This window comes from Schistocerca nitens, chromosome 6, assembly GCF_023898315.1.
Source record: "Schistocerca nitens isolate TAMUIC-IGC-003100 chromosome 6, iqSchNite1.1, whole genome shotgun sequence".
Classification (NCBI taxonomy): Eukaryota; Metazoa; Arthropoda; class Insecta; order Orthoptera; family Acrididae; genus Schistocerca; species Schistocerca nitens.
The window spans coordinates 258,023,207-258,167,385 of record NC_064619.1 but is presented as its reverse complement, the minus strand read 5'-3'; the positions used below and the strand labels follow the sequence as shown (position 1 = coordinate 258,167,385).

At 41.5% G+C, this 144,179-nt stretch overlaps 1 protein-coding gene across 1 annotated transcript; it reads left to right on the top strand.

Moving 5' to 3' along the window:
- Window positions 1-27,858: 27,858 nt before the first annotated feature.
- On the top strand, window positions 27,859-134,133 carry LOC126263317 (glutamate receptor ionotropic, delta-1-like). Its single transcript, XM_049960407.1, has 3 exons — window positions 27,859-27,897; window positions 128,241-129,575; window positions 133,885-134,133. The coding sequence occupies exons 1-3, from the start codon at window positions 27,859-27,861 to the stop codon at window positions 134,131-134,133; spliced, it is 1,623 nt and encodes a 540-aa protein (XP_049816364.1).
- Window positions 134,134-144,179: the final 10,046 nt, after the last annotated feature.

Sequence of the window (144,179 nt, the reverse complement as noted above, 5' to 3'; positions counted from 1 at the left end):
CCCTCACATCTTGATTTTTTGTGATGAAAGCTGAGAAAGTAGCTGAGTTTATATGGGGCTTTATTAATGTGGTACACAAATGTGAGTCAGATCATAACATGAAGATTGAAATGGGCGGTGTATCCTATAACACCCCTATTGTCACTTTATGTCAGCTTTCAGTAATTATATACGTGATCTCTGCTGTTGTAAACGGAACACGAAAGATTCAGACCTAAGTAAAGGACGTCGCCAGTGTTTGAGATTCCGTTTCAAATAATTAAGTGGAATGACATAAACAATATTAATCATTATTGTCGATCGCTTTTAATGCAAAAAGTTAAAAATTGTAATACCTGAGACTGTTCTATAACACTTAACCACAAGGTAATCATTACTGCAGATCTCTACAGAAACCTCAGTGCAGGCTACTCTCCTGCAGATGTCTACAGATATATCAGTGGATATCTGCATCTACTATGTTTTAAGAAGTGCCTCATGATGTCAGGCTCTAACAAGACACATATTTAGCTGCTGTGATCAATCATAGGAAAGATGTAAGGTCAGCTTGTAGTGCCAAGGAACTCGGTTTGTTAAATACTGTGAAGCCGGAGGTGTCGCTGTCAGCGTAGCAACAAATATTGAGAACAGGAAATGTGTTTTCGAGTGGGTGGGAATTTCTGGTGAACAAACAGATTCAGGTAGATTGTCAACCAAAACAATAACAGTCGTTAATAAGGAAATGAGATTTGACACATATATCAGTAGAATTAGAGATTAGCAAAGATGGTGTATACGCCACAATTCAGGAACACTACTGTGGTAGTAGAAAATCTGTTACCTGTTCGTGATGTGCATAAAACCTGATGGGAATAAGGAAACATTTGTGGGAACACATGGAGATCTCATAACCACGTGCGACGGAATTCCGTATTTTCTGCAAAGCGTCACCGCGTGGGATTAGCCGAGTGGTCTAAGGCGCTGCAGTCATAGACTGTGTGGCTGATCGCGGCGGAGGTTCGAGTCCTCCCTCGGGTATGGGTGTTTGTGTTTGTCATTAGGATAATTTAGTTTAAGTAGTGTGTAAGTTTAGGGACTCATGACCTTAGCAGTTAAGTCCCATAAGATTTCACACACATTTCAACATTTTTGTTTTTTGGTTTTTTGTTTTTGCAAAGCGTCGGTACAGCGAACGAGAATCGCACTACCACTTCGAGCTGTAGTACTGTAGGCAACCCTCATCGCGTCCATGCATCGCTATTGGCGTCGTAATTGCACTCACACGCTGATAAACGTGGGCCACTCACGTTTCGTTCGATTTCAAAATGAGGAGGTTACTGGAGGCGGAATACATTCTCATACTGAGAAAGGATAAAGCGCGAAATTCTCTATGTCCTTTAAGGAAACATCGCAGCTCTTGCCTGAACCTGTTTCGGGAAATTATCGATTCAACAATGGGCCATCGTTGACGGTTTCCAGCAATTTTATAATCACACTTAAAATATCGCGTCAGATACGTGACAAGATATCTGGTTTCCTTTCAAAGGTCTTACACAGAAATTGACAGGCTTTCAGTTAGGAAAGCAATGGGTTCTTCAGAGATGTGGGTCAGCGCCATTGCTCTTCTCCGTTCAAGTATGATTTAGCAGACAATTTAAACAGTCCCTTTAGGTTTTCTCCTGTTTACAGACCTGTAAAGTAAAGATTACAAAATGATTTAGACAGGATATGATAATGACATAGGAATTTGCAATTGACTCCGAGCAATAAAAAGTGTGAAGGCCTCCACTCGGAAACTAAGACAATTTCAATGAATTTCTGTTATATGAGAGACGAAAATTTTAGAAGTCTTCCTCTTTCGTATAAGTATTTTAATTGACCAATGTCACCCGGCTTTTATAAATTGTCGATCAATTAAGTACGAGGGTTGTCCAGAAAGTAAGTTCCGATTGGTCGCGAAATGGAAACCACAGTGAAAACCAGAAAAGTTTTATTTGCAACAGTTAGGTACGCCTTCCACCTACTTCTCTACACAGTCACCGCTCCAACTTCGAGTTTTGTCGTAGTGTTGTATCAACTTTCCAATATCCTCGTCATAGGAGGCAGCCGCCTGTGCTTTCAGCCAGTTATCCGCAGCTCATTGTCTGTGGAAAAATTTTGTCTTCATATGTAACGGTTCTTGTGAGCAGAGATGAGCCAGTTACGGTCTGTATTGTGGGTGATCAAACAACTTCTCATCAGAAACAATGCAGGTGCCTATTCATTGCCCCTACAGTGTGCGGCCGAGAATTGGCATGAAGAAGGAACTGCTCGACAGTTGTGTTATGTGGGCTGCATGACACAGGCGACATCTCTAACCAGGCCCTCATACTTGTCGGGAGACCCTATTCCCTACGCATCTTTACGTGCTCATTGTTCACTCAAAACTGAAAAGAGCGACGCGAAACGACCGACGGGCATACTAGAGACACTGCCCAATACATCTGTGCAAAGATTTATAGGATTTTCCCAGTGGTTTCCATTTCGCGACCGATCGGAACTTACTTTCTGGACAACCCTCGATCTAGGGATTACCGTTAAAGACCTCGCGTACGATGGTGTATGGTTTTTTTGGAAATTATTGGTGGAAAAATTAATGAAAATGAAATTTGCGTCATGCGTCGAAGTGTGGCCAGAAAGTCTAACATGAAAAACGTCTGCTTACAATAAGCAGAAAATCCTGTTTCCGATCCCGAACTGGCAAAAGTTTTCAACTGCAGCTGCATATTCATTACCCTCATAGGCTTGAGTAACTCTGAGCCATTAGGTCAGAGATGGCTGCAAAAACACTGACGCAAATTATTAACAGAAAAATGCTAAACTTGTGGCAACCAAATTTGGGAAACATTAGTTAGGGTTCTTGAGAAATTTACGACCACCTGGGCAATATTGACTCGACGATTTAATTTTTTTTTGGAGGGGTCCACAGTCTCAGTGTGATTTGAGAACGAAAATATGGTCCAAGTAGGCTCTAACAGGTTTGTTATTGTATTGTTTTTGTACAACCCACTTGTACGAGAGATGTATTAGAACGCGAAATGAAACGTGAAGCTTAACATATATACAAGAAAGTTATGTAAAGTTGAAATTGGCCCAATCGACGGATACTAAACAGATTACAGCCTGCTTTCAAAATGTTTTCATTCTCAACGACGTAGCTCATAAGATACATTGAACAAAAGCAAACCTAACTTCACTTTTTTTTTCTTTTTGGCCATCAGTCTTCTAACTGGTATGACGCGGTCCGCCACGAATTCCTTCCTATGCCAACCTCTTCATCTCCTTCCACTTCCACTTGCAACCTACGTCCTCAATTGTTTGCTGGATGTATTCCAATCTCTGTCTTCCTCCACAGTTTTTGCCCTCTACACATCCTTCTAGTACAATGGAAGTCAGTCCCTGATGTCTTAATAGATGTCCCAACATCCTCTCCCTTCTCCTTGTCAGTGTCTCCCACATATTCCTTTCCTCTCTGATTCTGCTCAGAACCTTCTCATTCCTTACCTATCAGTCCACCTAATTTTCAACATGCGCCTTTAGCACCACATATCAAATGCTTCAATTATTTTGTAGTCCGGTTTACACAAAGTCCATGTTTTACTACCATACAATAGATTTCTCTTGGCCAGGAATGTCCATTTTGACAGCAGTAGTCTGCTTTTGATGTCCTCCTTGTTCCGTCCGGCATTGGTTATTTTACTGCCTAGGTAGCAGAATTCCTTAACTTCATATACTTCGTGACCATGAATCCTGATGTTAAGTTTCTCGCTGTTCTCGTTTCTACTGCTTCTCGTTACTTTCGTCTATCTTCGATTTACTCGCAGTCCGTATTCTGTAATGATTAGATTGTTCATTCCACTGAGCAGATCATGTAATTCTTCTTCATTTTCACTCAGGATAGCAATGTCATGAGCGAATCGTATCATTTATATTCTTTCACCTTGAATTTTGCTTCCACCCCTAAACCTTTCTTTTATTTCCATCATTGCTTCCTCGATGTACGGGGTGAACAGTATGGGCGAAAGACTACATCCCTATTTTACACCCTTTTTAATCGATCTCTTCGTTCTTGCTCGTCCGCTCTTATTATTCCCTCTTGGCTCTTGTACATATTGTATATTACCCGTCTCTCCCTGAAGCATACACCAATTTTTCTCAGAATTTCGAACATCTTGCACCACTATACATTGTCGAACGCTTTTTACAGGTCGACAAATCCTATGAACGTGTTTTGATTTTTCTTTAGTCTTGTCTCCATTATCAACCGTAACGTCAGAATTGCTTCTCTCGTGCCTTTTTCTTTCATAAAGCAAAACTGATCGTGATCTAGCACATCCTCAATTTTATTTTCCATTCTTCTGTATATTTTTCTTGTCAGCAACTTGGATGCATGAGCTGTTAATCTCATTGTGTGATAGCTCTCACACTTGTTAGCTCTCGCAGTCTTCAGAATTTTGTGGATGATATTTTTCCGAAAGTCAGATATTATGTTGCCAGACACATCCATTCTACACACCAACGTGAATAGTCGTTTTGTTGCCACATCCCCCAATGATTTTAGAATTCTGACGGAATGTTATCCATCCCCTCTGCCTTATTTGATCTTAAGTCGTCCAAATCTCTTTTAAATTCTGGTTCTAATACCGGGTCCCCTATCTCTTTTAAATCGACTCCTGTTTCCTCTTCTATCACATCAAACAAATCTTTCAAAGAGGCTTTCAATGTATTCTTTCCATCTATCCACTCTTTTCTTTGGATTTAACAGTGGAATTCCCGTTGCACCCTTAACGTTACCACCCTTGCTTTTAATGTCCAGAAAGGTTGTTTTGACTTTCCTGTATGCTGCATCTGTCCTTCCGACAGTCATTTCTTTTTCGATTTCTTCACATTTTTCATGCAGCCATTTCGTCTTAGCTTCCCTGCACTTTCTATTTATTTCATTTCGCAGCTGCTTGTACTTCTGTATTCTTGAGTTTCCCGGAATATTTTTGTACATCCTCCTTTCACCGATCACCTGAAGTGTTTTCTTCGCAGTTACCTTCTTTGTTCCTACGTTTTTCTTTCCAAATTCTGTAATGGCACTTTTTACAGGTGGCCATTTCTCTTCAACTGTACTGCCTACTGAGCTATTCCTCCGTTCATTTTTCCGAAAATGTAATGATTTGTTTTTCTGTGCGTGTACATCACATCTCCCAATTTCCATCCCATTCGGATAATTCCTTCGTTGTGGGTCTTTTTTTGTCGTAGAATGTGCTTTATTATGGGTTATACCGTCCTGTTTAAGTCCTTGCAACGCATCTCTGCATTCGTTCGGTGTGTGTTGTCATGCCTACTTCATAAGGACTCCAAAAGTTGGAAAAATTCTCTATAAAATGTCGTACTGACGTCTTGAACGCGATTTCCTTAACAGATGCATTGCGTTTTCCCAAAACTGTTCCAAAAAATCCAAATATTCCATTCACCTTCCCTAACACTGTTTTTACGTCATCATCACATTTTATATCGCTTCTTAGTATTAACTCTCAACACATATACTGTTTAACTTGCTGAAGACATTCATAACTAATCTTATAATCAAATACTATCGGGTGAACTACACTTTGCCGACAATGAAACGGAAATGAGACTATACTACAACGCTCGCAAGTCGCACCATCTTGCCGCTGTTTCCTCCTGCATATGCAGACGCATCACAGTACTCAATAGCTTCTCTCAAATTCCTCGTTTTTTTTTTTTTTTAATGAAATTCAGTTGCAGTTTCACTTCTTGACATAGGAACATGGAAAATTAATTTTGTGTTTATGGCTCAATCTGTAACACCATGCGCAGAATTTTTTTTTTCATTTTCTATTTGTTTTTTTATGGGGATGAATAATTTAATTGGTCTCCAATTTTTTGGGATCTAGTAATGCAGTCAAATATATATAATTATGGAACATTTAAGATATGAAAATCCTTGAAACAATTTCTGCAATCTTCTTTATGCTTCACTTTTTTCAATATAATCTTGATGGAACTATATACGCCTTTAAAGAACTGGCTGGTTCAAATGGCTCTGAGCACTACGCGACTTAACTTCTGAGGTCATCAGTCGCCTAGAACTTAGAACTAATTAAACCTAACTAACCTAAGGACATCACACACATCCGTGCCCGAGGCAGGATTCGAACCTGCGACCGTAGCGGTCGCTCGGTTCCAGACTGTAGCGCCTAGAACCGCACGGCCACCCGGGCCGGCTTTGAAAGAACTATACACGAATTTTATCGACATCTAAAACATACTGGAAAGAAAAGTTCAGTGATACATATAGTTGCTAAATAGATAAACTTTTCACTCCTTAGATCAACGGCGAGGAGCTCTTCAAGGATGTAGAACAAGCCGTAGAAACAAACAAAAAATATACAAAACATGGTTTCGAAAGAAAAGATGTATCACTGTCCCTTCCAAATAATCCTGACTGAATTGAAACTCAGTGGACTGGAGTAAGTAAACAACTGAAACACATTTTAATATGAAAGCTACTACCAAACAATAACAAACATAAATTCATGTGTATCGATGTCTACAAAATAATTTTACTACACTTCATTGCACAGATTGCAATAATGCCCTAAAGGTGATTTATGTAACAGTATAACAGACTCCAGCCGAACAGTTCTCTGAAGGCCCAACGGGTCCGACCGACCACCATGCCATCCTCGGCCGACAGGCGTCAAGTATTAATAACAGTATACTCATTAATTGATTCTACCAGAACATTTGTCAATGAAGTTGGAACTGCCCCTCAATAAATCCTTTAGAATTTCTTCAACTGTACTTATTTAGTAGCTAAACTTTTCATGGCTGTTAGCAACCTATTGAAACTGTGCGTTCCTGAATAATGTACACGTTTCAGAACCAAAGTAGGTCACTTTAAATTCTTATGTAGATTATTTTAATTGATAGTATCGTTACTATGAATTGAAGAAGAGATATATTAATTGTAATAAATTTCATTAAGGACTAAATTCACTGGAAAGCAGTTATCAGTAGCCCCAGTTCCTTGAACAGGCCTCTGCAGGTAATTCTTGAGTGCAGCTCATAAATTATTCATATTACATGATTTAAGAGTGAGGAAACTTTACCTACGCTTCATGAGTTACCCGAAGTATGATTCCGTCTGACATTATAGAAAGAACGAAAGCTAAGTATGGTAGCTGTCGTACTTTTATATCGCCTGTGTCTGACAAAATCCACATTGTAAATAAAGATCTGATTAGGCGTTTTAGAAGTTTCTGTGATATGCTCCTTACAACTGAAATTTTTATCAAGCTGAAATCCCAAAGATACATATCGATCAACCTCTTCTACCTGCTTGTTACCATATTTTAGATACATGCTGAGTACAAATCTCTTGTAAGTTGTAAATTACATTTAATGTGCCTTTTTGACACTTGGTGACCAAGAAGTTATTAGAACCCACTTATTCACATGCATGAAAAATTCATTGACATTTTTAGAACCTTTGCTAAGGTTTGCAATGAAAAGTTTGCAAAATTATTTGCTAATTTAGAAAACACAAGTGGCAAGGCAGAAGGAAAGACACTAACTCTCCGAAGCAGCAGTCACTATTGGCAAGATTCGTATGCCGTTCAAAAGTGTGTCGTTTCATTTAGGAAGAAACGTAGTTTCCTCAATATCTCGGTAAAAATAAAATAAAATGCATGTGTTACCAACAGGTGTGCATTTGCTGGGGACTTCGTTGCGATATCCAGAGCCGTTTAAGAAATACTCGTGATGAAGTTTAAAAATGGAACTATATTTCAGTCATGCATTCCAGATTACAATAGTGCGAACTGTTAAGAATTTTAGTAATCTGTCTGCAACATAAAACTTGTTTCACTTTTGGATCAAGTACGGAGTCCTATTATATGCCGTGTGCTCCAGGGTAAATAAAATTTAAGGCACAGTAAATAAGCACAATTAATAAAATATTCCGGGCTATAATGCAGTGGTCGAATGGATTTCGCATTAAAGCCCAACGTTTCGTCCCCAAATGCCGAGGACATTTTCAAGGTGGATCGTGTCCAATTCACACACTAGCTCGCTACTGACTGCAGCAAAATTCCGTTTACGCGTGCTTCCGCACAGTGGCGGACGTCACATGCCTATGAGAAAGACGGGCCGCAGCGCGTACTTCACGAAGAAGACCTGAAATCTCTCGCTCGCTCAGCTCAGCAGACAAAATGGGTTTCTGAACCTGTCAACTCACAGCGGGGCGTGGGAGCACTAACGAGAACTGCATCTTCTACTGGAATCTGCTGTGATGAAGTCTTACTGATTAACAGAATTACAACAAAATTTAATTTAAGATCAATACCCGATATAAATGGTATAGTGGCCTGTTTATAACATTTAGTCTCATCTGCCTAATAGTCCTCTTTTCATACGGGAGGTGGTGCCTTATGCAACTGATAATCATTCTGGCGTGATTTTTATTGTACGCCAGTACTGCCGTAACAAATTATAAGTAGACCTATGGACTGAAGACCATTGTAGGACTAATAACAGTAAGACTCCATAATAGCGGATTCCAGTAAAATATACAATTCTCGTTTGTACGCACACACCTAGTTATGAGTTAACAGGTGTTGAAACGTAGTTCGTCTTCTGAGTTGAGCGAGCGAGCGACCTCAAGCCTACCTCCGTGAAGTACGCTCCGCGACCAGTCTTCTCGTAGGCCTTGCTTTGAATACTCGAGCGCTCTTGATCGTTGACAGTTGCCGTCGTCTGCTGTTGCTATCACCCCATGGTGGAAGACAAGCACACATCATCTTCAGCACCGGGATCCAGATGTCATTCAATTCCATGCCCTTCTCCATGTTAAACACCCCATGAATTTCAATAGGAAGGGTAGGGCGTGAAATTAAATGACATCTGGATTCTGGATTCTGGTGCTGAAGAAGAGGCGTACTAGTCTTCCACCAAGGGGTAATAGCAACAGCGGATGGGGACAACCGACAACGACCAATAGCGCTCGGGATTCAAACCAAGGCCCACGAGGAAGACCGGCCGAGGCGCGTACGCCACAGCACGTAACTCTGTAGGTCTTACGAGTACCAGCAACCGTCTCCTGCGGGGAGCGAGTAACATTTTCAGACGAGTTTAATAATTCTTGACTGAGCGTTTAAATGCATGCGAGTTCTCGACAGCAGACTAAAAAGTTAAGGCCTTTAGTGGATACCTTTTCCATTACGTTTTGATTTCCCATGGGCCCTGCACAGAGCCGAGCGTGCGTGTAGTGTGATGGACAAGCCGACCAGTGTGACGTCACAAGTCCGTTGCGGGCCCGTATTCGTCGTGGGCTTCGATTCAAAGCATGCGACGTAGAGCCACTGCGCGGCAGCACGAGTCAACGGAATTTTGCTGCAGTCAGTACCAAGCCAGGGTATGAATCAGACACTCACAGACGATCCCCCTTGAAAATGTCCTCCGCGGATGGGGACGAAACGCTGGGTTTTAATGTGAAATCCAAAATATTTTATTAACTGCGACGTTTCCGGCTTTGAACGTTTAGATTTTACAAATAAATATCCAGTAATTATGTTAACACAATTTAACAGTTTCACTCTACTACTACAGGACGGATGGGAGCTCACACATTTCCTTAAGATGACCACGATTTACAGAATATCGTGAGCTGGTATCGTGGTCCATTTGCTTAGTTACGCAAATTACATTCTCTCTCTGCAGAACATGTTTTGCAACGCTGGTAACTTTCTGACCTGCTTCTGTAACAACTATGCTTATATCATTCGAGAAGGAAGGAAATAAGGTTAGTGTTTAGAGTCCCATCGACAGCGAGGTCATTAGAGATTGAGTGTAAGCTCGCATTAAGGAAGGATGAGGAAGAAAATCGGCAGCGCCCTTATCAAATGAACCATCCTTGTATTTGCCTGGAGCGATTTAGAGAATTCTCGGAAAACCTAAATCTGCAAGGCAGGATGCGGATTCGGATTGTAGTCCTCCAGAATGTGAGTCCACTTCGCCAAACACTGTGCCACCTCGCTCAGTCACATCATTCGAGAACAAAACAATTTTAAAATTTTTTAATTTCAATAATAATCGTATGAAAGTATGAAACTGAACATTTTGTTACCACTGGAAGCCTTTACATAGGCAACCTGCAACCGAAACCGGATAACTGTTTTAGCCATTTAATAATATAGATTTCTCTCCTGATACACATTTAATGACTTTGCTTAAACTGTAGCGGATAAGTTTTTAAGGTTACCCGCTAGAGTCGAAGGCAAATCATTAAATGTACCAGGGTGAGTCAAATGAATACCTTAAATTTGGAATAACAAATCGAAATTTCGCGCCGTTATGCTGTAAGTTCGTAAGCGTGCTACAAACAGCGTGAAGAATGGCCTATACGTGGCAGCATAGTGCAGATGCACACATACCGTCGAAGTATCAGTATAAAAATGACCGTCCCACTTGCGACTTGCACCAGGGAAGAACAGCGTTCTGTTGTTCGGTTTTTGCGTAGTGAAAGTGTAAAACCTATTGAAATTCATCGACGAATGAAGGTTCAGTACGGTGTTGCATGTTTGTCACAGCAGCAAGTCTACGAATGGAGTAGGAAATTCGCACATGGTGTGACTTCAGTGGAAGATGCTCCTCGTCCAGGTCAGGCACAACGAGTTGTGACTGCACAGAACATTGCAGCAGTTGAAACCACAGTGAAGGAAAACCGCCGAGTGACACTGAATGACATTGCAGCACGTTTACAGATTAGTCATGGGTCAGCACACCACATTGTGCATGATGTGCTCCAGTTTCACAAAGTGCCTGTGAGATGGGTGCCACGGCAGCTGACTCCTGAAATGAGAGAACGACGTGTTGATGCTTGTGAAGAACTTCTTCGGCGCTTTGAACGAGAAGGTAATGGCTTCCTTGCAAGGATCGTTACTGGGGACGAAACCTGGTTTCACTTCCACCATCTGGAAACGAAGAGAGCGAGCAAGGAATGGCGCCATTCCTAATCACAAAAGTGATTTCCATATGTTTGGACCACTCAAAGACGCAATGGGAGGAAAGAAGTTCCGTTCTGATGAAGAGATACGCCACGCAGTGCATGAGTGGTTGCGCGGACTACCAAAAGAATTTTTTTCTAAAGGAATTTATGCACTTTGTAAGAGCCGGAGGACTTGCATTGAGCGTGGGGGAGGTTATGTTGGAAAGTGATACAGCTTTGTACCACTTCTGCACAATAAATAATATTTTTAAAAAATATGTAAGGTTTTCATTTGACTCACCCTCGTATATCAGGAGAGAAATCTATACTACTAGTATTAAATGGCTACAGGTTTCAGTTGCAAGTTGCCTATCTAAAGGCTTCAGTGGTAACAAAACGTTGATTTTCGGACTTTCATATGATTATGACCCAAACTTAAAAATTTAAATAGCTGTCATAATCTACTTATTAAGAGCACATAATCTTACGATAATGGTTTAACACAATAAGCCAAATATCAACGTTAGAAACTATGTAAATGTCTTCAGGCAGCGTAACTCTCAATGTGCAAATTATCCAGTATTTATGAATGAGGGCACGTAGCGGCTGCTCCAAGAAGATACACTACTGAAGGTACCTGCAGACTTTTGTCATTGTACGACACATAGTTCACGAGATACGACGTCCTAAACATTGAAATGCATGATGAAGTAACTTTTCTTAAAAAGGAGCGCAAATTTTGGTTTCCGCATTTTCATTAGTCTGTAAGTGAATAATCCGTAACTAATAAGCCCAACACGATTATGATATTTGTGTCTTCGACCATGAAGGTGAAGTACAGTGACGGAAAGAATCCTAAACACTGAAAAATACTGAATGTAGAATAATGAAATTTCAGGAATAAATTTGTCTAGGCATCATATTTAAGTGATTAACATTGCAAGATCATAGATTATTGTAAGCGCGGGATAAGCCATTGCAAATGTGAAACGATAGTACATTAATAATCAATGTAACCGCCAGAATGTTGAATGCAAACGTGCATGAATGCATGCATTGTGTTGTACAGCTACCGGATCTTAGTTCGTGGGATGGAGTTCCATGCCTGTTCCCTGCCTGCATAAAGGGGAGGTTAATGCTGGTTGTGGATTAGGCTGGAATTATCGTCCGACGATGTCCCAAACGTACTTGATTGGAGACAGATCTGACGATTGTGCAGCCCAAGGCAATATGCCGACATTCTGTATACCATCCTGGGTTACAACAGCTGTATGGGGGCAAGCGTTATCCTGTTGGAAATCACCCCCTGGAATGCTTTTCATGAATGGCAGCACAACGTGTCGAATCACCAGACTAATGTACAAATTTGCAGTCAGGGTGCAGGGGATAGCCAAGAGAGTGCTCCTGCTGCCATACGAAACCACACCCCTGATCACAACTCTTGGCGCAGGTCCAGTGGGTCCAGGTCGCAGACAGGTTGTTGCAGATCCTCTACTGACCTTCTCCTAACCAACAGACGGCCATCACTGGCACCGAGTCAGAACCATTTTGCATCAGAAAACACAGCAGACCTGCACCCTGCCCTTCAATGAGCTCTCGCTTGACACCACTGAAGTCTCAAATAGTAGTGGTTTGGGCAGTGGAATTCACGCTACAGGACGTCTGGCTCTGAGCTGTTCTTAAAGTAACGGACTTGTAAGAGTTCGTTGTGTCACTGTGCTGCCAACTGCTGCTCAAATTGCTGCTGCAGGTGCAGTACAATGTGACAGAGCTACACGCCGAACACGACTGTATGTCCTCTCGGTAGTGCTACGTGGCCGTCTGGAGCCTGGTCTTCTTGCGACCATACATTCCTTTGATCACCGTTGCCAGCATTCAAATACCGTTGGCTACATTCTTACCAAGTCTTTCTGCAATATCGCAGAATGAACATCCAGCTCTTGAGGTGGCCGTATTATACCACCTCGTTCAAATTCGGTGAGCGGTTGATAATGCCACCTTTATTGCCTTAAAGGCTTTCTTGACTAACGTCAACTCACCACGTCCACGGAGCTGACGCTCACAACCGTTGCAGAGTGTATATAGAGCAAATCTGATTTGCACTCTCATGCGACTGGCGCGAAATTTGAATAAACGTGGCGTTTCAGATGTTGAAACACGCCTACCAACTTTCCTTTATGTCGCACAACTCCTTCGTGGTTTTGCGATTTTTGTCCGTCTGTGTATTTAACATATTACATCATTCGTAAAGTAATCAGAGTCTGAAGCTGCTTTATACATAGTAGATCCATTCCTTAAAGAATCGCGGGTATAGATTTTGTTGGTTGACACTAGTATCGATCCTGACGGAAAACTTCCCGTCGCAGTATCTATCCCTATCAGATGTTAACTCACTTCCTGGAAAACAACTTTCTACTCCCTCCTGCTTAAACAAGACTGAAAGCAGCCCTCCAATTTCACGATTCTTCCAATTTATTTAGCAAACTGCTGATTTTTAAAAACATAAAGCGTATTTTTTTATGTCTCAATAGAAAATAATGGTCTCTTTCCTGTGTGAATCGAGGTTCTGCACTATCCTGGATGACTATAGTCAGCGTGTAAGGCGACGACCTGGGGAGAAGTTCCATTCTTCCAATGTTTTGGAGAGACACAACGGTGTTACTCCTGGCATAATGGTGCGGTGAGCCATCGGGTGTGATTTCAGATCACGGCTTGTAGTGATTATGAGAACTCTGACGGCACAGCAGTACGTCATGGTTATCCTTCGATCCCACGCGCTACTTCTCATGCTATGGTATGTTTGTGGCATTTTTCAACAGGACAACGCTCGTCTGTAAACTGTCTGCGTCGTGAAGAGGTACTCTCGTGGTCAGCAAGATCCACAGATCTGTCACTGATGGAATACGTGTCGACCAGCTCAGACGTCAGCTTTGCTCCAGTGTTAGTGTACGGGATGTCAAGAACCATTTACAACAGTTGTATGAATATATGGTGCCTGTCTGAAAGAACAGACACAGCGTGGAATCCGTAGCGGTAATACATATTCAGTAAATTGAAGGTGGACGGGGGAGAAAGGAAAGGAAAGAAAAGGAACCAATAGTATCAGATGCATCAGGACTTTATGCAAAATCAGCGACGACGAGTGAAATTTTGCGCCGACAGGGAGTCGAACCCGGAATGACAAACAGCTCCGTCAGTAGCACGTGGTCTTTAGGTTAGTGCTGTTGACTCTCCATGATGGGGTCCCAAGCTCGATTCCGGGACAGGTGTGTGTTTTCCTCATCATCATCGATGTGCAAGTCGCCGAAGTGGCATCAAATACGAAGACTTCCACCAGACGGCCGAACTCCCCAGAAAGGTACTCCCGGCCGAAAATAGCACGGCAGATTTCATTTTTACAACAGCTGTAGGCCAGTTTGCCTCAGGAGACAATACAATGGCCATGTGCTACCCTTCCCAACCGAATAAGTGCTTTCACCCTGGTCAGACGGGGTGCTACGTGACACTGATCAGAGGCCTCATAGTGCCAAGCTTTTCCGTAAATTTGTCTCGATTGTATAATCACTGAAATAAGATCACATACCTTCTCAACACGTAAGGTTTCAGTTCATTTCATCCCCGTATTCAGTGTACTCCACTTTTTTTTCTTTTTTTTTTTTTTGTCAGTCAGGTATTTTGAGTTCACTTGTAACAACGCACTGCCTAATACACTGAGGTGACAAAAATCGTGGGGCAACTGCTAATATCGTGTCGGACTTCCTTTTGTCCGGCGTAGTGCACCCACTCAACCTCACATAGACTCAACAAGTCGTTGAAAGTTCGCTGCAGAATTACTGAGCCATGCTGCCTCTAAAACCGTCCATAAGTGCGAAAGTGTTGCTGGTACAGGAACTGACCTCTCGATTATGCTCCACAAACGTTCGATGGAATTCATGTCGAACGATCTGGGTGGCCAAATCATTCGCTCGAATTGTCAGAATGTTCTGACATGGCGCATTGTCACCCATAAAAATTCCATGGTTTTTTGGGAACCTGAAATCCATGAATGGGTGTAAATGGTCTCCAAGTAGCCGAAGATAACCAATTCCAGTTAATGATCGCTTCAGTTGGACCAGAGGACCCAGTCCATTTCATGCAAACACAGCCTACAGCATTATGGAGCCATCACCAGCTTGTACAGTGCCTTGTTGACAGCTTGTGTCCGTCGCTTCGTGGGGTCTGCGCCAGACTCGAAGCCTAACATCATTTCTTACCAACTGAAATCGGAGCTTATCTTACCAGACCACGGTTTCCCAGGCGTTTAGGGTCCAATCAGTATGGTCTCGATACCAGGAGAGGCGTTGCAGCCAATGTCGTGCTGTTAGCAAAGGCACTTACTTCGATCGTTTGCTGCCATAGCCCATTAACGCCGAATTTCACCGCACTATTCCAACAGATATGTTCAACGTACGTCCCACATTGATTTCTGCGGCTATTTCTATCACTATTTCTTATCCGTTAACACTGACAACACGCAAACGCCGATGCTGTCGATCGTTAAGTGTCGGCCGTCGGCCACTGCGTTGTCCGTGGTGAAAGGTAATGCCCAAAATTTGGTATTTTCGCCACCTTTAACGCTGTGGATTTTGGAATATTGAATTCCCTAACGATTTCCGGAATGGAATGTCCCATGCGTCTGGTTCCAGCTACCACTCCGCGTTCAAACTATGTTAATCCCATCGTGTGCGACCATAGACACGTCGGAAACCTTTTCACATAATTTACTTCAGTACAACTGACAGAATCGCCAATGCACTGCGTTATATAACCTGTGTACGCGATATTACCGCCATCTGTGTGTATGCTTATAGCTACCCCATGACGTTTGTTATGTCAGTGTAATCGTTAATTTCACTTTTCTCTCCGCACTTTTGAATGTGTGAGAACGTTTGGAGGATGCCTTCCTCTAGTTTAAAACCAAACCAAAGCAATGACACCGCGACGAAGCCGTGGGGAAAGCGCGATGCCGATCTAGCGCACAGTGTTTCCTCCTCCTCCGGTTAACTCTCCGTTTGTCCCGATGAGACTGAAAGGGAAAGTAGGGAATTCCCTAAGTTCAGTTTTGTTATTTCACGCTTGTTGAGAGGTACGGCACTGAAGGATTCTGGGAAGAGAGAGTAGGTGGAGCCATACGTCAAAGGCCAACCGTCGCGGCGGCGAAGAACACTCGACGCGGCGCAGCAGGTGAATCACTCGCGCTGGCCCTGGGCTGCAAACAGAATTATGCAAATGCGGCGGCAGCGCCCCGCCCACTCGGACGTGTCTTATGGAGCACCGGCTGCTACAGGTTTAGCGGGTAGGTGACCCGGCGTCCATCTGCGTGCTAGCCGCCAGCTGCCGCTGTGTTTACTCTCCAACAAAGCAGTCCCCAGGTGTGCCGCTCTCCGCAAATGTTACTTGATCAGCTTCTCCTGCCCTACACCAGGTTACGCGTAAGATTTAGTCAGCCTGTTACGAAAATCTATTAAAAAAGAGTTCTTTTAGTCGTCCATATTAAACGCCCCAAATGCACATGAGCACACAAACACAAAAGCAGACACACACACACACAGTGCTCTTTCAACACTATTTAGAGTTACGTGTTAACATTTTAGTCGATTATTTGTTGTTACCATTTTGGAAACCTAATTTATGTGATGAATCTTTTAATGCTACCCAGCTTTAGTAGCTAATTTCCATTAACCTGGTGGTCTCTCAAACAGCGCGAAAATTTTCGAGCTCGTTGTCCAAAGTCAGTTCTGGCAGGATGCTGCGATACCCCTCGTATCCTTTTCAAATCACCAACTGTCGGTTGCATTATCGCCCTCTTGATTTGTTGTTGACACGTGTTGGTGTCTCCAAGACGGTGCTTCGCGAACTACGTACCTTTTTTCTTCAGTATAGGCCTAGTGCAGAATGTGTTCGCAGAAATCTATTAATGTTTACGGTCGCAAGTTTGATTCAGTTGTTAGTTCGGCGGATGCAGGAAGGTGTCAGTGACATGTATCAAGAAATACACGAAAAAGGCGACAACTGCGCAATAGCAAGTTATCACAATTCTGCTAGCAAAAGAGGGGACCATTTAAGGAAGTACTTCAAGGCAGTGTTGATGGGACCTTGTGTTTGCGCAATAAAATGCTTAAATTGTTAGTTAAAATCATATGTGTTGTGAGTGATGGTAACCGAAAAATGTAGATCCCATCACGGAATGTCAGTTATATAGACTTTTTTTTGTACGAACGTAGTGCAATTTTGTGCCAGTATAAACCCTGGCCTCAGTTTTATGTGAAAATTTACTTGCTACACACATTGTACTGTACTTTTTCCACAATGTAAAATTCAGTTCGGTGGTAGGTCGTTTATATGTACTATTTAAAAAACGAACTATAGTATGCGATTCTGTGGGAGAAGAAGTCAAAAACAGCAAGTTCTATTTAGTGGAACAAGTTCAACAAAAGTTATTTAAACAACACGTAAGTAATTGTAAATATAAGAGTTACATAGATTACATTAAAAATTTCCAAATGATTTACGAGATAATCCCTGCTCAAACATAGTGGTTCCAGAGACCACACATCGCAGTATACGTTACGGAAAAGTCACCTCGTGAGTTAAGCGTTAACTATATTAACTATATAGAATTCATTTAAGTACATCATTTGCAATGAATAAAATTAATAGATTAGATGTGCCAGTTGCAAAACTGTAAATAAAGTTCATCATAACTGCTTTAAAATTTATCTGTTTTTTTCAACGTATTTAAGTTGGTTAATAACGTATTATAAAACACTTAACATCTTTCTAGCATATACTAAGATTACAAGAAAAACGATATGGCCGTTTTCCTTTTTTTTTCTTTTTTTTTTTTCAAAACTATCTCAAGGTCGTTTTCCAGAGGATTAGTTGTTGATTACTTTGACACAAACAGAATATTCTCAAGTGGTCTTTTACTTGAGTGATTTAGTGCTTGTCTTTACTTGTTTACTGTTGCCAATATTGCATATCAGATGACTTGCACCATGCGTCCCCGAAAAGATAGCATGTGTGATTGGCATCTCTTGCAAACATACACGGCATGTACCAAGAGGGACTCTGACAGTCATTATTTATACACAGAACCATTCTTTTGGGCAGTTTTCCAGCAAAAGTTAAAGTCTGTTTTGATTACGCAACCCTTGACAAAAAAAGTGAAGGTACTCAGAGGATATGGATGTCAGAGTAACTTCGTACATGTAACATCAGTGGCGATTAGTAAATGATTAGAGTTGCAGGATTCTGTGACGGGTAAAACGGCCACCACAGTGCATTAATTGTCAATGTCAATTAAATTCACCAACAGCCGTGTAACTTAAGATGTTATTTTATTTTGTTTTGAAGGCTACCAGTTTCATATACATCTCTCCAAATAAAAGAAAGTGTCATGTAGAGCCCTAAATCTCTGGATGTCGTCAGTTCAATCGTTACACTAGTGCATCATTCGAAGACTTGATAGCAACGTCACGACATCCAGAGATTTATGGCTCTGTATGCCACTTTCGTTTATTTGGAGAGATACGTATGGGGCCTGAAGATGGCATAGTGAAATGCTGAAAATGGTAGCCTTCAAAACAAAATAAAATAACATCTTAAGTTACACGGCTGTTGGTGAGTTTCATTGACCTTGACAATTACTTAACTAGCTGATGTCCCCTGTCCATGATGGACCAACAGAGACAGTGCACTAACGTTGTTCGTGTTTAGTGTTGTTCGTGTTTAGAGTTGTTACCAGGCCTCGTAGAGACGTGTAAGGGCCATGAACGGCGTCTGGTGTTGAGTGACCACTGTGAAGAACATGGAGAAAACATGTATCCGTTTGAGATAGCGTTATCAGCACTTGACGCAGTTTGAAAGTGGCCTCATTATGGGTGTCTATTGTTCGGCTGGCCGAATAGTGTACTATCCAGATTTATGGGACATTCATATGTGACAGTGGCCGGATGTTGGAATGCACAGGAATGTGAGGACAGGCGTAGTATGTCCTTAAGGTTCCGAGTTGACTCCGTCTGACTACCACAAGACAGGATCGCCGAAGTTTGCGCCAAGCACATCGTCTCCCCTTCACATCTCCGCCTGCCATCCAGAACGAGCAATGGACTCACCGCAAGACTGTGTAATCCCGCAGCGTTGTCGGAGACTAGCAGGTGTCTGACAAGGGAATTAACTATCCCACGCATAGGTTGCCGTTAACTCCATAACACAACAGGCTGCGTCTGGAGCATTATGTGACTGATAAAGAGTGGACTACCGATGAATGGCGCAGCATTTTGTTCAGCAATCAGTCGAGATTCTGCACTATCCCAGATAACGATCGTCGGCGAGTATAGCGACGAACTGGAAAGAGGTCTCATTTTCCCAATGTTTTGGAGAGGCACAGAGGTGTTACCCCTGACTTCATGAGATGGAGAGCCATCGGGCATGACTTTCAGATCATGGGTGGTAGTGACTGAGAGAACTCCGACGGCCCAAAAGTACGTCACGGGCATCATGGATCCTCTTGTATTACTTCTCATGCGACAGTATCGTGATGCCATATTTCAACAAGACAATTCTCGTCCTTGCCTGGCACACGCCTTTATGAACCGCCTGCATTATGTTGTGGCATTGAGGCACACCTGTGACCATAAAGAGCCTCAGATCTAACCCCGATAGAACATGTGTGGGACCAGTCTGGACGTCAACGCCGTCTCAGTGCCAGTATCCAGAATACCATGGACTAGCTAACAGTTGTGAGCCAGCTTGCCTCAGCAGACGATACAACGGCCTTGCGACGCCATTCCCAACCGAATCTGTGCATGCGTCCAGACCAGAGAGGGGATGCAACGTCACACAGAGAAGTATACTCTTACTGCCAAGTTCTTTGTAAATTTGACTCGTTTTTGTAATCACTGAAATAACAATAAGTACGGGTATCCTTCTGTGTCCTCTCTCCTCTAGCATTTCCCAAAATTCGTCTTCTGCATATACTTACAGCTGACTTGTCGGCTCAGATTTTCCGTCTGGCCAATAGAATTATTTGTCAGAAACTTTAGTAATTTCATATTTTCCTATGCTACAAGAAGCACACAGTTCTAAGAAAAACACATCTCCTCTGATAGTATTTCATAATAACACTACATTTTTAGATATCTCCCAGAATCTGAAACCTTCACGTCCTGTTGGGTCGTCATACTTCTGAGGTTCCCTCAGTCACAACTCGGGCCTGTCTGTAGGGCATTTGATTGCCAAACAATCTAAGACCCTCCTGCAACTACTATGGCATTTTCAGGAAGGCATCCTATGACTTAATACTCGGGCGAGATGCTTTCGCTCTTATTTGGCGGTCCCCTTAATTAGTCACATCACAACATTTACATCTGCGCTGCCCAAGCCATTCAAGGTGGATATCAGATGGTACTTTCTTAGTGTACACTAAGTGATCAAAAGTATCCGGACACTCCCAAAAACATACGTTTTTCATATTAGGTGCACTGTGCTCCACCTACTGCCAGGTACTATATATCAGCGACCTCAGTAGACATTGGACATCGTGAGACATCAGAATGGGGCGCTCCTCGGAACTCACGGACTTTGAACGAGGTCAGGTGATTGGGTGTCACTTGTGTCATGCGTCTGTACGCGAGATTTACACACTCCTAAACATCCCTAGGCCCACTGTTTCCGATGAGATAGTGAAGTGGAAACATGAAGGCACACGTACAGCACAAAAGCTTACAGGCCGACCTCGTCTGTTGACTGACAGAGACCGCTGACAGTTGAAGAGGGTCGTAATGTGTAATAGGCAGACATCTATCCGGACCATCACACAGGAATTCCAGACTGCATCAGGATCCACTACAAGAACTATGACAGTTAGGCGGGAGGTGAGGAAAGTTGGATTTCATGGTCGAGCAGCTGCTCATAAGCCACACATCACGCTGGTAAATGCCAAACGGCGCCTCGCTTGGTGTAAGGAGTGTAAACATTGGACGACTGAACAGTGGAACAACGTTGTGTGGAGTGACGAATCACGGTACACAATGTGGCGATCCGATAGCAAGGTGTCGGTATGGCGAATGTCCGGTGAACGTCAGCTGCCAGCGTGTGTAGTGCCTACAGTAAAATTCGGAGGCGGTGGTGTTATGGTGTGCTGTGTTTTTCATGGAGGGGCTTGCACCCCTTGTTGTTTTGCGTGGCACTATCACAGCACAGGCCTAGATTGATGTTTTAAGCACTTTCGTGCTTCCCACTCTTGAAGAACAATTCGGGGGTGGCGATTGCGGTTTTCAACAGGATCGAGGACCTGTTCATAATGCACGGCCTGTGGTGGAGTAGTTACACGACAGTAACATCCCTGTAATTGACTGGCCTGCATAGAGTGCTGATCTGAATCCTATAGAAGACCTTTGAGATGTTATGGAATGCCGACTTCGTGCCAGGCCTCACCGACCGACATCGATACCCCTCCTCAATGCAGCACTCCGTGAAGAATGAGCTGTCATTCCCCAAGCTGTCATCAAGACTAAGGGTGGACCAACACCATGCTGAATTCCAGCATTACCGATGGAGGGCGCCACGAACTTGTAAGTCATTTTCAGCTAGGTGTCCGGATACTTCAGATCAATCTGCCATGTAAGCAGGCTCGCGTCCCAGTCGGGGCACACATTTTCAACTGTCCCCGTTGACGTATATCAACGCCTGTATGCAGCCAGAGGTATTCATTTCGTTGTAATTGTGTGTGTGTGTGTTTTAGAGAGAGAGAAAGAGAGAGAAAGAGAGAGAGAGAGAGAGAGAGAGAGAGAGTAAGTGAGTGAGAGAGATACTGGAATTGTGTTGTATGTAGGTAGAGACGTGAGAGGAGTGGGGTGGTTTGACAAGTTTTTTTTTTCTTTCTTTTTTTCAGGGGGTGGGGGAGGGGAGAGTAGATGAGCCTGGACATTGATTATAGGACAGAATCTGGGAGGAGAGGGTAGTGGTAAACGAAGGCTTCCTCAAATTCTATTCATCTCGAAAGAATGACGGTTCACTTAGACAGTGCGTCTATGCAGAGATTCAAGAGTTCACTATCTTGTTTTGTTATGTTGTAAGACTCTTGCTTCAACTTAGACTCAATATTAGATTGCAGCTTTTCCTCATTTGTGGATTTAGAATAACATGGGTCTCTTCGAGTGGCTAACACTCGTACTGGTACAGCAATCACAAGTTATTCATTAATCCTTTCAGACTTAAGTTTTATAGACAGCCACAAACTTATCATTGTGCGCCCCAGTGAAGTTAATACAGTCCTTAATATACTCGTAGAAAATTTATTCTAATCCAGCATTAAAATACGATGGTCTAGACACAACAGAGATCGAATACCAACAGCCACAATCAGAAAAAGCCAACATTGCTGTTACAGAATACTATTGCAAGTATCACTTAATGTTTCAATGAGCGGTGCTGCTTAGCCACAGTTCCTGTTCTTTGCAAACAGGCTTATATATCTAAATAAATAGTATTTACAAAATAAATACTCGTGTGAGAATAAGATTCTCACAGCACCTAACAGCCATTCCAGATGAACATAAAAACTAAAAAAACTATCGTAATTGTTTAATGTGCAAATCACCCTTCCAATATCATTTTGATGCTTCTGCCTCCACTCTGGTCTTTTCAGCTTCCTTGCTTCGACTACAACAATTTGAAAGTTGGCTTTACATTGTAGCTTTCAATATTTAGTTTAATATTTTTACAATTCAATTATTTTCGCCTACTAGTTACTGCAAGCTTACTGAAAAGATGCTGTTCTGAATCGAATACCGATTACGAACGATTTAGTTACCTTGGGGGTAGTCTGTGAAGTATCCAGGAAACCTCTGAGTTCCAGGTAAACTGACCAAACAGGTCACCAATGCCCGCTTCGCTGAGAATCCTGAGACATGAATTTAAAGTGAGCACGCTTGTGTTATTAAGGTAGTGTTTGCCACCGAATGGCACAAGTTGCTGGTTGTTGGACGGAGAGGTGGTGAAATGCAGCTTGGCTAAATGCATATTTGCAGTACGATTTGTCAGTCATTTACGACATATGAGTGGTTCATACTTAATTACATTCTTGATACGCACTGCAAAGTTGCTCTAACTTTCACGTGTTGGACATGAGTCTCACGTGTGGGTATCGGGTATTTGTGTCTTTGTGCGGCTAGTATACTTCGAGGCTCGGTACAGAATCTGTTTGCTATCAATTCATCCGAATAGTAATACAGTCAATTTAGTCACACTCCCTATAAATCCTTTTGTAAATGCCTTGCGACTTGTAAGGAGCATTTTCTCACATTTGGAACACTGTGTGTCCCATGTTTTCTGGACACCAGCAATACATATGTCATTGTGATCGACTCACTTTTCTTAAGTCAGTTTGTTGAACTTACCCTCAAATATTCTTTCCAAACTTTTTTCCTTGCTATCTATTTTCCTATTTAGACGCATCAGACCGACTTGCACTCAGCAGCTGTAACACGATAATTTGACGTGGACCGTACTATTCGCTTTCCGCTACTGGTAGACTCTCATGATCTTGTTGCAGTTTACATCAACAACAGTAGCAATCACCACGAATATTAGACTTCACATTTCCTTGAATGTTTTTCAGCACAAAAGGTAAGTTTTGACGCTGATGCAGGTAGTAGTGGTGCAGTGCATGATCTACAGAAAATGTATTTCTTCGATACCTTCCATTTGTGTTTATTTTTAAAAGAAAGTAGGGCACATATGCCCATTTGCATTCCACAGGGCTACAAGCCACCGTTGCTTCAACAGTTTTATGCTTGCTGAGATATTTGGTACAATAGCTCATGTCCATTTTCCTTTTGCAACACCAACCGTAAACCTAGCAGGAACTTTACAAGTTCATCTCTCCAATGATATGGAGATACACATGCGCACTGAAAGAACTGCGGCAACATTTAATGAACTCTTACTTTCAATAAACGAGAAACTTGTAATATTCGCCGAGATACTTGCGTCCCTGTGTCGCGTCCTCAATGGATACAAGAAATACCTATGTTCTAGGGGACTGATGACCACAGCAGTTAAGTCCCATAGTGCTCAGAGCCATTTGAACCATTTTTTATACAGTATGCCTGAATGAGATTCAAACCCAAATACGTGCCTTTTACGTACAGTGGGTGTTCATTGTGTAGGTAATCTTCTACAAATTCTTTGCTATCAGGTCGCGTTACTAAATTTGATTCATCGGTCAAAACCTTACATATCAGAGGGGATTTTTCTTAAATCGTGACATATCCTGATTTATTTTCAAAGGTAATACAGTTTCCAAACCTAGCAGGAACTTTACAAGTTCATCTCTCCAATGATATGGAGATACACATGCGCACTGAAAGAACTGCGGCAACATTTAATGAACTCTTACTTTCAATAAACGAGAAACTTGTAATATTCGCCGAGATACTTGCGTCCCTGTGTCGCGTCCTCAATGGATACAAGAAATACCTATGCCAAAAAATACCGACGAGTAGATGTTTTCTAAATGTAATGCTTCTGGCCAACGCAAGGAGTTCTGCCGAGGAGGCGAGTGAGGAATTACTCAAAGGGCCAGTGTTGCTGTATCACTGCATTTCCGGAACAAGGGACGATTTCACTGGCTGGAACGCGTTCACCGAATGGACCCAGAGAATTTACAACTTGAGGTCATTTTCGGACACTTGCGAATTTAAGGAGAGTCGTAGAATGCCCAATACCAAGATTCAAAGGCATTCGCAAGTATGACTTGATGATCTTCGACATGAACACCAGAAACTAGATGACACGGATAAGCGCCATCACTTTTAGTTGCTGGAATGTCATCGCACGACCAAACTTGCCTACGCAAGCCAAAGCAAGGTCTATTCCCTATCATTATAGAAGCGCCCTGAGAATCCAATTTCACTTGAAAAAAGAAGTGGACAGTGATATTGGATTGGTTAGCCTTACACGGAGACGTAATTGCGCAAACAATATTGTCAACATTTCTAACAAGTTATACAGTATGTGCCGGCTGGAGTGGCCGAGCGGTTCTAGGCGCTACAGTCTGGAACCGCGCGACCGCTACGGTTGCAGGTTCGAATGCTGCCTCGGGCATGGATGTGTGTGATGTCCTTAGATTAGTTAGATTTAAGTAGTTCTAAGTTCTAGGGGACTGATGACCACAGCAGTTAAGTCCCATAGTGCTCAGAGCCATTTGAACCATTTTTTTTATACAGTATGCCTGAATGAGATTCAAACCCAAATACGTGCCTTTTACGTACAGTGGGTTATCATTTTCGATAAACCTTCGCAGGAGTTTTCCTTCATTTGATAGTCAGCTGCATGTTTTTTATCGATTTCCACGTAGCCTTCATAACAGCCCACTTTCAACTATCGTTTTTAAGGTTTTAGTAAACACATTAAAAGTGGTTAAAATTAAAATTTAAAATTTAAATGGACACTGTTAGATGAGTTCCGTCGACGAAACTCATCTAGCAGTGTCCATCCACCGCTCCGGAGTTTGAAGATGACTCTTTCTGCCGAGTGTCTATGAAAGAGTCATCTTCAGACTCCGGAGCGGTGGATGGACACTGTTAGATGAGTTCCGTCGACGGAACCGATCCGGAGTCTGAAGATGACTCTTTCATAGAGTCGAAACCGGTCACTCACTCCAATAAAAACAATATTTTAACAAGATTGCGATCAAGACTGTTTTAAATTTTAATTTTGTCGTTTTTAACTCTCTAAGCACAACGCCATGTTCTTCGTTAGCAAATTCTAAATAAATACAAAATGTAGTGTAGTCTCCTCGGTAGTCAGCACATCGGTTGCGAAGAGTGAAATCTGATTCAATTTTTATATCTTTAGTCTTGCAGTTCTTTGTCTTGCACTCCTAAGGGCTGAATAAGTTTGTGTCATACAATGTAAAATGTAAACTCAAGGTCCAATGAATGTGTGATGTTCAAATTACTCTTGAGTCATTCAGTGTAGAGTCACAGATTACCAAGTAAGAAAAATTCTTATAGATGTGAACGCGTGAAGTGAGCACGACATTGACTCGGAACGTTCAGCGGCGTCGCATCGATGACTCCGACAACCCCTAACGCAAGAAACGGCTGCGGGCAGGGACAGCCACCGCCGAGCACGCCAAAACCGAGGGAAATTCGACAACCGAACATTCGGAGCACCTCTGGCAACTTCACGCAGGAACGCCACATAGGAGGGTTGCCCAGAAAGTATGCACCGCATTTTTTTCCTTCAACAATTCTTTATTGAACATAATGAGAATTACACACACGAAAGAATAGTGTTTTATATTCACACCCTATTTTTCCACGTAATCCCCATCCCGTTCTATGGCCTTCCTCCAGCACGAAACAAGGGCGTGTATACCCTGTCGATACTAATCCTTGTCCTGGTGGTGGAGCCAGTGCTTCACTGTATGAATCATTTTATCATCGTCCTCGAAATGTCTTCTAGGAATGGCGTCTTTTAATTGCCCAAACAAGTGGAAGAGCGAGGGGGCTAGGTTAGTTGTATCAGGTGTGATAGCCGTGGATGGTCTCATCGACCGCTGCAAAACGTGGAGCTCCACCGAACCACCTTCTGATGACCTCGCCCCCCCCCCCCCCACTTTCCCAGCGACTAACAGTACTTCTGTTGAAAGAAGATTCTCCATAGACTTTGCGCAAGCGTTTTTTAATATTCCCCATAGTTTCTTTCTCTTCAGTGAGAAATTCAATGGCGGCACGTTGATTGTAACGTACATCACCCACAGACGCCACTTTGAAACTGTCCCGCAGCTACGTTACCTGTCTGAAGTGAGGGAAACTTGGCATGTTCACCCATGAGACTTCAAATAATACATACATAACGTTTCGCACTCGTAGCATTGTTTTCGGATGAGAAAAAAATGCGTTGCATTACTTTCTGCGCAACCCTCATAAAATTTCCGCCTTTCTGGCTGTCGAGGCCAGAATAATGGTTTATGCATGTACAAAGCATTCGCTGACAGTGCAGCGTCAGAAAAAGCGTTGAGAAATTTCATTACGTAGTAGCTCACTTTAGCAAAACTGAAACTGTGAAGGAGGAAGATGTGTTCCAAAATTGGTGCTATGTCGCCTTAAAAGATTGTCTAATCCGACAACTCACACTTCCGCCTAACCTACATCTGAAAAGTTACTAGGTGACGAACGACTACGGAATAAGTTCCACAACCAGTTTTTGAAAGACCTTAAAATACAAGCAGGAACAGATTTGCTGCCTGAGAATTCCGTTCACAACTTGTGTTTTAAGCGGCTACCGCCTGCCATTTGGACAGTTTTGACGACAAACGCAGAGGTGCCTTTAAGCGTTCTTGCAGATAAAGCTGAAGCCATTATAAACTGCTTGCAAAATAGTGTTTCTTGCGCAGAGGCACGCGGTAACATGGCGAATGGACCCTGAACGCCCTTGACGCAGGCGTGGCAGCCAGAAAGGTTAGAATAAGGGGGGATGGCCATTAATTGAAGCCAGGGGCAACATCCTGCTGAGCCCAGGAAACGAGTTTCTCGGTTAAATACTGCATGAGACTTGCCAGCTTAGCTTTCATTGTCTAATAGCCAATAATTTCTGAGTATCTACTTTGATAAAGTATAAAGCATCACTGCCGTGCAGTACGAATACTCACTCGACACCAAATATTATGGACAGACCAATGTAGCGGCGTTAGCTTCACTTTTCTGGCAAAACGGCATCCCCCCTTATTCTAGACTCCTTGGTGGCAGCTCATTGGACCTGGACCGCACATGACCACTACAACGCACATGGCAACTCAAGATCAGCCGGCAGTGAGGGAACACAAGGTGAGTACACAGTAGCGCTAAAACACTCACAAGAAACATGAGCAAGAGCGCGTCGCAAGTGGCGCAACAAACCTTTCACTCAAGCACAGGACAGCAAGAAACAGAAAGGGGGCAGTAATCTGTACTTTTATCATCACGTTCGGCTGGCAATCATGCAAATATGCAGCACCTTGTGGTACCCAAAGGCCACACACACCCACTAAGGAGCGCCAGTGGCTATCACAAACACCTAGATAGACGCCTCCCTTCCTTCCCACAACTCGCGACATCCCCTTTTCTCAAGTCATTACAACAGTAGACATGGATGCTACAATATCCTTCATTTGGCCTGAATAAACCATCAGCATTTGCTGGCTTTTGAACATCAATAGGCACTACAGTGGATGAACTGTTTGAAAATTCGCAGCCCTGTCTCATTTCATAGCCTGCATCGACAGGGAACACCCTACACATTCAGGATTTGGCAGTTTGACTAAAAATGCTGGAACTGCCATGATTAAGTTTACTCCATCTGATACCCAGGCTATAAATACAAGGCACTATTCTATCACTTTTATAAAGGGGTGTGAGAACAATAGCTCGGAAGAACTGCTTTATAAAGACATGGCTGCTACAACAGCAACACCCAACTTGCAGAGAATCGGTTTCACACACACGGCAGGGGGCGGCTCACATCGACAGTTTGTGACAGACAACATACCTTCGTAGATATGGGACGAGACCTCACAGTGACACCTTGCTTCAGTTTCGACGTACAGGATACAACTACTACTACACAGGTATTGACAGCAGCTAAAAATTTATCCATTTGTACATATGGAAGGAAATTCATGGAGCTGGATCTCCATACGCACAAGATTTTCCGATAGTGCTTCACAGTAGCAGACATCACAGGGCCAATTAAAGGGGTCGATTTCTACGACTTCCACCTCGGTACTGATTTCAGTGATAGAAGGCTTTTCTTATCGGCAGAAGTGGCGCGAATGCAAGTAAACCTTCCTATTCGCATGATTTTCGAAAAATTCTGGGCGCTCACTTTCTCCACTAAGGCAATGATGACACCGTGCATCATATTAGGACGTCACTCAGCTCACCAGCAGCAGCAAAGCACCACTGGCACACGGCCGATCTGTTTTTAGCAGACCAAGAAGACATAAATCTTCAGATACAGGTGGGAATAACTGGACCTTCGGACGGTCAGTTTTAAAGAAAAACAATACGTGGCACTTGCGCAGTAACTATGGAACATTCAGTGCAAGGACAGAGCTGGATAGATACCCTTTTCTGCACGTAACAGACTTCAATAATGCAATTGCAAATGCCTGGATATTTTACGTCACTGACTGTGAGAAAGCTTACCCACAAACACAAGTCGCCCCAGAAGATGTCAAAAAACAGCCATCATTACCCTGTCCAGCCAGTTCGAATACTGGTACACGCCTTAAGGTTTGAAGAATGTGTTGCAAACCTGGTGACAGTTCATTCGCCAGGTTATTAGAGGCCTGGACTTTGTGTTGTTTCATATGGATGACATCTTTGTGTTCTCCATCTCACTGAAACAACACGAATTATACCTCAGGCAGGCAAATGCAGGCAGAGAAGAAGTGAACTATGTCCTCAGAGTGTAGCAGCAGATATCTCGCCTCTGCCAGAGTGTCAAGCATTCAAAATATGCCAGTTCCGCAAAACGTACAAGGATCTAAGACGTCTTTAGGATTGCTAAACTACTACCGTTGGCACATGCACAATGCCGCAGAACTACACTACTGACATATACCTTAAAAGGTAAATATAGCTCTGGAAGACGAAAAGCGAAACGGGCACCACAGCAGTTAGATGCGTTCCATAAACTGAAGGACTATGCAGCTCACGCTGCGCTTCTTCTGCACCCTCACCATGACGTACCATAGCATTTATGGCAGACGCCAGCCAGAATGCCACCAGGAAAGCGCTGCAGCATCGTGTCAGACGACCATGGCAAAGACTGGCATTTTTTTTCATAAATTCCCACTCAGTCACAGCGAAAGTGGAAGACGACAGGTAGGAAACTGTACATGTGATACTACACTTCAGAGACTCAGTGGAAGGAAAACATATCGCAGTCATCACCGATAGCGCACCATTAACAATTTTTTTTTTCAAAAGTCATTTACCACGGCTCATCAAGACAGTATCGACAAGTGGAATACATCTCGCAGTTCACCCCTGACGTCAGACACACCAGTGGCAAACAAAACGTAGTGGCAGACTCCTTCCTGCACTGGCGTGCAAGCTCTTCCATGGAAACAAATTGCAGGGTTACAACAGGCAAACAACAGCCTGCAACAACTCCTTGAGCAGCAAAATTCCACACTCAGTTTAACGCAAGTTTACATGCCCGAACTACGAGGAATGCTGTGGTGTGAAATGGCCCACAAAACGCAGCGCCCATATGTATCACAGCAGTTTCGAAGTCAGGTTTTCGAGGCCTCCCATAACACAGCTCATCTTGGTACCAAGCCGACAGTCAATTTGATCACGAACAAGGTGATTTGGCCAGGTTTCAAGAAGGACTGTCATCAATAGGGGTAATCCCGTGAGAGCTGTCAGCGGAGCAAGGTTGGTAGGTACATTTCGGCGCCGTTAGGTACTTTCGACACGCCAATAACGCGTTTTATGCATCTGCATGTGGGCGCGTTAGGACCGCTTCTAAGTTCCTTCCAGCACATTACTTATTGATCGTCACAGGCAGTTTGTAGCTGGCCAGAGGCCATTCCCATCACTGACATGCCAGCGCCTCCCGAAGGTGAGTCCAAAGTCTTAATATCACGCCACCTCGCTCGGTAGTATCGTTATTTCACACGAATGGTCTCAAATACCCGTACTGCTATTAACAACTCTTTATGCGACAAGTGGTACCTAAAACGGCTTCAAATGGCTCTAACCACTATTGGACTTAACAAAATGGAGAGAACTGCCATTTATTATTTTCAGTGTGACGCACTACCACGGCTAAGTAAAAAGCTGAGGACAGTAGGTACTTTCTTTACTTTAACAAAATCATTTGATAATGAGGATCACGCTACACTTTTGCGGAATTTGGAACACTGCAGACTAAGGGGAAAATCTGAACAACGGTCGATTTCAAATCTAGAATACAGGAAACAGACGGCTGTCGTCCAGTGTCAAGAAACTCGCAATAGATTTGAATACGCGGACCTATAAGCGGACGGATGCTACAGCGTTCTGTTCTGTGTCTGTTACTTCCCCTGACACACGCAAAATAAGATCTACCACCCAAAATGGCATTTATGTAAAGAAACATTATACAGGGTGATCAAAAAGTCAGTATAAATTTGAAAACTTAATAAACCACGGAATAATGTAGATGTAGAGGTACAAATTGACACACCTGCTTGGAATGACATGAGGTTTTATTAGAACAAAAAAAAAAAAAAAAAGTTCACAAAATGTCCGACAGATGGCGCTGGACAGCAAAACTGCTACCGTGACGGGTGAGAGGTACGCCGATATGTTACAGAATTGCATCATGCCCAGCTTGGCTGACAAACACCTGCTGGAACGTACGATGTTTATGCAGGATGGCGCTCCACCCCATATTGCTAGACGCGTCAAAGATCTCTTGCGCGCGTCGTTTGGTGATGATCGTGTGCTCAGCCGCCACTTTCGTCATGCTTGGCCTCTCAGGTCCCCAGACCTCAGTCCGTGCGATTATTGGCTTTGGGGTTACCTGAAGTCGCAAGTGTATCGTGATCGACCGACATCTCTAGGGATGCTGAAAGACAATATCCGACGCCAATTCCGGACATGCTTTACAGTGCTGTTCACAACATTATTCCTCGACTACAGGTATTGTTGAGGAATGATGGTAGACATATTGAGCATTTCCTGTAAAGAACATCATCTTTGCTTTGTCTTACTTTGTTATGCTAATTATTGCTATTCTGATCAGATGAAGCGCCATCTGTCGGATATTTTTTGAACGTTTGTATTTTTTGGTTCTAATAAAACCCCATGTCATTCCAGGCATGTGTGTCAATTTGTACCCCTCTATCTACATTATTTCCTGATTTATTCAGCTTTCAAATTCATACTGACTTTTTGATCACCCGGTATATTCGAAGATAAAGATAACTAAGCACCATAAAGGAACTGAACGGAAATCGATAGGGGTAAAAAAATGAAATGAAATGATCGTATGGCATTGTTGGCTGGGATGTCCCATTCGGGTTCGGCCGCCAAGTGCAAGTCTTATTTCGGTCGGCGCCACATTGGGTGACTTGCGGCCGATGATGAGGACAACACAATACCCAGTCCCCGATAGGAGAAAATCTCCAACCCCGCCGGGAATCGAACCCGGGCCCAGTGCATGGGAAGCAAGCACATTACCACCCAGCTAAGCAGGCGGACTTCGATAGATGTGATGTACCTGAACAGACAAATAAATGATTAGAATTTCAGAAAATTTTGGTGATTTATTCAAGATAATGAGCTTCACAAATTGAGGAAATCAGTTACAAGATGGTCCAGTTCTGGCCCTCATGCCAGCAGTTATTCGGCTTGGCATTGCTTGATAGACTTGCTGGATGTCACCCTGATGGATATCGTGCCAAATTCTGTCCATCTGGTGCATTAGATCATCAAAATCCCGACTTGGTTGGAGGATCCTGCCCAAAATACTCCAAACATTTTCAACTGGTGTGAGATCCGGCGACCTAGCTCGTCTGGGTAGGTTTTGGCAGTACGAAGACAACCAGTAGAAATTCTTGCCGTGTGCTGCCATGACTTATCTTGCTAAAACGTAACTCCAGGGTAGCTTGCCACGAAGGCAACAAAACGGGGCGTTGAACATCGTCGACCTACAGCTGTGCTGCAAGGGTGCCGCGGATCACAGCCAAAGGGGTCCAACGAGACGTACCCAAGATCATCACTCCTGGTTGTCGTGACATATGGCGGGCGACAGTCAGTTTGGCATCTCACCGCTGTTAGCGGCGTCTCCAGCCACGTCTTCGGCCTGGAGTGTCATTGACTGGAGTAGAATTATCTTCAGTGATAAGTCCCACTTCCAGCTGAGCCCCCATGACTGGCGGAGACGTGTGTGGAGACGCACTGGGTAGCCGTGGGATATTAACCTAACTCAGCCACCATACGGCCTGACAGCCAGGAGCGATGATCTGGGGTGTCATTTCTTTTCATAGCAGGACTCCCCTGGTTGTCATCCGTGGCATCCTTGCAGCACAGCGGTACGTCGACGATGTTCTACGTTCCGTTTTCTTGTCCTTCATCTCAAGTTATCCTAGGCTTATAGTTCAGTAAGACGGCCGCACACGGCGAGATTTTCTACCGCTTGTCTTCGTGCTTTCCAACCCCTACCTTAGCCAGCAAGGTGGCCGGATCGGTCGCCAATTGAGAACGTTTGGATCACTGTTGGGAGGGCCCTCCAACCAGCACGGGATTTTGAAGATCTAACCCACCAACTGGACAGAATTTGGCGTGATATCCCTCAGGAGGACATACAACAAGTCTATCAATCAATGGCAAGCTGAATGACTGCTTGCATAAGGGATAGAGGTGAACCAACGCGTTCTTTCTCAATTTGTGAAGCTCTTTCTCTTGAATAAATCATAATTTTTTCCGAAATTGTAATCATTTATTTCTACATGTAAATTTCATCCCATTTAGGTAATTAATTCGTGATGTGCTGTTCTTATTTTTCCTTAGAGTGTATTTGCCGACGACACAAAACGTGGAAAGTAATGTTAATGATAAAACAAACAGTGCAGTGGTTTACAGGAAAGACACTGAAGCAAAACTGTCACGAAACAGCGTGCGCACAGTTTCTGACGTGGAACTCTTGTAGAAACGAAAACACAAGATGATCAAGTTATCAATAAAGTAGCATATTTTGAATATTTAGAACTAAAGATACATGAAAAGCTCACTTGGAGGTATCACATTCAAAAACTTGTGAAGAAACTAAATGCTACTATTTTTACTATAAGAATAATCTCCACTCCATGCGTTATCGAAATGCGAAAGCTTGTTTACTTTTTACGTGTTCACTCTCTTATGTCCTATCGTATATTTGGAGCAACTCTTTGCTTTCACAAAGAGTATTTTTAACCCAAAAATGGCAGTCAGAACTACCAGACGCTTCAGTTTGTTAACTTCCAAAATTTGACCCTAACATTATCATAAACAATCCTAGTAGATGTACTAGTATTACTGTTAGTATTAGCAAAAGTTTTCAACACTAGTGATCGCTTCATCTCACCCTATCCTTCTGTTTTCTTCTTTCTCCATCCTCCGCCCTCAATAACTTAGTTGCTTCTTGCGGTTCCACAGAGCCCCCTTTTCGTACTCACTATCCCACTTCCACAATGAATGTGATCGACGTCATGTACCACCAACATCACCATTATGTCATAGTAGCATCAGCATCCTTCTCCTTGATTACATTTTGACTTTTGTGTAAAACTGTCTATTTTTTTAGTCACAAACAAAGAATTATCACCATTGCGCTCTTTAAGGGGAGCCGGAGGTGCCTATGCTGCCCATGTTAAAATCACTAAGTTTGAGGAACATTTATGAATAAACTACCAAATAGAAAAATTTTAATTTTTTTTTTTTTTACATATAGAGTGGTTTAGTATTGGAGTTATGACAGAGGGATTTTGGAGTATCTTTTCTAGTTTCCTTCCAATTATTTTTTTTATTAATGACCCAAATTTTTTTGCAAATAATTGCTTTATAATTAAACTGAAATGAAACTACTGAACATATTGCCAAATGGCTGTGTTACAATGTAAGTTTGACCACTAGGAGTGCTGTATAAAAATTTCAACTCTCTAGCTTGAGTGGAGTTTGAGAAAATGTTCCTTATATTCGAAAAATTCTAATTTACGGGAAATGGCTATCAAAGTTTCTCAATACATTCCTGCACCATAGGATGGATTATCAGGGTCTTCTTCTGCATCCTGCAAAAGCTTCCTCTTCTGTCTTCTTTTCTGGCCTGTTGTTCCATCATACTTCATATGCCTTTCTCTTCTTTCTGCTCCTCTTATCCTTCCTCTGTCAATATTTCTTAGTGCTCGTACAGTGTTCACCCCAGCTGTAAATCCTAATGCCTTCAGAGCTTCACACTTCACACTGTTCCCTTGGTTGTAGGTTGCTATTGCATCATAAATGCCAAAGTGCAGTGTTTTTATGCTTACAAACACCCTTTTAGGAATCACTTTCCAAATCAAATTGTTTACGCTCTCATTAGGATTCTGCGTCTTTCCGTGTAGACATTTGTGTAACAATTCTGGCTGTGCTAAGTCACGAAAAATTGGTTTTATTGTTCCCTCCTGATTCTTGTACATATTGCATATTACCCGCTTTACACAAGAAGTATAATACTACCAACAACAGGCGCAACACTGAACTAATTCGAAACGGTAAACAGCAAAGAGACGATGTTCCGCGCTCTTATTCATTGTAGTATCGCAACTTGGTATTAGTGTTAATTTTATGTTCCCTACGTTCTTCCTCTTCTTATATACACGGTTACTAAAACGTGGCATCGTAACCAGAACAAAAGTGTGCGACAATATTAAATGGAGCAAGATGTTCTAAATTCTGAGGAAAGTAGGAGTAAGTTGTAAGGAAATACGGGTAATATTTGTCACAGAAAACAATGTAGCGAAACCTTGCACACTCGCTGTATGCATAACATAAGGCGCTGTATGCGCAACAGGCCGAGAAAATCCCAAGCAGTTCGCCAGGAAGTCACGAGAGGGTGTTAGATGCATTCAGCGGCCGCCCATTTCCTCTGCAGGCGTGGGGGAAAATGGTAATAACTCAACTTCTAGGGCGAGTAGAACAATAATTCAAAGTTTACATTAGAGAGGAATGTTCCAATTAATTTTCGGTAGCAAAAAAAAATCGTAATTTTTTGGATTTGACCACCTCCGGCTCCCCTTAAAACAGAATTTATTTAAGCTACTTACGTGACAAAAGACACGAAATCTTCGACTGTATAGCGCTGCCAGACCACTCCTCCTAGCGTAGGATTCAAATACACTGAAAAAGGAATTGCTGAGCGTATGACCTACTGAAAGGGTGAATACATCTCGCTCGTTGCTGCAGATTGACCTGGCTGGGAGGTAGAGAGCTCTCCCAGGTTCGCTTCCAAAGCTCCACTTCAATAACAGCCTCTCTCACTTCCCGTTAATTTGAAAGATCGACTGCACACAGCCGACTATTTGTCTGTCCGGCACAAAGTACGTAGGTTGGCACCTCTACCCACAATCGCCCAACTCCCGCTGCAGTGACGCCACTGAACAGAAATTAGAACAGTGGGGTCTCAGCAGGTTGCCATATGCGCCGTGTGCCCAGCTGCCTACATTGGCGGCCTCTATGGACGCGCTAATGGGATAACAGGTTGAACCACTGTCTGTCGTAAATGCTCTTCATCCGTCACGTGAGGCCGTGCAAAGAACGCTCCGATCGCCCATAAGAGTACGACAGCTAACGACCGTTCTATCGCGACGTCGTGAACAATATGTCATAATATTACGATTTCAGTGTAGCTAAGCAGCGTGAAAGAGTTGCTGTCGTTATTTTACCTGCATAATGCAATTAATTTCAGCTGTTCGCTGAGAGACAAACGCAGAAGTTGCTGTAGGCGTATCAAGAGGTTTTCGCTTCTCCCCATTTCTCCTTGTTAGTGATGCCCACATCGAATTGCTCACTCGATTTTCCTCAAAGTAACGACCGGTAGTAAGTTAATAAAGAAGGAGGAAAAGAAGAACGTAAGATTTTTACATCCAGTCGACGGCATAGTGATTGATGACAGATGACTAAGACAGAAGATAGCAAGAAAATCGGGCATATTTTATCTGAGGGAACCGTTATCATGCACGGCTGTAATGATTTAGGTAAACTACGGGAAACCTTAATCTAAACAGTTGGACGAGAGTTCAGTGGCCACGTAAGTGAGCTAGCTGTACTGGCAATCACCGTGACAGGGCATAGGCTGAGAAAGAAGGGCGACATCTAAACATTTCATGTTGAACAAACCGTGTGTGTCTGTAGAGGGGACACTCCCATCTCTGAGGTCGTGCAGGCGCTGAGCATTTCATTTGCCACCTTAGTAACGATGTATCTTGAATACCTCCACCGCAACTATTAGAATCGACTGCCGTCGACAGAAGCGTGTTTATGAGAGGGATCACTGCTGAAGCAACTTCAGATATGTCCAGGGAAGTGTTTTTGCGAACCGTAGATTCATGTTATATATTGATGATCCAGCAGACAATGCGGCGGTATTTCAGTGAAACTAGTTTGGGGAGTACATAAAAAAAAGTTTTGCATCAAGGGCGGACCCCAACCCTATAATGAATTACTAAGTATCCGAGAATCATCCAGGAGAAATCAAGAATGAAAATGATAAGCCACACCTAGGCATTATATTCATAATTAACAAATCAGTACCGAGCGAGGTGGCGCAGTGGTTAGACACTGGACTCGCATTCGGGAGGACGACGGTTCAATCCCGCGTCCGGCCATCCTGATTTAGGTTTTCCGTGATTTCCCTAAATCGCTCCAGGCAAATGCCGGGATGGTTCCTTTCAAAGGGCACGGTCGAATTCCTTCCCTAATCCGATGAGACCGATGACCTCGCTGTCTGGTCTCCTTCCCCAAACCAACCAACCAACCAACAAATCAGTGCTAGATTTTTCATAACCTTTCTCCTTACAATCCAACGTGAAAATAAAAAGTACACCTTAATTAATTCATATGCACCAATAAATCACGCCAACAAAATTAATCTGGAGAAAGTAGAGCAACTTTGGGAAGAAATGGGAGACGAGTTGGCAAAGTGCCTGAGAAAAAGTAAAAAATTTATAAGGAGATGTTAATACTGAGATAGGTAACGAAAAAATATTCAGAAAAATTGGTGACAGCTATCCTGCATACACATGAACTAATACAAACGGGAAAAGCTCATGATCTATGGGGAAATTGTCTTATGTACATAATGTCAATTAAATTCAATAACTTACCTAAAAAAAGTATAAAATGGGGATCGTACAATAATGATTGGAGAATATAAGATAGATTATGTGGCAATAACAGTATAATTGTAAACTGCTATTAAAAGTAAAACGTTAAAACGGATGGATGTAGAAACAGGTCATTTAACCCCTCACCAATGAAAGCAAGACTTCCCGCTCAAAATACGAGAAAATCATATTCCCAAAAGAAAAAAAACTAATACAATAAAACTTAAAGAAGATATAACAGAATTTGTCAGGCCCTGTGAAAATTACGTTGATGAAACTTGGAAGAAACAGGACAGGAATTTCGAATTAAATTTTCCAGCAGAATAAACACTCCTAGTGAAATGAGTAAGAACACACCAGTGGAGGACAATGGAGTGAAAAGTCAGTAAAAGTAAAATCAAACGCCAGAGAAAAACGGCATACTAATAATCAACAAGAATTTTAAGAATAATGCAATATCAAAAACGAAACAAATCATATTATGAGAAACGGATACAGAAAGTTCGAGAAAGAGCAGTTAGCTGTGATTGATCAGAACTTCAGAGATAACTGTAATGTAAACTTTTGTCAGTTATATAAGAGGAAATTAAGGAATTTCAACCAAAGAATCTGTGTTTTAGGAATGAAGAAAGTAATCTTAATATTAACAACAGAGACAACTGCAATATTTTAGGTATGATTGTAATTTAGCAAACCTATAGTGATCCAAGAAACAATCCAAGCACCAAATGAAAAAGAGAGAAGAAATCCATGAACAGATATTCTAAAATACAGTGGAGGACAAACACTGCTGTCACTCGTTAAACTAATGGAAAAATCATGGAAAAAAGGAAAGGCACCAAACGACTGGAATGTAGCACTATCTCACCCACCACACAAAAAAGGTGACAAAGCAGGTATCAAAAATTTATTCTCTGTAGCATACAAAATCTTTTCTGCTGCATTTACAAGAAGAACTGAAGAATGGCACGAAGTACAATTAGGAGAATATCAGGCACGATTTAGGAAAGGTAGATAGTGTGCAAAACGAATCAATGATCCGAAACTCATATTTCAAGAAAGGAGTAAAGGAACTAACAAACAATGGTGCTCATTTGTATATTTGAAGAAGTTTATGATGCTATAGACAGATTCATTTGAGATTATTGCAAGAGTTAGGCAAGGTGAAGTACTGTCTCCAGTCTTGCTTAACTGTGTACTTGAAAACAGTCTGGTGTTGGATAAAGAATCTAACATCAAAAGTGTAATACAAATTGGCTGGAAAACTGATTGTTTAGCATTTACATATGACTTAACAGCTCTGGCAGACAATGTAAAAGCAAGACAAAGACAGATGGAAAAAGAAACGGCAGGAAGAGCAGGACTACAGATCTCCTTGGGAAAGACAGTGGTAGTGACAAACACCAGTATTATGCCTTAAAATTTTGTAATATCGTGGAGAAGTCACGCGGGGTCAAGAAAGGGAAAAGTAGTCATTAATGCAACGTTACAAAAGATGACTTGCCATTTCATTTAACAAATGATGTTTATAATAAAAAGTCATCTTTAGAACTGCAAAAAATTATCACATATCTAGCAAAAGCACTAATTTTACGGTAAATAAAAACATTAAGAAATAAAAAAGGCAGAAGCTGATTGGGGGGGGGGGAGACTATTAGGAAATACAATACAGAAACATTTAAATTAAAAAGTGACACAAAAGTCTACAATCATATAGAACAAAATTGATGACGATATTAGGAAAAGAAATGTTATATGGGTATGTCCAACAAGTTGGTCCCACTGCACTGCCAAAATAAATGCACATTTTGAAAACTTAAGAGGCATACCGCACTGGTTTAGGAATGACCTAGAAGAAATCGGCATAAATAAGCAAGAAAGTGAAGACAGAAGAAAATACAGAAATTAAATTAATGTGTGAAAAGGTTTGTCAGAAAAAACATTTCCAAAAAGGCAGGGAACACAATAGGCAATAGAAAAGTGAAAAGAAAAAAGTCAGCAGATGAAAGAGTACTGGATATACTGTAAAAATAGCTGAGTGGCATAAATGTGAGCCTTAGCTCACCTGTAGAGAAAGAAGAACCAAAAATATGACTGTAATTTAGCAAACCTACAGGAATCCAAGACTCAACCCAAGCACCAAATGAAAAAGAAAGAAAAAATTCATGAGCAGAAAATCTAAATCACAATGGAGGACAAATACTGCTGTGACTCGTTAAACTGCCGGAAAACTCCGGGGAAAAAGGAAAGGCACAAAATTACTGGAAGATAGCACTAATCTAACCACCACACAAAAAAGGCGACAAAACATGTATCAACAATTACAGAGGTGTATTTTTATTCTCTGAAGCATACAAAATGCATAAATATTAAATCAGATCTTGATTAGATTTCACAGTGATGCAAAGATTCGCAACTAACTTTAAGTGTTGAGAAATGTTAAACCGTGCACTTCACAAAACGAAAAACTCATGTTGTTCTATTTCTACATTACAAATTGACATGGGAATTATTCAGCTCATACACATCTGGATGTAACATTTTCTGGGGATATGAACGGGAATGAGCACACAGGCTCCCAGGTAACGTGAATGACAAACTTCGGTTCATTGGTAGGAGCTGGAAAAACGCGATCAATCGACAGAGGAGCACAAAACACTCGTACGACCCGTCCTGGATGGCGATAGTTCGTCAGGGCCAAAGGTGTCATCAGGAGTGTCCCATGGAAGCGTGCAGGATCACTCTTGTTCTCTACATACGTAAATGATCTGACGAATAAGGAGTGGAGCAATCTGCGACTTTTGCTGATGACGCTGTGGTGTACGGGAAAGTGTCATCATCGAGTGACTGTAGGAGGATACAAGATCACTTGGACAGAATTCCTATACGGAGTGATGAGTGGCAGCTGCTCTAAATATAGATGAGAAGGAACAGTCGAATACGAGGTGTGGCTAGAAAAAAACCGGACTGGTACTGGTGAAACAATAAAACGAATGCAATAAAGCTGAAAGTCGCGTGGCCTGTCACGTGACTCTCGCTCCGCCTACTGCTCGAGTTTCATCTGCCTCCTGCACTCAGTCTGCCCGTGGCGTCTGTTTTAAGTAGTTGACGTTTTGTCTGTGCGTCGGAAAATGTTGAGTGTACAGAAAGAACAGCGTGTTAACATCAAATTTTGTTTCAAACTAGGAAAATCTGCAAGTGAAACGTTTGTAATGTTACAACAAGTGTACGGCGATGATTGTTTATCGCGAACACAAGTGTTTGAGTGGTTTACACGATTTAAAGATGGCCGCGAAGACACCAGTGATGACACTCGCACTGGCAGACCATTGTCAGCAAAAACTGATGCAAACATTGAAAAAATCGGTAAACTTGTTCGACAAGATCGCCGTTTAACAATCAGAGCAGTGTCTGAGTTAGCAGGAGTTGACAAGGAAAGTGTTAGGCAGATTCTTCATGAAAGTTTCAACATGAACAAAGTGTGTTCAAAAATGGTTCCAAAGTGTCTCACAATTGAACAGAAGGAACGCCGAAGAATGATTTGTTCTGACATCCTGGAAAACATTGAAAGTGATCCCACCTTCTTACAAAATGTTATTACTTGCGATGAATCGTGGTTTTTTACTTACGATCCCGAAACTAAACGCCAATCGATGCATTGGAAAACTCCTGGTTCTCCACGACAAAAAAAGCACGAATGTCAAAATCGAAATTCAAGGCAATGATGATTGTTTTTTTTTTTTTTTTTTGACATCAAAGGAATTGTGCACATTGATTGGGTACCAGAGGGACAAACAGTGAATCAGCATTACTACATTAGCGTCCTGGCTACCATACGTGAGCGAGTACGGAGAAAACGGAACGATTTGTGGAGAAAAAAGTCATGGATCCTTCACCAAGACAATGCCCCAGCTCACAGTGTGTTGTCAGTGAAGACGTTTTTGGGAAAACACAACATTCCCATCTTAGATCATCCACCCTACTCACCTGATTTGGCCCCCTGTGACTTTTTTCTTTTCCCTAAAGTCAAGTCAGCTTTGAAAGGAACTAGTTTTGAGACTGTTGAAGCAGTAAAAGAAAAAGCGACGGAAGTAATGTATGGACTTACCAAAAATGATCTGCAGCATTGCTATGAACAGTGGAAAATTCGTATGGAGCGGTGTAGAGACCGAGGAGGAGAGTACATTGAAGGAGATAACATGAAATTGTAAATAATTGTAAATAAATGTTTTTTCCAGCATCAGCCCGTTTTTTTTCTAGCCGCACCTCGTACAGCATTGGTGGTGTGCTGCTTGACAAACCCACGACAGTGAAATACTTACGCATAACGTTGCAAAGCGACATGAAATGGATCGAGTACCTAAGATTAGTACTACTGAGGGCGAGTGGTTGACTTCAGTTTATTTGGAGAATTCTAGGAAAGTGTTGCTCATCTATAAAGGCATTCACTTACAAAATACTAGTGCGACCCATTCTTGAGTACTGCTCAAGTGTTTGGGACCCCGATCAGGTCCTATTAAACGAAGACATCAAAGTAATTCAGACGCATGCTGGTAGGTTTGTTACCGGCAGGTTCTATCAACACGTCAGTATTACGGGGATGCTTCCGGAACTCAAATGGGAGTCCTGGAAGGAAAATAATGTTCTTTTCGCGAAAGACGATTGAGGAAAATTTAGAGACCAGACGTTTGCGGCTGACTGCAGAATGATTTTACTACCGCCAACGTATATTTCGCGTAAGGACTGCGAAGACGAGATATGAGAGATCAGGGCTCGTGGGGAGGCGTATAGACCATCTGTGAGTGGAACAGGCAAAGGAATTACTAGTAGTGGTACAGAGCAGACTCTATCATACACAGTATTGTGGCCTGCGTAGTATGTATAAGAGTTAGTCAAGTGATGACGGGACAGGTGGAGAATAAGTAACTAAACGGTTAATTATTTCAAACATTTGCAGTATCTGTTCATACATTTATTCCATTGTGAGACAAGATGGTCCATGCCTTTATGGAAAAATGTTTTCTGTTGTCTACGGTACCATGAGCGCATCCAGGAGTGCAACTCTTCAGAAGCAAATCGACGGTCACGAATGTCTTTCTTCAGGATCGATAAATCTGGAAACTGCATGGGGCACTCCGTCTTCAGGCCACAAGTGGGCCATCGGGACCATCCGACTGCCGTGAGGATGCGGATAGGAGGGGCATGTGGTCAGCACACCGCTCTCAAACTGCATGGGCAGAGATCGGGAATGTGTGGAGGATGTGTGTTTGTTTGACGCACGGGGCAGTGTTACAGAAATACTGAAAAATCTGATCTGGCAGACTTAAATGAGAAATATAGGAGTGTACTAAAGCCTCCTACGATTCGCTCCTGTAGAGACCGCGAAGATAGGTTTGGGTTAGTTGCCGCCTTTAAGTAATTATTCTTTCGGTGCTCCAAGAGTGAATGGAACGGGAAGAAATACTAGTCGTGGTACAATGGGGAGTACCATCAAGCATGAACTTCATAGTCTTTTGCAGAGTATAGTATTAGATGTCGAATATCGCGGATGGTAAATGTGGACCCACAGGCAATTGTCTGATTGCATCTCTCTCATGCCTGTGAAAAATCCAGGTGATATATGCATTTAAGCATTATTAGTGAGGGTGCTCCATCTGTTAATCTAACGGGGAGAAGTCTTAACAAAGTGTTAAACAAAATCTACACTCTGTTGTGCAGTTTACAACGATTCCCATGGCGTAAATAGTGATGTAAACATAGTGCACCATCCGAAGATTCTGTGCAGCAATACTGTGAAGTCTGGAAAACCATAATGTTAATACAAAACATCAAAAACTGAAGTACCGATTAGTGATATTAATTATACGAGGAGGCCAGCGAAGCTTATGTAATTCGAAAGGTACTTTGCCATAGACGTGCACAAGAAAAGTCATGTGTGAACGTAGCCGTTAAGGGATATAAAAGGAAATGGACGCGCATACACACACACACACACACACACACACACACACACACACACACACACATGAAAAACGTTTCCCTTTGTCTCACACTGCTACCAATTTCTAGCCCACGTGCCGGTCAGGTGCTATGGTAAAAATAACACATGAATGTAACAGTGTTTAGTGAAATCGAATCCTTGGAATGTTCGTGTTTACATGTTGCATATGGTTCATTTGCCGTAACACGCACATACCGGGCAGCTACAGTGCCACAGCTGCTAGGTCGTTGATGTTGTCGGCAGTAGACAACGAAATACCATGGTAACGAAGCCTCCAGGGGCAACAAAGATTTTACGTACGTAACTTTCTTTATTCCCGTAATTTTTTGTTTCCTTTCGCCTAAGCGTAAACAGAAATAACTTGGTGTCCATTTACCACCGTTACCACAAAATTTGAACTCAATTCCGGATTTTGAGTTTCTTCATTTTGAATCGCTACGGGTTCCCTTATTACACGGAAACTATATTTACCGGATGGTTATAACCAAACTTTCCCATTTTAACACGTTATAACTAATTACCGTACGAGGACCAAACTTGGTAGCATTAATGTGAAGGACATGGGGAAGAGAAATAATGCAGAACCAGTTCAATTGAAAGATTTGTAATGTGCTGCTACGGTATATCATACCATTACATACCGGTACCATTATTGCTACAAAAGGGGCTCAATATGGCACCCATCAGTGTCCAGAAGAACCTCGAAGCGCAGGATTGCAATCTGCGCAGCAGAACGAAGCATGTCCATAGATATGCTAGCTACCTCTATTGTTACACTGCGTTTCAGATCAGCAAATGTGTGAATGTTCCCCTGATAAACCCTGTCGTTCAGGCAGCCCCACAACCAGAAATCACAGGGAGTGAGATCAGGTCATCGTGCCGGTCAAGCATTTGGAAACGATCGGCTGATAACTCAATCGTTTCCAAATGTGTTTCAGAGAAGCAAGTGAACTTCACGAGTGATGTGCGGGGGGTGGGGGTTCTTGCGTGAAAACTGTTGAGTTCAATGCGTCTCACTCCTCTAGAACGGGTATGACATGCTGGCGAAGCATATGGCAGTAACGCTGGCAGGTCACACTGCACTTCTTTGGTCTATGAGCACCAACCTGTTCAAAAAATAATGGACCAATGACGAACGTAGCCGTGAAGCCACACCATACGGTGACATGTTCACCATACAGAGAAACTTCATGCACAGTGACTGGAGGTGAAGATCCCCACACTCGGCAGTTGTGTGTGTTCACCCCACCCGTCAGAGGAAAATGAGCTTCTTCTATCCACACGATGGTCTAGGGCCAGCCCTCGTCAACTTCAAATCTTGCGAGAAAGTGGAGAGCGAAGTCATCACATCGTTGTGCGTCTTGTGGTGCAAGCTGCTGTACGATATGGATCTTGTACGGATATCATTTGAGAATGGTCCGAAGCATCTCCCGTACAGTGGACCACGGGATGTTCAACTGTCGTGACACAGTACGAGCACTGCCTGACGGTCGGGAACTGCGCTCAGCGATGTCTGCCGTAGCAACAGTGATTTGATCAACCACCTGTGGTGCAACCAGTCGTCAGCTTCTTGCCGGAGGGACGCCCGGTTCTCCATTTATTCAAACTATTTCATCGTGCTCCGCACAGCAGATGGAGAAAGAGAACCCTTTAGTAATCCTTTCACACGGCAATACTCTCTAAGTGCAGCTGCTGTACGATATGGATCTTGTACGGATATCATTTGAGAATGGTTCGAAGCATCTCCCGTACAGTGGACCACGGGATGTTCAACTGTCGTGACACAGTACGAGCACTGCCTGACGATCGGGAACTGCTCCTTTTGTCCAAGCTCATGTTGACACGTCAGTAAGTGCACTGCGACTGGTGAGTTGTGTGAGACTATGATCACGATGACTGATCATGGCCCCTGTGGCCATATTTGGAACTAGACGGTGGCGCTGTGACGCATGGAAATCATGCACCCCACACTCTGGACATTAATCTGCTAAGTTTGGTACTCGTACGGTAATTAGCTTCCGTGTTATAACGTGTTAAATAGGGAAAGTTTAATTTTAACCACCTGGTATTTTCGGCCATGTCTCGAAGAGCAACACTAATGGCGCGAACTGAAAGACCAACAGCTAGAGAGAGACACTTTTTCCGTATACAAAGTAATAGAAGAGTGTTGACATTGATAGGATTCACCTCAAATGAACTAACAAGTAAAGATAAATCAAAGAATTATTGCCATAATATTCGTAGCTGCAATGCAGGATATGCTGTGGTCAGGTCTGAGGCTAAGCTTTCAGACACAGTTTTACGTGGAGTGCGTTACTTTAAGGTAACACGACATTATCATAGATTAGGTCCAATGAGTTGTACATATGACGTTCAATATGTTATGTGCAGTTATATTTTTTGTGATACCTAAATAATTGGTCGGATTTCGACCACAGGCGATACTAGTGAACATAAATACGGCGCGTTGTGAACGTTAGGCATTTGGCTCCAGCCGCTTGCATTTTATATACATTGCGATTCCCTTATGAGGTTCCAAACTTTCAGGGACGATGGAGAAAGGTAAATGCATTAGTATGAGGCGATGGACCCTGATCCAGAAACGACCTAGTCGAAAGTTATAAGCGAAAATCGTTCTGATATCTCTGACAGTGGAGCTCTTCTACTGCAAGCTCTTTGCTTTCCATATTTTTGGAGGAGTATCATGGACCAAAACAAGAAAAAATTGTCTAATAAGCATGGGCTCTAAAATGCATACCTTAAGAGCAATGAACACTTGTTCAATAGAAGAGATGTGTTTAACAACCCTGAATGATGAACAAATACGCATAACTCTTAAGGTATGGACTTAAGGGACCATGTCTACTGGACAATTTTTTCTTGTTTTGACCCACACTGCCTCCTCCCAAAACACGGAAAGCAAACAGCTTGTAGTGGAAGAGCCCCACTGTCAGAGGTATCAGAAGATTTTCGCTTACAGCTTTCGATTCGGTCGTTTACGGACCAGTGTCCCTTACCTCAAATTGATACTTGCAACCTTCTCCGCCAACCTAGAAAATTTGTAACAACTTCACAGAATCACCCTGTATAGTGCATTCGTGATGAGATACATTTTATGACATGGATTACGTCAAGGTGTTATGATATGCACCGCCATGTTTTTATATTCTATCTGTATTTTATCTCAGAGTCCAAAGGAAAATTTTGTTTCATTTTTAATAGATTTGACGACCAATCTGTCTGTCCGCTAGTCGACTCAAGGCCGTCCTTTCCTGTAATGTCAGATGCTTATTTTCGTCAGCTAAAGACGACTATGTTACCTGATACAAAAGCGATTGTGCTGAAACTCGCAAATGTAAAATACGACCGGCCGACAGGAATTGCTCTGGGCAGTCGTTTGCCGCTGAACACGTTTTTATCCAGCCATCATCAATAATACGAGTCCCAGTCGTCAGTCGAAATGCTCAGCTAAACTGTGAAGCTTTTGTCGGTTGCAAAATGTATTTATATTTACAAAAGAAATATACACTTGTCAGCAATGAGAATAGTCATTGTAGGTGGCCAACGAGAACTTTGGAGTAACAATTGTCACAAGCATCCCTAAAGGTATACGCATGTTGTTGTTGTGGTCTTCAGTCCTGAGACTGGTTTGGTGCAGCTCTCCATGCTACTCTATCCTGTGCAAGCTTCTTCATCTCCCAGTACCTACTGCAACCTACATCCTTCTGAATCTGCTTAGTGTATTGATCTCTTGGTCTCCCTCTACTACTTCAAGAAGAATATAATAATTCCAATACCAAAGAAAGCAGGTGTTGACAGATGTGAAAATTACCGAACTATCAGTTTAATACGTCACAGCTGCAAAATACTAACGCGAATTCTTTACAGACGAATGGAAAAACTGGCAGAAGCGGACCTCGGGGAAGATCAGTTTGGATTCCGTAGAAATGTTGGAACACGTGAGGCAATACTAACCTTACGACTTATCTTAGAAGAAAAATTAAGAAAAGGCAAACCTACGTTTCTAGCATTTGTAGACTTAGAGAAAGCTTTTGACAACGTTAAGTGGAATACTCTCTTTCAAATTCTGAAGGTGGCAGGGGTAAAATACAGGGAGCGAAAGGCTATTTACAATTTGTACAGAAACCAGATGGCAGTTATAAGAGTCGAGGGACATGAAAGGGAAGCAGTGGTTGGGAAAGGAGTGAGACAGGGTTGTAGCCTCTCCCCGATGTTATTCAATCTGTATATTGAGCAAGCAGTAAAGGAAACAAAAGAAAAATTCGGAGTAGGTATTAAAATTCATGAAGAAGAAGTAAAAACTTTGAGGTTCGCCGATGACATTGTAATTCTGTCAGAGACAGCAAAGGACTTGGAAGAGCAGTTGAACGGAATGGACAGTGTCTTGAAAGGAGGATATAAGATGAACATCAACAAAAGCTAAACGAGGATAATGGAATGTAGTCAAATTAAATCGGGTGATGCTGAGGGGATTAGATTAGGAAATGAGACACTTAAAGTAGTAAAGGAGTTTTGCTATTTAGGGAGTAAAATAACTGATGATGGTCGAAGTAGAGAGGATATAAAATGTAGACTGGCAATGGCACGGAAATCTTTTCTGAAGAAGAGAAATTTGTTAACATCGAGTATAGATTTAAGTGTCAGGAAGTCGTTTCTGAAAGTATTTGTATGGAGTGTAGCCATGTATGGAAGTGAAACATGGACGATATCCAGTTTGGACAAGAAGAGAATAGAAGCTTTCGAAATGTGGTGCTACAGAAGAATGCTGAAGATAAGGTGGGTAGATCACGTAACTAATGAGGAGGTATTGAATAGGATTGGGGAGAAGAGAAGTTTGTGGCACAACTTGACTAGAAGAAGGTATACGCCTAGGGACAGCCAAACCAGTCCACAACGGGTAGCTTAGCGTCAACAAAGAATCGTGCTCTGCTACCACTGCTGACAATGCACGGGAGGAAACTACCAACCAGCGCTCGACAGTGTCTCACCCAACTGAGAAACAACTTCACACAGTGATAGCTGTTCAGCATCAATTTTCGGGTACTTTAAATCGAGAATGGAGAAAAGACAGACCAAGCAGCCCATGGTAAAACTTCGTATCAACATTGTGGATCATCCACCAATTGCTAAGAGCTTGTATTGGACGTCGCCGGCTGAACTACGGATAATCCAGAAGAAAGTAGAGAAGATGTAGCAAGATGACATCACTGAACCTCCAGAAAGTCCTTGGACCTTCCCTGCTGTCCTTATGGAGAAAAAAGATGGCACATTAGTTTCTGTGTCGACTATCGACGACTGAACAAAACCACAATCATTTATGATGCCCCTAGACTGCTTGGAAGGAGCAAAGTATTTCTCAGCTATGGACATGCAACAGGCTACTGGCAAATCGGGGTTGATGAGGTTGACCTGGGAAAGACTGCCTTATAGTGGCCTCTGTGAGTTTGAAGTTACGCAGTTTGGATTGTGTACCACTCTGGCCACCTTTGAACTTATGATGGACAATCTGCATCAGATCTTAAATGGGCAACATGTCTTTCCTATCTGGATGACGTTGTCATTTTTTTCAAAGATATTTGAAGAACATCTAAGCCACATGACAACCGTGTTGCAATGTGTTCAGATTGCAGGTCATAGCCTGAACCCGAAAAAATGGCTCTTCATCGCTAAAGAAATAAAGATCTTGGGTCATCTAGTGAATGGCGATGGAGTCAGTTCCGATGCAGAGAAAATAAGAGCAGTCACAGATTTTCTGACTCCTCAGCATATTCGTCATGTTAGTAGTTTTCTCGAAATGATTCATAAAGCACTTTGGTATCAAGGCATGTCCCTTGCAAGAATTGCCCTAGGGAGACATCAAATTCTCCTTGAACGAGGCACAAGAAAGATCTTTTCTCGTCCATAAATAGATGCTAACATCTTCTCCAGACTGTATGACGAGAATACCGAGATAGAACTTCACACGATGTTACTGGTCTTGGAATAGGGGCAGTTCTGGAGAAAATTCAGGAATGTGCTGAAAAGGAGACAGCTTATGCTTCCAGATTTCTCTCCAAGTTCGAGATGAACTACTCTACAGCCAAGAAAGAATGCTTTGTATTTGTTTGGACCATCAACAAATTCTGTCCGTATTTATTTGACCAACGTGTTGGCTGACTAGACTGATGGACCTGTTGGGCTGACTGGCGAGATGGGCACTGAGGCTTTAGAAATATGATGTTACAGTGGTATACAAAAGCCAAAGCACATACATCGACGCCAGCTGCCTTTCAAGGAACCCTTTTGTGTAACACAGCAACATGTATAACATCCCAGTCATCGCTGAATAAAGGGAAAAATCCAACACAGCTGAAAACCATAACATCCTTGATAGAGGAGGAACCAAGCAAAGAAGAATTACAATTGATAAATGGAGTATAGTAGAAGATGTACCATGATCTAATGGGACAGAAATGTTGGCTCATCGCCGCGCGGAGTGGCCGCGCGGTTAGAGGCGCCACGTCACTGACGTGGTTCGAGTCCTCCCTCGGGCATGGGTGTGTGTGTTGTTCTTAGCATAGGTTAGTTTAAGTTCGTTTAAGTAGTGTGTAAGCCTAGGAACCGATGACCTCTGCAGTTGGGTCCCTTAAGAACTCATGCACATTTGAACATTTGTTGGCTCATAATTCTAGTTCATCTACAGCTAGCTATCCTGAAGTTTTTCCACGTTTGGTAAGCTGGGATCCGTGAAGAATCTAGTCAGAATCAGATGCAGTTATCACTGGCCAAGTCGCTACCGACCCTTTAGACACTATGTGAGCCACTGTAGGCAATGCCAACGACGGAAGCAAGTGCCAAAATTACCCCTGGGGCACCTGGTACCAATCCCACTTGCAACAGCATCGTTCCACTGAATTGGAATCGACTTCTTGAGGAGGTTCGTGAAGCCGACAAACAGGAAACGATGGAGGATGGAACCACCCTACACACCTCTAAGCGCTACCATTAACGTCGTCTGTCCAACTGTGCTCATCTTGTACATAATCGTGTAGTTTTATCGTCTTTTATTAAGAGTGGCTGGTCGTGCCTGCAAAACTGTATGACTTTGTTACTGCCAAGAGTAGCTTTCATAGTCTAACTACAGAATCGGTAATAATAATAAAATTTATAGTTTGAGAACTGTTTAGACTTAATCTGAACTCACTTAAAATTGTTAACCGAGGGTAAACCTGTCTGAATATTACTTAGGATAAGTACTTATTCTGGAGATTTTATTAAAAACATAGGGAGTTTTTCTGTGCAGGAATAAAGATTACCATTTAATTCTTTACCTTTGATTATCGTTTTGATAGTTAATGGTTCCCACTAAAACTCAGTGCCAGTATTTACTACTGAACCAGGAACTAATACCAACTCACTTTGAAAACTTTCCTTCTGAAAACAAATGATTCTGCCTTCTAATACCGGTCGCCAGCAATACGCAATACTCCAGGGCTACGTCAGCTCATCCTAGATTCACCAAGACGCCGAGTTGATGTATTTATCAATGTCTACGGAAGGCGTATTGAACATCTGTGAGTAAGAGTTGCATTTGGTATGCTGGTGCGTTCTTTTCGTGTCTGTTTCCCATGAGTAATGAGTTGGAGAAAATGAGTTGTAACATAGAAACAAGGCGTTTCCAGACCCATGTTCATGAGACGACTTATTACTGCAAAAGTACAAATATCAACATCTTCCATAAACTGCACCTATGTTAACACAAAATATTAAAATCTTGAAGAGCGCACCATTAGATGGTCTCATTAAACCACTGCGAGCTGACTATTTCTCCCACTTCATTGTGTTTAGCACTCTCCTCGGTCAGAGGAAAGACGTTCCAGAAACGAAAACGACCAGACCACCTGCTAACGGTGTACTGACACTGTCTATGGGGCAGTCTGTGGTGCATTTCTCCCATGGAAAAAGACACTTCCGAAATAGAAACGACCATGGAAAAAGCTTCTCAGTTCACAGGCCTAACAGATTCCTGCCTTTCTTTTCATTATAACAAATTATTGATTCGATTCGATTAGATTAGATTAGATTAATACTTGTTCCATAGATCATGAATACGACACTCCGTAATGATGTGGAACGTGTCAGGTTAATAAAAGATGTCTGTACAAGATATTACATTATACAAAATATTGCATGACACTAACGTTTAAGTTGTTTTTTTTTCCCTTAATTTATATCTAAAAATTCAGCCAATGAGTAGGAGGAGTTGTCATCTAGAAATTCTTTTAATTTATTTTTAAATGTTAGTTGGCTATCTGTCAGGCTTTTGATGCTGTTCGGTAGGTGACCAAATACTTTTGTGGCAGCATAATTTACCCCTTTCTGTGCCAAAGTCAGATTTAACCCTGCATAGTGAAGATCATCCTTTCTGCTGGTGTTATAGCTATGCACACTGCTATTACTTTTGAACTGGGTTGGATTATTAACAACAAATTTCATAAGTGAATATACGAGGCCTGTTTAGAAAGTAAGCTCCGATTGATTGCCAAATTGAAACCACAGTGAACATCAGAAATGTTTTACTTGTAACAATTAGCTACACCTTTCAGCTACTTCTCTACGTAGTCGCCGTTCTGACTTAGACTTTTGTCATAGCGTTGTACCAACTTTTCAATAGCCTCATCATAGAAGGCAGCCGCCAGTGCTTTCCACCAATTCTCCACGCTGGCCTACACCTCGTTGTCTGTGTCAAAATGTTGTCTTCAAAGACAGCGGTTCATGTGACCAGAGATGAAACTCAGGGGGAGACAATTGCGGACTGTATTGTGGGTAATCTCACAGTTCCATTTGAAAACGATGCAGGAGCATCTTCATTGCCCCTGCAGAATGCGGCTGAGAATTGTCTTGAAGAAGAAACAGCACGACAGTTATGTATTAGCTGCATAGCTTCAGGCGAAATTTCTCACCAGGCCCTCGTACTTGGCGGCAGACACTATTTTCTAGACATCTTTACGCACTCACTGCGAGCTCAGAAATGAGAAGAGCGACGTGATGCTAACTGGGGTTATACTAGAGACACTACCCAACACATCTTTGCAAAGCTTTATCGGATTTTCTTAGTCGTTTCCATTTCGCGACCGATCGGAGCTTACTTTCTGAACGCCCCTCGTATATACGGTGAGGTTACTGTGAGGATCCCTAGATCCTTAAATAGATGTCTGCAGGGTGACCGTGGGTGGGCTCCAGCAATTATTCTGATTACACGTTTTTGAGCAATGAATACTTTTCTACTCAACGATGAATTACCCCAAAATATGATGCCATACAAAAGCAGTGAATTAAAGTAGGCATAGTAAGCTAATTTACTGAGATTCTTCAAGAAGAGACCAGATTTAGCAAACATGACTGTTGTAAATACATAAGTATATAACAGTGAAAAAAAGAGTTTATTTGCTAACCGCAATACACTATTACTGTCATCTCATAACGAGTCAGCTCCCCCCCCCCCTCCCCCTTTCCCATATTCACACAGATGTAATCATTAATACGCTATTTCCGTTATTGAAAATACGCTACTGAAATGTAAATGTAATGCTGTTTCGTTACACATTGTCTACCTCATCCTCTGTGCCGTCACTAAAACTGTGCTGACTGCCTCAATTCAGTAAATTGCGAAGTTCCTTGTAGAAGACATCATATTCAAGCACAGAGCACCCGGTATTATGATCTCTGGTCACGCAAAACTTTTCCAATCGAGGCTACTATCAGACGTCACCTTGTGACATCACCCACAGTATGACAACTACCTGTTATCCACAAATGGCCTCACAGAAGACTTTATGACTACAATGGCAGATATGCTCTCAATATACGTTGACGTCTAACAGAGAGACCGAGATACAATACCGCCTGTCATGAAATTCACATGCAACACAGCGGACAAGCCATTAGAGGCTTCGCACCGCTCTTTCTGCACCATGTTCACGACGCCGAAACGACTATGGGTACGTTGTTCCCATTTCAGCCGGATGATACTCAGGATGACTATGTGAAACAACTCATTATTAGGACGGAAGAAGAAAGACAGCTGGCTCACAACTAGCCCTGGACTTCCAGGAGTGAGACCGGAAGTGCTATAGTGCTGGGCACTGACCAGTGTGATACAGCCCACAAGAACTTGGTTTGAATATTTACACCTGTGCGGAAAGTAGTACCGTCAGCAAAGTTACTAACGTACTACTTTGGACAGCATTTTATCCCTGGTCGCTTGTCGGATGTCTCATATGAAGTTGTGGATTATGACCCTTGATCAAGAATATAAAAGCGCAGAGACGTCGTCCATGACCTCCGTTGTTGTTGTTGCTGTCTTCAGTCCATAGACTGGTTCGATGCAGCGCTCCATGCTACTCTACCCTGTGCAAGCTTCTTCATCTCCCAGTACTTTCTGCAACCTCCATCCTTCTGAATCTGTTTAAAGTATTCATCTCTTGGTCTCCCTCTACGGTTTTTACCCTCCACGCTACCCTCCAATACTAAATTTGTGATCCCTTGATGCCTCAGAATAAGTCCTACCAACCGATCCCTTCTTCTCGTCAAGTTGTGCCACAAACTCCTCTTCTCCCCAATTCTATTCAATACCTCCTCATTAGTTATGTGATCTACCCATCTAATCTTCAGCATTCTTCTGTAGCACCACATTTCGAAAACTTCTATTCTCTTCTTGTCGAAACTATTTATCGTCCACGTTTCACTTCCATACATGGCTACAGTCCATACAAATACTTTCAGAAACGACTTCCTGACACTTAAATCTATAATCGATGTTAACAAATTTCTCTTCTTCAGAAAAACTTCCTCTCTACTTCGACCATCATCAGTTATTTTACTTCCCACATAGCAAAACCACCTACTAATTTAAGCGTCTCATTTCCTAATCTAATTCCCTCAGCATCACCCGATTTAATTCGACTACATTCCATTATCCTCGTTTTGCTTTTGTTGATGTTCAACTTATATCCTCCTTTCAAGACACTGTCCATTCCGTTCTGCTGCTCTTCCAGGTCCTTTGCTGTCTCTAACAGAATTACAATGTCATCGGCGAACCTCAAAGTGTTTATTTCTTCTCCATGGATTTTAATTCCTACTCCGTATTTTTCTTTTGTTTCCTTTACTGCTTGCTCAATATACAGGTTGAATAACATCGGAGATAGGCTACAACCCTGTCTCACTCCCTTCCCAACCACTGCTTCCCTTTCATGCCCCTCCACTCTTATAACTGCCATCTGGTTTTTGTACAAATTGTAAATAGCCTTTCGCTCCCTGTATTTTACCCCTGCCACCTTCAGAATTTGAAAGAGAGTATTCCAGTCAACATTGTCAAAAGCTTTCTCTAAGTCTACAAATGATAGAAACGTAGGTTTGCCTTTCCTTAATCTATTTTCTAAGATAAGTCATAGGGTCAGTATTGCCTCACGTGTTCCAACATTTCTACGGAATCCAAACTGATCTTCCCCGAGGTCGCCTTCTACTAGTTTTTCCATTCGTCTGTAAAGAATTCGCGTTAGTATTTTGCAGCCGTGGCTTATTAAACTGATAGTTCGATAATTTTCACATCTGTCAACACCTGCTTTCTTTGGAATTGGATTTATTATATTCTTCTTGAAGTCTGAGGCTATTTCGCCTGTCTCACACATCTTGCTCACCAGATGGTAGAGTTTTGTCAGGGCTGGCTCTCCCAAGGCGTCAGTAGTTCTAATGGAATGTTATCTACTCGCGGGGCCTTGTTTCGACTCAGGTCTTTCAATGCTCTGTCAAACTCTTCACGCAGTATCGTATCTCCCATTTCATCTTCATCTACATCCTCTTCCATTTCCATAATATTGTTCTCAAGAACATCGCCCTTGTATAGACCCTCTATATACTCCTTCCCAGCTTTCTGCTTTCCCGTCTTTGCTTAGAACAGGGTTTTCATCTGAGCTCTTGGTATTCATGCAAATCGTCCTCTTTTCCCCAAAGGTCTCTTTAATTTTCCTGTAGGCAGTATCTATCTTACCCCTAGTGATATACGCCTCTACGTCCTTACATTTGTGCTCTAGCCATCCCTGCTTAGCCATTTTGCACTTCCTGTCGATCTCATTTTTCAGACGTTTGTATTCCTTTTTGCATGCTTCATTACTGCATTTTTGTATTTTCTCCTTTTATCAATTAAATTCAGTATCTCTTCCGTTACCCAAGGATTGCTATTAGCCTTCGTCTTTTTACCTATTTGATCCTCTGCTGCCTTCACTATTTCATCCTTCAAAGCTACCCATTCTTCTTCTACTGTATTTCTTTCCCCCATTCTTGTCAATCGTTTCCTAATGCTCTCCCTGAAACTCTCTACAACCTCTGGTTCTGTCATTTTATCCATGTCCCATCTCCTTGAATTCCCACCTTTTTGCAGTTTCATCAGTTTTAATCTACAGTTCATAACCAATAGATTGTGGCCAGAGTCCACATCTGCCCCTGGAAATGTCTTACAATTTAAAACCTGGTTCCTAAATCTCTGTCTTACCATTATATAATCTATCTGACAGCTTCCAGTATCTTCAGGTTTCTTCCATGTATACAACCTTCTTTCATGATTCTTGAACCAAGTGTTAGTTTCCTCCGTATGAAGTACTGTAGTCCAGAGATGCTGATCGATGATGAGGGGTTTGAGAAAACTGAAGATCCGCTCGACGAGCGCTAAGCTTCCGTGGATGGGCTTACCTTCGGTGTCCATCATAGTGAAGAGTATGTAACAACACGACCAGAATGCAAAGATCCGCCAGTACCGCCATACACAGGACCACTGACAAGATTTAGATCCATTATTCTTTAGCCGGCTCCAGTCAGAGTGTCTGAAACAGCGGGTGGCTATTACTGCGGGAGAGGGAACAATGCAACGAAATCTGGCACACGCAGTGTGACGTACTGATCAGCATTGCTGGTTGGCACACTGCGGGTCACCAGCTCAAATCCAACCGTCAGTAATTATTGGGTATTTAGTATTTGTCGTTTGTGGAATGTTCTTGAAGTAGCTATGGTTTTTCCTATTTTTATACTCTGGAATGTTCGATGTCCGCATAAAAACCAGCTTTTGGAGTATTTGAACTTCGCATAAATAGCTCTACTCTCCGTCCAGTAATTCAGCTCTGTTCTGGCTATACGCTGGTGTTCGCAGTAAAAGTTCTTCCAATTCTAAGCGTTGTACCTCACTGACGAACCTGAATTTGGATTTGGACTTTAGTGTGATTACGACGCGATAATATAAATGTACAGTTTCGAGTCATTAGTGTGGTTACGACGCGATAATATAAACGTACAGTTTCGAGTCAAATAGTAAGTATTCCGTTGTGAATTTTCCCAGTAGCTACAAAGTTGACATTATTAAAATTCCTATAGAAAGACTGAGTCACAATGGCAGTGCGTTTGTGTCGGATTTGGAACTCTGCAAGTGGACCATGGTATTAGCTCACGGTGCGACTCGATACGCAAGCATTCCTCATATGTCGGGTTAGGAAGTCTGCAAGTGGACCAAGATATTAGTTTATGGTATGACCCTATGCGCAAGAATTCTTCATATGTTAGGTACGAGATATGACCCCAGAGAATATTGCTGCAGCGAATGAGGGTGAAGAAGATTTAAACGTTATTGATGGCTCAGCACAGCACATGATATATTATCTATATTACTAAATGGTCAACCAGAGCCACCATGTCAGTTGCATGCTGCTTATCTAATTGCCTCCAAGAGCAACATAAATTTAATTTTCAGTGTTTTGCATAGCCCTTAGCCGAATGACCATTTCTATTCCTATCGAAAGAATGGGCATAACACAGGTATCCTATAGTACAGGGTCGAAATTTAAACATTGCACATTTCTACCAGCCAAGGTAAAGTGTGCCAATCGGTTGCTTCTTTTGCATTAGATATGGTCTAGGGTGGGCCTTGGGCGGCTTACAAAAGACTATTTGTTCATAAGCGGTTCCTGAAAAACTTAACAACTCACTGTCACTGTAAATGGGGCTCTGCAGGCCCATGTAGGTTTTGACGTAGCTATTTTTCGATGGTTATACTTGGCGGCGTACGCAACTTACAAAATATCATTTTGTTGTCCTAAATTCTTTGTTCTTACAAATCAAACACCGCATCTTTTGGCAAATTGTAGGTGTACGCTAAAAATGTAGTGCGTTTCTATATGAAGTGGTGTGAAGTGAATTTGCTTTGGCTATGAGACGATATTGTGTTCTACTATATCACTTATATTATGTGTACTTATTTGTTGTTTATATGTGTGAAAGTGTATAGATATGTCGAACTATGTAAATAAACTGTCAAACTTCACTGACAAAGGGAAGTCGTTTTATTCAGGGTGGTCAGAAACAGTGTGCAAATCTTGTAAGGGTGTTGCAGGGGAAGTTGTGCTGAGAAATAATAATTAAGAAGAAATTCGATACGTTGCGCCGTTTCCGAGTTATTTAGCATTGAGAGTAGCCAATCAGGTCGTAGCACGCACAAATTCAAGCACATGGACGCTCTAAAATGTGGTAATGCATGGACATCTGATGGTCCGTGAGTTACCACTTGTTGAAACGCTCATTACCTGTTAAAATGTGCCTTTTACCGGAGGTGAAAAATTTATGCTAGGCGAGCAAAAGCTGTTTTTGTTCAGTTTGAGGAAACCGAACGAAGAACACGTTTGGCGGCACCACTTCTAGCAGGCTGCTTGGATTTGCGCACCTGACGACCTGACAGCTAAGTTCAGCGCTAAGTAACTCGGAAACGGTGCAACGTGTCGATTTTTTCTTGACAATTATTTCTCAATACAACCTCCCACACAACACCCTCACAAGCTTTTCAGACTGTCTCTGACCTCTCTGTATAAGCAGCACAGCCTGCTAAAAGAAAAAAAAAAAAAAACAGAGAACCGGCTGAAAAATGTTCCTGTCAGAGGACAATAAATGCTAATTATGCTTCTCTTTAAAGGTCTCTAACAGAAACGTGGCTAACAAGCTGCCTCAATCTTCTTTCCGACTTCCTCACCAAAAATTTGGCATGCGAACTAATCGCTCTGTTCTGTGCTGAAAGATAACAGCAGAGAGGCAGTGACAGTGTAAGAGAGAGGAGATTGTGCTAGTGGGAGAGAAAGAGAGAGAGAAGACAGTGATGGTGGAAGATAGAAAGTGGCAGTGAACGTGAAAGAAAGACAGATGAAGGCAATAGCAGTGGAAGCCTAAGAGAGAGGAGATAATGATGGTCAATGAGAGACACTAGTAGTAACAGAGAAAGAGAGGTGGATGGAGAAAGCAGCAGTGCGAGCAAAAGACAGGATACAGTGGAAATGAAAAGGAGAGATGAGTGGAGACCATACATATGCTTCGGAGACTCTCTGCCCCCCCCCCTCCCTCGTGCCTCCCCACCCAAACCGGAGAACTTTAACATGAAAAAATTTGTCCAATTTTCCTATTCCCTTGGCTCATGTAGTTATGTTTCCCAGTCCAGGCGTCAAAACCCCAACGACATGTGTCGAAGGGAGACAACGATGGTTGAAGAGAAAGACAGGAGACTAAGCAAGAAAGACAGAGACAGTGAGTGGCTAAGGGAGAGAAAAATGATGCGACAAAGACAATGGCACTGGGGCAGAGAGGCAGTGAAATGGCAAAGAAAGAGGCAGTGGTAAGGAAGAGCAAGAGAAAGAGATGAAGACATTGACAGTGGTACAGACAGACAGGAGAAAGTGCCAACGGGACAAAAAGAAGACAGTGGGAGGAGACATATAGACAGAGGTAATGAGAGGGAGATGTTGAATATGGAGACACGGTGAAATGATTTAGAACGTTCTGCGTTGAAAGAGCGCAAAAATTTTCTTTTAAAGAGCAGAATATTCGACTTATTGTGCTCTGAGCTAGTATAACTTACTGACCGAATTCAAAATTTTAAAATGCTGTCATAAACTGCTCATTGAGTGGTATAATTTTATGTTAAAAGTTTAGCATAATAAGACAAACATTACAGTTAGAAACCGTGGTTATATCTTGAGGCAGCGTAACTCATGGCGAGCAAATTATACTGACTTCATTCAACTGGTATTTGAGCATGGCAGTTTACATATAATTTCAAACCTTTCAAATCAAATGGTTCAAATGGCTCTGAGCACTATGGGACTTAACATCTGAGGTCACAGTCCCCTAGAACTTAGAACTACTTAAACCTAACTAACCTAAGGACATCACACACATCCATGCCCGAGGCAGGTTTCGAACCTGCCCCACTGGCCGGCTTCAAAGCTTTTCGAAACTTTTTTTCTAACTGACATTTCTCACAATTCAACGAAAGGGAAAAATTATCGCCTACTCCATTTTCACTGTTCATGAAGTAAAACAGCATCATGCATGACGTTTTAATTTATTACTTCTTATTACTAATTCTATTCACAAGACATTTTGTAGACACTATCTACAGCACCCCTGCATGGACCTGCAAAATTGTATCATTGTGTGATACATATTTCAGGAGATAAAATGTCATAAATATTTAGTTGCTGGAAAAACTATACTCATCCAGTATTTGACAATGAGACCACTTAGCTAATCAAAACGAACTTTAAACATAATTTCAACAATTTCTGAAAATTTTTATTTCTCACATGCTTCAAGTCTAATTTTAATACATTAAAGAATTTGGGTGAAAGTTTTACTGATATTTACCTAGCCCATTCGCTATCGACGATTCCTGAATTTAAAAAGGTGTTGCTTGTTTAAAAACTGCGCCGCCTGAAACGCAACTGAACAATCGCCAGTCCACATAAATTTTCTAGAAAGTACTACGAGTACAAAGGAGGCAACGCAGGCAGGGCACTGGTTCGGGCGTTGGTAGCAGAAGTGTTACACAGACTCGCGAGTTACCACATGAGCTCACATAGAGAGCGTTGCATTGAACATATATGGTCACATAAGAACACGCAGGACGGAAGCCACAAACACCAGTGTGGAAGGGACGCCGTGACCCACCACGTGGCGTCCAACGAGAGAGCTCATTACAGGTAGCAGCCAGGAAGGGACATATGTGCATCCGATGCACGGCGCCTGAACTTGTAATATTTGCTATGACTCTGCGCGCACTGACACGTAGGCAAGAGTTCAGTACAGACAGAAGTCGAGGAGGGACGTTTGTGTAACTGAGGTACAGGGCCTAGACTTGTATTATTTGCTCTGGCTCTGCTCAGGCTCACAAGTAGCCAGGAAGTCAGTACATACAGTGGTCCAGGAGGGACTTCTCTGGAGGAGAGGCATGGGAACTGGAGCTGTAGTATTTGCTCTGGCTCTACTAGTGTTCACAGGTAGTCGAGATCTCAGTCCAGACGGCGGTCCAGAGGGTACATCTGTTGAAGATAGGCATGGGACATGCATCTGTAGTATTTGCTCTGGCTCTGCCCGTCCTCACAAATAACCGAGAGATCAGTCCAGCCAGCTGTCCTGGAGGGATATATGTTTAGATGAGGCACAGAGCCTTTACTTGTAGTATTTGCTTTGGCTCTGCTCGTGCTCACACGCAGCCAAGAGTTCAGTACCGACAGCGTTCCAGGAGGGAAGTCTGTGGAGGTGAAGCCTGGGTCTTGAACCCATAGTATTTGCTCTGGCTCTGCTCATGCTCACACATAGCCGGGACTTCAGTACAGCCAGAGTTTCTGGAGGGATGAATGTGTAGATGCGGCAAATTGCCTTTACTTGTAGTATTTGCTCTTGCTCTGCTCTTGATCACACATAGACGAGAGTTCAGTACAGACAGCTGTCCTGGAGGGTGGATGTTTAGATGTGGCACAGGGTTTTACTTGTAGTATTTGCTTTGCCTCTGCACGTGCTCACATGTAGCCGAGATTTCATTACAGACAGCATTCCAGGAGCGATATCTGTGGAAGTGAGGCATGGGACCTGCTCCTGTAGTATTTGATCTCGCTCTGCTCCTTATCACACATAGAGTTCAGTACACCCAGCTGTACTGGAGGGTGGATGTTTAGATGAGGCACAGGGCCGTTACTTGTAGTATTCTCTCTTTCTCTGCTCCTGATCACACATAGCCGGGACTTCAGTACAGCGAGCTGTCCTGGAGGGTGGATGTTTAGATTTGGCACAGGGCCTTTACTTGTAGTATTTGCTCTGCCTCTGCTCGTGTTCACATGTAGCCGAGACTTCATTACAGACAGCATTCCAGGAGGGATGTCTGTTGAGGTGCAGTATGGAGTTGCACCTGTAGTATTTGCTCTGGCTCTGCCTGTGCTCACACATAGCCGAGAATTCAGTACAGCCAGCTGTCCTGGAGGGATGTATGTTTAGATGCGGCACAGGGCCTTTACTTGTAGTATTTGCTTTGGCTCTGCTCGTGCTCACACGTAGCCGAGAGTTCAGTACAGACAGCATTCCAGGCGTGATGTCTGTGGAGGTGAGGCATGGGACCTTCTCCTGTAGTACGAGGGTCACTCCAAAAGAGTAGCACACTATTTTTTTAAATCCATTTTTTATTCTACCTTTTTGAAAGTTTCACAATGTGTACATACATCCTTTATGAACAATATTTTCCTTTCTCCACGTAACTTCCATCCCTCTCAACTGCCGTTCGCCATCTTGGAACCAGCGCCTGTATACCCGCACGATAAAATTCTTGATTAACCTGTCATAGCCACTGTTTGACAGCGTGCATAAGGGAGTCATCATCTTCAAACCTTGTTCAACGAGGAGTCTTTCAGTTTCCCAAAGAGATGATAGTCAAATGGAGCCGTCAGGACTGTAAGGCAGGTGTTTCAGTGTTGTCCATCCGAGTTTCTTTGTGAGGCTCTGAAACATCCTGGGAACCCACCTGGCACAAACCTTTTTTAACGCCAACACTTTCAGTATTCTGCCGGACGAAGTGGCCGTGCGGTTCTAGGTGCTGCAGTCTGGAACCGCGAGACTGCTACGGTCGCACGTTCGAATCCTGCCTCGGGCATGGATGTGTGTGATGTCCTTAGGTTAGTTAGGCTTAACTAGTTCTCTGAGTTCTAGGGGACTAATGACCTCAGAAGTTGAGTCGCTTTGTGCTCAGAGCCATTTTTTTTCAGTATTCTGCAAACACTTCCTTCCCCTATTCCAACGTAGTGTGACTATTCGTTCACTGTGATGCGTCTGTCAGCAGTCACCAGTTCGTTAACTCTCTGCACCTTGTCTGGAGTGTGTGCAGTACGAGGACAGTCCTCAATATTGCCATGCGTGCTCTCTACACGTAACCTGCTTGCCCACCGACTAACTGTACTGCGATCGACAGCAGCATCTCCATACACCTTTTTCAACCTCTTGTGGATGTTTTCCACTGTCTCGTTTTCACAGCACAGGAATTCTATGACAGCACGTTGCTTCTGACGAAAGTCAATTGTAACAGCCATCTTGAAGACATGCTGTGACGGCGCCACTCACGGGAACAGGTTGGACTAAGTTTGAAAACAAGCGGGAAGGATGTATCTACACAAACTGTATTTTTACAAAAATAGTGTGCATTTCTTTTGGAGTGACCTTCGTATTTGCTCTGGCTCTGCTCCTGATCACACGTAAACGAGAGTTGAGCACAGCCAGCTGTCCTGGAGGGATGTATGTGTGGATGAGGCACAGTGCCTGGACTTGTAGTATTTGCTCTGGCTCTGCTCGTGCTCACACGTAGCCGAGAGTTCAGCGCGGATAGCGATTCAGGAGGGACGTCAATTATGTATGGTCTGGCATAGGGCCTGGACTTGTGATATTAGATCAGGCCCTGCTCCCGTTCATACGTAGCCTTCCTCAGTGAGATTTTGTAATCAGGAGTAGTAAATTTTCATTAAAGTCAAAAGAAAATTCTTATTCAGACAAGCAGTTAAAGATTGTAGTTATTCAAGTCTTGTCTTATTTCTATTATTTCCCGACCGATCTTCATAACTCTTACAAACTTGCAGATAGCCATATCCACGTTAGATGACAGGATGGACTTTCTTCAGTCTCCAGTGTCATTGAGCTTCTAGAACGCTCGCTTGACGCGACACATGGACAGGCGAATGATTTCGAAGCTTAGCTGTGCTTTTAACGGGGATATTTTAACTTCCTTGTTAGTGTTGTTTCTGGTGTTTAAATCAGGTACCTCTCGCCGATAGTAAAAACAGATCATACCACATTTCTCTCGAAAATTACAGAAAATAGTTAGAACATCAATTTTCGGTAGAAACTCCGTGGAGACTTCCGGCCTTGCATCTGTCCCACAGAATTTCCGGCCCAGCAATCAAGTCATCGCATCTCTCCATAACTTCCGCTAAAAGAGTGGTGAGGGATACAAAAAGACACTATCATGCGATACATGGAGAAATTCTGAGAAGAAAAGAAAACATTTGTCAACTCCAGTTTCTTCCTTTTTTCACCAGTTTTCTAAGTGGTTAGATGCGGTTCATCGCGAAATCCTCCCTGTACCAGCCTCTTCATCTCATAGTATCACTTGCACCTAACGTCCTCAATTATTTATTGCATTTATTTGAACCTTAGTCTACCCCTAGAGTTTTTATCCTCTAAAGTTCCCTCTAAACCATAGAAGTTATTCCGTAATGTCTTAACACCCGTCCTATCGCCCTGTTTCTTTTTCATGTCAGCGATTTCCGCCTATTCTTTGCCCCGCCATTTCTGCGGAAAACATTATTTCTTATCAGACCACCTAATTTATCTATCTGTAGCACCACATCGCAAGCACATAGATTCCCACACTCTATGTTTCACTTCTGTACGTTGCTGGGCTCAATCCGCTTAGCAATAGGGCTTCAGACAACGTCAGACACGCAAATAACTGTACACACAACTGCAGACCATTGTCGACATGCGATATACAGCTAAGTTATTTACAGTATTGGAGGGTGCACGATGACCAGCATGCAATGTGATGAAGCAGCACGAAATATGTAATCATTCTGCGCATCTGTTGCGCTTCCGTAAAGCTGCAGAGCGAGATCGCATCGCCGAACATAAATGAGGAATTAGCGCGCATTTAAGCGGAATCGTCGCGCAACTGTTAATTAGTTCTCCTCCAAACGTTGCCTCGACAATTACGTTTTTTTAATTTTTTTATTCTACTTCGCTGAAATGAGAGGTAGCTAGAAATACACGATGATGCAAAATAGCAATTATTTTGCCTTCTAGAAGTAGGATAGGCATATCTGTGACTGCCAATTTCTGGGTGCATGTCTGCATTCGAGACTGTTGTGGGAAAGCTCCATGTGACTGCAGCTAGCTTCACATTTAGAAGCTGTTGACGACATGGCAAGCATATCCGTAAGTACTTTAATTTTCTGAACACACAAGCAGAGAATGCAAGGTAACAAACACATGACCGACTTTTCAACAAATAGTGTATTTTTCCTGTCCTGGTTTATTCTTCTCCAAAACTATGTTCACCACGTAATAACGCGGGGATGCTCATCTTTCACAATGAGAGAGTAGTAAGATGACTCATGACCAAAACTAGTTCTTCTATTTCTTCTGTTGTTCCTTTACCTCCATTACGCAGAGTTTGTAGTGATTTCGTGTGGGCAAGAATACTGAGAACGAGGTTGCCGACTAAAAAGACAAACTAAGTAGCTCAAGAGAGTGGTACAAAACTTTTTCGGAGCAGTTTATTTTATGCCAACTGAGAGTCTTGCTCACAGTTCATGGACGTCTTAAGCTAACTTCTGAATATTGATATCCTTTTCCCTCCATCCTTTGTTCGTTGATGGAGCGCGGTATTTTCAAGTTGCACAGCCATGTACACACTCTGGTCCGCCAGTATTAGAAACGTTAAGCATTAATAATACTTGACCCATTTTTGCATGTCTTGCGCAGAATAAGTACAGCCAACTGTACATATGGTGAAACGGTGGCTAGAATGTAACACCGAGAAGATCGAAGGGCGGCACATCAGTACTCAAAACTATCCCGGTGGACTAGGGACGTGCAAGTTTAGCAAATCATCGGTATTGATTTAGATTTCGTCATAGACGTCTAAACGTCGATAGCTGATAATAATCGACCCCATCTACTTTCACTTATATTAATCAATAAGTATAGCAATAAATATAGCAATAATTAACTCAGCTTTTTTCTGCAGACTGTAAAAATAAGATTTTTTAAAGAGAAATTTCCTTTTCAGTCTATTGTGTTGCTGACAGAGAGCAAATCCTTCTTTTGAGAACTTTATTTCTGAAGTTGACGATGTGACTACACAACTCATATATTTAAGTACTTGTAGCTATGGATGTCTAGTACTGATGGTGTGATTCCACACCTGATCTAGAAGGCGATCTTTCACATAGTAACTGAACTATGATTGTAAGGCCATTCCTATTTAGGAAGTCCAATCTTGTTTTATAATGTTCACTCCATAAATCAAATTTGGTTTCTCTATTTCATTATAATGTATCAACGTTTAGCTCATCCTCACTGACAGTCGTTTCAGCAGCTGCTAGCACAGTCTTGACGGTTTTCACTGCCTTAGAACATGCTAAAGCAGCTTTGAATCTAGAATCGAGGAGTGTCTGTATGGCTAATATGTTAAGATGTTCAATTTTCAGCAGTCACTTTTTGGTTTCAGTTATAGTGTTATTCTTAATATTCTCTCCAGTAGTATGCATTAGTTATATAACAGATAATTTGATATTCAGTACACTAATTATTGGGCTTACTCTACTACAGGCAACGTACTTTTCTACACAAATTACACGGGTAGCTACTACTGAAGGCTGCAGAATGTCACAACCATGTGCCAAGTCTACATCTGCATGGGTGGTGCATTAGCATGACAATTAATTGTACTGTCACAGGATGCAACAATAAAAAATCTTTCAATCCCATAAAACTTCAAATTCTATGAATTAGTTTGAAGTCTGATTCTTCTGTTAGTTCATCAGTTGCCAATACACTTTATTTAAACATTACATTTATTTTTGCAACAATAATCAAATCAGGAAATTTGTAATTCTTTTCAATAGTTTTTCTTCCCTACCAAATTCAGCACGTGGGAAAAAACTATTTCTACTCTCGTAACCACTACACTTATACGTTCAAAAAAGATTCGTTTACATGAAGAAAAAATTACTCCCAATCACAGATTTCAGAATCGATATTGAAACCTCGATGTTAAAACTCCCAACATCGACATTTTGTAATGTCGATGATAATCACACGTCCCTAGGTGGAGCTTCTCATCTGAGCAACTACATCATGAGATTAGATTAGATTCAGTTTTCGTTCCATAGACCCAAAAAATGAGATGATTCTCGTGGGAGCGGAATATGTCAGAAAGTATGACATAAAAAAAAACACAGAACATTTGCCAGGTGCTTGTCACGATATGTGAAGACAATACAGTAAACTGGAACTGCTAATACTTCGGAACTAATAAGTTGTCAGGTAGAACATAGTTATGCACTTGTAATAAATTTATCATACGCTGAATACCTAATCTTGACTGTTGGGAATGTAAGTAACAGAGAACCGGCATGGTAATTACGACAATAAATAATCACTTGCATTTCCGTCACTTACTATGAATAATTTTACTCTCGCAGTGTATACACAAGTGCATGTAGGATAGAGCGCGTACTACAGAGAACTGATCTGGCAAAGACACAGTTGTTCTTGTTGTTCTTGCTGCGGTAGGGCAGCGATATTATTGGGAGTAAAACCAGTGGTTCTACGTCCCCACAGAGCGACCCCCCCCCCTCCTCGAAAGTGCGGAGCACGGTGACTGGCGATGGCAAGGGCCGACACATCGTAGTCCGCCAGGAGCCTGGGCGGCCGTAAAGCGCGGCAGGCCCGTAATATCAGTGACGGTGCCGATGGGGCGGTGACGGTTTCCGTTGGGGTGTTGGTGGCTGGCGGAGCGCCGTCCAGTGTTGGTGAGGCTGTAGGTCCGCCGGCGGCGGTGTCCAGGGTGTCTGTAGTCGTTATGAAGCGCTCTGGGGCCGACACGAGCAGGTAGCCGTCCGCAGAAAGAGTGGATTTCAAACCTGCTGTGTCGATCGTAGGCGGCAGGGGCGTAGAGTGTTCTAATGACCTCGAGACCTTGCTGTAGCCCTACTGTCTATTGCTGAATTTGGCCATAACCACAAGTAGTGAGTCCTGCAGTGTTAAGGAAATGTCTCCTGGGAGGTAGTCTCGTAGGTCTAAGCCAACTGTAAATTTGCTTGAGGGGCCTGGAGCTGGGGCTGGTGGAGGGTAAACATCGGGTGTGTGCGCTAAGTCCACGCCGTTTTTAGGTGGTTCAGTGACATTGTTGTCGTTTTTAGAGCTTGTAAGATATCAAAAGTGTTCGGCCCTCATTTCAATACCCTGCACAGGCCACTGTACACTGAGTGGAGGGCGGGTTTGATGGTGCCAGTCCTGAGCATGTTGTGTTTACACAGTTGGAGGTCCTTGGGCACAAAGATGGTCTGTTTGGCATGGTGGGATGGCGGTGGGATGCGGACGTGGTGGATGTGGTCCCTGACGCATTTTGGTAGGTCCAGCAGGTTGATGTCCATGGGGTCAGTGATTTGTGATACAAACTCTGCTGGGAGGGTGACCCATTACCTGTAGAGAACCTCTGCCGGCGAGGCGTCCACATCTTCTTTGTAGGCACCTCGTATGCCCAACAGCACTCATGGGAGGGCCTCCATCCACTCCTGGTTGTGGCATATGAGCGCTGTCTCGAGGGTGCAGTGCCACTGTTCCACAAGTCCGTTGGACTGAGGATGGCAGGCTGTCGTGTGGAACCAGTGGCACCTACAGAGGAGGCAGAGCTCAGAGAACAGCGGTGACTCGAACTGCTGGCCCTAGTCAGTTATCAGGAAACCTGCGTCGCCGAAGCGCACAATGCATGATGAAAGCTCAGGCGACAGTGTCAGCCGAGATATTAGTCAAAGGTGTGGCCTCCACCCATTGAGTTATCCTGTATGTGGCTGACAAGATTACTTGTATCCGTCTGAATCTGGGAGTGGCACCACCAGGTCTATGTGGACATGTTGGAAATGGCCCTTCAGGATAGGGAATTTCCCAAAGGGGGTAGACTGGTTGTGCCTGCAATGGTGCACTGCATGAGCTGGAGGCCTGTTGTGCGTCCAGATAGCACGTTTGGAAGGTTGGTGTCAGTTGCTTGTGCCTCCACTAGTTGGTCGAAGTCAAGGCGTGCCGATGTGGTGGCAAGTCGTGAGAGGTAGTCATCCACCACGTTTTCTGCTCCCCATACTTAGCGGACGTCTGTAGTATATTGTGAAATCAAGTCCAGGTGGTGTAATCGTCGAGGGGAATTATTTGCTGGCGAGTTTTTAATAGTGTCAGCCAGAGGGCTGTGGTCTGTGTAGATAGTACGCGGCTGGCCCTCGATGTCACCTCAGAAGTACCGAACCGCCTCGTAAATCGCCAAAAGCTCAAGGTCGAAGGTTGGCCACATTTTTCTGGGAATCTGTAAGTTTCCGGGAGAAAAATCGTAGGGGTTGCGTTGTACCGTGGAGTTCCTTTTATAGAACCGCCCCGATCGCACGGTCGCTGGCGTCGGCCGTTATAACCATATGGCCATCCGGTGATGGGAGTGCCAGGGTGGTGGTCTGACCAAGTTCGGTTTTGATGTTCTCGAAAGCTGCTGCGTATCAGGAATCCAATCGAGTTTACGATTGCCTGATGTGTTCTTGCCGTGGAGTGGCTCTGTGAGTTGCAGAAGTGATTCTGCGGCGTGGGGGAGGTTTTGTTAGTAAAAATTAACTACCCCTTCTTCTTGATAGCCTATCGGGGGTGGTATGTTACGGGTTTGGTCGATCTTTTCCGGAGTGGGGAGGATGCCCGAAGTGTCGACGAAGTGGCCTACGAATGTAACAGATTTTTGCCAGAGTTGGCATTTGTCCTCGTTGGCCACAACACCATGCCCTGCTAGACTGTCGAAAACTGCTTGGAGGTGTTTCTCACGTTCTTGATCTGTTTATGAGAAGATAGTTACATCGTACAAGTAACAACAGCAAAAGAGCATGGTAAAAAACAAGCCATCAATAAACCATTGCCAAGTCTGGGATGCTCTCGTTAGTCGGAAGGGCACAAAGAGGAATTCAAACGGCGTAATTATTGTCCTCTTTGGGATGTCCTCCGTGGTCATTGGGATATGCGAATAAGCTCTATTGCAGTCGATCACGCTAAAGATGGTTGCACCAGCCTGTTTATAGGAGAAGTCCTGAATATTGGTCATGGGATAACTATCAATGATGGTACTCGCCTTCAAATGTCTATAGGCCTCGCACAGGCACCACGTTTTATCTTTTTTTTATTCTCATAGTAATCGGTGAGGCCCATGCACTTTCTAAAGCGAGGCTAACATCATGACCAAACAAAGGTGCGAGAATAGCGTTTGGACTCTACAACAATACTGGAAAACACAGGTGTAGCCGATCGCACAAATCACTCTGTAGAATTCCGTGTATGCAAATATAATCGTCTATCGGCAGTCATAAGCAGGAAATAGCTTACAGACTTGCTAATTGTCTTCACATGGTATTAGGAATGAGAAATCAGAGCGCATATCTGGAGAAACATGAGAATTCCTTGGTATGTTTCTCATAGATCGTGCCTCACGAGATTTTCGAGAGTAGAAGTAAACGCCTGACGTCACGGTCATGAATCTGTGCAACTCTGAAAGTCTCACGACAACAACACGATATTCACAACAAATAGTAAACGTGCAATCTACTAAGCTTGTGACGTCGAACAACATACAAGGAAAATACGTTCATTCCAGCTGAGTTATAGAATTCATTTGGCTTGATTAGAAAAGAGCTGTACTGGAAATAATACTTGCAGTGCTTATTGATGGTAAAAATGAGGATATCCTAGGCCAGGAAGTACACTCTAAGGCAAAAAATAACACAATGCACCACGAAGGAAGTATACAAGTGGGACGGAAACTGTTGTATGTGATTTACATGAGCAAACAAACAAATGATTAGAATTTCAGAAAAAATGGATTATTTATTCAAGAGAAAGAGCTTCAGCGATTAAACAAGTCAATAACGCGTTGGTACACCTCTGACACTTACGCAAGCAGTTATTCTGCTTGGCATTGAGTAACAGAGTTCTGGATGTCCTTCTGAAGGAAACCGTTCCAAATTCCGTCCAACTGGCGCCTTACATCGTTAAAATCCCGAGATGGTTGGAGGTTCCTGCCCAGAAAGCTCCAAATATTCTCGACTTGGGAGAGATCCAGCGACCTCGTTGGCCAAGGTATGATTGGCAAGCACGGAAACAAGCAGTAGAAGCTATCACCACGTACGGGCAGCTATTATCTTGCTAAAATGTAAGCTCAGGATGGCTTTCCATGAAGGGCAACAAAACGGGGTGTAGAATAACATCGACGTACCACTGTACTGTGAAGGTGCCATGAATGACAACCGAAGGCGTCCTGCTATGAAGAGAAATGGTACCCCAGACCACCACGCCTCGTTGAAAGCTGTATGACAGTTGGTAGTCAGGTTGATATCCCATCACTGTCGCAGGCTTCTCCAGATATGTCGTCTCTGGTCATCAGGGCTCAATTCGAAGCAGATCTCACCACAGAAGACATTGAGATTCTGGCTGAAGACGTGTATGGAGATGATGCGAGCAGTGGTGGGATATCAACCTGATTGTTGCCCGTCATATAGCACGACAACCAGGTTTGATGATTAGGGGCGCCATTTCTTTTCCTAGCAGGACCCCTTCGGTCAACATACGTGGCACCCTTACAGCACAGCAATATGTCGAATATATTCAGCCCCCGTTTTGTTGCTCTTCATGCCAAGTCATCCTGGCCTTACACTGGAGCAAGATAATACCTCCCTGCACACGTCTAAAGTTTCTACTGCCTGTCTTCGTGCTAGCCGAAACCTACCTTGGCGAGCAAGATCGCTGTATCTCTCCCTTACTAAGAACATTTGGAGCTTTACGGGTGGGGCACCACTACCATCTAGATATTTGACGATCTAACGCTCTAAATGGACATAATTTGGCACGATTTCCCTCAGAACGACATCCAACCACTCTATTAATCACTGCGAAGGGGAATAACAGCTTACATAGTGGCCAGAGGTGGACCCACGTGTTACTGACTTGCTCAGTTTGTGAAACTTTTTCTCTTCAATAAATCAACCAACTTTTCTGAAATTGTAATCATTTGTTTGTCTGTACATGTGCATCACATTCTACCGATTTCCATCCCTTTCGGATAACTCTTTTTGGTGAGTCCTTATTTTTTGTCTTAGAGTGCATTTCACGGATGTCCCAAAAAATACAGTGGAGTCTAATATTCGTTTTTGATGCCGAAAGTCGAAATGCAACGGCATGATTCTGAGTCTTTGGACCAAGTGACCTATTATCTCTCGTTCCTCGTTATAGAGTAAGTGCATTTCGTTTGACATCTTACACACATTTATCTTTGTCTCTGTAATGCACTGAAAAAGCTCCAAAACATTGCATATGAGGACGGTACTGCATGCACTGTGTGTCCTCAAGTTCGCACCTAGCAGCGTTCCATTCTATTCTTGCTGAGACAGCAACCACACCACAGTAGTTTTGCATCTGTAAATACGCATCTACGTGAAACTAGATTCTTGTTGATTGAATGTTATAGACTTTTTCACTTCTGTGAGATATTTTCACAGAAATAAAGCTATCTGGGGTAACAAACCGAATGAATCATAATTACTTTATTGCTCTACAACAGGGACGATCAAGAATTCGGTTCCCAAACAGAGCCCTGTCTTGCATGACATAGCTCTCTCGTCTGTCTGCACACCCGACCATCTGCCATGGCACGCTGTCTGAATGTGGCGAGGGGGGAAGGGGGAAAAACTGTGAATACGTCACATTTAAATAACAATGCATCTGCAGTGTATATACGACTTGTGATTTCATATTTCTCACAAACAAAGATCACAAAAGAATTCAATGTCATTTAATTATTTTTGGTGCGCAGAATACATCATCTTTATCTGATACAAACTGTCGGCATATGGAAAGACACAGTTTCATTGTTTTTCGAACTCAGTTTACACATACTGGTGCCTCATTTAATTTCGTAATCGAAAAAAGCCTTTCGCATACATATGTAGATCGAAATATTTTATCACCTTAGGAACCTCTTTACGGAGAGGTGAAAACTCTTCCAGAGGAAAACAATGCAGAGATCCTGGACGGTTTTAAGGTAAAATAATTTGTCTTCTAAACGGCACTTACACTGCAAATCAGCCAATTCCATCTGCACATGCGCAGGGGCGCATTCGACTGAAATGGCATACGGTCTCGAAATCAGGTCGGAAATAGGTGTAAGACTGGCAGTGTTCTCAAAACATGCTAGTAATTCTTTCAAGGCTTCAATCAGTTCTATGGAAAAGTGTTTCTACTGAAGTAGAAAAAGCGTGCGATTTCGGAAAATTTATTATTCGTACCATCAATTTCATCACGTGCTCTATGTCTGCATGTTTAACACAAAGTGCTTTTCATGTACAGAGCATTGAATCCCGTCGGTAAATTGTACATTTTTGGTCTTTCATCGTCAACTAAATCCTTATATACTTTGTGCACGGTGTTGTAATACGTTTCCAAAGCAAATATGAGGTACACGTCGACCACGTAACTACATACGAGGAGGTACCCAAAAAGAACGGAATTATTTTTAAAAGCTATATATTTTCAAATTGTTTACAAAACAACCTTATCTCCTTCAAAATACTCTCCATTACAACTAATACATTTGTCCCATGGTGCTTCCACTGTTCGAAACATTTTTATAGTCATCTTTAGACATGGGTTACAGCTCCTCCCTCGTTTTTTTTCTTGACTTCCTCAATGTTGTCAAATCGGTGTTTTTTCATGCCCGTTTTCAAGCGTGGAAATCAGAAAAAGTTGCTCGGAGGCAGGCCAAGCTAGTAAGGTGCGTGGGGCAGCGAACCCATGCACCTTTAGCCAAAAACTGTCTAACAGAAATGGCTATGTGTGCAATTGCGTTATCACGGTGGAAGAATTGGTCTCCTGTCTGCCACAAATCGGGTCTTTTTTGACGATCACTGTTGCGCAATCTTCTTAAAACTTCCAAATAAAAGGTTTGATTAACAGTCTGACCTGGGAGAACAAACTCTGAATGAATTATGCCCTTGGCATCAAAACAGCAACTCAGCATTGTTTTGATGTTTGATTTAATTTGACGATATTTTCTGGACGGGGTGACGATGACGTCTTCCATTGGCTTGACTGTTGCTTTCTTCCTGGGTCGCAACCATAGCACCATGACTCATACCAGTAATGACCTTTTAGAGAAAATCTGGATCAGTTCCAACCTGTTGCTTCAAAGCACATGTTTAATCTCGACGCTCCTTTTCATTGTCAGTCAGAACCCGAGAAACAAACTTTGCTACAACCCTTTTCATTCTCAAATCTTCCGTTAAAATTCGTTGATCCGAGCTCCAAGATAATCCACTAATTTCTCACAGTCGATCAATTGTCTATCGACAGTCTGTGAGCACAAGCTTTCGAATTTTTTAAATATTTTCGTCTATTCGGACAGTTGCTGGACTTACAGAACGAGGTTTGTCATCAGTCGACATGTCGCCATTTTTAAATCGAGCAAACCACTCGTACACTTCAGTTTTTCCCATAGCGTCATCTTGTTTTCAACATTAGTTTCAGCAGCATTTTGACTGAGTAGGAAACAATATTTCATAGATGCAAATTGTTTACTTAAACCTGCATCATACAACACGAAACAAGAACAAAAAAGCTTTAGCAAAAACAGTCCTATGGACTACATCTTATGGGATCGTATGTAATGTTTAAATTACGAGACTGCTGTACAGCACGAGACTGCTGTACAGCACTACTAGCACGAGTTCTGGCCGCTGCACTACAAAATGAAGAGACACCAGGTGGGATGAAACGTCTGTACCAGATCAGGCTTCGTAAGTACAATGTCTGTAACAAAGTTGGTGGTCGTCACATCGAGCATCTGTTGTAATGCATTTGTACTGTTCTGTACGTACAGTATGCTGGGACGTTTTTTGTTTTGGAATAATGTAAAGACGTAATGTTTAAGAGTTAATACAAACAAATGTGCTTAAGTGATAAATGGATGTTTCGTTATGTTTCCTTTTGAATTGTTACCTAATAGCTGTGCTGCGTCACGTCTAACTCAATTCTTCGTGCAGAAGTGGGTAAGTTAAACATCTCAACTGAAGCCACCATAGAACGGAAACAGTGTGGGGCCTATTCAAAATATTGCGTACCCACTCCCCTCCACAAGTCCTTGAAGTTTGTTAAGGGAATTTCCGAACACCCTGTATAGAGGACGTGCGAACTGTGGTACTATTTTGCCAAAGTTCCCTAGATGAGCACTACTTCCTGTGGTTTGGGGCCGGCGAGAATGGCGTGGCTCTCTGGTGGAGGAAATTTTTACCTGCCGGCGCAGAGCAATGAGAGAGAGGGCTGTGAGCGGTGTCATGAGTGTTGACGGTGCTGGGCGGCCGCCCGTAGAAGTTTGACTGCACGTCGAGAGGGGTCGCGTTTGTGTGCTGTCTCCCGCGTTAATGGTAGTTGTTATGGGCCTGCTGAGCTCAGCAGACTTGAGATGCTGGCACCTCTGTTTCGTGGATATTGGCTGTAGTGTGTCGTCGTTCCTTGCATGTGAGACAGACTTGTAGGTCTACGAGGTGCGACAATAAAGTAATGAGACTGATTTTTTTTGCAAGTTGTGGCAACCCTGCAGGCTTGCGCAGGCACAATATCTTTGACCTTGGTCTGTAAGCTGCTTCTAATCCAAGCGGCATATTGATGCAACTGCTCAGTCGTCAGTTGTGCTGTAATAAGTTAACATGTGTTTGTGTCTCTCGTCACGGAAATGGAACCACATTATTGCGCAACAGTATGCTATTTCTTATTGCGTTAAATTGGGTGAAAACGCGATAACAACTTATGGCAAGCTTCAGAAGGCTATTGGAAAGGAGGTTATGTCAAGAGCTCAAGTTTTTCGTTGGCATAAAATGTTTAGCGAAGACAGAACGAATGTTGAAGATGAAGACCACAGTGGACAACCATCAACCTCACGGATGGATGTCAACTTGGCCAGGGTGCGTGAGCTCGTACGATCTGATCGAAGATTATCTGTGAAAATGATTGCAGAAGAACTGAACATCAATCGAGAAATGGTTCGTCTAGTAATAACTGAAGAATTTGGTATGAGAAAGATTTGTGCAAAAATGGTCCCCAAAAATCACACACCACAACAGCAAGAAACACGGAAAAATGTGACAGCCGATCTGTTAGAGCAAACGGAAATCAATCCAGAATTGTTGAGGCGTGTTATCACTGGTGATGAAACTTGGTTTTTTCAGTACGATCCAGAGACAAAACGCCAAAGTTCGCAAAGGTGCTCAAAGGGATCACCCAGACCAAAAAAAGCTCGCATGTCAAAGTCAAAAGTGAAATGCATGCTTGTGTGCTTCTTTGATTCCAAGGGTATTGTTCATAAAGAGTGGGTGCCTCCCTGGACAAACAGTTAACCAATATTACTACAAAGAAATTTTAGAAAGACTTCGTAAAACAGTTCTTCATGTCCATGCCAACATTGCTGATAATTGGATTCTGCATCACAATGATGCGCCATCCCATACTGCTCTGTCAGTACAGAAATTTTTAACCTCAAAACAAATTTCAGTACTACCACAGCCACCTTACTCACCAGATATCGCTCCGTGTGACTTTTTTCTATTTCCAAGAGTCAAAACAGCTGTCAAGGGACACCATTTTCAAACAACACAAGATGTCCAAAAAGCTATGACGAGGGTCTTGGAAGATATTACAGAAGACGAGTTCCAGAAATGTTACCATCAGTGGCAGAAGCGCTGGAAAAAGTGTGTGCAATCAGAAGGGAACTACTTTGAAGGAGACAACACTAAACTTGAGTAAAACGGTAAGCAAGATTTTTTTTCACATCAGTCTCCTTATTTTGTTGTTGCACCTCGTATATAGCTAGCTATACTTAAGGTGTTTCCTAAAACCAGCTTTAACAGCTATCTACAGACAATATGTCACTAGACTGTGTTAATAACTGATGATGTCAGGTGACTGTTCACCATGTATTATGTTTGCTGTATAGGATATAGATTTGGTATCGGTTGTATGTTATCAGTTGCAACTGTAGGTTTGGTAGATATTTTTATACATAATGATTAACAATGCTGTTTACTGGTCGTGTGCACCATGAGTAGCTTATATCATTGCGAGGGTAAGACATGACTGATTTCTGTTTCTAATACTGAACTGTTTCATGTTAGTTTTTGTGGTACTTTCTTGTGCCTTCTGTGTGCGAATGGAGACTGTGGTTTGTGTGCCTAAGGGCACCTTTATGGCAGTTTTCATATGGCAAACTCCCATGGTCCTTCAAAAGAGAACCTAATGCTCCCAATTGTTACAGTGTTTATGATAAAAATTTGATCTTTTAGACTCAATATATTTTTGAAGATTTACATCAACATTTATCTTTACTGATGGTCCATCACCTAGCTAATTAAATGGACCATTTTCCACATCACGTCTTTTTTATAAGTTGTATAAAAAAATTCTTATTGTGTCCTAGTAAATACTTATGATTTCACAGTTAAACCCTGTAGAAGTGTGCTACAAGGAAACGCAGGCTGTTTTGGCAAATTTTGATGATGAAAGAATCTAGAACACCTTAACAGCAGACACGTCAATATAAAGTTCACCATGGACGTAGAAAAAACAATGGATGCCTGCCTTTCCTCGATGTCCTGATAAGCTAGAAAACTGATGGCACGCTGGAACATTCTGTTTATAGAAAAAAAGACACACACTGGCCTGTATCTAAACGCCAATAGCTTCCACCATCCAGTACAATGCAAGTCTGAGCCCACCACCCTGGTGCACGAGACATACGCGACAAGGAAAATCTACCCACCGAGTCGCAGCATCCGAGGGAAACTTTCGCAAGACCGGCTACCCGGAGACACAAATAAGACGCGCTCTCCAACCGAGCGAGAAGTAGAAACAAGGTGTTCCAGAAGAAGACATACAGCGTCTGGCGTTCCTTCCGTACGTTGGGCTGCCCACGGCCAACATTCCCAGGATATTCAAGAAAAACAACATAAAACCATTTTCCGCTCACCAGCTAAAAGCAAAAATATGTTCAACTCAATCAAAGTCAAACTAGGCCTACAGACACCGGGAACCTACAGCATCAGTTGCAAATGTGGCAAGTAATATACCGGCCAGACGCAGCGGTGTATTTCGCAGCACCGCTCAGAGCATGTGAGAAGCGTTCACCTCGGCCAAACGGACAAATCTGAAGTGGTAGAGCATAGCCACAACGTAGGTCATACGTTCGATTTTGAACAGACAAAGATGTTGTACCGGACGAAAAACTTTAGATGTAATTTCATAAGTAGAACTAAAAAATAATAATACACTCATTAATGTTAACACTAATCATGACTGCATATCCAGTAAACTGACTCATTCCACACCATTTCGATAGAAGAGTCGTTCAAATGATCTATGGAACACGTAACTAACTCGGTCATCATAGAGGTAGTGGTCATACGAGCCCATGCTGATGTTGTCAACGGAGAAAAGCGGCTTCCAACTGAACACTGCATGGAATGTAGCGCTAGCAAGAACACGTTGCCGCAGAACGCAGCCTTCACTCGGTGGATAACTCAACGAGGCTTCACCATTAAAAAATAGCTTTAGGTTGAGAAATTAGATTAATTTAAGTTAAGATGATTTGATCAGGAAGTAACAAAGAAGAAATGATAGAAATTGTAAGATTCTACCACCAGTGCCAGTGCAAAGGTGAGGACCTCGGAAGCACACTTCGAGCCACTGACCTCTGCATGCCATATTGACTTCTAAGCCTAGTGATTGACTGACTGTAGGGAAGCATTCCCAAATGAACGTAGAGTCGCTGCTTTAATTCTGTCTTCTATGCTTTTCTATTCTAATTACTATTCTATTCCAATATAATTAACGTCCTTGTGTCGTTATACGTGTGGGCTTAGTTTATTTCATTTATATACAGTCTAGTCTTCCCCCATGAACCATGGACCTTGACGTTGGTGGGGAGGCTTGCGTGCCTCAGCGATACAGATGGCCGTACCGTAGGTGCAACCGCAACGGGAGGGTATCTGTTGAGAGGCCAGACAAACATGTGGTTCCTGAAGAGGGGCAGCAGCCTTTTCAGTAGTTGCAGGGGCAACAGTCTGGATGATTGACTGATCTGGCCTTGTAACATTAACCAAAACGGCCTTGCTGTGCTGGTACTGCGAACGGCTGAAAGCAAGGGGAAACTACAGCCGTATTTTTTCCCGAGAACATGCAGCTTTACTGTATGATTAAATGATGATGGCGTCCTCTTGGGTAAAATATTCCGGAGGTAAAAAGTCCCCCATTCGAATCTCCGGGCGGGGACTACTCAAGAGGACGTCGTTATCAGGAGAAAGAAAACTGGCATTCTACGGATCGGAGCGTGGAATGTCAGATCCCTTAATCGGGCAGGTAGGTTAGAAAATTTAAAAAGGGAAATGGATAGGTTAAAGTTAGATATAGTGGGAATTAGTGAAGTTCGGTGGCAGGAGGAACAAGACTTTTGGTCGGGTGATTACAGGGTTATAAATACAAAATCAAATAGGGGTAATGCAGGAGTAGGTTTAATAATGAATAAAAAAATAGGAGTGCGGGTTAGCTACTACAAACAGCATAGTGAACGCATTATTGTGGCCAAGATAGACACAAAGCCCATGCCTACTACAGTAGTACAAGTTTATATGCCAACTAGCTCTGCAGATGATGAAGAAATTGATGAAATGTATGACGAGACAAAAGAAATTATTCAGGTAGTGAAGGGAGGCAAAAATTTAATAGTCATGGGTGACTGGAATTCGTCAGTAGGAAAAGGGAGAAAAGGAAACATAGTAGGTGAATATGGATTGGGGGGAAGAAATGAAAGAGGAAGCCGCCTGGTAGAATTTTGCACAGAGCATAACTTAATCATAGCTAACACTTGGTTCAAGAATCATAAAAGAAGGTTGTATACCTGGAAGAATCCTGGAGATACTAAAAGGTATCAGATAGATTATATAATGGTAAGACAGAGATTTAGGAACCAGGTTTTAAATTGTAAGACATTTCCAGGGGCAGATGTGGATTCTGACCACAATCTATTGGTTATGAACTGCAGATTGAAACTGAAGAAACTGCAAAAAGGTGGGAATTTAAGGAGATGGGACCTGGATAAACTGAAAGAACCAGAGGTTGTACAGAGTTTCAGGGAGAGCATAAGGGAAGAATTGACAGGAATGGGGGAAAGAAATACAGTAGAAGAAGAATGGGTAGCTCTGAGGGATGAAGTAGTGAAGGCAGCAGAGGATCAAGTAGGTAAAAAGACGAGGGCTAATAGAAATCCTTGGGTAACAGAAGAAATATTGAATTTAATTGATGAAAGGAGAAAATATAAAAATGCAGTAAATGAAGCAGGCAAAAAGGAATACAAACGTCTCAAAAATGAGATCGACAGGAAGTGCAAAATGCCTAAGCAGGGATGGCTAGAGGACAAATGTAAGGATGTAGAGGCTTGTCTCACTAGGGGTAAGATAGATACTGCCTACAGGAAAATTAAAGAGACCTTTGGAGAGAAGAGAACCACTTGTATGAATATCAAGAGCTCAGATGGAAACCCAGTTCTAAGCAAAGAAGGGAAGGCAGAAAGGTGGAAGGAGTATATAGAGGGTTTATACAAGGGCGATGTACTTGAGGACAATATTATGGAAATGGAAGAGGATGTAGATGAAGATGAAATGGGAGATAAGATACTGCGTGAAGAGTTTGAAAGAGCACTGAAAGACCTGAGTCGAAACAAGGCCCCGGGAGTAGACAACATTCCATTAGGACTACTGATGGCCTTGGGAGAGCCAGTCATGACAAAACTCTACCATCTGGTGAGCAAGATGTATGAGACAGGCGAAATACCCTCAGACTTCAAGAAGAATATAATAATTCCAATCCCAAAGAAAGCAGGTGTTGACAGATGTGAAAATTACCGAACTATCAGTTTAATAAGTCACAGCTGCAAAATACTAATGCGAATTCTTTACAGACGAATGGAAAAACTGGTAGAAGCGGACCTCGGGGAAGATCAGTTTGGATTCCGTAGAAATGTTGGAACACGTGAGGCAATACTGAACTTACGACTTATCTTAGAAGAAAGATTAAGAAAAGGCAAACCTACGTTTCTAGCATTTGTAGACTTAGAGAAAGCTTTTGACAACGTTAACTGGAATACTCTCTTTCAAATTCTGAAGGTGGCAGGGGTAAAATACAAGGAGCGAAAGGCTATTTACAATTTGTACAGAAACCAGATGGCAGTTATAAGAGTCGAGGGGCATGAAAGGGAAGCAGTGGTTGGGAAAGGAGTGAGACAGGGTTGTAGCCTCTCCCCGATGTTATTCAATCTGTATATTGAGCAAGCAGTAAAGGAAACAAAAGAAAAATTCGGAGTAGGTATTAAAATTCATGGAGAAGAAGTAAAAACTTTGAGGTTCGCCGATGACATTGTAATTCTGTCAGAGACAGCAAAGGACTTGGAAGAGCAGTTGAACGGAATGGACAGTGTCTTGAAAGGAGGATATAAGATGAACATCAACAAAAGCAAAACGAGGATAATGGAATGTAGTCAAATTAAATCGGGTGATGCTGAGGGGATTAGATTAGGAAATGAGACACTTAAAGTAGTAAAGGAGTTTTGCTATTTAGGGAGTAAAATAACTGATGATGGTCGAAGTAGAGAGGATATAAAATGTAGACTGGCAATGGCAAGGAAATCGTTTCTGAAGAAGAGAAATTTGTTAACATCGAGTATAGATTTAAGTGTCAGGAAGTCGTTTCTGAAAGTATTTGTATGGACTGTAGCCATGTATGGAAGTGAAACATGGACGATAACCAGTTTGGACAAGAAGAGAATAGAAGCTTTCGAAATGTGGTGCTACAGAAGAATGCTGAAGATAAGGTGGGTAGATCACGTAACTAATGAGGAGGTATTGAATAGAATTGGGGAGAAGAGAAGTTTGTGGCACAACTTGACTAGAAGAAGGGATCGGTTGGTAGGACATGTTCTGAGGCATCAAGGGATCACAAATTTAGCATTGGAGGGCAGCGTGGAGGGTAAAAATCGTAGAGGGAGACCAAGAGATCAATACACTAAGCAGATTCAGAAGGATGTAGGTTGCAGTAGGTACTGGGAGATGAAGAAGCTTGCACAGGATAGAGTAGCATGGAGAGCTGCATCAAACCAGTCTCAGGACTGAGGACCACAACAACAACAACAACATACAGTCTAGTGATCTAGTGTCACTAGTTCTGCTTTATAGTTATTACAGGCTTAACGTGCCTTTTTAGGGCACACCCAGGCATATTTATAGCTAGATGTTTCATCTTGGTGTCACAACACAATTTGTGTTGTGTGCTCAAGTTTGCAACCACTGCAGTGCTCATGAATTATAAACTGTCAGTGTCAAAGTCAGCGTTTTCGTTCTATTCTGTGTCGGATACTTCCCACGGATCAGGTTCATCTGGGGTAACTGCCACTCTCGTGTGCCTGTACGGTATTTTTTTTTTTTTTCTGTGTATTCGAGACATGTATTGTCAGCAGCTCTGTTCAGCTCTTGTCATTTGCCGTAGATGTCAGTACGTGTGAAATTTGTTTGTCGTGTCCGCATATGTAATGTGTAGTGTTGAAGCTCAGAGTTTCCAGTTCCCCACCGACTTGCATTGGATGAAGGCAGCAGTAGCCGACCGAGACAGACGCAGGAACAGGGAAGTAACCGCTTTTGTGTCATTTACGAGTTCCTAACCAGGGGCGAATTTTATTGTATTATCTGTGTGCTTTAATAGTTTAGTTTCTTGAGTTTCTGCGTGTAAATTTAATATCTAATTGCCATAGTTGTCGCGTTTTCGTTTGCGTCGGAAAGTAAACCGATTTTGTGACATATTACAAGTTCCAAACCAGGGGCAAATAATTGCTACACCACAAAGACGACGTGCTACAGGAGCGAAATTTAACCAACAGGAAGAAGATGCTGTGATATGCAAATGATTCGCTTTTCAGAGCACTCACACAAGGTTGGCGCCGGTGGCGACACCTACAACGTGCTGACATGAGGAAAGTTTCCGACCGATTTCTCATACACAAACAGCAGTTTACCGGCGTTGCCTGGTGAAACGTTGTTGTGCTGCCTCGTTTAAGGAGGAGAAATGCGTACCATCACGTTTCCGACTTTGATAAAGGTCGGATTGTAGCCTATCGCGATTGCAGTTTATCGTATCGCGACATTGCTGCTCGCGTTGGTCGAGATCCAATGACTGTTAGCAGAATATGGAATCGGTGGGTTCAGGAGGGTAATACGGAACGCCGTACTGGATCCCAACGGCCTCGTATCACTAGCAGTCGAGACGACAGTCATCTTATCCGCATGGCTGTAACAGATCGTGCAGCCACGTCTCGATCCCTGAGTCAACAGATGGGGACGTTTGCAAGATAACAACCATCTGCACGAACAGTTCGACGACGTTTGCAGCAGCATGGACTATCACCTCGGTGACCATGGCTGCAGTTACCCTTGACGCTGCATCACAGACAGGAGTGCCTGCGATGGTGTACTCAACGGCGAACCTGGGTGCACGAATGGCAAAACGTCATTTTTTCGGATGAATCCAGGTGCTGTTTACCGCATCATGATGGTCGCATCCGTGTTTGGCGACATCGCGGTGAACGCACATTGGAAGCGTGTATTCGTCATCGCCATACTGTCGTATCACCCGGCGTGATGGTATGGGGTGCCATTGGTTACACGTCTCGGCCCGCATCTCGTGGTCGTGCGGTAGCGTTCTCGCTTCCCACGCCCGGGTTCCCGGGTTCGCTTCCCGGCGGGGTCAGGGATTTTCTCTGCCTCGTGATGGCTGGGTGTTGTGTGCTGTCCTTAGGTTAGTTAGGTTTAAGTAGTTATAAGTTCTAGGGGACTGATGACCATAGATGTTAAGTCCCATAGTGCTCAGAGCCATTTGAACACGTCTCGGTCACCTCTTGTTCGTATTGACGGCACTTTGAACAGTGGACGTTACATTTCAGATGTGTTGCGACCCGTGGCTCTACCCTTCATTCGATCCCTGCGAAACCCTACGTTTCAGCAGGATAATGCACGACCGCATGTCGCAGGTCCGGTAGGGGCATTTCTGGATACAGAAAATGTTCGACTGCTGCCCTGGCCAGCACATTCTCCAGATCTCTCGCCAATTGAATACGTCTGGCCAATGGTGGCCGAGCAACTGGCTCGTCACAATACGCCATTCACTACTCTTGATGAACTGTGGTATCGTGTTGAAGCTGCATGGGCAGCTGTACCTGTATACGCCATCCAGGCTCTGTTTGACTCAATGCCCAGGCGTATCAAGACCGTTATTTCAGCCAGAGGTGGTTGTTCTGGGTACTGATTTCTCAGAATCTATGCACCCAAATTGCGTGAAAATGTAATCACATGTCAGTTCTAGTATAATATATGTGTCCAATGGATACCCGTTTATCATCTGCAATTCTTCTCGGTGTAGCAATTTTAATGGCCAGTAGTATAGTTTCACCTGAGTGCTTCGGTAGATAGGTTTTCGAATATCTGCGTATTACTAGACATAGTTCGTGTGTTTTCGTCAGGGTCTACAGTAGAGTTGCGCAGCAGGTAACTACAGTCCGTTTACCGGCATAGGTTAGTTTAGCACGGTCTTTAATATGGACAGGGGCTGCGATTGTTGTGTGTGGATGCGAGCCAAGTTGTTGACACTTCACTCTCAGCTTGAGGCTGTGATGGCTTCGGTTACACAGCTTGAGGCTGCTGTAGATGGGCACCACTCCTGTGGGCCGGCCGTTGGGATCCAATGACGTCCAGCACGTCAGAGTCCTCCGATCGGTCCTCACCGGTGGCCAACCCAGTTACTGCTCGCACTGAGCTGAATAGGTCAGGTGTCCACTATACGCAGGAGGCGGCTACACGGGTATCAGGGGCTGTGTAGCGTGGACTGGGCGGTTTTTTAGGCTACAGAGGGTCTCGGAAAAACACAAGAAGGGCTTCAGTCACAAAGGGTTCAGGCTGAACACAGGAAGAACGTACATACAGGAACCATTGTTATAACAATTGTAAATTGTCGTAGCCGTATTGGGAAGGTACCAGAGCTCCAAGCGCTAATAGAAAGCACTGATGCTAAAATCGTTATAGGCACTGAAAGCTGGCTAAAGCCGGATATAAGCTCAGACGAAATTTTTGCGAAGAACCTAACGGTGTTCCGAAAGGACAGGATAAACATGGTTGGCGGTGGCGTGTTTGTTGCCGTCAGAAATAGTTTATCTTGTAGCGAAATTGAAGTAGATACTTCCTGTGAGTTAGAATGGACAGAGGTCATTGTTGGCAATCGGAATAAAACACTAATTGGATCCTTTTACCGACCTCCCAATTCAGATGATACAGTTGCTGAAAGGTTCAAAGAAAACTTGAGTTTGATTTCAAACACGTACCCGACTCAAACGATAATAGTTGGTGGTGACTTTAATTTACCCATGATATGTTGGCGAAAATACATGTTTAATTCCGGACGTACGCATAAAATATCATCCGAAATTGTGCTAAACGCATTCTTTCAAAATTATTTCGAGCAGTTGGTTCATGAGCCAACGCTAATGGTAAACGGTTTTGAAAACACATTTGACCTTTTAGCATCAAATAATCCTGAGTTAATAACGAGCATCAAAACCGATTCAGGGATTAGTGAACACAGGGTTGTCGTAGCGAGACTGAATATTGTAATCCCCAAATCCTCGAAAAATAAGCGAAAAATATACCTATTCAAAAAAGCAGATAAAAATTCACTTGACGCCTTCCTAAGAGACAATCTCCACTCATTCCAAATTAATAATATAAGTGTAGACCAGATGTGGCTTAAATTCAAAGAAATAGTATCGGCAGCAATTGAGAGATTTATACCAAATAAAGTAACAAACGACGGAGCTGATCCTCCTTCGTACACAAAACGGGTTACAACACTGTGACAGAAACATCGAAACAAACATGCCAAATTTAAACAGGCGGAAAATCCCCAAGATTGGCGATCTTATACAGAAGCTCAAAATTTAGCGCGGACTTCAATGCGAGATGCCTATAACAGTTTCCACAACGAAACTTTGTCTCGAAACCTGGCAGAAAATCCAAAGAGATTCTGGTCGTATGTGAAGTATGTCAGCGGCAAGAAACAATCAGTGCCTTCTCTGCATGATAGCAATGGAGATACTATCGGTGGCAGTGTTGCCAAAGCAGAGTTACTAAACACAGCCTTCTGAAATGCCTTCACAAAAGACGACAAAGTAAATACTCCAGAACTCAAATCGAGAACAGCTGCCAACATGAGTAATGTAGAAGTAAATGTCCTCGGAGTAGTGAAGCAACTTAAATCACTTAATAAAAGCAAGTCTCCTGGCCCAGACTGTATACCAATTAGGTTCCTTTTGGAGTATGCTGATGCATTAGCTCCATACTTAACAATCATATACAACGGTTCGCTCGATGAAAGATCCGTACCCAAAGACTGGAAAGTTGCACAGGTCACACCAAGAAAGGTAGTAGGAGTAATCCATTAAATTACAGGCCCATATCGTTAACGTCGATTTGCAGCAGGATTTTAGAACATACATTGTGTTCGAACATTATGAATTACCTCGAAGAAAGCGGTCTATTGACACACAGTCAACATGGGTTTAGAAAACATCGTTCCTGCGAAACACAACTAGCTCTTTATTCGCATGAAGTGTTGAGTGCTATTGATAAGGGATTTCAGATCGATTCCGCATTTCTGGATTTCCGGAAGGCTTTTGACACTGTACCACACAAGCGACTTGTAGTGAAATTGAGTGCTTATGAAATATCCTCTCATTTATGTGACTGGATTTGTGATTTCCTGTCAGAGAGGTCACAGGTCGTAGTAATTGACGGAGAGTCATCGAGTAAAACAGAAGTGATTTCTGGCGTCCCCCAAGGTAGTGTTATAGACCCTTTGCGAATGGTGCGAAAAGTGGCAGTTGAGCCTAAATAACGAAAAGTGTGAGGTCATCCACATGAGTGCTAAAAGGAAATCGTTAAACTTCGGTTACACAATAAGTCAGTCTAATCTGAAAGCCGTAAATTCAACTAAATATCTAGGTATTACAATTACGAACAACTTAAATTGGAAGGAACACATAGAAAATGTTGTGGGGAAGGCTAACCAAAGATTGCGTTTTTTTGGCAGGACATTTAGAAAATGTAACAGGCCTACTAAGGAGGCTGCCTACACTACGCTTGTCCGTGATCTTTTAGAATACTGCCGCGCGGTGTGGGATCCTTACCAGGTAGGACTGACGGAGTACATCGAAAAAGTTCAAAGAAAGGCAGCGCGTTTAGTATTATCGCGAAATATGGGAGAGAGTGGCACAGAAATTATACAGGATTTAGGCTGTAAATCGTTAAAAGAAGGCGTTTTTCGTTGCGACGGAATCTTCTCGCGAAATTCCAATCACCAACTTTCTCCTCCGAATGCGAAAATATTTTGTTGACACCGACCTACGTAGGGAGGAACTATCACCACGATAAAATAAGGGAAATCAGAGCTCGAACGGAAAGATATAGGTGTTCCTTCTTTCCGCGCGCTATACGAGATTTGAATAATAGAGAATTGTGAAGGTGGTTCGATGAACCCTCTGCCAGGCACTTAAATGCAGAGTATCCATGTAGATGTAGATGTAGAAGGTGCGTTAGGTATGGTCCGTGTATTGTTACCAAGCATCCCATGGCGCGACTGGGATCTGCATGGCGCATTTCAAACCATTCCCAGATGTCAGGCAAAAAGGAGAAAATTATGTAGTCATTAAGACTGGTTGCCCACTCTCGCTGCCACGCAGTCACTCGTCACTGTTTTAGTTGGCGCTTGTCCGTTAAATCTTCCTGCCTCATTTCCATTACTTTTCCTAGTATGTCTGGAACATTTGGGACAGACACACGTCTGAGCTGCAACGCAGTTCTCTGTTCCTCTATTAGACGGCGCAAGAAAGGATCTTCTCGTTGTTTAGACGCTAACTCGGTCCAACGAATTGAATTTAAACTGGCGCAATTCCTAGACAGGCAATCTGCGACCAGGTTGTCTTTTCCTGAAATGTGATGCACGTCAGTTGTGAACTGTACAATGTACTCGACTTGCCTGCACTGACGTGGTGAATTGAGCTCTGTGTCTCGTTGAAATATAGCTACTAACGGCTTGTGATCGGTAAAAATTGCAAAGTGCCTCCCTTCGACAGACGTGCGAAAATGATTTATGGCTAAGTAAACAGTAAGCAACTCACGGTCAATAGCACTCCATTTTTGCTTCTGTCGAGTCAGGTTTTTAGAGAAAAATGCGAGCGGCTGCCATCTGCCATCAACTTCTTGCTGTAGCGTTGCACCCACTGCTGTTTGGCACGCACCAACCATGAGCGCTAAAGGAGCGCTCAATCTTGGATGTCCCAGTAGTGTTGCAAGAGAAAGAAATTTCTTTAAGTCATGGAAAGCTGCTTCAGCATCTGGACTCCATGGAATTTTACGATTTCCTGTTGTATTTTTACCTGCAAGTAACGTTGCGAGTGGCTCTTGGACGGCAGCTAATTTAGGTAAGTGGTGGTGGTGGTGGTTAGTGTTTAACGTCCCGTCGACAACGAGGTCATTAGAGACGGAGCGCAAGCTCAGGTTAGGGAAGGATTGGGAAGGAAATCGGCCGTGCCCTTTCAAAGGAACCATCCCGGCATTTGCCTGAAACGATTTAGGGAAATCACGGAAAACCTAAATCAGGATGGCTGGAGACGGGATTGAACCGTCGTCCTCCCGAATGCGAGTCCAGTGTGCTAACCACTGCGCCACCTCGCTCGGTAATTTAGGTAAGTGACGTCTGTAATAGTTGAGCATGCCTAAACATCTGCGAAGTCCTTTGTAAGTTGTGGGAAGGGGCATCTGTTGTACTGCTTCAACCCGCTCAGGCAAAGGTGACAGGCCTGCTGCTGAAACCAAACATCCCAAGAACTTAACCTCGCGTTTTCCAAACGTGCACTTTGTTTCGTTAATAATTATGCCATACTCTGTCAGACGGCGGAAAAGCTGCCGCAGATGTTCGACATGCTGATATACAGAACCAGAGAATACTAAAATGTCGTCCATATAACAAAATACGAATGGTAATTCTCGAAGCACCTCATACATGAATCTTTGCCATGTGTGGGCAGCGTTTCTGAGGCCGAATGGCATAAAATTGTACTCAAACAAACCGAATGGTGTGATAGCTGCTGTTTTTTTCATGTCAGATGGAGCCATGGGAATCTGGGAAAATGCTTTGGCGCAATCAATCACACTAAATATTTTGGCATTGCTAATCGTACTGTTAAAATCAGTCACATTGGGTACTGGGTAGCGGTCGGGAATTGTGCGGGCATTGAGCGCCCTGTAGTCTCCACATACTCTCCATGAATTGTCTTTTTTACGGGCCATGGGAATTGGAGATGCCCATGAACTATCAGACCTACTTACAACACCTGTTTTTAGAAGTTTGTCGAACTCAGCTCGCGCCGCGAGCAGCTTCTCTGGAGGCGGAAGGCAACGGGTTGACCTTGTGTCGTGCTGATGTGGTGTTGAGTATTGTGTCTGCATTTCCTGGTTGCGTTGATGGGTTCGATAAGTGCTGGAAAGTCTTGAAGCAGTTTACGAAAAAGTGATTCCTCCGACAGTGCTCTGATATTGCCTACAGTATACGAATCGTTACGACTGTCGGGTGTCTTCTTGCGTGACGCACACGTGTGCGCCCCGCTTAGTTGCGGGTACGAAATCGTATCACAATATCCCGACGCGGTTGACGCGGTAGAGGAGCCGGAAATCTTCATGCGGAAAGACACGGGCACATCGCACTGCACTTGAACCGACGCGGAAGACGCAGTAGGCAATATCCCTTCTGTGGGAACTGTCACCAAACGACGGTTAACCACGACGGGCATAAGTCGGTAGTTCCGTAAAAAGTCCGCTCCAATTATAGGACTCGGCACATCAGCAACCACAAAAGTCCATTTTGGATGGAAGTTGGAATTCAGATGTAATGCCAACTGTTTCTCACCATAGGTAGATATTCTGGAATTGTTTGCCGCAGTCAGCACATGTTGCGTTGTTGTCGTGAGTAATCACCTCTCTTTCTTGGATAAACACTGACTTCTGAACCTGTGTCAATCAGAAACTTCTCACCTGAAGAGAGGTCCAACACGAACAATCGGTGTGATTGGTTGACTGCAGATACCGTGGCGTTTCCACCTCTTTGAATCACGCTATGACTCGGGCGCCTATGTTGTTGTTGACGAACGTTAGCGCCCTTTAACGCCCGCCTTTTAAGTTTGGGTAGCTGCAGGGTTGAATACATCGACGGGCAGTGTTACCGAAGCGTCTGTGGTACCAGCACCATTGATCTGTCAAATCCTGTTGGATAGCATTTCTTCGTCTTTTCCAACTGCGACTTCTTAGCTGCTGGTGGTGTGAAGTTACTTTCACGTTGAGTTTTGCCACTTGTGCTGCCAGTTGCTGTATGGTGGGTTCAGTCGATGACCACTGCTGTTGGAAGTATTATTGCATGTTCCTGGCTCACTGACGTCAGATTCCATCACACTACACGTTCTTGGGCCTCTATCCTGGCTGTAGTTGAATTCGGAACACGCAGAAACTTCGGTTAAGGTGTTTGCGATGGTGTCTGCATTTTTTGCTAAGACTTGCAATGGTAAGTCTGTTTCTGCTGCAATGACGGCACGGATGTTGGCAGGAAGTTTACGAAGCCATATTAGACGTAAAGACTCTTCAGGTAGGAGTTCCGGGCCGGCTAATGTACGTAAGGCTTTGAGCACTTGTGACGGAGTCTTGTCGCCCAAATCTTCGTATGCGAAAATTTTTTGTAGTCGCAAATCTGGTGATAACGTATAATGCTGTATGAGAGCTTCCTTTAACACAAAGTAATTTTGTTGCGACAAGGTTTCTTCTGCTTGCTCTATCACTTCTAAATTTAGATGTGAAACCACTATGTTAAATTTGTCAATGTTGTTAGACACCCCACGCTGCCGAAATATGCATTCAGCCTGCGTAAACCAAAGCTGGGGGCGCGTCGGCCAGAACGCGGAAAGCTTAACATTTCCGTGTCGCGCGTAGGTACTCCCATCTTTTGCGTTAACACCTGTCGTTCCGTTTTGTGGCGAATCAAAGGGCGTGGACCGCGATCCTTGGTCGAACAGACTGTAGTCTTCAATCTGCCCCATGCTTTTGTCTCTGAATTCATTATTTTCGTCGGTATATATATTTTCTTTATGCTTCTGCTACGATTTTTCGGGGTCACCACTATGGGAGGCTTTATATTTTATGAAGTAACAGCTTTTTCATGAGATAAGAAAACATTTTATTTTTCAAGCACAGATCAAAAACTAACAAGAATAAACAACTCGTAACCAAGCCGACTACGGCAAAGATAAATATCTATCAGCTGTAGCTTTCACCCGCTGTTTTTGGTGCAGTGGATAAATGACGTCGCCACAAACACGTGCCACGTCAGTGCTCTTACAAGGGAACCTCCCCATCGCACCCCCCTCAGATTTAGTTATAAGTTGGCACAGTGGAAAGGCCTTGAAAAACTGAACACAGATCAATCGAGAAAAGAGGAAGAAGTTGTGTGGAACTATGAAAAAATAAGCAAAATATACAAACTGAGTAGTCCACGTGATAGATAAGCAACATCAAGGCCAATTAGAATTCAGTAGCGTCGTGGTCCCGTGGTTAGCGTGAGCAGCTACGGAACGAGAGGTCCTCGGTTCAAGTCTTCCACAAAATGAAAATTTTAATTTTTTATTTTCAGTTTGTGTCAGACTCTTATGTTTTCATCGCTTTTTTGGGAGTGATTATCACATCCACAAGAAAACCTAAATCGGGCAAGGTAGAAAAATCTTTTTACCCGTTCGCCAAGTGTACAAGTTAGGTGGGTCGAAAACATATTCCTGTCATGTGACGCACATGCCGTCACCAGTGTCGTATAGAATATATCAGACGTATTTTCCTGTGGAGGAATCGGTTCACCTATGACCTTGCGATCAAATGTTTTCTGTTCCCATTGGAGAGGCTCGTCCTTTCGTCTACTAATCGCACGGTTTTGCGGTGCGGTCGCAAAACACAGACACTAATCTTATTACAGTGAACAGAGACGTCAATGAACGAACGGACAGATCATAACTTTGCGAAAATAAAGAAAGTAAAATTATAAGTCGACGGAAGACTTGAACCAAGCTACTCACGCTAACCACGGGACCACGGCGCTCCTTGACTTCCACTGTCCTTGACGTTGCCTATCTTAGCATGGACTACTCAGTTTGTATATTTTACTAATTTTTTTCATAGTTCCACACAATTTCTTCCTGTTTTCTCGATTGATCTGTGTTCAGTTTTTCAAGGCCTATCCACTCTGCCAAGTTATAACTAAATCTGAGGGGGGTGCGATGGGGAGGTTCCCTTGTTAGAAAGAGAGCTATAGCGGTGACGTGGCTCTGTAGTTGCTCCCGCGAAGTGATTTGCAAGGATCGAAAAAAATCGAGTTTCGAGCAGTGATTAAATACTTTGTAAAGAAAGGTATGAAAGCAAAGGACGTTCATGCCAACTTCCAGAATACACTGGGGGTCTCTGCTCCTTCATATTAAACGGTTGCCTAGTGGACAAATGAATTTAAATTTGGTCGGGGGAGCTTCAATGATGATCCGCGCAGTAGTCGGCCAAGTTGTGCCGTTACTCCAGAAATCATAGCAAAAGTGCACAAAATGGTTATGGAGGATCGCTGATTGAAAGTGCGTGAAATTGCTCACGCTTGCCAGATGTCATCTGAAAGGGTATATCACATTTTAACTGAAGAGAAGATTTTTTGCGCCAGCTTGTGACCACAGATGAAATTTGGGTGCATTACAATAACCCAGAGACAAACCTACAGTCAAAAGCAGTGGAAACTTGCTGATTCTCCGCCACCAAAGAAAGCAAAGACAATTTCTTCAGCATGAAAGGTCATGGCATCAGTGTTCTGGGATGCGAAGGGTATTCTGTTTGTAGATTATCTCCCCACTGGACAAACAATTACTGGAGAATACTATGCTAGCCTCCTGGACAAATTGCAACAAAATATACGCGAAAAAAGGCCAGGTTTAGCAAGGAAGGAAGTCATCTTCCATCAAGACAATGCGCGCTCACACACGTGTCGTCGCCGTGGCAAAATTACACTAACTAAGGTATGAATAGTTTCCACAGCCGCCTTATTCACCTGATATGGCTCCGTCAGACTTCCATCTCTTCCCAAAAGTGAAAATTTTTCTTGGTGGACGAAGATTCACTTCAAACGAAGAATTGATAGATGGAGTTGACAACTGTTTTGCAGGCCTGGAGGAAACTCATTTTCGAGATAGGATCAAGGCACTGGAATATCGTTGGACCAAGTGCATTGCTGTACAGTTTCAGTGATGTAAGTACTTTATTATATTCCGTTCTGAGAACTTTTCAAACCACCCTCGAATTTGCTACTATAATGTCAATGTCTGGTTTTGCTTCCACCTGTTGCTATATGTGTGGGCTTGACCTTCCCTATTCACTATGTTAGGTTGTTCGTGTGAACCTTGTCATTAATGTAGCATCTCCTTGTATCTGTTTGTGATGAGTACCACAGTGTTAAATATGCGTTGATACATGCAGTGCTGATAGCTTATTATGTCGTGTGTATTATGTAATTCTCTCCATCCATTCTCCAATGGAACTACCTTTGCAGCAACCCCTTTAAATATTTCGACCATAAGTATGTGGTGAGGGTACAGTTGTGACATCTATGCCACAGACCATCACCTGTTGGCTAATGTTTTTGCAACTTTTGGCTCGGTGCCCCTTGTGATCACTGTTGTGTTGTTTGCAAGGCCAATCAGTTGTTTGTTCCTTGTGTATAGCTCCTGCAAATACACCAAGTCCATGCATTCTTTGTCCACAACAATTCCCAGCTCCACTTTCAAGGTGGTCCCCCACATAGTATTTACAAGTAGTTGGAACAGCTTCACGGGTGCCTGCTGAAAACAAAGCATTTCATGCCTGTCCTGGCCGGGTCGAAGACTACACGGCAGTACATCCTCACAAGGTATCTGTCACTTGGTCCTGACCGAATCCTTCCTATCTCTGCATACATGTTCTCCCTATGAGTTCAAGCAGTAGGTGGGGACCAGTTGGCAGACTCATCTGATATGATATTTCGCTAGTAGGTATTGCGCTCCCCTTTGGGTGCATATTGCATCTTATGAAGTGCTGGCATATTGTAAGATATCTATACAAATTTAATGAATTTGCTACTGCGAATAAGGACAACCATCAGCTGTAGAATGGAAAACAATGAAAATTTGAGTCAGACTGGGGCACAATTCCCAATTTCCTGCTTATTATGAGTGGTTGCCTTACCATTTGGCTATCCGTACATGAGTCATGGCCAGAGTCAAACTTCCATACATCACCAACCATACCTACAACCTGTACTCATACATCCACTATGTATATTCCCATACAGGTCAGACATTGTACTTGAAAGTTGCCCACCCAGTATCAGCAGATAAATACGATATTGCAGCGTCTGTATTATTCTGATTATGATGCAAAGTTCCTTTGGACATGCATGCATAATTACACAGGCAGTGCAGTATCATATATATCACATGAAAGATATCTTGTAGTTCCAATCTGTTAATGTCCATGGTCTCATCTAGGATTTTGTGAGTGTCTCCTTGTTCTGTTTTCCCCTTTTGTGGGTTTTGATTCGTTTTTTCTTTGTTTGTGTTTGGTAGATGTTTCTTTTCTGTGTGTTGTGTCATTTGTGGTCTGCTACATCTGTATCATCATTGTCAAGTGGTCACTTAAACCATGTATTCTTGGTTGCCATGCCTGTCTATGGGAATGCAGTCGTTTTTCTGTTATGGAAATTGATGTCCTGTGTTTGCTTTTGCTGTGGGTATCTGTGTACCCCCCCCCCCCCTCCCCAATACTATTGGAATGCAGTCGTTGTTCTGTTATGGAAATTGATGTCCTGTGTTTGCTTTTGCTGTGGGTATCTGTGTACCCCCCCCCCCCCCCTCCCCAATACCAAGTGTATTGACTTGATGTGTCAAATACTTTTTTGCCGTGATATTCCTTTTTTCTAGTGTGCCTGTCGTTCTTTTTGCAGCCTGTCTGCTTTATTTGGTCACCCATCTTGTGCTATATGGTGTGTTGGTTGTTTGGATATTCATCTGTGTGTCTGATATTAGAGCGTGTCGTCAACAGATGTGGCTGTTTTGCATCAGTCTGTTGGTACTCTTCTGGATCCAATATTGTAATGTAGGATATGTTTGACTGTGGATTTTGTGTTTGTAATTTCCTGAGGTACATCTACACACTTCCTTTTCAGTTACACAATCCCTATCGATGATCTTATACTCAAACTCCTCAATGTGTGAGGCCAACCCTATTTGAGTAAATGTACATTGGTATAGTACATTAGGCCCTGCATTATAATGTCATCTATGTAGTCTATCATAGTAATGTACCTGTCATGGATTTCATTTAACAGTGTGGGAGGCAGAGAGTATGTCTGCGTGTCGAGTACGTAGCCACGCTATACCAGGCACCTATTCCGGTAGAGGGCAATTTGTACTTCTTCCTCACTGTGCTGGAATCAAGAGTTTGCGAGTTGGAGTTACCTGAAGTTACCTTGTAACAGCTAGTTTTCTTATGCTGATTTGGTTTTATTTATGATGCTAAATTAATTAAAATTTTACTTAACCTGAGTTTTTATTAATAATTTATTGCTTTATTAATATCTGGTCATGGGAACATTCTGCTCCTGAATCCAATGATTGTAGCCGCTTGGTGTGATCAAGTCAAATCTTTATCTGTATGATGCTGTTTATTTATGTTATCATTAAATGTATAAATGTTTTGCCGGTAACTCGGACTCAGTCAGCAGTCAGTTTGATACAACCATTTAATGCAAGTATTGGGTTTTTTTTGGGGGGGGGCAGGGAGGGCAGGGGGGAGACCAGACAGGGAGGTCATTGGTCTCATTGGATTAGGGAATGAAGTCAGCTGTGCCCTTTCAAAGGAACCATACCGGCATTTGCCTGGAGCGATTTAGGGAAATCACGGAAAACCTAAATCAAGATGGCCAGACGCGGGATTGAACCGTTGTCCTCACTAATGCGAGTCCAGTGTGCTAGCCACTGCGCTACCTCACTCGGTTAATGCATGTATCAAAGGGCCCAAATGCACATATCAAAGAGCTACACAAGCGGAATTAAAATGAAGACAATATTGCAGGAAGGGAAAAGGATTAAGATGAAATGGAAGATACATTATTGCAAAAAGGATTTGACAGAATACTGAAACAAGGTCCCTGGAGGAGATGATGCTCCCCAGAATTGTTGATGTCCTTTGGAGAACCAGCCATGATGGAACTATTCCACTAGTATACAAGATGTTGAGACAGGTGAAGTACCCTCAGACTTTGATAAGAATGCAATAATTCCAATTCCAAAACAGGCATGTGCTGACAAATGTAAATATTACCAAGCCATCAGTTCAATAAGTCATACTTTCAAAATACAAATATGAATTATTTACAGAAAAATGGTTGTACATGAAGAGTGTTAGTGGTGACAAAGTTAGTGTCCAGTCACTCATGAATGGGACAAGAACTGAAACTGTGGGTAGCAAACCAAAAGCAAAAATGCTTCACTCCATTTTCAATGGCACTTTACATCTATATCTACATGACTAGCCTGCAAATCACATTTAATAGTTTTGTATCTTCAGCCAAACTGTTCAATTTCCACTTCTAATAGTGTACTTTTCACTTTGCATTTATAGAATTACCACATGCTAAAGGAATATGTAAATGTTCTCAGTGCCATTTTAAATAAAATTTATTATCTGGTTCAAATGTTTTTTTAGGAACCTGTCACCTTATCACTCCCAGCTCCTGGATAGCTTCAATATCTCAATACTGAATGTCATGAATCACTGCAGTCAAACAGACATAGTACTTCTCGATTTTCAAAAAGAATTTGACTTAGTATCACATCTTTGCTTAGTATAAAAGTATGATCATATGGAGTATAAAGCCATGTTTGTGACTGGGGTGATGCTAGGGAGGATGCATCAAGTTACCTTGGATGCAAAGTAATTGATGGATATAGAAGTAACTTCCTGTGTGTCCAAGGGAAGTATGTTGAGACCCTTGGTGTCCGTGTAGTTCAATAATGACCTTGAGAACAACATTAATACTAACTTCAGACTTTTTGGAGATGATGCTGTTGTCTGTAATGAAGTACTCTCTGAAAGAAGATGTACAAATATTCAGTAAGGTCTTGATAAGATTTTGGAGTGGTGGAAAGGTCTCAATTTCCTTTAAATGGCCATAAATATAAAATTTTTCACTTCACAAAACGAAAACAAGTACTGCAAGTATAACTTCAGTGAGTCACAGCTGGAATCAGTTAACTTATACAAGTACCTGTGTGTAACAATTTGTATGGATATGAAGTAGAATGATCAATAGACTTAAATTCATGAACAGAATTTTAGGAAAATGGCAATCAGCCTACACAAGAAACTGCATACGAAACACTCGTGTAGTCTGCCCTGGAATATTGCTCAAGTTGCAAAGTGCGGCCCATCACCATAGGACACCAGCCAAGTGAATTCTGGCAGGGTCAACCATTTTATGAAAGGTGTCAGTCATCAACCTTGACTTACATTGTCAATTTCATGTCTAATCCCATAAGGACATTTTGGAAATCAAAATGCTTCCCATGTGTTCAAATACATCATGTAAGACATTTGTGCAATTAATAATGCAGAAATACCCTTTTAAAGGAAGCATGGGTGCTGGCGTTGCTCAAATTATTAAATGATAGAGGAAGAGGGATTGTCTTAGTACTGAATAGATACAACAGGTCCAGATTTTCCCTGTTTGTTTGGTCTTATAACCATATAAATGATAAAGTAATATAAAGGAATTTATGTATTAAAAACATAATAAAACCATAAATAAATGTAGAGAAGAATTACTTGATTGCGCCTTAAGTACTTTTGAGTGGACTTCTGAGAACTGGTAAAACAGAATGAAAATCATCTTCTTTAAGGATTTCACTCAAATGAGCATTCACAGGTGGAACAGAATCCATTGCATTGGTCATGTACAGGGGGATGTTAATCAGTCATGCAAGGGGTTAACACTACACACTTGGCACTGGCCTGTTTGCCTTTATGTGGGCAATTTTTAAGCAGTTGGGTCCATTGCATCAGTTTCCTAGCAGAGCTCTACCTGCTTGCTTTGGCTGCTACCTGCACCTGCCATCTCTCACTCTGCCACGCAGTCACAGAGTGTGAAGTCAGATGGGTTGGTGACCTGCTGAGCGGAGAGAGAGAGAGAGAGAGAGAGAGAGAGAGAGAGAGAGAGAGAGAGAGAGTGTGTGTGGGGGGGGGGGGGGGAGGTCAGCCAACCAGTAGGGCTGTGAATGGGTGGCTCGGAGTTCTTCTCCGCAGGTCAGTTTCATTCAGGGTGCCCCACACATAGGAGCCCCCTGGAATGGGACAGGGTGCCATTTACTTCTGGCAGAGTTCCATAGCACTCCATTGGCCCATGCCCAGCTGCCTCTGTGAGATTCCCCCTTGTTGTGACAGCCCGTATGCGCATCACTCATCACTCATGTGTCTCTATGCATAATGTACATAGGTTGAATATTTTTTGCAACATATATGTACATTTAACACAAATCTTAATAAATGCAATTAAAAAAAACTGACTTTACACACATCACATATACTTATCATAACAACAAGGACTGATGCCTTTCACAAATTTACATTAGTTTAAATAAAGCATACAGAATAAGAAACATGGGCTGATTGTCTTCAAAAATTTACCTAATTTTTTTAAACGTTGCAAATCATATAGTCATAAGACACTGAAGGTTATATATGTATAGGTATTCGTTATGGTAAGAACACTATACATTTGAAATTCTTACCATCCCTTGACTGATACCAAAAATATTAGTTCTCCATCTACTTCATAACTCTCCTGGCTATGCTACTTCTTCTTATACTACATACTTTGTACAAAAGAGACTACATACCAGGGCGCATCCTCAAAGAATAGAAGACTACATCACTGAAACCCTCTCACCATAACATATTGGGATATCCATTAAAATCATTCACTTGTCCTTTATTCAATTATCTGTGTCCATTGTATGCCTTCATTCTTCCTTTGACCATCCATCATTCTCCTCTTGATCTCATTTCTGGCAGTGTGTCCAGCAATGGTCACCTCTGTATTGCCTGATATGTGATACCAAGAAAAAAACAACTTAGAACTCGGGACCACCAAAGCCATTCATTTGGCGAAATTTATGTTAAAAGTCATATGACCATTGGAAATTATGGTCACACATTAAATTATAAGAAGAAAGAAAATAAATGTTAATACCTTGTTCTGAGGGTAATGTTGTACATCTGAAAACAGATTTAGTAATTATGCTTCATACTCACATGGTCTTACCCGAATGCTACACATTTTACTTGCCATCATTTCCTTGTCATTTCTATGCTGTATATTTTATGTTTTTCCATATATACTGTCAGTTGATGTGCTTTCCAGACTCTCTTTCCTGCTTAATATTGTTCCTTCTCTTGTTTCACAATTTCAAGGACGAGTTATTGCTTAAAGAAGACTGCTTAAGAGGCAAGATTAGTTTATCACCTGATCATTACTACATTTACATTTAATCTTAGTTAGAGGAATATACCTCCTTTTCTGCTTTGGTTCCAAAACTTTTATTGGTACACATTTCATTGTCTTTACTCTGGTAGGAACTCAGCTTGCATCATCAACATGCCTGCTCATCCCAAACTCCGAAAAAAAAATCCAACTCTCAGATTATAAAGTCCAACCATGCCTCAGATATCAACATTCATTTCACCCTAATACTCTCCTGGCTGTACACACACACACACACACACACACACACACACACACACACACACACAAACACACAAAAGACTCATCTTCTCGTCTTCTCACTTCAAAATCCATTAACCACAGCAAAAATGCACAAAAACCTACTTAAAACTTTGTCACACCAATAAACCTGTGTTCCTACACAAAAAGTCGAAAAAGGAACCAAAAGTTCCATAATACTCAATCTGAGTGAAACCAACATCTTCATATTGCTGCTACAATGAACAACAATACATCATGGATCATCACATTCCTAGTGAAATCCTCGGATTAATGCTTATCTAGAACCCATTTCAACATAAAGTAAAACATCTCAACGTCAGCTGAAGGCCATTTTCCAACACCTGACAGCCACATCCATCATACAATCTACCCCATTCAAATTGGCAATGACTCGTCTACATATTTTACTGGCCAACAGGAACAACTATACTTTCTCAGAAAAATGCAGTGGACAACAAGAAAACTCAAATGGGAGAAACACCACAAAAGAACACATAAAACACTAAATACACCACTGCTAGCATCTTAAGGTAACCTAATGAAAACACACAGCTTACTTTATCTCACACCACAAAGAAATGAATTACAATGATCATAATTATCAAGAAACAGTTTAAAATCCTCATAGGCAAGAAAAGACAAACAATCTGTGTCAGATCATGGTGTCCGAATCTACCGAAAACTACTCAACAAATGTCTTTTTGAATAGCACTTTATGAGTGTTACTGGTAGGTGCCACAAAGGGGAAAAGTTGAGTATAAACATCACCAATCAGACAAAAAAAATAGTACAAGTTAACAGGCCTGGTACAAAAACAAAAATGACACTCATTTCTCATGTCTACTACAACCAAATTACTAATACACAATCATAACTCAAATAAACACTTATTATTACACTATTTAGACATTATTGGGTTTGGCATTGTTTACACTTCTTCAGTATTCAGATTGTACTGCTGCAGCAGAGGGCTGTCATTTTTGCACATTGCTCCAGAGGTTTGGCAACCGTAGTTCACCTATTTCAGTAGGTGGACCACATCTTTCCTGGTTGCTTCATCCCTGACCGAACTGATACTCACCATTACTATAGTAGTTGTGCCAATTATTATGGTTTTCATGGTATAGTCAAAACTGGCAGCTGCCCTGCAGACAGAATCTATAATCCTGATGATCATTCCAATACTGGTTGGGGCCGAAATTTCCCAATTCTCGCCCCCCCCCCCCCCCTCACCCCTTTACTTATTGTACCCTCCCTTTCTGTGGAAAATTCCAATTCCTGACATAACCCTTTGAATGCCTCTGTTTCGTCTTTGCAGCACCCTAAAAGGACCTGTTTATATGGCACTAATAACTTCATGTCACACAGGTGTATAATTTCTGTTGGTCACACAGTGAGAAGAAAACCTATAAAATGACACTGGTTCACTCACCCCAACCCCACTCGCATTGACCAACACATTTCACAGGCTTTAATGCAACGGAGAAGGGTAAAAGGTGCTATTCCTGGGATGAAAACACAGAACAGCTAAAAGAAAATCACAGGGTAATGTGACTGGCTGACCACTTACAAAAAAATGGGTGAGTCAATCTCCCTGTTAACACATTAAGAACATCTCCCAAAAAGTTTTGGAAACAAGTTGGACACATCACAAAATCTTAAAACTCTAACCACTTTACTTTCAATGTCACTTAGAGAGAGCAAATCAGCTGCTGCCCTCTAGTCTGAAAATAAAATACAGTCTAGTAAAAGATGGGATGGAGGGTCATTGCAACAGAGCAAGAAGCCATGTGTCAGAGGACTGTGGTCTATGCGAAGATGGGTAAGTAGGAAATCATCCCATCTTCGTGTGCAAACATGACCGTGTAGTGGGCTTTACTAAACACAGTTCATTATCAGTCACTTCCAGCCACTTTTCTTCCTATCAGTGCATGACTCTGTACAACAATGGTGACACAAGAGCATGCAAGGGGATGGCACACTGAACTAACAGAGCATCCAGAGTCTGCCTGTTTAGACCTGTCCATGAAGACAGGTACGGAGTTGTGGTGCTCATTTAAAACGTCAAAAAATATCACATTAAAAACAGAAGAAGGAGTACAGTCTCTTCTGTAATGTGCTAAATCCAAAATTACTCCATGCTTCTGCAGTAACCAGGGAGGTAGTCAGTTAAAACCCCACATTTGAACCTGTACATACACAACATCAAGGGTCTCAAGCACACATTTCGCACAGATTTCAAATGGCCACATTGCCCGTGGGTGATTTGTAAGAGATGTCCCATAACTGGACAGGTAATGGTATGGTATGTTGGGTAAGTGGAAGTAGTGAGGAGCTGACACACCTGATGCACCTTGAGAAGCTGCTGCTGGATGTTAAGTGGCAGTTCAACAACCTCTGCACAAACACTGTGAATGGGGTGGCTGGTCCTGTAAACACCTGCAGATAGCCTGATCCGCTCATGGTGGACACCATCAATGAGTTGCAGGTAGAAAGGCCTTGCTGAATCTTACGCTGTGCACCCTAATCCAGCTGGTATCGAATGTAGCTTCATGTCCTACAGGTGTGATAGCCATGACAGTTTGGAGTAAAAAGTGAGGCCCAAAAACCACTCAGAGTCTTTAAAAGGGAAAAAGGGTGTTCCATGTACACAGTTCAGGTCAATTAAAATCATGATAAGAACGATTAAAATGAACAAACACACACTTTTCTGCAGAAAATGAAAAATGAGTCTTTCATCCCACGCCTCCATTCTCACATAAGTTGCAACTGACGAGGTGCTGTTGCAGTACTGGAGGAGGAACAGAAAACTGCAAAGTCATCCACAAATAAGGAGAACTGTTCAGAATTCCTTATCATAGACATGATACTGTTGATGGCTATGGCAAAAAGGTAACACTTAAAACACTGCCCTAAGGAACATTATTCTCCTGCTCAAAACTATTTGATAGTACAGAAAAAAGCACTATGATAAAAAGGGCCGAATAAGGGTGGGGAGATGGCCACAGAACCCCATTGATAGAGCTGTTGAATAAGGTGTCTCCAAGTAGTATCATATGTCTTATTGATATTAAAAAGTATGCCTATGCAATGTTGTGTACGTAGCAAAGCCTGCTGAACAGCCGCCCCTAATAAGGTCAAGCTGTTGACAGTGGATTGAAATCTCCTGAATCCACACTGAGAGCGACTTAGGAGCTGCCTGGTCCCCACAATTCAGACCAGACAATGTTTAACCATTCGCTCCAAAGTCTTTCCTACACAGCTCGTTAAGATGGCTACTACTGGGACACGTTTGGTCCTTTCCCAGTTTGAGAAGAGAGATTAAAATTGCCTCCCTTCATGAATTTGGAATGTTGCCTGTCTCCTATATCAAATTAAAACATTGTAAGAGGATTTCCTTGGGGCATTAGTTTCAAGTTTTGCAGCATGCTCTATCAGATTTGGTCGTGACTGGAAGCAGTATCATGAGCTGCAGACAGTGCTGGATCCAGTTCCAGCATGGAGAATGGGCAGACTAACTCACTCCTTTCTATGGTGGCACGGTAATGAAGTAACGCTAAATCCTGGCTGGCAGTGGCAGTAGACATTGCAAAATGCTCTGCTATCGTCTGTGAAATGTCTCCAAGTATTTTTTGGGGTCACCCCTGATTCATCAGCTCTGCTATAGGTAACTGGCTGCCTTTGCTGGAAATCTTCCTGATGGCTTCTCATACTGTGGCAGAACAAGTGGAAGGTTGGTAGAGTCCAAGAATGCTTGCCATGACTTTTTCTTGCTCTCTTTGATGATGTTTCAAGCCTTTGGTCTCGCTAATTGAAAGACTTTGAGGTCACAGAGCTGCACGCCTGACCTGAAGACTGAATGGCACTCATCAGTCCACCAAGGCACAGGTGACCTTTTAGGATGATGAGAGAGCTTTGAGTTGGAAAGGTCAGCAGCATGGTAGATTACTCGTGTAATACAGTTCACACACTACTGGATGCTGTCACAGCACTCAAACATATCCAGCTGGCTGAACAACATCCAGTTGGCTCTGCTGATCATCCATCTTGGCTGCGCCCTTCCAATGAGAGCTCCATTTAGTAGATGACTGCAGAGTGGGAAGTGGTCACTGAAATGAAGGTCATCAATGACTTCCCCCTGAGCAGAATCTGAGAGGGCTGGAAAGCGGAAAGAGAGGTCATGCCTGAGAATGATCCAGTAACAGCACATAAATGAGTGGAAGTGACTGTGTTGAGGATGCACAACTTCTGAGGCATCATGAGGCTCTTCAAACCCTGAGCCTGAAGGCAAGAAGAGGTCTAAACCAAAAATGTATGATGGTCACTGAAGTCTCCCAGTAGGAGAAACGGCCAGGAGAGTTGTTCTAAAGGACTAGAGCCAGTTGCATCACGTGAAGGTAGATATAGCGAACAAACAGTGATCCTCTGACATACATGAACTACAACTGAAACTGCTTGCAGGTCAATAGCCAGGGGGAGAGGAGGGGTGTGGTGGGTGCTATTGGCAAACAAAGCAATCCCTCCCTTGGCTCTTTCCCCAGTCATGTCGTCCCTGCGATAGAGTATATAGCCCCTTAGGACCGAGGCATCAGATACATTAAAATGCATTTCCTGCAAACAGAAGCACAGAGTACGTTCCTGTGCTAGCAATTTCAGTTCCTTCACATGTTTTCTGAATCTGTTAACGTTCCACTGTAGTATGGAAGCCATTTTAATGTTCTGCCATGGTGGTGAGATGGCAACGGAGAGGGAGAGGAGGGGAGGGGGGGGAGGATGTCACTTAAGGGACTTGCTGATTCTCTCAGCCAAACATCGACGTCCATACTGCCGATGTTGCGATCATTTGATCATTGTCAAATCCTTCAGACAGCAACAAGGTAACATGATCTGATGGCTTTGGAGCAGCTTGGGCCACTGAAGCCCACCAATGGAGAAATCCTCCTGCCTTTACTATGAGAACTGTATCTTATCACTGTGCTTGCAGGTTTTGCAGAACCAAGCCTGCCCCTCTCACAATGAATAAACAGCACTATTGCTGTAATTGGAATGCCAACACTTCACACTTGCCAGGTACCAGCAGCTGCTTCAGTGGTTTACTACTACACCGCCTCAGATCCGCCCATAAAACAGTAGTAGTGCTACTACCATCTTCTAAAGGAAGACACGGCCTTGGGTCCCCACTTAGAAACAGTCTTTACTGGAAATTCTCAAATGTAGTGAACATTGTATCAAATTTATGGAATTAGTCTCCACTACAGGTTTGTCTGGTGCTTAAACCACACAATTCAAAGACCACATTTGACCAACTAAGCATACTCACTAGACTTCCTCTTATGCTTATTTTTACTACTCCACTTAATAATTCATTAGTTATCTCGGAACATACTTCATATCATGTCATGATTTTTTGTGCTGCTAGTCATGTGTCCTTGGAACCCTTGCTCCATTCTCTCTCATCCTTTTTTGAGGCCTAGCATACTTGTAAACCCTAGGGAATACATTTCTCATCAACACTCACACTACATCTTTCACTCACTCCCATGCTCTAGGGCTCCAGTCTACCAGAATCTGTACTACTCATGGATTGGGTTGATGGACATCTTTTCATTTTAAGTAGATGTGGGCTGCACAGAGCAGGTATAGAACCACAATTCCACTAAGTATTATGACAAGCAGGGTCACAGTCGCTCGCCATTGCAGGGTCACAGTCGCTAGCCATTGCCCATCCCTATACTGTTGAACATGCTGCAACAATTGCTCCACTGAAATCTGTCCCTCTTCCGTGGCTAAGAGTTGATTCAGGGACTGTATCAGGTCTGATTTCAATATATTATTGAGAAAGATTAAATTCTTCATCAAAAGTCGAGCCAGCTGTGTTACATTCATCTTGGTAGTAATCATGATCATGGCTGATAGGTGGAATGTTGGCCCTGTTACATCACATACTGCCCTGCTAATCAACAACTTGCTATGTCTCAGTTAAATTCTCCCTGCCCATATGAGCTTATACTTCCTGTAGCAGTTTGCCACCATTGTCACAGTGTCATACACAAAATAAACCCACTGTAAACTCACTTGCTGGAAATAAGGTTTAGGTTCCATAATGTCCCTCGGATAACCCCAGCTGTCTGTTTTGCCTAAGAATAGTTGTTTGCATGTACAACTGGACCAGTCTGTATCAACTGGGCTGGGCACATTGTAAGCTTCTCCCTCTGGTAGTGTGTGGTTCCTCCTTCCTTATCATTACAAGTCATCCCCTTCTTCTGAGATTAACAGCACATCACCTCTGCTTACTTGCACAAATTTTTCCAAGTCCCACTATTACACCAGGTAGGTTTTTATGGAATATCATTTAATCTGTGCATGCCTATTCACTGCTGGGAACTGAACCAGTACATACAGTCATACCTGGTGAGTCCTCGACTCTGTCAGTGCATCATGGCAATAGAGAGGTAAGCTCTGCCTGCTGAGATCTATAATCAGCCTCAACTCTGGCGGCAGTTCCCCTTGTATCTTTCATAGCTCCAAAAAGTATTTGTCTGGTGATAACAGGACTGGACTCAGCTGCTGGTGCAGTGTGTTGCTGCACCACAGAATGGATTTCGAAGTGAATGCACAATTTTTAAATTATTTCCTATCAAGCTCAGAGACAAACTAAGACAGGCTCAAAGGCAGTGTCTCTGGAAGGAAAGCTTGTGCTGCAAACAGCAAGGCACACTGCTGGGCTACTGGCACACAGCACTCGATAAGAGGATGCAGAATGTGACCACAGCAGAATTACCACACTATAATGTCATTCTGGCACCATTGCATGGTTAAATAAGACTGCATAACACACATGCAGGAGTGTCTCCAGAATATCCTGACATTGCACAAAGTCCCAAGCTGAAGATTTGAAAGCAACAGTTCGGACAATGCTTGGTAACTGTATGTCCGTCTTTTCAGAGATGGTTGCGGGACTCAGCTGTTCAATACAGGATGACAAATTAAACACCTTTCAGCTGTCTAGTTTCCAAACTGGTAGCCAAATAAAACATGTTTGGGAACTAGCTGGCTGAAAGGTATTTTATTTGACATCCAATGCTTGGTAATGTCATAGGCATGAACAAATCCATATAAATACAAGGGTAACTCAAAAGTTATCTGCAATGTAGCTATACCTTTTACTACAATGCAAAGCAAGGGGACTATATTGTAAAATGATGTAACTGTGTATTATTCTGAGGTGAATCGATGGCCCCTTAATGCCTCTTTGAGTGGACCAAACAAGTGGTAGTCAGAAGGGGCAAATCAGGACTATACGGAGGATGAGCCATTACCTCACACTTGAGGTGGCAGAGCATTCCAGCAGTGTGGGCAGTGATACATGGACCAGACAGGAATTTTCGTGCAACAACACAACACTTTTTGATAGTAGTCCTCGGTGTTTGCTTCAAATTGCAGGCTTTAGCCTGTCAGTAAGCATCTCACTGTAAAGTTCACTGTTTATTGTTGTGCAACTATCCTGACTTGTGCATCCCAAACAGCGGTAAGCATCAGTTTTCCCACAGATGGTTGGGTTTCAAACTTTTTACTGCTGGGCAATTATGGATGTTTTCATTCCACACTTTGCCGTTTACTCTCTGACTCATAATGATGGCTCCATGTTTTGTCACCAGTGATGATTATGTCTAAGAAGGCACCACGTTCATTATCATAGTGATCCAAATGTTTTTGGCAGAGGTCCAATTGCTTTTGTGTGCACCACTGCAAGTTGTTCTGCGAGTTGTTTCAGGACTCATCTTGCAGAGACTTTCTGAAACCCAAGACTCTTGTGGATGATTTTGTAGATCAAACCATGAATAATTTGCAGATGATGTAGCACTTCATCAATAGTCACTTTTGTGTCTACCAGAACCATGTCACGTGCACACTCAATGTTGTCCTCATTTTTGGTTGTGTATGGTCATCCGGCTCATTCCTTATGCATAACAGTTACATGACAATTTTTGAATTTTGCAAACCATTCATCGATACTCCATTGTGCCAAGAGACTGTTCCCTTATTGTGCCAGAAGTCTTTGATGGACTGCTGTCCCCAATACATTTTCCGACTGCAAAAACCGGCTCACCACTCATTGTTCCTCTTTAGTGGAATCTTCTAATGGAGCAGCCATTGTCTGTCTGCAACAAAAGAAAGAGAAATGGTGGAATTAGGACCAAACTTTCAAAGCAGGACCACGACACCATAACAATAAGAAAAACAAGGACAGAGTTCAGTATGAACAATGTAAAAAGAGTTATGTCCACATTTCAGATAATTTTTTACTTTCCATCGTACTTCTAAACACAGGATCAATTGATATGAAAGTCTTTCAAGTTACTAGTCCATGTTGATGCTTTTCTGTGATGTGCTGCTTTATGTTCATCTGATGCCTACAACTACAAGACACCTGCCAACTAGCTTGATGCACTGCACTACCCGTGATCATCTTTGCTGCCACTGACGTGAAGATTTGAATGTTTTCGACCAACGACACCTTCTGGGAAAGATGCATTCATGCTGCCTCCTGGCTGTACCCATGAGCAGCTCTCTTCTTAGGACACCAGGCCCTTTTTCTGCATGGTTACCATCATCCCATGAAGAGCTGTTGGCTGCCGACCAGGGTGCCAACTATGATGACCACAAGAGTGCAGTGACGGAACAATTCACCAAGCTATTAGGTCCCAGCTGGACTGGCAATGGCCACAGACTATGGTAGCATCCTGTACGATGATGCCTTCATGAAGTGAGAGGTCCCTGACCATGTCAAGCAGCCATAAACTTCATTTTGGACATTGTATCATTCTATCAATAAGAGTCTTTCTGATAATACCTCTTATTTTATTACATAAGCCTAATTGCTATAGGACTTCAAGAAGAGTTATTTGGTCAGTTATAGCATAAGCCTTCTTGAAATCTACAAAGGCCACTTTGAATTTCTTACTTCAACATTTCATGTGAGACAGAACCCTTTTAATATTCATGATCTGTCCTGTCCATTTCTGAATCATCCTTGGTATACAACCAGCTGCAAGTCTACTGTTTTTTTCCACATTTCAACAATTACCGAGGCATCCCCTGGTGCATTGTTGTTCTTTAATGAATGTATGGTCTGTTTAATTTCTTCTCTTGTAGGATTTAATAAATATGGATACATGGATGTGCGATTTTGGAGCTTGAAACTTTATTTTGGAGACTCAGATTCACAACTGAGGAGTATATCAAAATAATTTTCCATATGTGACAGTGGCCCTTGTTATTGTAGGTGACTTTACCATTGGGGCCCTAGAAGTGTAAGCTTTGATTGTAATTGCCAAGACTTTGCTTAGAAGTCGTATACAAGTCACTGGTGTTGTTCTTGGAATCTTCCTCCACCAGTGGAGGTAGTTCTTGTCGAAAGCATGTTTTTCACTGCACACAATTTTAGCAGCAAGTTTGTCACATGCAGGGATTTTGTCCAGCTTTCTTCTATCCTCTGACAGTTCTATTTTCTGCTACACAAGCTGCCTCTATCGTAAAACTGCATTACACATGTAGGTCCACCATGTGTGTTCTTCAGTTTTGTTAGTGGGGTTGTGTTGTTAGCTGCTTTCACTAATGCTTCTTGCAGTTTCTCCCAGTTATCAGGCTCCTGGGACTTCATCTTCTGAGTAAACTTGTAATACTATTTCTCCCCCCTGATTTATAATGGACAGGAGGAAGAAAAACCCAGCAGCATCTTTCTATGGAGAATGTAGTAATAGCTGCCAAGAGCGGCAGATTAAGAGATTTGCATGATTTAGTGATATCTGAGACTTACCTGTTGGTTTAAGTAACTTGTTGCCAATCAACACTACTTTTATATACTAAAACCTCTCTATCTTTACCTGATCTGGACTGCATTCATCCTGATGCTGTGCTCCAACTAGGGTAGCATACATAGTCTTTGAATCACAAAAATAATCCAGGAAAAGGTTGGTACACTAGTAAATAAGCAATCCACTTGTCCGGTAAATACACCCCATACTGTTGACGACACATGTCTTCCAGTTGAATTGGTGTACATCAGCAACAGTATACCACAAAGATTAATGGTCCACACACCCGAATCCATGGAGCCTGCCCTGTAGCCATTAATGACAAAATTACTAATCTCAAGTAAATTAGACTATCTAGCAACCTCAGTCTGCTACCAAACAACTATACTGCTGCCATGTTGGACTTTATAAATGAAATGCCAGGATAGTTCTGAAACTACTTAACAGCAAAACGCACAATATTCTACAGAAAGATAAAATTAACTGATAATCATGACAGCAGTGAGAACGTTCATCACCAGATAAGAATTGTTGTCCTATTTACCAGCTTCACTGTGAGAGGTGACATAATAGCATGACATAAGTTTTGCTCATCTGAGATAACCAAGTCTAAATCTCTACTTATTGTCACAATCCAAAGTGTAGCTTATAAACACCAATTAAAGTCACTTCCTTAGCAAATGTTCATAGTTTCTGCAAACATCAGATCAACTACTAATACCCTTAATGCATCACTGAGTTTGACCTGCCATCAGTTACAGGCCTGTCTTAAGTCAACACTCGCCACGATCTTCCTTGAGCACTGGGCTGCAACCCCTATTTATAACATTTTAGCAGACTGTGACGTCACACGCATCACTCTTCCCAATAGGTACAATTTTGAAATTTTGATGCTCCTCATTTGTTCCTCATGTGTAAACTCTCTGGTAACTCTTCTGGAACTAATTTTGCTATCACTCTACCTCCTGAAAATTGTATTTTGAGCATTACTTTTGCTTCTCCCATTCTCCATGGCCAGGAATGGGTCCAACTGACTGTTGCCAAGGGGTTTCTTCCCACTAAAACTGTGTCTCACTTAAATTATTTTCGGTGGTATTCCTGTGCTAAACCTCGCAAACTTTCAAAATGCTGCACTTTGCTTCAGCCCTGCTACAGCCTTTGCATCAGCCACACCCGGATTGCTTGCATTGTCAATGGGCATAGTGCGCCTCCAGTACGATATTGCCGCTGAACACCCTAGTGAATTCTGATTCATTCATTCAATCAAAAAAATCGTGTTCCAAATGTCAGGCTGAAATGCAGTTTGCGAAAAAAAAAAGTAAATTAAAACAAAGCACATATTTAGAAGATGTTCCACTCTAAATTACTCTCTTACTCTACTTACAATATTATGTAGTGTTAGCATTCGGAAATGAGCATAATCAGTAAAACAGCATATCACTGCCATGTCTCAAACTCTTTGCTAGATTTCTGTGTCCAACCTGCTGATTTTTCTTCATAATGTCCCTTGAAAGAAACTTAACCTTAATCTTTGAAAGATAGTGATTTGAGTTGAAGTTTGCACCTCTCAGAGCTCAGACATTCTGGATTTGTCATTGTGCTTTCTTTGCGACAGCCACATGATCTATTTACTCACCAGGAGTGAGGTTTAGGGATGTCCAAGATTTCTGAGTTCTGCGCAAGTGCTTGAAGGTAATTAATTTCGTGATTAGGTTGAATGTCTCATAAAATATCAAATCTTCAAGCCGGATGACCATATGTTTCTCGAGGAAACTTACAGATAAGTTCTTACAGAATTGATTTGTTCTGTCTGGGTTGGCCTGTCTGACTGTAGCATATGCATCTACAATACTGGTAGTGCAAATTTTGTTTTCATACTTCAAAAATTGATGGTTGAGACTCTCCTATTAGGAGAGAAAATAGCTGTTACATAATCTAGGAACTTTTTGTTGACAACAAATCCTGTTCCAAGATAGGAACAGTTTTCACTACAGATTTGCCATGCTGACATCCAAGGATCCTGTAATCCTGAGAGATCAAAGGCACGTTCATCAATAAACCTTGTTCCCTGAAATGCTGCAATTAGGGTTTGATGATGTGCAAGTATACTGGTGAGGTGCTTCAGTTTGCCAGGTTTTATGAGAAGTTCCACTGTTTGTGGTTGAGCTTGCAGATTGGAGCCTCTGACACCTCCAAGCATGTTGGTGCTGCCTCCACAGACTCCAAAAGCCTGTTTGCATCACTCAAGATGACGATGGACTGGTTACACTGAGGGTAGCATTATTTGCTAAACTTTCCTCTATGCTTTTAACAGTTGAAAAAATGTCGTGTGACTAGGGCCTCCCATAGGGTAGACCGTTCGCTGGGTGCAAGTCTTTCGATTTGATGCCACTTCAGCGACCTGCGAGTCGATTAACAGTTGAAAGATGAAAAACTGTCAACTTGAGTCAGTGATGCATCATGCTGAAGAAAATTTTATCAAGGTTGTGAGTTTTGGAGCCCCAACACTAATCATCTCACTGACCCAACTTCCCACTTCGACTGCTACCCAACCTTCCACTGGGTTGTTTGGCATAACAGGGGCATCTTTTGCAGGTCAGTATTATTTATAATAATACTGTATGTCAATTTCATTTTCTCAGAAATCAACAACTGATATTTGTAACATCACCAGACAAAAAATTAGTCATTTTTGTTTGAGCTTTACTCTTTAAATGCACACATTATGATTTACTTACATATTTATGCACCATTTATCCAATTTACAATGGAATAGACTTCATCTCTTGTAGGTAATTAAAGACATACCAATATACTCAATTGCATACATATTATAGCTATTTAATCATATTTTGAAATTTAATATATGTTCACAATTTGTACATCAGATATTGTGTCATATTATAAAATGGATTTTCAGTCAACCAGCTATACAATTTTCTTTGAAATAACTTCCAAGTCATGGACCTCACTGATGGTGGTAATTTATTACATATTTTTAGAAAACTGTCTATGGGCAACTGGGCTGCTTTTACCAGTCTGTCTCTTGGAAGATCCATTTTAATTTTTTTCACCCTAGTGTTGTGCTGGTGAATGTTTCCTCTTACTTGAAATTCTTTTATATTCAGGTTAATGTATGATATTGTGACATATATGTAGAGGTTTACACTTGTGAATGTCTCAAGTTTTATATACAGAGGTTGACAGTGACCTCTTGGTTCACCCCCTACACATTTCTCGTATGATTACTTTTTATCTTCAATATTTAACTGATATGTGAAGAGTACCCCAATACCAACAGTCCAAAGGAATGTGAGACTGGACTAGCCCAAAATACATCAGTTTTAAGTATTCAGATGTAACTACTTCTCTCAATTTCCACATTAGATTTGGTACCCATATATATATAAAAAGTCACTTTTTTGAATAGTTATTTATTATTCCATGAACCAATTTTTGAATCTTTTCAGATTCATCTTCAGATGGTTTTCCGGAAGTTACATATCTATTTCTAGCATAATGCTGAATGCACCTTTTTTCTGTTTGTGTCCATCTGTCTGCTTCCATTGTGAGGACCAGATGCTGGATGCTGGCAAAGTTCCACTATCACAGTATAAATGCATACATATTGTGTAAAAATGTGTGAAGTGGTGTACCAACAGACCATCACAATGGAAACAGACAGATGCACACTAACAGAAAAAATCCACCCATACTGTCACAAGCCAGCACCCAGCATTATGCTAGAAATAGATATATAACTTACGAAAAACTATCTGAAGATGAACCTGAAAAGGTTCACAAACCAGTTCATGGAATAATAAATAACTATTCAAAAAAGTGACTGGTTGCAGTTTTGTGTATTTACAGCCAGTGACATTTGTTGTAATGCTCATGTGTATTGATGGATAGAATTATTGATGTGTCATCTGCATAGAAGATCCCAGAATGGGAAACCTGATATGATAAATCATTCATTGCAATTACAAATAAAATCACCCAAGAAATAATCCCTGTGGGACACCTGTCCCTACAATTTTCATCAGAGAATGACTGTTTCCAGCTGTTACATATCGTTTCTGTTATTCAAGTATGAAGCAATTACTTTCAGTTATGTATTATGTACGCCATAAAATTTAAGTTTCTCAAGAAATATTTCATGAGGAATGCAATCAAAGGCTTTGTTTAGGTCACATAAAACAAGTGAGACCTTACTATTTATTTTCAGAAGTGCTGATTATCTGACTAACAATGTCAAGAAGTTTGAAGTGGTATTTTCCACCAAATGTAACTAAAATGATTCTTTGCAAGGAGTATATTTTCTTAAAAACAACCACTAGTTGGTTCTATATAAGTGTTTCAAATATTTTGTAAATTATTAGAACTATTGATACTGGTCAATAATTTAAAAACTATGTGTAATTTTTGAAATTTTTAGTGAGTCAGAGAAAATTCAAAACTGTAGACAAAGGTATGCAGATCAGATGAATATTTTGCCCAACAATTGGTTCTTGATTTCAGTTTGTAGTAGCAGCTTTGTTGGCAGCAGAAATCACATTTCAGACTGAAGGGCTGGAAACTGGCATCCCAATAATTTCATCGAGGTTTTTCCATACATTTCATCAACATCAGCAGCTTTATGGTGAGTATCTGTTTCCCTCAGTCTGTAACATTTTAAGTCTGTACTGCTTCTAATTCTGGTATGCTAGGAGATCATATTTCTTTCACATAATGTTTAATTCTGTGTAGTAACATTGGCTTTCACAGTAACTTAGTGTTACCTAGTATGACATCAGCAGTCTTGGTGAAGTGAATCAAACTGTATTTGTCTAAATTTTCTCTGCCCATAGAAATAAACAGCAACTGATATTTGCTGGCTTATCATGAAAAAAACAGTCATCTTTATCCTAGCATAATGTAACATCTCAGAGAGCATATATAAAAGGTGTAATTCACTAACCATGGACTGGAAAAACATTTTGAACGTGTGAGAGGTCTATGTTCATCCATTGCTGTTATACTAACTTGCAGAAGTGGCCAGATCATAGGGCTGATGGTGTTTGACCTTTAAGTCACTTCAAAGATTATTAGCTATGGTATAATCTTTATACTTTGCATCCAGTCCAGATGCCTGTCTTTGAATGTTCCTTGTGTCAGACAGACCTAATTTTAGCCTGGTGGGTGTAAAAATTATCATTTTAGCTGGTGATGTTACAATCTTTCATAATGACAGGCAAATGGCAAAAGCTGGGTATCAAGAAGTTTCATATTCTGATTCAAAATATCTGTTACATCAAGGAAAGAACTCATTTCTGTGGAATTCAAACATCTACAGGCATTTAATGACTCCCATCAAGCTTGCACCTTCTCTTACAGACTCTTCTCCTGTAACAATTTCAGAAATATAAGATGAACATGATGCCAAGAACCGTTCACGTATGGGATTTGTCTGTGATTCACGTGGATGGGTAACAAGTTTTCAGTTCTTGCAAATTCACTGTTGGTGTCTGTTCACCAGCTGTCATCAGCCAGCTTACTGAGTATGAACATAGATTTCTTCCAAACAACCTGACTCTAAATGTTGATCTAATGCAATTCCATCCAGGAGGAACTGAGGAAGACCTGTATTAACTTTCTACAAGAGTACTGTCTTGTAGTTAATCCAATGTTTAATGGTGCTTTAGTTACAATGATTCCTGGGGCATGAAGTTTCTCTCTTTCCTGTGACTTTGGGTTTCCCTCTTCAAGTAAACCACAAGACTTGACTCCAAACTATGAATTGCTTCTTGACTAGTACTGGGAATTGAATATTCTGCCACTGCTGACAAACCTGTAATATTGTAAAAGGTATACACCTGGGCAACATATCCCTTCTTCAAAAGAGAGGCATGTTCACTGTTCCCGTAGCATCTGATAAACTACATGCTTATCAGTGTGCACTTTTGGTTTTCAGTATGGCAATGAAACTCATAAGATCTTTAATGACTTCTTTTTTGCAACATCACCTTACAAAACTTTTAAAAGATGAGTCCGTTGACTGTTTCGAGTCTGATGAGCAGAATCATTTTCAAATTTCATCCCTTCAGGACTGCAACTGATATTAGTAGGCAGAATTATTTATTTTCACAAAGAAAGTTCTCAGGGTGCATTGGTGTTGGTTCCTGGCTGAGTGGTAAATGTTGGCAGAGTTTTTTTATATAATATAATAATATAATATTTATATAATATAATAATTAAAAGTAAGGAGTGAAGTGATGTGGTAAATTCTGTTTCTGGATAGAACAATACCTAGGTTTTTTGGTAATGCTCCAGAATAAGTAAAAGAGCCTAAATAGCTTTAAACATGGCTGTTTCTCAGCGACTGTATACTAGTTTCAACATAGGAGTTACACAGCCAACCAGCTGCAAATAACTGTTTGGCACATTGATCTAGGTTTCGACACTTTTAAGGATGTCTTCATCAGAATGAAATTTTGAGAAACCCTATAAGGTAATACATAGAAAATTAAATATGACAAAAAGCATTTACCAAGATGACAACTGTCATGACATAAGGTTACTTATGCAAAATTACATTGTGAGAAAGAAATAGAATTAAGAGTAGATATGCTCAAGTTAAAAAAAAATACATTCTGGCCTTTGGCATGAGTGCCTATCTAGGAACAACATCAGACTGCTTGGCCCAGTCACTTACATCGCTGCCACAAAAACAATACAAGTTGCGCACCTATTGCACGCGGGCAGTGACATGTGCCCACCTGAAATTATAACAGAAATAACTGAAAAAATGACAGTAATTTTAAAAACAAAATACAAAGAAACAGAGCTTAATGTATTTTTGAAAATGCACAGTAGTCAAGCAGATTAAGTATATCTAAGAGCTGTCTATTAGACTTTATAGAAATTACTATTATGTAAAGTACAGTGTAATATAGAAATATCACACAAATAGCTGTACAGTCCACAAAATATCTGCATGAAGGTAACTTTAATAGTACACATCTATGAGATTCGAAGAAAACAGTTTGGAACCAGAGGCGGGAAAATATAGTAAAAAATAAAGGAATCAATATTCCACAAGTAGTGGATTAAAACCACTGAAAAAGATTTGTTACATAGTTGTAACTGTTCACTGAGGATAAAGCCATCATTCTCAGAAATATGCTTGAAAATCTCCAGCTCTTCAAATCAAGCCTGTGACCTTTCTTTTCTCTATAAAAAATGGAAATTTCTTCAACACTCTTCAATTTGTGTCTGGAAATTAACAGATGATCATCAAAAATGTAATTGTATACATTAGTGCCTCCTTCTCCCAGAAAATGTTATTTGTACCTGGCACTGAAAGATCTTCCAGTTTCTCCTATATAGTAAGTGAAACATGTATCACAAGTGATTTTATACACTCCTGCATTGTGTATAGGAGCAACTGTAGACTTGAGATTGAGAATGAGATTTTTTTGCACATTATTATAGTGGTAAAGGTAACTTTCAATCCATATTTTTTAATCAGAGGACAAAATAGGGTCTAAAAATGGAATTGAGAAAACATTTTTGTACTCATTACTGTCAGAACGAGCACAGCTGCCTAAAGTGGTCACTTTATTGTCAGTTTTAACTTTGAAGTTCTTGTCAGGTAATGTGGAATCATAGCTGTCATTACCTGCTGTAGTTTTCTTATATTCATTTCTTCATTAAGATTTTCAGGTGATAAAGTTACAAAACTGCATGCTGAATGGTTGAAGGGAAAAAGGCCTTTTTATGGGAATGAGGATGCACTAAACTAGTGGGCACAGTTTGATCTGTATTAGTGACTTTTCAAAAAATACCAAAATAAAGTCTGTTGTTGTCAATAGCAATACCGAAGTCCAAGTAATTAAGCTGACAGTCATTATTTTATAATTTGCAAGTGAAACTAATTTTTTTTCAAGGCAACTATTAAAAATTTCAACAAATGCTCAATTCCTTTTCAGGAACCACTGTATATGATTAAAATGTCACATACCAAGGATAAGACAAAATACCCAGATCAGCAGCTGAAAAATCATTGAAGAATTTCTCTTCCAGAAAATTAATGAAAATATCAGCCATGTTCAATGGCAAACTTTACCATCACCCTGAGAGACTGGCAATGGGTAACCTACTTGCAGGCATGTTGGTATAAAATCACTTGTTATACATGACCTGTTTATTATAGAGGACAAACTGGAAGATCTTTTAGTGTCAGATACAAAGAATGTTTACTGGGAAAAAAGAGGTGCTAATGTACACAATTCCACTTTTGCAGATCAGCTGTTAATTTGTGCACACAAACCAAAAAGCACTGAGTAAATCGCCATTTTACGTAGGGAAAAGAAAGGTCATAGGCTCAATGTACTTGAAGAGCTGGAGATTTTCAAAATTATTCCTAAGAACAATGGCTTCATCCTCAGTGAACAGTTACAACTATGTAACACAATTTTTTCAATGATTTTAATCCACTACTTGAAGAATTTTGATTCCTCCATTTCTTACTATATTTTCCTACCTCTGGTTCTAAAATATTTTCTTTGAATCTCATAGATGTGTACTACTAAAGTTACCTTCATGCACATATTTTCTGGACTGTACAGCTGTTTGTGCAATATTTCTATATTATTCTGACCTATATATATAATAGTAATTTCTATAGAGCCTAATTAGATGGCTCTTAGCTATACTTAATCTGCTTGACTAATATGCATTTTCAAAAATACATTAAGCTCTGTTCCTCTGTATTTTGTTTTTAAAATTAGTGTCTTTTTTTCAGGTATTTCTTTCATATTTCAGTTGGGCACATGTCACTTATATTGTTTTTGTGGTAGTAGCGACTGGACTGATGAGTCTGTTCCTAACTAGGCACATGTGTCAAAGGCTGGAACATGTTTTGTTTTATTTTTTGACTTGAGCATATCTGCTCTTAATTCTGACCATTGCTTTCTCACAATGCAACTTCACGTTAAGTAACCTTGTACATCATGACAATTGTCAAGTTAATGCTTTTTGTGATACTTTTTTTCTATGTATTATTTTATAGGGTTTCTCAAAATTTCATTCTGATGAAGACATCCTTAGGAAGAAGAAGAAGGAGAAGAAGAAGAAGAGAGAGAGAGAGAAAGAAGATATTCAAACAGGTCAGCACACAGTTAACAGTTGTAAAATAATCCATTCCAAGTCTTAACTGTTCTCAAAGCATACATTTTATTATTCTTTGTGACTCAGTAGCTAGACACTACAAAAGTTTCCCAAGGTTGAACAAAGTCTCACAGTTTTTCAAGCGTGACATGTAGCGATACATTCCAATTCTTGAATGAGAGGTATCACATCTTTAAACACATATGTCAGAGAAAAGATGTTTGTGACAGAGTAGTTGATGATTTGTGAGCACCCCACTGTTGGGAGGTGTTTTAAATCATACTTACTAATAACATAGCTAATGATGCAGTGACTCTACAGAAGGGGATAGCAATTAGACAACCCAACCTGCTGAGGTGACTATAGGAATTCCATGGAGTGGCCAGTGCAGACAAAAGGGCTCCATGAAATTTAAGAACACGAAATGTCAAAGATAATAAATGTATTGTTATTGTTACCTATCAAGTTGGATATCAGATCTGTTACATAGGTAGTACAGAAAGGCAGTATACAACTTGGCAGCTGTCCTCATTTATCATGTACTGAGTTTTAATTTTGAAGCTAATATAAGAATGTGAAATGCATCTCACTTCTTATTTACATGACGGAGTGAATCAGAACGCCGGCCGGAGTGGCCGAGTGGTTCTAGGCGCTACAGTCTGGAACCGCGCGACTGCTGCGGTCGCAGGTTCGAATCTTGCCTCAGGCATGGATGTGTGTGATGTCCTTAGGTTAGTTAGGTTTAAGTAGTTCTAAGTTCTGGGGGACTGATGACCACAGCAGTTAAGTGCCATAGTGCTCAGAGCCATTTTGAATCATAATGAGTAGTTAAATTTCAGCAGCTTTGTCTGCAGCCTGTATGGAGGTAAAGTCTGAGCCAGATTTGAGGAAGAAGGCACACGGATTCAGGGCACAGACTAGCAGGACCCTTATTAATAATACTTACTGGTGACTGAATATTCTGTAAACAATTATTATGTCTTTGATGGCTGAAACTGGGTTTGGAAAAGCTGATATTCTTGATCATGAGGCTAGTCACTGCTCCCAGTCTGCTATTATGGGAAACTCTGGGTATACTTCTGCAACCATACATCAGGCTTTCAGTATGACAATGTTGGGTGTCATGGAAGAATGAGAATCTTGGCTTAATCACCAAGACTGTGAGGATGGTACAAGACTAAATAAAAAATAATACTCATGTTTAAGGTGTGCTACACACCAGTGGGGAGTTGGTTGTTGAGGCGTAAATGGCAATCTGCGGCACCTGCTGCACCTTAGTTACATTAGGATTGCTGAGATATGCATCATTCAGCTTGGTTTGGCAAATATTTCCCTAGCATCTCATATGATTACAATTTGATCCTAAAACATAAAGAAAATTCTTAACTGTTTGAGTATACTGACTGAGAGGAGTAACATGCATGAATTAAATAGGGCTTTACGGGCAGACCCCTAGAGAATGCCTTAAGAAGAATATGTAATTCCATGACAATAACAGGACACAAAAATGCTAGCATGGATACATGCTATATGATAAAAGATTATCTGGCCACCCCTGCATGAGGATGTACCAAAATAACAGAATAACATTTCCATGGGTGGAGCTTGTGTAGTATGCATTTCTGCCTCTAGGTGTGTATAGCACAACTCATTGTCAGTTTACTGCCAGCTGTTTTGTCAATGTGGCTTGTTCTGTTCATCTGCAGTGATTGTTTTTGCTAGCACTGTTTTGTTCTTGTTTCGTTCTTTATGATGGCAAGTTTAAGTGAACAATGTGCAGCTTTGAAACTTTGTTTTCTACTTGGTAAAAATGTTTCTGAAATTGTTTTAATGTTGAAAACAGCTTACCAAGATAATGCTATGGGAAAAACTCAAGTTTACAAGAGATTTGCTTGATTTAAAAATGGTGACACATCGATTGATGGAAAACCTCATTTTGGGCGTCCATCAACTGCCCAACTCAATGAAAATATTGAAAAAATTCAAGAGCTTGTGCATACAGACTGTTGGCAGACGATTGATCAACTGTCAGAAATTAGTGGGTTATCTTGGAGCTTGGTCCTGTGAATTTGTGGCAGACAGGAGACTGGTTCTTCCATCACGACAACACACCTGCACACACAGCCATTTCTGTTTGACAGTTTTTGGCTAAAAATGGCATGACTCCACTGCTCCATGCACCTTAGTCACCTAACCTGGTTCCATACAACTTTTTCTTATTTCCACGCATGAAAGGGGACATGAAAGTACACCGATTTGACAACATTGAAGAAGTCAAGAAAAAAACGAGGGAGGAGCTGTCAGCCATTTCTAAAGATGACCACAAAAAATGTTTCAAATAATGGAAGCACCAGTGAGACAACTGTATTAATTGTAATGGAGAGTATTTTGAAGGGAATAAGGTTGTTTTGTAAGCAGTTTGAAAATATATAGCCTTTAAAAAATAATTCTCTTTTCTTAACCCCCTTGTACAATGAGGAACTGACCACTAGATGTCATGAAAAGTGTGAAAGGAGAGTAGCATATTGTGTTGTCAGTAGAGAATCAGTAACAGCAGAATATCTTGGTCATGACAGCTCAGTGACTTTGAACATGGACTAGTCATTAGATTTAACCTGATTAATAGATTCATCTGGAATATTTCAATCAATGAAAAGCTGACCTACCCAGGTTTTTATGGTGCAACTGTGAAGTGGAAGCTCAAAGGAAGCTAAACCAAGACCAGGCAGACCTCATGTAATGACAGACCATCAGGCATTGCAGAGGGTGGTTGTAAAAAATCATAGAGGAAGGAAGGTTTGACAAATGTCTGGAGAACGTTACCTGCCATCACGTATAGTGCCACAGGAGGTGGTGTCCTGAATGCAGGTGTTTTTTGTGTTTAGGTGTGACCCCCTTATTGCACTTAAAAATACTAAATGCAGAAAGATTTGAACATCTTGTACAGCATTATGCTGCAGACAGTAGAGGAACAGTTCCAAGATGATGACTGTACTAGGATGACAATGCACCTTGCCATTAGGCAGCAACCATGGGGCAATAATTCATGGACAATAACATTTCTGAAATGGATCAGCCTGTCCACAAGCCCAACCTCAATGCAATGAAACACTTATGGGATGAGTTGAAACATCGACTTCCTTCCAAACACCAGCTTTCAACTTCACTACCTTCTCTGATTCAACTCTTTATGATGGACATCGGGACACCTAAGTGAAAGTGTTTCCAGTACAGTTCAGTTCATCATAAAGTCAAATGGTGGACACATCCATTATTAATGTCTGCTAGTATGTGTCTGAATACTTTTGATAAGATAGTGAATTGTAATAAAGAGAGGTGAGGGATTTTTTGAAAAAGTGTTCTTTTTCTAAACCCATAAATCCTCAGCAAACAATTTTGGTAATTTTAAATCCATCAAAAGGTCAAGAGCTGGCCCACTCTTGGTAGAAAGTACTATAATATGAAAAGAGATCGTACTTGCGCAGGATAAGAATCCAATCCATTATAGTATAGTGAGTAGAATGCAATAGTGGAGAAGTGCAACGGCCCCCTTAATTCCAGCAGATGTGCTATGAGCTGCAGAGATATAATGGTTATGGCCACATCTGAATGTTAAAGAAGTAAGAAGTTGATAGTCACAGAAGGAAAGAACATGACGAAGGAAGGTAGCGGCAAACTACCTTAAATGTTCATCTTTCCTTGCACCTCCTGAAGTATGTGTAAACTGCTCAGACACACACCTTGTTCAGAGTATGAAATGCCTAATGTACATGGAGGAAGGAGAAATCAACAAATAAAAGTACTGCATTGAATGTGCCAAAGCAATAATGAATATAAAAGTGACATTTGATGCATGTGGAAATGTAACCTGCAGAAAGCACAGACTACTTGCATACAAAAATTACTTTTCAGTTTTTTTGTTTGGTGAGCAGTTAGTCAATAATCAACAAAAAAGTTTTTTGTCTTTAGGGAGGACCTTTAGAAACCATTGACGGAAGGAACAGAGAGCCACACCAGGTGTTGAATAAGCAGTTACACAGGACACTTCCTGTCTCGGTCTTGATCATAATATGTGGTGGTACATATGAGGAGAACTATGGTACACAAAACTCACTATATGACTTCACCAAGTAGTGCTGTTATGTCTGATAGAAATACAGTGTATCCAAAGTTAGTGACAGACCTCTTCTACTTGGTTCACTACTGAAGCCTGTCATGCATTTTGGGACCGATAGCTCTTCTGGAATCAGTTCCACGAAATCATTACAACATTTGAGTTACAGAAAAGTAATGATATTTCTGTAGAATGGTACATAACTCTTCAATTCTTTTCAACATTATCTATACATCATTTGATAATCTGTATGCATTGTAAAGTCACCCTGTATATAAAATCCTGTAGTCTCCTGTTTTTGCAGTCATTTCATTCAAATTTAAAAAAGTTTTTTAGATTGACACCTTGTGCATCAGGTATAATAACCTAAAAAAAGAAATTAACCAATGTATTCACAGTGGTTCTAAAACTTATTTCAGTCTGAAGCAGTTAATCATCAAAAAATCTGTCAGTTAAGACCAAACTTAAAACGTATAATGCAGTGATAGTACCAGTGTTGTTATATGGGGCAGAAATGTTAAGTATCACAAAAAAGGCCAAGAGAACCTGCTCATCTTTGGACCAATCTGTGAAGAGTACACGTGGAGATGCAGAAAGAACCAGGAACGGCATGACCTAATGAAACAATCTAACATCATGCAGAAAATGAAAGCACAGAGAATAAGCCTGTTGGGTCACATTGCCAGAAAGCCAGAAATGTACTGGGCTAATATTGTGCTTATGGCAAAGTCTGATGCAATTCCACCAATTGGAAGACCAAGAAAGTGATGGGAGGATGAACTGCAGAAGGACCTTCAGCAGTTGAGTCCATGAGAATTGGATCCAAAGTACACAAGATCACCATCTGTGGAGGAACATCATAAGGTCAGCACATGATCTTCAGGGTCTGTGATTGCCAATACGTATTTAAGTATGCATATGTTGAAAGTAAATACTTCCACAGAAATACAGCTACTAGTAGATTGTAATACAAGTCCTTTTCATGCAATCATTAGAGGCCGTTCCAAATGAGGACTTCCAAAAGTTAAGAAGAGTTCACAAAGACTGCATCAGAAAAAAAATTGTAACCCAAAATACTGAAGCCATGGATATCTCAGGACAGAATAAGATTCACAAGAATCAACTGGCACTGTACAATTGACATTCTGTGTTTCAACATGATGTAATCCAAAACATGGTTGATCATCTTTGCTTAGGTCTTTTAGCAGGCTGCCAGAAAATATGGTATGAATGCTTTGGGTATACTCTCCAGGCACCATATCTGTGGTGGAATCAAGATTGCCTTCCATTGATCAGGGATAGGCACATACCTCTGTAAAGATTACAGTTAAGTTTGTCAGTCAAAAACCTTGCAGCCTTATGGTTAGCAACAGTGACAGCCAAACACGTAATTACATAGAATAAAAGAAGATCATGGGAAAAGTTCACAAACTCTGTCACCACCTGCACAAGTGAGGAGGATTAATGGTAAAAGTAGAACAGAGATGAGACATTTTTGTTATCCAGACAAAGGAGCATCTCATGCATCACATGTGACAGATAAAAATTTTCTAACTAAGGGCTTGCATAAATGTCCATGGTTGCTATTAGAGAGGCACAAAATGTTTTAAACTTCACACAGTGTACAACAAATCTTATATTTCAGATTATGGTTTTAAAGAAATACTGTATTTAATGAATTTTATTTGAAAAATGTCAAAATCTTAAAGTCATTTATACTAATGAGTCCCACAAAGCAGAAACAATCAACTGTTTGACTGTTTTTCCTAACAGTGTCACTAGCATCTGCCATCAAAAGGAACTTTTCATATTCAATGCACAGTTCTATGTGATCATGAAGGGTGAGATGTGAGCAATACAAAAATCTGCTCAGCTTCCATAAATGCCCCGCAGAGTATTCAACAAATGTACACAGTTGACAAAATGGTCCAAGATGTCCTGGATAATCTCCTCTTGTTACAGCATCAAGGGAAGGAGGTGTCATTCTGCTCAGTATCAGTGCCTTCAAGAATGCTCATTAATTACAAGGGGCACTCAATGAGTAATGCAATACATTTTTTTCTAAAAGTAGGTTGGTTTTATTCAGGACTCCAATACACCTTATTATTTATCACTCTTTTTGCTACTTTGGAGTACCCCAACTGGTGGACGAGTGTGTCAGCACTACCAACAAAGGGGTCTAGTTCTGCAGTGAGGTGTTTGATTGTGATCTGTCGATCACCTCCAGTCACAATCTTTGCCCATTCCAACACTGCAGGAGTCACTGCTGTGTGCGGTCAGCTGGCAAGCAAGTGATAAGACAGGTTTGCACAACCTCATAGTGTCAATAACTCTGACAGGTCTAGGAAGTGCTGAAAAGACTGTTAACAGGACACGGTCCCATGACTCATATCACATCCTTCAGGGGAAGGATCTGCTAGTTTGTGGTGTAGATTATGGTTTTAAAGAAATACTGTATTTAATGAATTTTTTTGAAAAATGTCAAAATCTTAAAGTCATTTATACTAATGAGTCCCACAAAGCAGAAACAATCAACTGTTTGACTGTTTTTCCTAACAGTGTCACTAGCATCTGCCATCAAAAGGAACTTTTCATATTCAATGCACAGTTCTATGTGATCATGAAGGGTGAGATGTGAGCAACACAAAAATCTGCTCAGCTTCCATAAATGCCCCGCAGAGTATTCAACAAATGTACACAGTTGACAAAATGGTCCAAGATGTCCGGGATAATCTCCTCTTGTTACAGCATCAAGGGAAGGAGGTGTCATTCTGCTCAGTATCAGTGCCTTCAAGAATGCTCATTAATTACAAGGGGCACTCAATGAGTAATGCAATACATTTTTTTTCTAAAAGTAGGTTGGTTTTATTCAGGACTCCAATACACCTTATTATTTATCACTCTTTTTGCTACAAAACCCTATTTTTCAATGCGACAGCTTTATGCCACCTTACCGGAAGGACCTGTATGACCACATGGCACCACTTTACTGATAAACGTTGGAGCCAACATTTTGCTGCATCAATAACTTCCCCATCATCCACATACTGCTTCCCGCCAAGTGCATGCTTCATTGGGCCAAACATGATGGCAACCCTTTGTGGTCTTCTGTTAGGCACCAAGGAACCCAGTAGGCACACAACTTTGAGTACCCCAACTGGTGGACGAGTGTGTCAGCACTACCAACAAAGGGGTCTAGTTCTGCAGTGAGGTGTTTGATTGTGATCTGTCGATCACCTCCAGTCACAATCTTTGCCCATTCCAACACTGCAGGAGTCACTGCTGTGTGCGGTCAGCCGGCAAGCAAGTGATAAGATAGGTTTGCACAACCTCATAGTGTCAATAAATCTGACAGGTCTAGGAAGTGCTGAAAAGACTGTTAACAGGACACGGTCCCATGACTCGTATCACATCCTTCAGGGGAAGGATCTGCTAGTTTGTGGTGTAGCAGTTGTGGTGTGCCATATTTTTATTTGATTACATTTTATGTTCTTGAAAGAGGGTAGCAATCACCTGTGATAAGAATTTGTCCTCTATTTTGGATAAATGAGCCAATAGGGTATGCATAAGGTTTCAAGGTTATGTGTGTTGTACAGACTTATGCTTAAACTATGAACATAATATTTTAGTGAGAGTCAGAGTGGCTGGACCATCCTTTATTAGTCAGGAAACAACAATGAATGTTAAAATGTCAGCTCAATCACTTTTCCACATTGTAAAAACACTGAAATTGGTGCATTTCAAAGGTCAAGCCTTGTTCATCAGAAATATTATTACATACAAGGATCTCTAAAAGTGATCAAGATAAAAATATAAATAATAAAAGTTCCTAGTTGAGCACCATTATTTCTATTTTTATCTTCATTGTTTTTAGAGAATCTTGTGTAATAATTCTGATGATGACACCATCAGAATCATAAATTTTGGTGGTTTTACACTGTAAGAAGCTGGTTGAACCAACATTTTAACAAGGATTGCATCATGTCCATTACAGATCAGATCAAACTGGATATTTTTATTTATACCATTACTTTACAGTTTAGTTGACTATATAACTTTTCTCAAAAATTCAGGTTTTCATTAGCAGTCTTTTGTGATTTTCATATACATTGGCATGTGTTTGAAACTAGACCAGCGTTTACAGTTTTATCAAAAACTTTACTTACTTTGATCATACTTTTTTTCTACATGAAAACAGCACCAGCATTATCAACCACTCTGCCATGCCCCTTAGCACAAGCTTATCATCACCATCCTTCAAAGAGTGACTCTTTCTATGTCCTTTGTCAACCACATTGCTGCTCACCCAAGCTTTGTGCCTTGTGTTGACACAAAGTGACTGAGGTGGCAGTATCATTCCACTCAACATTTAACAAGCAGTTAACCCCCTTCCACACAGTTCCACATAAATTATATGCCACTAAAATTACTATTACCTTCAATATGCAGGATAACTATTTTTTGGTCCATGAGCTTACTAATCTCAGGTGACATTTCATGGTTACACTTTCCAGCTCATACCCTTTCTTGGCACAGGTGCAAGCAGATACAGTGGATTGGTTGAGGCTGTCTTGGCATCTGCGTGCAAGCAAATCACTGACCTCATCCTATGGCAGCAGAGGTGGGTCGTCGTCTCATTGCCAGTGGTTCATAACAGCGGCTATTTTGTAGACACATTACTACGGACACTGCAGTTAGATGCTTGCTTGACTATAGAAATTTCCTCTCCCATGGATGGAAAGCACAAACATCCTTCAGAACAGCAACACACTGACAATGCCTACATCATCTTAACAGAAGAAGATAGCCCCAAACAGGAGTTGATCCAAAGGATGGTGACACTGCATACAAGAATATCGTGGAATGCCAGAGCCTATTTTTTCATTCTTTGGTGGCGTCATGCAAAAAATTGTACTGCTGTAAACAGACTGCTCACTTTACACTCTTTATTGCAGGAACTAAAGATACTATTTGTTTATCGTGTGTTGGTCTTTGTGCCTGTGACAGAGGGCAAAATCATAGATGCTGATGTGTGTATATACTCGTGGCCACCATTTGACATTAACAGCCACTGTCCTGATACAAGTGCAGCAGCTCTCCAGATATACAGATGGTCAAACATAAGCTTTAACCGATGCAAGTACTGCAGCCAACCACTCAGCCATGACTTGTTCAACAACCTCGGAGGCTGCCCTGTCAGAGTTATTGCAGTGCCCTTTCCTCCATTCATTGTGAAAGAAAGTTTTCATACAAATGGGTATCGTCAGTTTGCAGGAATGGAAATAAATTTGCTACATGAAATTTCAAAGGCACTGAACTTCAGTATTCATTATGTCAAAACAACTTTAAATAACAAAGACAGGGGTGTGTTGTTACCAAACGGATCATGGACTGGAGTCCTGGGGCAGATAAAAGGGCGAGAGGCAGATATTGCAGCTTTCACATTCACAATAAATATTGAAAGATATAAATACTTTGATTTTTCGACCTACCACATTATAGATGAGTTTCACTGGGTAGTTCCAAGAGCAATGCAGAAAGCAGCATGGAAGAATTTAGTAATCGTGTTTTCTCCTGCACTGTGGGTGCTTGTAGTGATATCTCTTGTTGCCTTCTCATTACTGGCAAGACTCTCATTGGCAAACAGTCTTATGCTACTCGGGGAAACATTTCCAATATTCTTCTGTGTGCTGAAAATGCTGGCAATTCTGCTGGGATCCAGCAATGGAGATAACCACCGCCTTTCCATAAGGAAGTATATTATCATTCCATGGATACTGGCATGCATCATACTGAATGCTTCTTACCAGACAACACTCATAAGTGCCCTCACAAAACCAGGTTACGAATATCAGGTATCAACAGAAGAAGATATTCTGCACTCAGGAATGAGAATAGAACTGCTCCCAGTTTTTAATTATTACTTCAGCAACCTCAATGACCCAACAGAAAGAGAGATCTCACAACGGAAGGTCAACATAGCTGACCTGCCAGCTTCATACAATCGCACTGCCTCCTCCAAGAACATTGCTACCATCAGCAGCAGGTTGTTTTGGTTGTACCACGGTGCATCTTACCTGGACGAGCAGCAACAGTCACTTCTGTACGCCTTTAAGTCAGCAATCAGCTTCAGTCTGCATGGGTTGTTGATGCCTCGAGGCAGTCCCCTCAAGCCAAATATTGATGCTGTTATCAAAAGTATTAGAGGCAGTGGACTCTTGGACAAATGGCTTCATGACGTCAACCAGCGAAATTTATTGCAACAGTGCAGTCATTCCGGTGAAACACAGGTATGGTACAAAGAAAAGCCTACATGCACTATGTTATGATATTCCACTGAAAATAAATCATAAATTCACTCTTTATTTGAAATACCAAGGGCCTCTTTGTTTTGTTAATGAAGTTAAGTTGATAACTGAAAGTGACAAATTAAAGTGTATCCTAGACTAGTATTTTAACACAGATCTCTGTCTTACAAATTCAGTGTGCTACCAATTATACTACCTGTGCATGCCTCATGAACTTACTTTAAACTTCAGTTTGTCAAGGATTCCTCTTTTCCATCCAAACTCTGCACAGGATCTCCCACAATGCTGAAATACAAGTACCTCTGAGAGAAAGGACATACTGAGGAGTCTGGCTCATTCACAGACATTGTTGTTGAGAAAATACTATTTTATTCTCAGCTGAGTATATGCTGAATTCAAAGCATGAAACAAGTTAAAACTGTGTGCCAGGGTGAGATGTGAACTTGGATTCCTGCCTTCTGCAGGGAATGTATTACCAATTGTGAGGATGTAGATAAACCAAAACTTCTAGTTACATCCTTTCCCTTGTCTAGTCTCACATCATTGTGGGATAGTCACTTCAGGGTAGGAAATTATCCCATCATCAAATTTGGAAGATTTGCGTTTGTCTGTATGTCATGCTCAGGTGGTGTCATTAGTAGCACACTGACTGTTAAGGCAAGAATCTGAATATGAATATCTGTCTGACGCAGTTTTAACTTGTCATGAACAGTTATTACAGAAAATTCTCTGCACAGAGTAAAAGAATTGTTTATAAGTTAAGCGTATGTATTGTAATCATGGAAAGCAATAAGCATAAGCATTTAAATAGTCATATTTCATTACACCACCTGTAATATGAAGTCAAGTTTTACTATGAAAGGAAAGCAAGTAATATTTTTCTCAGACTTTTGTTAATGAATTGCAAGGAACTGTAATTAATACATAAGTACATCTCAGTGAATGCATAAAAAGCAATTTATTTTCATTAGAATAATGTTTCTTTTTAGGGTAGATAGAGGCCATGTTATATTTCATGCTATAAACAAAGATTTCCTAATCTTAAATATAATGGCCAATGAGATTTGTCTGTAATTCTATTAGGAATTAGCAGAGACACAGATTCTTGCTTTAAATACATGGTGTTTCAGCACAGGAGTTACAAACTACCAGCAGAGAGAGAGTACACTGAGATGAAGGAAAATCACATAGCAGTGCATGGTTGAAACACTTTTCTGGTGCAGTAGTGATGATACAAAACACAATAAAGGAAGAACACAAACAGGGTGAGAAAACATGTTTATTATGCTTCTATAGCAGCAACCAAAGATGTAGGAATTCATGACCTCAGACCTAGGTGCAGGCATCTCTAGTGCATAGAAGATCTGATGTTCTAGAAAAAACCAGGTATGTCCCAGACGTCCCCAGAAGTTGCCACAATGCATGCAAAAAATTCCTCAACACTGTTAATGGGGTTTTTGTACACCTGTGTCTTGACATATTCTCAGAGGAAGTAGTCAAGGCAAATGAGTTCTGGTGATCTCACTGGCCAATGCACCAAACCACCCCTGCTGACTTAATGTTGACGATATACTGACTTAATGTTGACAATATATTACATTCAGGTTGCGAGGCACATCTAGGCTATAATGTGAGAGGGCCCTATCATGCTGAAACAGTACGCCAGAACACATGACAGCAGGAATGTGTGCATCATCCAGTAGCTGCGGCAATACTAGCTGATAAAAGATGAGATAGGATGCACCTGTCAAATAGTGCAGCAACTAGAACAGCCTGACGAGGTGGTCCACAGTGATGCCGATCCATACGTTAACTGGAAACTGTTTGTGATCAGCACGAGCCTTGTTGCATGTGTGTTCTCCTCCAACCACATGTGGGTGTTATGTAGTTTGAACATTCCCTCCCAAGTGAAGATCGCCTTGTCAGTAAACAACATGGTGGATGGGAAATGGGGATCTGCTGTGTGCATCTGTAAATATCACTATCCAAAGGCCACCCTTGGAGAGAAATTGTGTTTATTCAGTAACTGTACATGCTGGGTGTGATATAGGCGCATGGAGTTGTCATGCAGGATCCGCCAGCTACTGCTGTGGGAAATCCCGACATGACTGGTGAGAGCTTGTGTAGTGGCATTGTGGTTGTTCTATACCAACCCCAGTAGAGTCTCCACCAGACCCAGTACAGTCTCCTCATTGGCTACCATTGTTACTGTTTGCTTTGTTGTTGTTTCTCCTCATTGAAGGATCCCCTTTCAGAAAATCTCCTGTGCAAGCATGCAAAGAAGGTGTGGCAGGGACTTTGCCTTGTGAAATAATGATGGGCATACAACAACTGTGCACCTCATTCACTGCAATCATCAGCCCCGTATGCCAAACACTTAACAGTGCCATCCTATTTCCACTCTGTCAGCAGGCAAAATGAAGCTTCACATTGAGCATGGTGGCAACAACCACACACATGCAGCATTATCTGTATGTAGTGCCATCTAGCATATACACCTGCCAAAACTGTCCCAGCATTTTAGCTGCTGAAACCAAAAACACATCTCTTTAAGAATGATACTAAACCAGAAAGCTCTTACACAACTACTCAGTCAACAGAGGTTTGGTAAATCTTAAATGTCACACATGATTTCACTTATTCACCCTCAAAAAGTCCTGATCATCTACTCCAAAAATAGATTTTCCACATCATTTCTTCCTGTGATACTAAAAACCACTCATGAATGTGATTTAAGCAATGACTAACCAGCCAATCTCACCTGCCTACCTATTGCCAAATAGTGGATACACAAACTTGACCAACCAGTTGCTGAACATACTACACACAACACCACCAATAACTTTCACTGCTGCAGTACCAAAATTTGGATCCACCCTCCATCCTCATCCTCACCACTCTTATCTCTCCTGGTTCTAGCTCATTTCAGCTGCATGGCTGAGAACATTTGCTCCCATTAAACCTCCTATCTCCATTCTACATTCTTACAATTCCCTTGGGCCAAACCACCTCTACTCTCAAAAGTGGCAGACCCCTTCCCAGTCCCATTCCATCACCTGTTCCTCTCTGGTTCCTGTTCATCTCCTTCCTGTGTCCAAAACTTGCTCACTTGCTCTCTTTCTCTCTCTCTCTCTCTCTCTCTCTCTCTCTCTCTCTCTCTCTCTCTCACACACACACACACACACACACACACACAGGGAAACTATTTATGAGTGCCTGTCTACATTAACATGGTGAGGCCAGATGCTGCAGAAAGAAGATTGGCTATTGAGAGAAGATGAAGACCCAGTTGCTGAAAGATGAGTGGCTATTGGTAGAAGATGAAGATATGTATCATGAATAAGTGGTAGGGAGGTAAAGGGATGCAGGAGGGGAACAGAGAAGTGACCATTACTGGTAGTAGCAAAATGCAGATTGAATATGATAAAAATCACAACACTGAGGATGGAGCACATGGGAGGTAAACAGAGAGAAAGAATTTAAATTGTAAAAAGAGTGATATCAGTAGCTCGAGAGCTGGTGAAATTTTTGTGTGATTACCTTTGTTTATGTACCATTCACCAGTCATATGCTGGTATGTAGTTGTATTTCCTCATTTTTGTTGATTGTTTGCACTACCCAATTATTTACAGAAGTGTTAATTGTGATGCAATTGCTAGTGACAGGAAAATCTTGCATAAATGTTAACACAAAAATAACATGAAATTAGCAGTTTTTACTGAAATAACATAAACTGGTGATTTTTATGAGATATCATGAAATTTGTAATTATGCCACACAAGAGTGCTATAAATCTCAGGTTGGTAGTTTACTAATATTTGTAACTGATAATTATTAAATGTAGCAATTTCACTGTGACTTCAAACCTCCTTAAGGTTGATGTTAATGTGTAATCTTAAAATTACAGTTCATGTCCCACTTAATGAACTTTGAGGTGACAACGAAAAAAGAAGTGAATTTGGTGAAAGGCAACACCAAATTTGGCAAAAAAAGCTAACTACGAATTTGACAAAAAACACCTAATTGCCAAAAAACACCAAATTTGACAAAAAATTAACATTGAATTTGGTGAAAAAACTACCAAATTTAGGGAGAAATAAAAATAAAATTAACAAAAAACCTGAATTTGGCAAAAAAAAGAACGAATTTGTTGAAAACCAGCACTGACTTTGGCAAAAAATGAAATGTTTTCTTCCTGTCGCTGGCAGTTATGCATTCTCTGTAACTAAGTATATTCTATAAAAACATAAAAATCAGCAACTACCAGGGAAAACTCTATATGTGTTTACAGAAGGCAACCCATGTGCTGACACTGTCCCACCTTGAAGGAGCCTTTGCATTACTGCTTGTGGGTAGTGCAGCTGCTGGAATAATTTTCTGCTATGAGTTGTTTCGACAGTCACCAGACTTTCAGAAGACGTTCTCAAGGACTTGCCAACATCAGCACACTCTTAGTTCTACTCTGCCAACCCAAAATTTTGATGTACATAGAAAAATGGAAGGGCAGCTCTGTAATTACTCTCATTTGGAGAGCTGTTAAAGAAGCAATATAGACCCACATGTACCCAACTTTCTGAAAGCTTAGTTGATAACTGTAGCTATAAAACCTGTAGTGGAATAGTAGCTTCCACAAAAAGAAGGAATTGAAATACTGTGTAACATTTCACTTATCCCACCTTAAACTACACAATTTATAGTATATTTTGGTTTGAAACAATGAAGTTTTTGTGCAATGCCTTTTGAGTTACCTGAAGCAAAATACAGCAGTTCCTTGATTCAGATTCTAATCTAGCACTTTAAAGATGTTTCAGAGATTTCTAATAATATCATGCAAATGATTTTTCTACAGACACACTGTTATATGCAACACTACACATTTCACAATACTTTTCAACTTTTATCTTTGACAAGTGCCTCATCATTCTCTTCCTAGGCTTTGTTCTGTTGTTGAAACATTCTTCTTCTCATAATTTATCTTTTTTTTTTGGTCATGTGAAATCAAGCACAAGCTTTAAGCCAGATATCCTTGCCTACAGTATTGGATAAGAAAATGTGAAGTAAGCAAATCAGTATCATCACAAAGAATTAATTACTTGGGTAGGTCTTACAGATTTCTGTTAACTTTTCTAATGTTTCCAAACATCTGAGATATTTCATAAAAATGAACATATAAGAATGTTTACATTAAACCTCTTATTGATGTCCAGGTCTCCAGCTCAGTGAGATGGGGACAGAGGACAAATAAGAAAATCAACTATTGTATTCTTGAAGGAATCAGTGTAACTTTGCTAAGAATGATTTAGAGAAATTTTGTTTAATCAGAATCAGGATATCGAGAGAGAGTTTTGAAATGTGTTTCTCATAAACAATAGTCATTTATTTCAATCACTTCATGACCTCACTCAGTTTCCAGAAACAAGAGTAGCACTCCTGCCAATCTCTTCATCTCAGAACGGCACATGCAACCTACAACCTCACTTATTTTCTGGACGTGTTCCAATATCTGTCCTTCTCTACAATTTTTGCCCTCTACAGCTCCTGCTGGTACCATGGAAATCATTCCCTGATATCTTAACAGATGTCCTATCACCCTGTTCCTTCTCCTTGTCAGTGTTTTCCACTTATTCCTTTCCCCTCTAATTCTACACAGAACCTCCTCATTGCTTATCTTATCAGTCTACCCAATTTTCAACATTTATCTGTAGCACCACATGTGAATGCTTCAATTCTCTTCTATTCCAGTTTTCCCACAGTCCATGTTTCATTACCATACAATGCTGTGCTCCAGATGTAAATTCTCAGAAATTTCTTCCTCAAATAGAGATCTATGTTTGATACTAGTAGGCTTCTCTTGGCCAGGAATGCCCTTTTTTCCCATGCTAGTCTGTGTTTGGTGTCCTCCTTGCTCCATCCATCATTGGTTATTTTGCTGCCTAGGTAGCAGAATTCCTTAACGTCATCTACTTTGTGACCATCAACCCTTATGTTAAGTTTCTCATTGTTCGCATTTCTGTTACTTCTCATTACTTTCATCTTTCTTCAGTTTACTCTCAGTCCATATTCTGTACTATTAGACTGCTCATTCCATTCTGTAGATCATGTAATTCTTCTTCATTTTAACTAAGGATAGAAATGTCATCAGTGAATTGTATCATTGGTATTCTTTCACCTTGAATTTTAATTCCACTCTCAAACCTTTCTTTTATTTCCACCATTGCTTCTTCGATGTAGAGATTGAACAGTAGGAGCAAAAGACTACATCCCTATTTTACACTCTTTTTAATCCACGCACTTTGTTCTTGGTCATCCACACTTATTATGCCCTCTTAGCTCTTGTACACATTCTATATTACCCATACCTCCCTATACCTTACCTCCATTTTTCTCAAAATTTTGAACATCTTGCGCCATTTTACATAGTTGAACGCTTTTTCTAGGTCAACATAACTCCACTCTTGAAAGTGTCTTTAATTTCAATCATTGCTTCTTTGATTTACACATCTTTGTCTTACACACTTTTTAATCTGAACACTTCGTTCTCGGTCATCCATTCTTATTATTCCTTCTTGGCTCTTGTACATATTGTATACTACCTGTCTCTCCCTATAGCTTACCCCATATTTTTCTCAGAATCTTGAATGTCTTGCATCATTTTAAATAGTTCAATGCAGTTTAAGTCTTCTGAATTGTGCAGATGTTATTTTTTTGATGGTGTCACCAGACTCATACGCTCTACATACCAACATGAATAGTTGTTTTGTTGCCACTTTCCCCAATGATTTTAGAAGTTTGATGAAATGTTATCCATACCTTCTGCCTTATTTGATCTTTATCCCTCCAAAGCACTCTTAAATTCTAATTCTAATACTGGATATTCTATCTCTTCTAAATCGACTCCTGTTCCTTCTTCTATCACATCAGACAAATCTTCCCCCTCATAAAAGCCTTCAGTGTACTCTTTCCACCTATCTGCTCTATCCCCTGCATTTAACAGTGAAATCACAGTTGCGCTCTTAATGTTACCACCCTTGCTTTCAATTTCAGCAAAGGTTGTTTTGGCTTTCCTATATGCTGAGTCGGTTGTTCCAACAATCATTTCTTTACATTTTTCATGCTGTCATTTGTCTTAGCTTCCCTGCACTTCCTATTTATTTCATTCCTTAAGGGCTTGTATTTCTGTATACATGAATTTCCCTTTACGTTTTTGTACTTCCGTCTTTCATCGATCAACTGCAGTATTTCTTCTGTTATCCATGGTTTCTTTGCAGTTACCTTCTTTGTACCTATGTTTTTCTTTCCTATTTCTGTGACTGCCCTTTCCAGAGATGTCCATTCCTCTTCAACTGTACTGCCTACTGATCTATTCCTTATTGCTGTATCTGTAGCCTCGGAGAATTTCAAGCATATTTCATTATTCTTTAGTATTTCCGTATCCCGGTTGTTTGCACACTGATTCTTACTGACTAATCTCTTAAACTTCAGCCTACTCTTCATCACTATTGCATTGTAACCTGAGTCTATATCTCCTCCTGGGTATGCCTTACAATCCAGTATCCAATTTCAGAATCTCTGTCTGAGCATAATGTAATCTAACTGAAGTATTCCTGTCTCACCCGGCCTTTTCCAAGTATATCTCCTCCTCTTGTGATTCTTGAACAGAGTATTAACAGTAACTAACTGAAATTTATATCAGAACTCAATTAGTCTAACTCCTCTCTCATTCCTTGTCCGAAGCCCATATTCTCCTTTAACCGTTTCTTCTACTCCTTCCCCTACAATTGCATTCCAGTCCCCAATGACTATTAGTTTTCATCTGCCTCTATGTGCTGTATTATCCTTTCACTATCCTCATATACTTTCTCTATCTCTTCATCTTCAGCTTGCAACATCAGCATGTATACCTGAACTATCATTGTCAGCGTAGGTTTGCTGTCGATTCTGATAAGAAGAGTTCTATCACTGAACTGTCAACAGTAACACACTCTCTACCCCACATATCTATTCACAATGAATTCTACTCCCATTATATCATTTTCCGCTGCAGTTGGTATTACCTTGTACTCATCTGACCAGAAATCCTTTATTTCTTACCATTTCACTTCACTGATCCCTACCACATCTAGGTTGAGCCTTTTCATTTCCATTTCAAATTTTCTAGCTTCCCTAACACATTCTAGCATCTGGCATTCTACACCCTGACTCATAGAATGTTATCCTTTCATTGGATATTCAATCTTTTCCTCATGGTCACCTCTCTTGGCAGTGCCCTCATAGAGGTCCAAATAGGGGCCTATTCTGGAATCTTTTGCCAATGGAGAGATCATCGTGACACTTTTTCAATTGCAGGCCACATGTCCTGGGATACATGTGTCTTTAATGCAGTGGTTGCCATTGCCTTCTGCATCCTCATGCTGTTGATCATTGATGATTCTTCCACCTTTAGGGGCACTTTCGCACCCCAAGGACAAGAGAGTGCCATGAACCTCTGTTCCCTTCTCCACCCTCTTTGACAAAGCCATTTGGAGAATGATGGTGATTTCTTATGTCAGAAGTCTTCGGCTGCCAATGCTGATTATTAATCAAAATTTAAGCAGTGGTGGGTTTTGAACCCGTGACTGAGGATGTTTTGATTACTAATCAAAGACAGGACCCCTAGGCCACAGGTAACAAACAGTACAAGTGATAACTTTTTGATTGTTCAGCAAATGACTTTTTGACTTTCAGTAAATGAATGTGAAGAAATACTAGGAACTTCATGAAGTGTGGTCTATAAATACAGAATGAAACTTGAGTTGAATAAACCATTAAGAAACAAAATGTGCTACTCACTGCCATTGCTTATTTGCTTGTTAGCAACATATTGATTAGTCTGCAGTTACCTCAACTACAAAAACATCCTGAAAAGTCAAATACATTACACAAAAAATTTCATTTTCTTTGCAATTTTAGACCAAACCAATTTGACAAGAACCATTAGGGAACATTAGGGAACAACCTAAAAACAAATACCACAGAATGTTTATAAATACCACAGAATGTTTATAAATACAAGACAGCCAATTTACCTTCTGTTATTTGTTTATAATAGCAGACTCACAGCTGACAGCTAAGCATTGTGGAACATTTGCCAAATGAAATTTCATGTTGTCATATTGTTAGGAAATAGTACCCCTATTATTGTGAACATATATGGGATAACTTCTCTGGTAAATTTGGGAACCAAATTCACTCCAAAATTTTAGGGAGGAGGTCCAGGAGTTAGAAGGGAGGAAAGGAAAAGACAACATAGGATCCCCAATGGATCAGCCAATAGGATCCTGTCCTGGCTATAATTGAAATGTTATTAAATAACTGACGTAACAAAAGTACAGTTATAATCCTGTCACTGGTTATCATACATAGAAGTAATTAATATCATTTACAAGACATGAGTCCAAGAACTAATTTGTTACCACTGCTCGATGTGAAACATCGGTAGCTTAAAGTATACTCATCTTTCTGTTCATCACTGTAGTAGTAGTAGTAGTAGTAGTAGTAGTAGTACTTGTTGTTGTTGTTGTTCTCATTGCAGTCCATTGTCCTGAAAATAAATGGGATATGATTTTGCCGCACATGTTCCTGGGTCTTGAAAATGTTTAAGAACAAAGTGTTAATCTTTCTCTTTGTCTCAATATTGTGGCATAATTCCTTCACTCAACAAGCCATCAATAATGGATTTCTGTCCTGTACTCACATCAATGTAAACAGGTATTGACTGTAACTTCTTCAAAATGAAACACCAGATGAAGTTTTTTCGTGTGTATTCATCACACCTGAATAACCACAAGGCAGTTTTTTTACACTTCATGAAACATTAACAATACAACCCACAAGGTACATCAGGAACAAGTTACATTTTGACTTCTCTCCATCATAGCTCACATCCAACTCTCCACTACTACTACAAGCCAGTAAAAACATAAAACAAAGATACAAAAGGTTTCCATTGATATCGCACAGAGTGTAATACATATCAATATTTGTTTGCAAATGATACTAGTAAAATATTTTACACCTTACATTGATTGTGTTTAGTGAGGTTTTAAGTATTCTTTCATAATAAAAGGACATAAACAACATGATGTAAAAAGTATTGGTTCACAAATATCAAAACAAACCATTAATCTCATTTTAAAGAATATACATTATCAATGTTACAAAATGCTATAATAGCAAAACATTATATCATGTTGTATGATTGAGTACAGCTGTAGCATCGTCAACTATACTCCATTCAGGAGGACGATGATTCAATCTTGCATCTGGCCATCCTGATTTAGGTTTTTTGTGATTTCCCTAAATCACTTCAGGCAAATGACAGGATGATTCCTTTGAAGGAGCATGGCCAAATTCCTTCTCCATCCTTCCCTAATCTTATGGCGCCGATGACCTCATTGTTTGAGCCCTTCCCCCAAACCAACCAACCTATTGTGTATTCCCAAATCACATCATTATAGTGGATGATGAAATGTTCATAGATCAAGGGAAAATTCAACCAAGAAATCTAATAAATTATGGGACAGCATTGTTGGGTAGGATGTACCTTCAGAAGGTGAAATGATAGTACTTCTGGTATGCATATGTAATTTTAATTTATTATTTATACATATAAATGATAAATTTTAATTTATCCTTTCTATGTATAAACACTCTTCTTTCTGACAATATTGTCTAAGCCATTCAACACTGACTCAGAAGTGTCTGTATAAGAAGAAGTTACACTTCTTTAACAAACAGTAGTCAGCAATATGTGGTAGCTGCTGCCCCTGTGCCTCAACAAACAATGTAAATGACCATATAACTTGATAGTTAAAAAAATCTACTCATCAAGTGGTGGCATGAGAACACACAGTGTTTTATGTATGAAAGTTTATGGAGCCAGAGGCTCCTTCTTCTAGCAGAAGCATTGAAGAGGAAGGAAGAGGGCTGAAGGGAAAGGACTGGAGAGGTTTAAGAAAAGGGGTAGAATTTGGAAAAGTCCCCCAGAACTCCAGATCATGGGAGACTTCCCATATGGGATGAGAAGGTAAGTCACTGGCTCCAAAAGCCTGCATACGTAAAACCTTTTTTTATATGTGTGTCCTCCTGCTGCTGCTTGGTGAGCAGATTCTTTATCCATCCAATCACATTATTTATATAATAGAGGGAAACATTCCACGTGGGAATGATATATATTCAATCACATTATTTTATTTATTTATTTATTTATTTATTTATTTATTTAACCTGATCAGGCCCTCTCTTACATCGGACCAGTGTTCCACACATGCAGCATTTCACACATCAGAGTTACATCATGACCATAGTTTAAATGAGAAAATTAGCTTACTCTAGTGACAATATGAATGAAGAGTAGTGACTAAGACGTAATAAAGTAAATGCGGCAGTATTTTTACAACAGGTGCTATACATGCAGATTATGATAAAAGCAATAATAATAACAGTAAAAAAACCAAATAATAATGATATAAAAGCAATAATAATAACAGTAAAAAAATCAAATAATAATTACAAACATGAGAAAGATTGGCAATTGTAATGAAGGTTTGTGCAGATGTACATTAATATCTTGGTGTGTAAAGTAGATGTTTACTAGTGTAGCAAGTTTTGGGGAAGGGAGATTTAAGGAGGGGGAAAGAGGGAAGTAATGAGGTGAAGTGCATTCATGTACAGAGTAAGGCATTACTGTTGCTTAAGTAGATACGTCATTAACTGTTTTTTGAAGCCGGACATGTTTTTAAGTTCTCTAACATAACGAGGGAGGTTATTCCAGAGTCAGGTTCCCACTAATGTAAAGGACTTGGAGAAGGTGACTGAGCGATGCAGTGGAACAGAGAGGATTTTATTATAATGGGAACGTGTGTTTCTGTCATGTTGTTCCGACATGAGCGTTAGGGACGAGGAGAGATATGAGGGACAGTGTACATTTATAAGGCAGTGGATGAGACAGAGTGTATGGAAATCTCTGCATTTGTCTACACGCAGCCAGGACAATTTTGTATATGCTGATGAAATGTGATCAAAAAGTCAAACGTCACAGATATATCAGACGCAGGCATTCATGACCAGTTCTAGACGTCGGGAATTTTCCTGAGAGAGGCCTTGTAGGATAATATCGCTGTAGTCAATGATTGGGAGTATAAGAGTTTGTACTAATTTCTTTTTCATATTGAAAGGGAAGAGTTTTTTATATTTTTGTAGGACATAAAGGGATGCTGATGCTTTTTTGGACACTGCAGTTACGTGCTCTGTCCAATTTAGATTTTCATCTATTATTACTCCCAAACTCTTTGCTGATTATTTTCAGTGTGCATGGGCACTTTGATATGCCCACCAATTATGAGAATTTAAGACATTCTGACCAATAAGTGATTTACTTACTTAAGGGTGGATAAAGAGCGTCCATGAATGTTTTAGCAAAATTACATAGTAAGTCATAGATCCACTACCTGTTAAGCCAGCTACATTGTGAATCTCACACACATAAATATTGTGTACTAGACCAGTATAATTAAAATATTCTGTAATGCTGGCATTCTAGAGTGTTTAGAAGCAGCCAACTAGTTTTACGAGTGTTAGATTGGTGGGCTACAATATTGTCTCCAAGAGGAAGAAAGAGATGTACTGGGATGTTCAGTTAACAGCACCAGGACTGGAGGACAACAAAAAACCAGCTTATTGTCCTTTCTAAGAGTACATTTCATGAAAGTAGGGATAAGTGGACTGATGTCATGGGCACTGCAGCCACACACCATTGCTACAATGAGTTCACAGTGTGAATAGAATAGTGCATGTGGCAGTGTTGTAATAAGGGACTACTAACCTGATACTGGAAACAAGTCTATAAACTATAAATCTGAGTGGAAGTACACATTTTCTTCAAATTTTCATAAGGGGCAGATACACCTGGCAGGGCACACGCCACTTCACAATAGTAAGCCATATCATCTACGTTTTAGAAAGTGGGTTCAAAGAGAGATAGTGGCAAGTGAAGTCTAAAGATGATCATGCAGTTCAAGCCAAAGAAAAATATGTGAAACAATGCCAGTCATGTGACCTTTTCATCAAAGTGAGGTACCTGGAGGAAAAGGCAACTAATTCAGAAAGCACTGCAAAAGTGTAGAACTGTGGAAGTGCTACTGTGAGAATTTGTCAAGGGGCAGTCCAGCACAAGACCATAGAAATCAATACAATCCAATGACTGAGAACAATATGAGATCTCGAGATTAGATGTGGAGAGAGCAGTGAGGTATCTGCAACAAAAGATGTCAATATGTTCAGAAACATTATTAGGAAGTATATATTTGTTGTTGACCTGCGTATAAATGTTTTGCGGATATGCAAGTGGCTGAAGTAGTAAGAGTCTGTCTTAGTTTGAGTTTGTCTTAGTTATATGCAAGGCCAATTCAAGAACATTTTTCTACGCAAGTGAAATATCATTCCCCTCCGAACATACCCTCTGTTTTTGCAGGGCACATAATCGAGAGCCTGTGGTAGATATACTTTTTTTTTCCTAGCTGGGTACCTGGCATTGCATTTATTCCAATCTTTTATGAATATGATTCATATGAAAACCTTAAAAGCTCCATAATATGTTAAAAAGCTGTATGATAGAGTTAGTAGGTGACAGTAGCATTCCTTGAGGTTCAGAAAGTGACTGACAGGTGGCAGAATGATGCTATAATGGGGGAGAAGGCAGCAGCATCCACAACAAGGTGGCCGCCCACCTGTCAACATGCATCAAGTAGCAATCTGTGATGAGTTAATTGTGTAGTGAAGGTGTCACACCAGTCAAAATTTATTGCAGAATGACAGCACAGTGCAGTTATTCATGTTTGTTGTTGCACCAAGTGTATGAGTGGTGTAGGAAATTTAAAAGTGGTGTAACTTCTGCGGATGATGCCCCAAAACCATGGTAGGCTCACCGTGTAGTGACACACAAGAACACTGTGTTAGTGCAGGAGCTTATAAAGGAGAACAGATTCTGAAAAAAATACCCATATGTTTGAAGTTTAGTATTGGTTCATCACAGAACATTGTCCACACTTCAATAAGGTGTCTGTAATTTGACTGCCGAATTGAAAAGCCATCACGTCAATGCCTCTGATGAACTTTTGCATTGTTTCCGCATTGAAGGTGATGCATTTCTGGGAAAAATTGGTTACAGGTGATGAGACTTGGGTCCACTATCAGCTACCAGAAACGAAAAGGAGAAGCAAGCAATGATGCCACAGCTCATCGCTGAAACCAAGAAAATTCCACATGCAACCATCTGCTGGCAAAGTCATGCTTGTTCACTTTTGGAATGCAAATGAAGTAATTTTGGAGCATTACATGGATAGGGGAGTGATGGTAACCAGTACTTCTTATTCAGACATTCTGAAAAAACAACTGCAATCAGAAACAAACGATGAGGACTTCTGACTTCAGGAATACTGCTACAGCATGACAATGCCCAACCCCATAAAGCCTGTAACACAGCTGAGACTATTCAGGAAATTAAATCTGAATATCTTGTACATCCCGCTCATTCACCAGACTTTGCTC

Coding starts and splice junctions, on each gene's coding strand:
- LOC126263317 (XM_049960407.1), top strand. CDS start 27,859: ATGGCAACTCAAGATCAGCCGGCAGTGAGGGAACACAAG. Junction 27,898..128,240: donor CGGCAGTGAGGGAACACAAG/GTGAGTACACAG, acceptor TCTTTATTGCAG/GAACTAAAGATACTATTTGT. Junction 129,576..133,884: donor GTCATTCCGGTGAAACACAG/GTATGGTACAAA, acceptor ATGTGTTTACAG/AAGGCAACCCATGTGCTGAC.